At 38.2% G+C, this 144,179-nt stretch overlaps 11 protein-coding genes across 13 annotated transcripts; 6 read left to right on the top strand and 5 right to left on the bottom strand.

The window, feature by feature from the left end:
• Positions 1-2,441: 2,441 nt before the first annotated feature.
• Positions 2,442-7,474, top strand: LOC135461258 (para-nitrobenzyl esterase-like). The gene is made up of 4 exons (XM_064738263.1): positions 2,442-3,311; positions 3,818-4,136; positions 4,922-4,993; positions 6,281-7,474. The coding sequence occupies exons 1-4, from the start codon at positions 2,637-2,639 to the stop codon at positions 6,883-6,885; spliced, it is 1,671 nt and encodes a 556-aa protein (XP_064594333.1). The 5' UTR covers positions 2,442-2,636; the 3' UTR covers positions 6,886-7,474.
• A 5,065-nt stretch (positions 7,475-12,539) lies between these two features.
• On the top strand, positions 12,540-26,185 carry LOC135482356 (8-oxo-dGDP phosphatase NUDT18-like). Its single transcript, XM_064762294.1, has 8 exons — positions 12,540-12,624; positions 19,293-19,436; positions 19,978-20,138; positions 21,401-21,521; positions 22,321-22,426; positions 23,536-23,685; positions 24,123-24,228; positions 25,823-26,185. The coding sequence occupies exons 2-8, from the start codon at positions 19,337-19,339 to the stop codon at positions 26,066-26,068; spliced, it is 990 nt and encodes a 329-aa protein (XP_064618364.1). The 5' UTR covers positions 12,540-12,624; positions 19,293-19,336; the 3' UTR covers positions 26,069-26,185.
• A 6,475-nt stretch (positions 26,186-32,660) lies between these two features.
• LOC135462170 (ciliary microtubule associated protein 1A-like) lies at positions 32,661-34,314 on the bottom strand. Its single transcript, XM_064739551.1, has 3 exons — positions 34,182-34,314; positions 33,676-33,786; positions 32,661-33,139 (listed from the first exon to the last, which is right to left on the bottom strand). Exons 1-3 carry the CDS (start codon positions 34,312-34,314, stop codon positions 32,661-32,663), a joined length of 723 nt encoding a protein of 240 aa, XP_064595621.1.
• Positions 34,315-47,997: 13,683 nt separating this feature from the next.
• On the bottom strand, positions 47,998-66,476 carry LOC135481991 (uncharacterized). 2 transcript variants are annotated; one of them, XM_064761798.1, is made up of 3 exons: positions 66,208-66,476; positions 65,593-65,735; positions 47,998-49,841 (listed from the first exon to the last, which is right to left on the bottom strand). In XM_064761798.1, the coding sequence occupies exon 3, from the start codon at positions 49,811-49,813 to the stop codon at positions 48,521-48,523; it is 1,293 nt and encodes a 430-aa protein (XP_064617868.1). In that variant the 5' UTR covers positions 49,814-49,841; positions 65,593-65,735; positions 66,208-66,476; the 3' UTR covers positions 47,998-48,520. The 2 variants fall into 2 exon arrangements, with proteins under 2 accessions (XP_064617868.1, XP_064617869.1); XM_064761799.1 differs by lacking the exons at positions 65,593-65,735; positions 66,208-66,476 and adding an exon at positions 54,944-55,052.
• Positions 66,477-68,715: 2,239 nt separating this feature from the next.
• Positions 68,716-75,389, bottom strand: LOC135462160 (uncharacterized). Its single transcript, XM_064739540.1, has 5 exons — positions 75,210-75,389; positions 74,508-74,610; positions 73,701-73,953; positions 72,434-72,592; positions 68,716-68,815 (listed from the first exon to the last, which is right to left on the bottom strand). Exons 1-5 carry the CDS (start codon positions 75,318-75,320, stop codon positions 68,716-68,718), a joined length of 726 nt encoding a protein of 241 aa, XP_064595610.1. The 5' UTR covers positions 75,321-75,389.
• A 1,543-nt stretch (positions 75,390-76,932) lies between these two features.
• Positions 76,933-86,520, top strand: LOC135462151 (uncharacterized). The gene is made up of 11 exons (XM_064739529.1): positions 76,933-77,085; positions 77,478-77,628; positions 78,518-78,680; positions 79,084-79,249; positions 80,142-80,290; positions 81,934-82,010; positions 83,266-83,366; positions 83,866-83,982; positions 84,248-84,380; positions 84,849-84,950; positions 86,411-86,520. The coding sequence occupies exons 1-11, from the start codon at positions 77,014-77,016 to the stop codon at positions 86,518-86,520; spliced, it is 1,341 nt and encodes a 446-aa protein (XP_064595599.1). The 5' UTR covers positions 76,933-77,013.
• A 1,091-nt stretch (positions 86,521-87,611) lies between these two features.
• On the top strand, positions 87,612-97,618 carry LOC135468828 (Golgi-associated PDZ and coiled-coil motif-containing protein-like). Its single transcript, XM_064747272.1, has 9 exons — positions 87,612-88,179; positions 89,745-89,909; positions 90,736-90,911; positions 91,597-91,762; positions 92,552-92,647; positions 93,149-93,313; positions 94,165-94,256; positions 94,905-95,075; positions 96,101-97,618. The coding sequence occupies exons 1-9, from the start codon at positions 87,967-87,969 to the stop codon at positions 96,249-96,251; spliced, it is 1,395 nt and encodes a 464-aa protein (XP_064603342.1). The 5' UTR covers positions 87,612-87,966; the 3' UTR covers positions 96,252-97,618.
• Positions 97,619-100,402: 2,784 nt separating this feature from the next.
• Positions 100,403-103,815, top strand: LOC135480408 (translocator protein-like). The gene is made up of 4 exons (XM_064760242.1): positions 100,403-100,431; positions 101,590-101,691; positions 102,436-102,651; positions 103,154-103,815. Exons 2-4 carry the CDS (start codon positions 101,590-101,592, stop codon positions 103,322-103,324), a joined length of 489 nt encoding a protein of 162 aa, XP_064616312.1. The 5' UTR covers positions 100,403-100,431; the 3' UTR covers positions 103,325-103,815.
• Positions 103,816-109,527: 5,712 nt separating this feature from the next.
• On the bottom strand, positions 109,528-113,821 carry LOC135481832 (translocator protein-like). The gene is made up of 4 exons (XM_064761557.1): positions 113,739-113,821; positions 110,981-111,082; positions 110,347-110,559; positions 109,528-109,722 (listed from the first exon to the last, which is right to left on the bottom strand). Exons 2-4 carry the CDS (start codon positions 111,080-111,082, stop codon positions 109,552-109,554), a joined length of 486 nt encoding a protein of 161 aa, XP_064617627.1. The 5' UTR covers positions 113,739-113,821; the 3' UTR covers positions 109,528-109,551.
• A 1,784-nt stretch (positions 113,822-115,605) lies between these two features.
• Positions 115,606-123,827, bottom strand: LOC135462142 (PEST proteolytic signal-containing nuclear protein-like). The gene is made up of 5 exons (XM_064739518.1): positions 123,794-123,827; positions 122,159-122,424; positions 119,180-119,248; positions 118,732-118,784; positions 115,606-118,184 (listed from the first exon to the last, which is right to left on the bottom strand). The coding sequence occupies exons 1-5, from the start codon at positions 123,825-123,827 to the stop codon at positions 118,064-118,066; spliced, it is 543 nt and encodes a 180-aa protein (XP_064595588.1). The 3' UTR covers positions 115,606-118,063.
• A 240-nt stretch (positions 123,828-124,067) lies between these two features.
• On the top strand, positions 124,068-139,884 carry LOC135482020 (uncharacterized). Of its 2 annotated transcripts, none has more exons than XM_064761835.1 (18): positions 124,068-124,198; positions 126,252-126,444; positions 127,024-127,217; positions 128,178-128,317; positions 129,174-129,365; positions 129,685-129,906; positions 130,438-130,553; positions 131,046-131,171; positions 131,766-132,034; positions 132,930-133,152; positions 133,653-134,445; positions 135,812-135,942; positions 136,532-136,710; positions 137,291-137,493; positions 137,831-137,927; positions 138,523-138,678; positions 139,101-139,162; positions 139,754-139,884. In XM_064761835.1, exons 2-18 carry the CDS (start codon positions 126,335-126,337, stop codon positions 139,814-139,816), a joined length of 3,276 nt encoding a protein of 1,091 aa, XP_064617905.1. In that variant the 5' UTR covers positions 124,068-124,198; positions 126,252-126,334; the 3' UTR covers positions 139,817-139,884. The 2 variants fall into 2 exon arrangements, with proteins under 2 accessions (XP_064617905.1, XP_064617904.1); XM_064761834.1 differs by having other exon boundaries at positions 137,288-137,493.
• The last annotated feature ends 4,295 nt before the right edge of the window (positions 139,885-144,179 follow it).

Raw genomic sequence — 144,179 nt, 5'->3', positions numbered from 1 at the left:
TCTGACTTTATATATACTATCTTATACAGTCCTCGTCGTCATATGACTGAAAATCTGTTAAGTCTAAAAATCGTAACACCCCAAGGATACATAAATGTATATAATTTCTTAGTTACTTGGTGGTTTGTGTTGAACGCTGTTTTGGAAATTAATCTGGTGATTTAGTGGCCTTCATGGAAAGTAAATTATTGTTGAGGATTGGCATACGAATATCTGCTTGGACGCCTAAAATGACAAGATAGATGGCAGCACATGCTATATAGGGTCTATACCCTGACGCGGAACAGTGCGTTCCTTCGCTCAGATTCAGAAAGAAATATTCATATACTTGTTACTTGACAGTCGTCTGTGTATACAATGACGGTCAATTTTATAGGTAGAGGAAACCAACAAACACAATCAAGGCGCTTACGATCAATGGGAGCGAGGAAATTTACGAAATCCCCGGTATCTATGTAAGCACGAGACTGAAACCACAAAATGTATAAAAAGGTAAATGAATAAACCACGTAATTAATCGTGTGCTGGCGTCATAAACAAAATCACAGACCAAGAAAGTACATAGACCTTAAAAAAACACGTATATGCACGTATCTTATTTCCGCTATTAAAACGCACTTCGTTCACTATATAACCAGAGAAAGAAATATTACATTAATTTGAACATCGGGAAACATCATTTTAGAGCAAATTAACGGTAATTTATATCGCGTTTTCATAGACTGCCACTTACTTTTGTTCATATGTAGTTCATATTTGCTTATATTCACATAATGAAAACGTTTTAACCTGTTTGATTCATACTGTAACTTATATTTGAATTTTCACCGTTAGTTTGTATTTGTTTTTATTTGTTTCTTTGAAAACGTCTTAATCTGTTTGATTCACATTACCTTCGCCATTTATCTATTTATCCGTTTGTTTGTCTGTCTGTCTGTCTGCCTGTCTGTCCGCCTGTCTATCTCTGTAACTTTATATATACAAAAGGGGATTGTACCGATTTGGATGAAATCATATGCACGGCATGGCCTTGTGCAATGCACCAATTCATTATACATTTTGCTTATTATTCAAAGCCAGCATCAGTTATCTTTCAACAATTTTTCACCAATCTTATGCAGTAAACAAATTGTCTGTTTTCCTTTTGAGCTGCAATATTGCCCAGCAGAGTCCCTCATGCGGTCGAGGGCGGCTTTGCGGTAGTGTAGTGGGGGGGTTTTGTATATTTCGCCGAGGCAACGATTTAAAGAGTCGGAGTGCTCTCCAATTTTATATACCAGCGTGGGGAATAATTATGCATTTATACCGCATTATAAATGCAGTCCCTATAAATTTAATAACGTGTCGTTTAAAAGGAAGCAAAATAGCAATGTAGGACAGATATGTAAAAACATTCTAGAAGATGTTATAGCCCCCACTCTCTTTTGCCTTTAGCCTCTTCAAGCCCTGTTGGAGAAGTACAACTGTACAAGTGTACGGATGATTAAACGATATACGGTATATATAGCCCTTCTCCTACAGAGTCTCTGTAAAGCATGTCGAGATTTAAACGACAGAAGAAATACAACAAGTTTGTCAAGACTGTGTAAATATTCATCTGTGATTAAGAGAGTTTTATATGAGCAGGCAACTCTCTGAAAAACGAGGCAAGGAAGGTCAGTCATAAGACACAGGTTTACAGCACAGGTATCGTGATGTCAGGGAAGCGCACAGGTAAGTTCAAGGTGTGAATTTTCACTCTAAAAGATCTGCCTTAAACGTGATATAGAAGTATTTTCATCCCAAACTAACGTAAACTGGACCAAGCACGAAGTAAGATAAGCGTATTTCGTTAGAGCCACGGCCATGACCCTCATATTATTATATTAAGCGCTCGATGAAAACACAGCGTTTAGCCTGAGAGTATGCCGTTAGCACCTGTAAGCGATGTGAATGACCTACCTGGATTGTGTTGGCAATGTATTTACCAGTGCAAGTATATAATTTGCAAAGTGCTACACATACAATAATAATACGCATTGCCTGCATTGAATACATTTCGCTTCAAAGGATTTCACCATTTCCCACTCTCTTCTAGCTATAATATATTATAACGCGTCAATTTACAGCACATTTCAAACGAACTTAATGACGAAATCAGTGGCGGGAGCACTTTGCTGGCCCTGAACGACGATTCCATGCCTACGTACATGCAGAACATAATCCAGGCTTGCACTTCAGCTGTGCTATATTATACGTGACAAAAAATACTGAAATGACAGATTATCCCTGTGGCCATCCAGGGGTGAGATGGACCTAAATTATATGTTAAGCCTAGTATAAAATATAGAACAAGGTGCATAGATGTAGGTCGCTAGAACACGTGTTGACAGGCTGGTCACAACCTCTCATACCCTGGGAATTACGTGTCCTGCTAGCACATGCGCCCGAAGTCACTATAAATGCGACGCTGTAATAAGATGCTTAATTCATGTAGTAAACAACACCAAGTTACGGAACATGTTTCCTATTTTGGTTTACCCGATCAGTTAAAAAATACTCATTACATTATTGTTACATTATATTGAACAGGAAATCGCAAGGGAGGGCGTTACTCGGGCAAATCTGAGCAGAAGTCGTCAGCGCAGTGGGGCGTGATGTCAGCAGTATTTATGGCGCTGTGTGTACTTTTGGCTGTGTACTTGGGCTTTTATAGCCACAACATACTACAAGTGGTGAGTGGCTTTCTGCTCGAACCGGAGACCTCCGACGATCCGGTCGTGAACACCAAATGCGGCCAAGTTAGAGGAATTAACAACAATGGGATCAGTGTGTTCAAGGGAATCCCCTACGCCCTGCCACCAACGGGCCCGCGACGCTGGCGGCCGCCCGTTCCGCGTTCCCAGGACGCCAACACTTGCTGGGAGGGCGTCTACAACGCCACCGAATTTTCGTCCTACTGCTGGCAACCCAAGCTGGGCAACTTTCACGAATATGCCGGCAGTGAAGATTGTTTGTACGTCAACGTTTGGACGCCAACTTTGGAAAAGACTGCCAACTTACCTGTGATGGTTTGGATCCATGGTGGATTTCTGCTCTTCCTCAGCGGCAGTTGGCCGTGGTACAGTCCCAGCGTCAACCTTACACGAAGCACTAACGTTGTGTACGTCAGCATGAACTACCGCCTTAACGCCATGGGCTTTATGGCTTTGGACATTCTGTCAGCGGAGTCCAGCTCCAGATCCTCCGGCAACTACGGTTTCCGGGACCAGATCCTGGCTCTGGAATGGGTCAGGGACAATATCATACAGTTTGGGGGAGACCCTAAACAGGTATATTTGTTATTGGGTGACTTATATGGGGTTTTGTGCTGGATTAATGATGGTCATATTTGATCTTCCGAGTTTATAAATAGTACATGTAACAAATTTCTAAATGGCAAATGTGATCAATGGTCTCCAACGTTATATAGGTTTTTATTTACCATAGGTTTATTTTATATTATTTTACAAACACAATTATAATTAATTAAAAGGTGAATAGCAACAATAAAAAGGACATTGGAAATTCCAAAATAGATGTAATAAGAACCTGCTTGATCATATAATATGAAAACTCGTGGTTCACTGATTGCTTTACCTTGTTATATGCAATACAAGTAGTGTAACCCCGAAAGACGACACACTCATTTTGACTCAATATTTCGGTATATTATATTGAAATCTGGAGAACTTCCTACTTGGACCTTCCAAAAAGTAGCATTTAATGGTGACTATATACTGATAAAAATAAATTGAACAGTGAACAACACAACTTTGTTTTTCTGTCCTTTTTCCAGGTAACTGTATTTGGCCAAAGCTCCGGAGGAACCAGTATATTTGCTCTCTTGGCCTCCCCAATGGCCAAAGGTCTGTTCCAGAAAGCCTGGCTCCTCAGCGCCTCTCCCATCCTGAACAAAACCCTGAGCGATGCGTCAAGGGACAACCTGGCGTTTCTCCGGAAGACGGGCTGTTCGGACACGGCCTGTCTTAGGGCTATGAGTCCACGAGCGGTGCTGGGAGCAGTGCCCTGGTACGAGTATCCATTCTGGGCCATGGAGGATCAAGGAGACCTTCCGGTGAAGAATGTTTTTGACGGAGCCGTGGCTGTTGTTGATGGTAACTATAATTGTTTGTAGCCTTCAGACTGAAAAAACTAGAATATAAAAGTAATCGGCGGTCTGGTCTTTTCTCTCAGTAGCGCCAATCCAAAAGAGCCCCGGGCTGGAAACAAGTCAGTCTAACCACAAAGAAGGAACCAATCGTATTATACCTATTTTCAATAGCCTTAGTTTCATTTCTTTACAACCTTCTCCGGAAATGACATTGTCTATGACGAAGGGTCATAAGACAGCGCCTTTATTGTACGAGAAAATCAGCTTTAAAAAAATGAATTTTAAAAATCGAAATTTTGTGAATGCATTACTAATTAATACATTAAAATTACTAATACATGCATGTATATCAGTCTGTAGAATTTTCAAGACAATCAATAACGTGCTCCCTTGACGCATTTTATGTATAAAATTTAGCGATATGAAAAGTTCTAGTATAGATAAAGTGATCGTGATGTAAGCCTCCTGAAACAAAGTTGACCATTATTTGCACTATTTTTTTTATTAATTTATTTACATCTTTCATTGATGTTTTACGCTGTACACAAAAATATTCACTTTAACGGCGGGACCAGCATTATGATGGGAGGAAACCGTGAGCTCGGGAGATACCCACAACCATGGTTGCTGACAGGCCTTTAATTCCACGTACGATCACAGACCTGGACTCTCAGAGATCATCTCGGTGAGAGTCTCCTGAATCTTTGTGCTGTGCTAGCGCTCTTATCACCCGGCCACGTGTGTGTCATTAATATCCTGTCGCTTAAAGCTGGTTTCCGTCAATTGCAGGAGTTGTGTTACCAAAAGCTCCTTTCGATGCATGGAAAGCTGGGGAAGGCGTAGATGTTCCAACAATAATAGGTGAGTTCATGGAGTTAGAATAACTATATACCTAGCTGAAAACAGTTCTCCTAGACAGCCGTAACTGTTTGCCCTAGAGGATAAACTTTTATACTTGACTGTCCTTTCTGTGCGATGTCGTTACGTAGCATTTTACTGCTTTGGTGGCGAGCTGATAGGACTTTCCATGCGTCTTTGATGTTACCTCAAGCCCTTTTCAGTTGGTCAAAAAACTTTTAGTATTTCGATACTGTAGAAAGAAACATGATTATAGAAGAATGTAGAGAGTCAGTTTCGTCTGGATATTAACCTCTGTTAACGTCTGAACATGAACCAGTCAATTGCATGACCATGCGCAATTCAATCTCCGCCTGTTTCGGTTTCGGTTTTATAAAGTATAAGTGAGGCGGTTTGTCTGGTCAAACCAGAAAACGAGTTAATAGATAAATCAATTCATAGCGGTTAATAACCGGTGAAGTTGGCTACCCATACTGTGGATATTACGTCTTGGTTATTTTTCAGTCTTCTCTTCTAACTGTTAAAACCACTTTCATTCGGCAAACATACATGTATACATACATTATTTATTCAGAGAATTCTGGTGAGTAACAAGCAGGCTTTAATCCCAAGTCGAGTCATATAAATTATATCATACTTTAAAATTGTCAATCTTTTTGAATTTCCTTGCTTCGAGTCCAACATAATAAAACATGTCTCTATGTATAGTACAACGATACTTTTCATTTTGTAACACCACCAGCGATTTATAATACAGACTCGTCACACTTGATAAATTGAAAATAAGACAAGCTCTATTTCATGAAGCCGCTGTCACACGGTTCGATTTTGTCGTCCGAAACAGTCGAACAGTCAACAGAAAGAAAGGCATGCTCTATATTTTTTTGTAAATCATATATGAAACATTGTTTTTGTTCGACTAGTGGAGTCGATACGACAATCAATGAGTCGATACGACGTACTGTAATTTTAACAGAAAGTCTGTTGTTTGCGTGATGCTAGAATGTACTCTGCTATTGCTAGATGTCATTCTGTTAAATATAACACACATTCGACGTAAAGATTCCTTTACACTGACAGGATATTATGTTGAATATGACACAGCATTATATTATAATAACAGAATACATTCTAGCATCACTTACACAACAGACTTTCTAAAAAAAATTAAAATTAAAAATTAAAAAATTAACATTAATTTTTTGAGTGTATGTGTTCATTTGGAGAATATCGACTTTATTATTAAGAGTTTACGCTTGATAATTGTGTTCCTGTTCCCGTTTTTGCCAGGCACCACAGCGCAGGAGTTGGATTTCTTGCCCACGCCTCCCGATCTCAAATCGTGGACATGGGATGACTACACCAACCACGTCCACAAAAGGCTGGATACCTTCGGCGAGGACGTCTCGACCAGGGCATTAGCCATGTACCCACCGAGTGCCAATTACACGCCCGAGTTCGCCTTTACGTCCCTCGGATCCGATCTCCGAGTTACGTGCCCCAATGACGTCATGACTGCGCGTGCAGCGGAATCGTTCAAGTCCAATGTATGGCGCTACGTCGTTACATCGCAGCCATCAAAGCCAGTGAACGCCATTGGAGTACCCTTTGCATCCAAATACGCCTTTCATATGTGGGATTATATTGCGTTCAGTGGAGTCATTCCTCATTACATCGAAAAGCCTAGCGCATCGGATGAAGCATTTAAACAGACGATAACTCAGGAGATGTTGAATTTCGTCCGCACAGGCTCAGTGAAAACCAGTTCCTGGAAGCCGTACCCTTCTTCAGTTGCCATCTTGAACACCAGCACAGAAGTTAGCACAGGATTCAACTCGGAATTCTGTGATTATTGGTTTAAAAATAATTTTTTCTCTTACGCCTGGATTAACTAATAATATTAGTATATAGATATATATATAGATTATATATATTAACATCTGTTTCCGCATTGCATTGTCAGTGGAAGACCTGGATGACTGTTAATAGCTCAACTGTGGTGGGAACAGCTTTTATTATTATTATAAAGTTATTCAAACCCTAGATGATACACGGAATCTACTACTTCCATAAATGATAAGGTGTGTACTGTCCATTAATTGTGCTTGAAATATAAAAATCTTACGTTGAAAACATTTTGAATACTTGCTTATTTAAGGTACATTGCTGTTTTCCTGCATTTGGAACTCATAGCCTTTCAGGAAGCGGAAGTAAAATTCCAAGTATAATTGCCAACGGCACAAATGAACCAACATTTAAATTGCTAAAGTCGGGATCAACGACACTGATGGGTAACATATCACTTACAGCTTATGTTTCTGACAGCTGTATAGGGAGTGAGTGAGTGAATGGATTAACGTCATACTTAACAATTTTTCGAAGGACGAAGGAGTCTTTAGAGTGCATGTAATGTGCCTCCTTGTTGCAGGGCATATTCCCACTGCTGTTTATCTAGTGCTGTTTCACTGAGACGACTTACCAGAAGGCAAGTAAGTCGCCCAGCTGAACCATTATACTGATACGGGTTAACCAGTCGTTGCACTACCCTCTTAATGTTTAACCCCCAAGCGAGGAAGTTACAACTTCCTCTTTTTAAGGTCTTACGTGTGACCCGACCCAGGATTGACCCCTTGAGCGGACGCTCTACCAGCTGAGCCGTCGGGGCCGGCAACTATTCATGAAAGATGGATCAGCCTTCTGCACCCGTACCACATTTGTCTTTGAATTTCTGTTTATGGTTATATTAATTGATCAACAGAGATTGAAGAAAACAGGCAAAGCCATGCTTTTCAGATGACACAGTTAGGTTCCCTATATGATTTCAAAAAGTACATTATTGGAGCGAGTCCTGACCGAGTGGTTAACAATGGCTAGGACGCAGAAGGTGAAGGTTCAGAAATGGTAACTGACATTTTTGGCGAACCGTCCTCTTTATTCAGGGCTCGTAGGCCTGTCGTAATTATAATAAGCGGTCGACGATTGGTATGTGTTAAGACAGATAGCTGTATAGCCCTTACCGGCATGATTGACTATATACTAAACGGCCTGTATACCGACTACATGTAGCCACACTACAACAACTGAGAGTTATCCAACGGTTTAATTCGTAGAAAGGCTACACATAGTTCTGCTATAAAACAGTAGTTGATCTATCCACTGGCCAATTTTCAGCACAACACCAACGGTTTCTGTTTACACGACCTTTGAAAAAGACGAAAAACACACATCCACGAGCTTTATTTGAAATTTACATTACATCAGGGGCCTCCGTGGCCGAGAGTGCCGGAATGATCCTGGAGCCTCTCATCATCAGTGCAGTAGTGCTGGTTACATGTTTTGTATTAATAGTATCTCATCCTTCAGTGAACTTGTGCTTAAATCAACGCTGAGGTTCAGGCATGGCTTGCTTAATTCACAAAATGTGCTAATTCATGGAATAATGAATACTGATTAATGTGATAAATGGCTAAAACGCTATATCCACATGTTCACGTTTCCTGTGGTATCCTGCTGTATGCTTTTCCACTTTTCTGTCTTCCTTTATCATATTTATAACTATGAACTGAAACAAAGATAATAAAAATATTATTATAGTTATTATTATTATTATTATTATTTTTATTTGGCTTGGGCGTTGCCAAGCGAGTTCTCAGTCTTGAATCTTAATTAAATCTTTTAAGGGCAGTATACTTTTAGATTTGGAAGGAGTTCATTCTTTATAAGTATGATGAATTCTTAAAGGTAAAGACCTCTAAAAGTAGAAGTAGTCATGACTTAATAGACCACTTAAAACTATGCATAAATATACTTTCATTTATTTTTTCACAGTAAATGTTAAGAGAGATAAAGGCGTTCAAACATTTGAATTCTAAAGTGGGCCATACTATGATAGTTTAGAAACTCTGAAGTCACAGGAAGTTTATCCAACTCTTATCCAACGACCCTGAGTGTTGGAATAGCTCTTTTTACCCATGATTAAAAGACTACCAGGATTAAAAGAAATAATGTTCACGAAAATTGATTCCTTCTGGTCAACATCAGGAAAAAAGGCGGTGTGACTTCAGAGTTCCTAGATACCGCCAGTATGGCTCACAAAGCCCACCATAAACTTCAAATATTTGAACGCCTGTCAACACTCTTTTAAAAAATCTAAAAAAATAAATGAAAGTATTTTTACATATTTTTCAATTATCTGTATGATGAACCTTACTTCATATTTTAGCTTTCTTTTACTTTAACACGCTTGCTTCAGTCTGCTTTCGTACACTTCTTCAATCTGTTTCCGTTCATCACCTGCACTAGGTCTGTCGGACGACTCCCTTTATGTACAATCCATGACTTGTAGCAGTGTATAAATATTTCTGAAGCCACAAGGTTTCTGCTGATTAGGGCAAGGATTCTTAGATCAACATATTTAAATTGCTTGTCTGAGCATAGTTTTCTTTTCATGGCCCATTAGGCGAATGCATCCACATATATACACACGTATGTCTATACATTATAATGTTGTATACTCTAGTCTGCGTGTATCAAGCGGCAAAAACCTTTTGTCGCGTACACGTACGTATTTGGTCACAATATGGCCAAAAAAGGTCACTCTTTCAGGCATTTTACTAGGTTAAAATACTGAAAAATAAATAAATAAATCGACCTATGTTCTAGAATAGTGTTTAATGGTTTTTCATCTTACATACACTTCACGTGTTTTCTTTGCAGTAAACTTCGAATTAGACATCTACACACGGTAAAGAACAATATCGTACAAGACAGAAACCATATCGCCTTGGTGACTAGTTATTACATGTATATTGATTGAATGCCAAAATATCACGGCACTGGCTTGCGCTCATAATGTAGTTCTCACACATCTTGACCACATATCTGAGCAAATAATCTACTTTATTTAACTCACCATAATATTATGGTTGTAAATTTAAAAAGTACACAGTTATAAGCATTTAGAAAAACTACATAACTCTGCGCTAGCTGAACAGAGTAAAAACCTTACATGTAAATATATACTAATGGAAAAAAGTAACTGTGCATCACAGAAAATGGGACAAAACAAAAGATGTTTGAAAAGTTATAAACCTAACCGTCAATAAACATTTAGCCAAACATTTTTCATGAAATGTCATGTCACGTATCGCGCGTGGCACGTGCACTTCGTGTATAATGACATAACTCACATTCTGCATGATGTTTGACACATGAAGTTCACACACCTTGAACTTGAAAATTGAAGAACTGTTGATTATTCTTTAGCCTCTAAATGTTGTGGAAAACGCGTTAACTTCAACATAAACTATGCGTACAACATGCCACGGCTTACAGAAAATCAGCGTCTCCGCGCCGTGGGTATGCTGGAGACTGGAATGGCCCAGAATGAAGTTGCCAGACATTTTGGTGTCCATCGAAACACGATATCCTCTCTATGGCGACGTTTTCAACAGAATGGGAACACGAGAGATTTGCCCCGGTCCAGCCGTCCACGTGTGACGTCACGTCAGCAAGACAACCATATTCGGCTGACCCATCTAAGGAATCGATTCCAGAGTTCCAGTTTGACTGCTCGGACCATTCCTGGCTTACGCCCAATCAGTTCCAGGACTGTACGGAACCGCCTGCGGGAGCGCAACATCCGGCCCAGACGTCCTGCCATACGTCCGATTTTGCTCCAACGTCACCGACAGGCACGTCTTGTCTGGTGCAGACAACATCTACGGTACAGGAGACAAGATGGTGTTCTGTTCACTGACGAGTCGAGATTTCATCTGGACAGCTTAGATGGCAGGGCAAGGGTGTACACACGTCCTGGTGAACAGTATGCTGACGCGTGCGTTGTTCAACGTCGAGCGTTTGGTGGCGGCAGCGTTATGGTATGGGAAGGCATCACATCTCATGGGCGGACCCAACTTGTCATTGTGAATGGCAATCTGACAGGCCTGAGTTACAGGGACGAGATCATTCTGCAAGCGTTCATTCAAGGACATGGACGTAACATCACACTTCAGCAAGATAATGCCCGTCCACATGTCGCTCGTGTTATGACGGATTTCTTGAGACAGCACAACATTCCGGTACTCCCTTGGCCAGCAGTTTCTCCTGGCCTGTCCCTTATCGAGCACGCATGGGATGAAATGGAACGGCGATTACGTCAGGGCCCGAATCAGCCATTGACGTTAGCTGATTTCGGACAAATGTTGCTTCAGACATGGAACAACATTCCCCAAGCTTTCTTCACTCGCTTAGTGTCGTCTATGCGTCGTCGTTGTCAAGCCTGCATCAACGCCAGTGGTGGACACACACGATATTGAGTTTGTGAACTGACTTTTGACACCACATCTCTTCGAGGGCGTGTCATGATGCCTAGTGTCAAATCATAAAGATTTCGAGATTATCCTGTCAACAGTTAAACAGTGATTAAACAGAATACCAAATATCATATTCTTATCTTAATTCATTAGAACATGGCATAACTGCAGATGATGCACAGTTACTTTATTCCAGTAATATATTAGTCCATTGAATATCCTGCTAACATCTCATATATGTGGGCAAGATATGGATTGCCAAACTTCCTTTGCTGCATAAATAATGCAATGCTCCCTTTATGACAAGGTCTTAATTCATTATTGACTGAAACCATGAGAGATACTGGCAGAAGGTTATCATATCTTAATTTAATCTACTGAGCCTATAAACATCTTAGTACCAACTTGATTGTGCCACCCTAGGTGGCACTAATTTGGCTTGAGTATCTACGTTACATACAGACATATGTGCTAAATTTCGTCAGTAACTTGCAAAAGGTCGACTGTTTAATCGTATAAGTGAAAAATTCTTGAGTATGGCGTTAAGTAACAATCAAATATATAAACAAAAAAAAGCCAATTAACAAATTTACAACTGTTTCATAAAAATATAACAAGTACAATAAATACAGTTTCCCTTTGCACCATAATAGGAATTCCCTCTTGTGATTTAAGCTCTGCTCCTGTACCCTCGCCTGATTTGCTGAGATAGTAGCCCACCTCCCCACCCCCAAGCCTCATTCCTTTTCCCACCCCTCATGGAGCTTGCTATCCCCCTGAGGAACTAGTCTAGGAGAATACGTGACTTAAAGGTCCATGTATTATTTTTCATTTAAACAAGATACTTTAACTGAAGGTTAGGTTGTCCTCTTTCGTGCCTACTTTTAGTCATAGTTTTGACATTGCTCTTGTCGATGCGCTCTAATTGAGGAGCTTGTGGACATCGCCGTCATTGCAACTATTTTATGACACATTTTTTAAACCATTTTATTTTCTTATTACCATTGTTTATTTTTTTATATATAACTTCTATTTACCAATGATATTTATTTATTAAATAATTTTAAAGCAACGTAAAGAGGTAAACAAAAATAAAAAGTTCTCGTACGTACATGCAGTTATGTACGAGAATACTAGGCTGCACCAAAACAGAAACATAACGAACATTTGTGTGACGCAGGGCTTGAGTGTGTGGGAGTTGTTTTTAGATCAACCCCCATTTGTATGACGTCACCAATCTTTGCGCAGGTGGTTTTGTATTCGAGAAAATGCTTACGACTGTCAAGTGGCAGTGTCAGTAATGATGGCAGGCGCGTAGGGGTAAGTGGTCGCTTCATCAATAAATTAACGACAGAATAATTTAATTGTTAAACTGGTGATTTGTGATCATGCAGTCCTCCCCTGCGTATCTTACCCCGTTCCTGGTATTTGCTCCCGGTTTGCAGTTGTAGTTGTCTTGTAACTTGTTATAGTGGCGCTCCAAAACGAATGTCGACAAGGAAGATAGGGATAGCGTAACTTTTATAAAAGTTGGATCATTCTGGTAGAAGTAGCAATGATGTGTCCTTTTTGTTTAATTCACGACGTGTATCAAAAAAGAAATTAAGATACCGCTACGGTAGGCTGTACTGTAGGCAACGAAGTCCCTCGCTTAAGCTAAAACATCATATGGTGTTACTCTGTGTCTGTGTGAGACCGTGATTACGTTAGCCTCAGGTGGCTACTTCAACTCCTGTCTTTATATTAAGCGGACGAAGTATCGTAGCCACAGGGGGAACCAATGGTAAACCATACACCAAACCAAGCCATCTCCGATAAGTGCTTCCAGCAAGACATCACAAAACAGCATCAATGTTCAGATTGGAAATAACCAGCTTTGTGGAAATTCGATAATTCCTCAGAAATTGCATTTCTGCTCAGATAACTTATCGTCGGAGTGGAAGTGGTTGAGGTCGTGGATGAGCATTAGGGGACATCCCTGTCAGTAATTTGCACCACCTATACGGTGAAAGTTGCTAATAATGTGTGTTAAAATATCTGTTTGCTTTGGCTTAATCCGTGGTATCAATTGCAATGTATCTAGAAGATATTCACTCAGTGATGATAGAACGTCCGCTTCGGGACCGGTAGATCCAGGATCAATCCTTGATCGAGTCACACCTAAGACTTTAAAAGAGGAAGTTGTAACTTCCTCGCTTGGCGTTCAGCATGAAGGGGATAGTGCAACGACTGGTTGACCCGTATCGGTATAATGGCTCGGGCGGGGTGGCTTACTTGCCTTCAGTAAGTCGTCTCAGTGAAGCAGCACTAAATAAAAGAGCGGTGGAAATCCGTCCTGCTACAAGGACGCATGTTACACGTACATGCACCCTAAAGATTCCTTCATCGTCATATGACTGAAAAATTGTTGAGTACGACGTTAAACCCCAAGCACTCACTCACTCACTCACTCACTCAGTGATGAATTCCATATAACAATTCCTGTAAAATAATATAGAAAACTGACTTATTGTGTTTTTATAAGGCTTGAGGATTACCACTCAAATTTACATTTACGTTAACAATCGCAGAATGTAAAATAGTGAATTGTGTTTGAATGTTGATCTCAAGAAGGGTCAAAGGAATTTTACAATATCTTCCTTTATATTGTTCGCTCGGTGCTTATAAAAACACAGTTGATTTCAAACCGGCAGCTAATAATTACCTTGTCTGATCAATGTTCAATTATGATGTATTGTATAACAATATAAATTACGTTATTATGTTAAATTTTCTTATTATGGACATAAAAGAAAATTATTTGTTTTATTGTACTGGTAAGCCTTCTTGAAAACTTACATTTTGCTTTTTCTCCGGTGTACATTGAAAGGTTTTGCAGCAACCTGCAAATGGTCATGGGTTTTCCAAGGGCTCTGCTCGGTTTCCTCCCACCATAATGCTGGCCGTTGTCGTATAAGCGAATTACTCTTGAATACGATGTAAAGCACCACACAAATAAAAAAATAAAATAAACATTTAGCAGTCAGAAGTGATGGGAATATTTTCACTGCTTTATAAATTTGGTAAAACTTTAATAGATGATTATGGTATAGTCTGTATATACATTCATGAAAATGTGTCGGAAAATGTGAATTTGCCATGGGGACAGTGATGATTGGTCTTAAAAGAACTGAACATGACACATTTCACACATGGCACATTTCACGCTTTGTCTTCAGTTCTGTGTACCTTGTATTTTTATAAACTTAACTTTAATACTCTGCAAGCAAGGTGAAATAATCCCTTTAATCCTAAAAAAAAAGAAAAAAAAGAAAGAAGAACAGCCCCCCCACCCCCACCACCACCACCACCACCACCACCACTACCCCTCCTCAAAGAAAGCCCAACTGTATCTAAATCACGAAATATAACTATCAAAAAACAGCTGTCAGCATTTTGGTAGAAGGAAGAAGAGCACAGCCCAGGGGAAACCCACCACCATCTGCAGGTTTGCTGAAAGACCTTTCCCCTTATGATTGGAGAGGAAGCCAGCTTGGGATGGGCTTGAACTCACATATGATGAAAATATAATGTAAATTGTGCATGTTTAAATATAATTCTGGTTGCACAAAATGTGATTATGAGATATATATATGACATGTAGTTATGATCTATGAAGTGACGAACTTGACATTCTGAATTCAAACCTATAAGTGTGCAAAGAAAATCTTATAATAATTTTAATCTATACAAATGTTGTAAAAGTATCTTTAAAAATATTACAAGATAGGTTATGAAAATTAATTAAAATACTTTACAGAATTTTTGTAAAATAAATAAGTACTCCATCTATCCTTTGGATCCTCTTTTTTTTAAACTATTGATAGCAATAATTTAATCTGTAAGTTTAGTTTACATTTACACGTGACATTTAAGATTTATCATACAAAAACACTTTACAATGGGTTGAGTACAGAGTAAACCATGAAATAACATGTTACCACCAGGGGAACAACGATTGTAAATGCCAGAATATCACTACAGTTTAGTGCTGGCAATGTTATATACTGTATAATTACTGTGCAATACATGCAATATTCATGTTTGAGGTGCATGCTTGAAATAGCAATAACAAAGATGTTTTGTTCAAGGTGAATTATCAGTGAATGGTAATGCATATGGATGTCATAAAATATGATAGCTTTCATGCAGTAACGGTGCAATAAAGTATTGGAAAAACATTCATGGTAATATTTTATGTAATTTATAAAAAAAAACTCTGTAAAAAGTAGCTATTATTTCGGAAAATAGATTATGAATATTATTAGCAATAATATAGTATAATATAAAATAGTATAATACAGCAATAGTATAATCTCTAAATTTAGTTGTATTTCAATCCAGCGGGTGTTTTTGATCATGAGAATTTTTTAAAGCCTTGGACAATAGCATGCTGGGCATTTATTTTGAACATACCAGAGTTTTAAAAATTTTGCTTAACCGAAATGGCGAACCTCACACCAGTTATCTCCCCTGCCGAAGCGATCGTAATCGCATTTCACCACAGTCGACTCCGTTCCGGACAGGAATAAAGTACTAAAATCGATGGTTAATAACACAAGTATAGTCAGTTTAGAAAGCTTAGAAACTGGTCTTTCGAAATCGAGCAGTAGTTTTCCCGAAATCGCCCTTTACAGATACCTGGGTACTGCCATTCCGAGTTTTCCTGTATTCTGCTGTAGGCGACCGGCTGTCAAACGTATATGACAGTACAGATAGCATACCCGGTACGTAAGCACAACTTTGAGCTCTCAAAGGCAGTATGGTATAGATCTGTTTTGATACTGTGTGATATTTTATGCAGGTAAGTCTCAGCTTTTGGAGATTGTTCGAAAACTAAAATTGAAGCCTGTACACGAAAAGTTGCGATACACCAGCCTGTGTACCAGTCTCACTTCAGCCCGAGACCTCGGTCTGAGAGAGGCATGTACTACTGATACGCGGGGACAGCTAGCCACCCCGTGATCTACGCCTAACACCATATTAAAAGACATCCTTGGCCGAGATCCTTGGCTAGCCTTAGTTTTAAGACATGTCACTGGCGACTGTCACCGTCAGTGTCACGTCAATGTCGCGTGGGTCATACCAGGGTCATGTATTTGCTGCTGCCCCACTTTGGCGTTGTGCACTCGGAGGGCAACTATGAAACAGGATTGGTTGGGGTGTCATGTCTGGTGTTCTCGACATGATACATTGGCACTTCGGCAGCATCACGATCGATTTGCTTTGCCACAAAAATATTGACATAATCTTTCAGTGTGTATATTCACACACTGAATGACTTCTTTGTTATTTGACTGAAAAATTGTTAAGTATGACATAAAAACCCAATCAAATATACATACATGCTGTCATGTATAGTGTCATAAATTAAAGCATGCAACTTTTTAAAGTCAACTAGGATGAAAAGTTATGTGCAGTAGGTGTGCTGTAGCTGTCCTGGTGATTGGTATGCTGATGGACAGAGAGCTACAGAGTAAACGATAATGAAATTGGAATATGATGCCTGAGGTGTATCTGAGGTACAGCTGAGGTATAACTGAGGTACATGATTATAGGCAAGATGGATGTTCACTGTGTTCACTTTTATTCTGATAGAAAACAAGCTCAAAGCACTTAAATATTGACTATATAAATTACAGATAAATTTAAGTAAGTTTGTAAGTGCATGATCTTTGTTTACAGTATCTGTAAATCTCAGCTGATTAACAACAATTAACAGTGATATACATTTGCATGAGGCTTTCTAGTAGCTTGATCGAACGTTAATGCTACTCCTTTCTATGCCGTTTAGAACTGTTCATGTGCCCAAACATGATGCAAATTCTGTCTCAGGAAGCATCAATCGGTGCATAATTGGGTTGTTTTCCCATGGCCTGGAATATATGTGCACATTGTTCACGGCACCCATCGTCAAAATAGCCAAATATATCCATGCTCTGTGATTGGTCAATATTTGCACACTTAATGGCAGTATAGGGTTAGACAGGCTTATTTAGTAAACTTTTTTTCTTTTGCTCATAAACATTTGTAATTAAAGGTGTTATGTTCCTTACAGCTATGCTGGTGACCGTCAAGGCCCAATTGAATGTCAAATAAGAAAAAAGTATGAAGGTAATGCGCTGAACGAATTTGCCATGATTGGAAGAATTAAGCTTTGGAAACGATCTGTTTACCAACAGATGCTATCATATATAATGACTTATAGCTTTTTTCAACTGCCAAAGTACACAGACAGTGGAAAACTCAACACTTTCAGCCTGCATGTACAATTGTAACAGTATTTACAAAAACAGGCAATAACATGGAGAAAAAGCATGACAAAAATGAGAAATAATCAACTGGGTTTGAATCAATCCCTACCAGATATCATACAATGCGTCTAGTGCTGAAAACCACCACAGCGTCTTGATTGAGTTAGGCCTTGGCGACCACTGGACCTGGTTAAGTATGTACAATTCAGGTTGCTTGACACATGGCGTGCAATCACCCCACTCTAGTGTCCCATCTAGTTTTCCTGGGTTCAGTTCAGTTTTGAGAACAGGCAAGGACAGGGTGCATGTAGGTGACAGGAAATGTTGGGAAACTATATAGATGTGAAATTTTGGTCTAAATGGTAAGAAGGAATAACCAGTGTTCTGTGTAGTTCTCTGTACAAAAGATCCCCTTTCGAAAGGCATGGCATACAGTTTCGTAGTTACTTTTCTGTGCGACATCCAAACGCCACTCTCTTCCGTATGGGCATGAAAACCACTGAAAACCATAATATTTCTTTAATGGTTGAATTTGCGCTAATAAGAGTTACATTTTTTGGGTTATAGCTTAAATCTGTTGGCATGGTGCTGAAAGGGCATGTATCGGGCTACAATTTGGTGCAAGTTTCACATTTCTAGCTACTATAGTTCTCGAGTTAAAGGCCATAGAAATTACATAACTGAATAAAGTTTTTTTTTTTACCATATCTCAAAAAGTTACAAAGATAGACAAAATCTGAAAGCAGATAGGGAGTCAGCGTCGCTAAATACACTAGAATGTATGAAAACATTATAAATATTAGACACTTTTTAGAACATCATAACTTTGATCAATGACTAGCTTCCAAAACTGTCGATGAATGTCCAAGATTTTTTCAAACTTGCTCTAACTGGGATCACTCTACAGGTACATCAAATGTCAAAAGAATCGGTTAGTTGGTTCTTGAGAAGAAAAATTTTAAAGGCTTTGATCAAAATACAAGATGGCTGCCATGTCACGTGACCAAAGTTAACCAAGAACAGCCAAAATTTATTTTGTTCCTAAAATCACCAAATTTCAACAACATCCAATAAAAACATTTCCTTTTACAGTTTTTTATGCTTTCAAAAAGCTTTCAAGAAATGGAAGAAAAATAATAAAAATCCGAACAATTTCAGTAGGTGTCCCAGCACAGATTGCTGGTTCACCTAATTGTACTCACCTTTTTGTCTGACATAAAATGTCTAAATCTGAGCTACAGAGTAAAAGATGATGAAATTGGGTGGGTGAGTTCAAGTGTTTAGACATATGGATCCCTCGCTAAACATTAGAGAAAAGGTAAGAGAGTAAAAGCATCAATTTACTCATAATTCTGTGTACTTTATTCTCCCTCTTTGAATATATGCATACATGGTACAGTATATATACACATATAGCAGTTTCTTTTACTATGGTTGTGTGGGTTGCAGTTTCTTTAATTTGTTAATATCTTGAAAATTAATAAAACTCGTAAAACGGACAGGTTCCATTGAGTAATTGAGACGCTTTGTGGTTGGTGTATATGTTTTATGTATTAAAATGTTGTCTGTCTGTCTCGCTGTGAATCTGTTTGTGTGTACTGGTCAAGCTTTTTGCAATCTGCTTACATTTTGAAAACGAATTTCACAATCTGCTGTCATTAGTTATTTAAGTGGTGCTGTATTATCTAACTATAGGTTTTCTCAGGATCATCTGCTCTGGTGGGGGTTATGCTGTCACCATGGCAACCAGTGTCTGCGATGTTTTATCGGATCTCGAAGAGTTGTTAGAAGGAAGGGCCATAAAGCCTTCTGTGGTGGATGCCGGGTGTGACATAGCAGGTAACAAATCAGTTGTCAAGTGTCGAGAATCTTATCGCATTGCACATTACTTAATATTCATTCCTCATTTATTGTGTATTGCTTCAATAAACACAATCCATAGCTATCATGTAGTAAGCCTTTATACATGTGTTACACAGGAAATAGGTGATATTTTAATTGCTATCAGGAAAGTGTAGTATAATTACTGTAAATACTGTTATATTACATGTATATTTACTGACGTGTTTAATTTGTTCAGCTGGCAATGCGCAAAATTTACAGTTATATCTGTCAGGTATATTAACTCCAAGTTTAAATGTTATTTATAAATTGATTTATTCAAGCTTAAACTTATGTCATGGTACAGTTAGCCTACTCCCAAAATGAACAAAACTAAGCTCTTCTATTTCTGAATTGACATGTACAATGGAGCTACACAGTACAGGTTGATGAATAACATGGTTGGCTATTTTCTTATATTTCTGAAATGACATGTACAATACAAATCCACAGTACAGATTGATGAATTACACTTTTTTTTCCTATTTTTACTTTACAGCAAGCTTCATCCCAAAGACCAAGGAGAATGTATGCTATATTGTTGGAGCAGTCCTTTTTAATGATAAAGGCGATGTTCTGATGATACAAGAGGCCAAATCCTCCTGTCGGGGTCAGTGGTACCTCCCCATGGGAAGACTGGAAAAGGGAGAAAGCCTGCTGGTCAGTTATTGTGATTTTAAAGCTTTTATTTTCGTATTGAACAGTTAAAACTTTAGGTATATTCCAGTCAGTGCCACATATTAATCATCAGCTGGTATTGACTTTACTTATATATTTAATTAACGCTCACAAATTTTGATTGCTCATAAATTTTTCACTTATTCCATGACAGTCAGTTCTATGGGTGGAGGAAAACGGAGTGCAAAAGGGTGAACCATCGCCCTTGGCAAGTTACTAACAAACTTTCCTGCATGTGACATACAGATATGCACACCATACTGGTTACTTATTTATTTGATTGGCGTTTTACGCCGTACTCAAGAATATTTCACTTATATGACAGTGGCTAGCATTATGGTGGGAGGAAACCGAACAGATCCCAGGGAAAACCCACGACCATGGTTGTTGGCAGACCCACCATATTGGTCTTTAGTGAACGATAAACAGCGCGTTGTCTTCAACAAACAAAAGATTGAGCAAGCAGCTACATGAACAACCACATGTTGTCATCGAAGGACCACCATGAACAAAGAAAGTGAAGCAATGTAGAAATTCCTGCTCAAAGACCAGGTTTCAAACCGCAATTTGTTTGTCCTAGCAACAGAGAGGCAAGCACCTTAACCATGCGCTCGCTCAAAGCCTGCTTCTGAGCTTGTATTGACCCAAGATATTGTTATAGTCTGTGTTCTGCCTAGACATCGTCTTTACAGCACATGCACGGCTGTCTATGCTCGCTTTATATCATTGCCACCAGTAGACAAGTTTGAGCCTTGGAGCCAGGGCTTTGTCAGACTTAGCCTCACTACTGATGCCCTTCCCTAGCTGTAACAGTAACTGTAATCAACATTATTCGATAACTTGTGTCACGATGATCAGACAGGAAGTGATATCAGATCAACACAAAATCTCAACATATCTTACTTCAGGTAAAAAGACTGGTACATCTGTATTGGTACAAAATGTGCTAATCTTGGCAGTGATATACAGAGAGCGGCGTATGCACTGTAAGGCGCATGGTGCTTTGAATGCATTCGAACAGATGAGCTTGTACTCGGAATAATTCAATAAATGCTGCAAGGCTTTTATTACATAGATGAGTAAAATAACTTTGACCTCATTTCTGTATTGTTTCTTTAATGTCTTTATGATGATTTCATATATTTGAATTCCATGTAATATTTTTCAATATTTTACATTGGAAATTCAATATCACTATCACTTGCTACTTTGAGTCATTCAAGGATCTGCTTTATTTTCAAAAGGAAGGTGCACAAAGAGAAGTACTGGAAGAAAGTGGCCTTCATTTTGTACCCACTACTCTTCTCTGTGTGGAGGTAGGATGTGGTTCCTGGTACAGATTTATCTACACTGGCAAAGTTACAGGTACAGTGGCTATGTAACAGCTGGATAGTGGCTATGTAACGGCTGGATAGTGGCTATGTAATGGCTGGATATTGGCTGTGTAACGGCTGGATAGTGGCTATGTAACGGGTTGATAGTGGCTGTGTAATGGCTGGATATTGGCTATGTAATGGCTGGATAGTGGCTATGTAACGGGTTGATAGTGGCTATGTAACGGCTGGATAGTGGCTATGTAACGGCTGGATAGTGGCTATATAATGGCTGGATATTGGCTATGTAATGGCTGGATAGTGGCTATGTAATGGCTGGATAGTGGCAATGTAATGGCTGGATAGTGGCTATGTAACGGGTTGATAGTGGCTATATAATGGCTGGATATTGTCTATGTAATGGCTGGATAGTGGCTATGTAATGGCTGGATAGTGGCTATGTAATGGCTGGATAGTGGCTATGTACCGGCTGGATAGTGGCTATGTAATGGATGGATATTGGCTATGTAATGGATGGATAGTGGCTACATTATGGGTAGACAGTGGATACAAAATGGGTGGATGGTGGCAATTACAATGGCTGGATAAAATGGCTGAAGCAAAATATTGGCTAGATAAGAGATGTTGAACATTGTAAAGGTAAATTAAGGCACCATGTAATAAAAGTAGATAGTGGATACAGCTATCTGCGCCAATCCAGTGGCATGTCTACCCCAATCCTTTGCTGAGCCAGGGAATCTTCACATGCTTTTAAGATGTGATTAAAGTTCAGGTAAAGGTTTAGGTTTCAGTGTTCGAATTGTTCCTGCTTTTCTGTGTTGCATATTTAGGAGGCAAGTTAAAAAGTACCTCTGACGGAGATAGTGAATCTTTACAGGCTAAGTGGATGAAGTATGAAGAGGTTGTGGATGCAAGGAAGCGAACCATCACAATCAGGTGAGTGAGTGAGTGAATGGATCATTTATATGGCTTTATCCCACGTCAACCATGTTAAACTCTTGGGCCAAGCGCCCATATGTCTGTGTGACCAACAAAAAATCTGGAGATCCAACAGCACAGAACTTAAGCTTAGTTGCAGGGAGTTAGGCAACGTCTCTCAAAATCATAGATCTGCTTGCTAATTTATCATACAAAATGGCATGCAACATGTGCACCACTTTCATTGAAAGAAAACAACTGGCAGGTTTTGTATCATTTGCCAATATGTTAGAATTTTGGCTTTTTCTTATCTCTTTGTGGGGAACGGTCTGTTGTCTTGTAGTAAAAGGTACCTTCTGTCTTGGCAGGGATTTTGTGGATTCCTCAGGTGGCCTTTTGCGTAGTCCAATATTCATGAAAGACCATTTGCTTTGAACAATATGGTGTGCATATCTGTACCACATCACATGTGGGAAAGTCTGTCATTAACTTGCCAAAGTTCAGTGGTTTACACATGGAACTCTGGTTCCTCCACTCTGACAGTCATTATAAAAGTGTAAAATTTTTAAGTCTCAAAAACAACAAATAAATGTTCATATAGATAGGGTAACAAAATATATGTCTGTGTCACCAAATTTTTAAAAGATATTTTATCAGTTTTAGTATTGTAGTTAGCTCTCCCTGAAATATTCTTGTGGAAGCTTTGTTTTTAGACACATTTTCTTCTATTATGGAATTAACAGGAGGTCATACCAAGTAGAGAAAAACTTTCCAGGCGGCAAAGTTAGCTTCTCACTCAGTGAATCTAAGCTTAAAGACCAAATACTGGTTATCAGGTGTCAGTATACTGTGAGTGGGTGGGGTATCATGGCTGGTGTCCATATACTGTGATTGGTGTCTTCACCATGACACAAGGTTGTATTATAATATGGCTAGATTGAGGCCATGCAGCCTACTACTGCCTGACATCCCCAGGGTATGGCCAAAATAACGTATGTTTGAGAGAGGCTTTAATCATGAAGCAAGCAAACAATCTACAAATCATTTTGTAATGTTCAAATTTATGCAGATAGATAAAGGGCTGGCAGGACTTGGGTTAATAAACCTGTTCACTATACATGTTACAGGGCCGGTGATATTTTTAAGCTGATTAAGTTAGGCCACCGTAGGTACTCACAGTCTGATGTCACAAAGCGAATCCCCAAATGTGTGGGATCCTGCAATCCTCATAAACAGCTGCTCCTGCGACTCATCCTGCTTCAGAATGATACTGAAGGGTAAGGTTTCCTTTTCTTCAGTCCAACCAGAATTAATGATGAGGAAAAAATGAGTCTCATGTATGAAGTAAGGGTCGCCCAAATTTAGTTCAAAGCCAAGGGAAAGTGTTAAAATGTATTTAGTTTCATTACATTCATGTTGAATGTGTGTAATTTAACATTATATTATTAACATATCAACTTTATTCAGCCTTACGTTATGTATGTAAATATATTAGATGTATTTTAAGATTTTCTTGCTTTTGTCTCAGATTATGGAACCCCAAGGTAGGGACTTGAATATGACCATAGAAGTAAGTTTTAATTTATATTGTTACTGGATCTTTAAAAAAAATTATGCCTTGATATCTGTGTCTTTTAGTCATATATTAGTAAGGATATTGAGTTTGGCTGAATTAAGAAGCCTAATTGAAAATGCTTTAAGATTGTGTTTGTAGGAAGAAGAAAGTTCTAGTGAACTCCAAGGAAGGGGATCACTTCCCCCTGGGTGTGATAGGTATACCAGATTTCAGCCTGGATGTTGCACTGTCCAGAATTTTACAAGTAAGTTTTGTATTACTCCAAAAATTGAAATGAAGCAGATCTAGATTTTTGTTTAACGTCTTAATCAGGAATTTTTCACTTTTAACATGAAGGTCAGTTTTATGGATGGGAGAAATTGGAATGCCTGGTATACACCACCTACCTATCTTTGGCAAGTTACTGACAAACCTCAGATGAAAAGATCTGCACACAATACAATTGCAAGACAAGTGCTTTTCAAAAAAACACCAAAGGCCTACTGAACAGCAAGGGCATTGTAAACACAAAAATCCACAATTGCCTGTTTAAGGCTACCGTTGCATCTCATGTGTCTTGGCGACTGAAAGACAAGCATCTTTAGCAGCCTCAGTGGGTGAGGGGGTTAGAGCAAATGAGAGAAGGCAGCCTCGGCACTGGAGATCTCCGGACCTCTAATCAAATACAAGGGAGAAAATTAGTGAAGCTTTAAAGTCATCAATATTAAACCTAACGACTGAGACTAGCTGTATCTACATGCCACATCAAATCAATGACAGAATTGTCCTAAATGCACAATACACTGATAGGATGCTAGATTAAAAGTCCATGTGTAAAAATTATAGCCACTCACCAATGTGGTCTCAATGTGGAAAATTTCATTTTCGCGTGGAACTAATTTTTGCGGATTTCGTGGCCAATAATTTATCGCGAAAAATAATTCCAGCGAAAAAAATATTCAATATTGAATCATATACCTCAGGTAGTAGTAATAATGAAGTGAAATCTTTGCCACGGTGAAGGGAGTTGCGCTAAGAAAATTTTGTAACAGCAGGGAAGGGAGAATATGGTTTAAATATGTACAGACTCTGTTTCTAAGCCTCGGTGGGTATAAAACAAAATGAGAGTTTATTCGTCTTTAGTTTAATCAATCTTCACTATGGCCGTAAAGTGAAAGAAAAAAAGATACCAGCACATGCTGCCTTCCAATGAATGTCGCTCTGATACATACTATCCCATTGGTTGTGTCTCTTCTGTGGTCCAATGAGTGAGCTCTAACAAACTATGAAGTGTGTACAACAATACAATGGTCGTTTGATAGCTGCAGTGTTTGCAGTTTCTGAGCTGCTAGAGAGGACGATTAAGACTGAAAACAATGCAAAACTTACCGTTCTGCTTGATAAACAATGTGTAACTGGCGGTGATAATGGTGAATTCATATGTTTTGCGTTGAACTGCTCAAAAGGTGACAGGTCATTTTGCCAGCTGTTTAAAAGTACTCATCAATGATTCGAAAAGAAGTGACTCCTGTTTGAGTACTGCTCACGGTAGGTGCGAAAGTAATCTTCTTACGTAGTGATAATCCATCCCCCATTCTTTTAATCTCTGATCCAGATCACGAGGACTCTCGACACTGCAGGAATTAAAGGAGGATTAAAGCCACCCATAATGACACCTGGTTGACCTGCTTGAATAATTTCGGCCGTATTATATCTTTGAAAATTTTAAGTTTTGTTTTTCGGTATTCTCTTAAATACGCGAAAATTAATTCCGGCAAACATATTTTTGGAGAAACACCAATCAATAAATAAGCAAACAAATGTCTCCATAACCACTCTATCACTATTTCGTTACACAGGCAGCCTTTGTCAGAATTAAACAGAGGCCCCAGATTTTTGGCGTCTTGGCCGTGGAGTATTCTGGAAAACCACCCCGAAAAAACGACGGAGTCTGCTTTACAATTTTGGCCCAGAGTTCATCACAGGAACTGCAACTGTTAAAAGACACAGGATTTCATTGGCTTACAGTTCCACCTGGAGATACTCTAGACAAACTAAAGTCTCGTTTAGAGAATGTCTTATTTATACCTCTTTTACAGATTTAAATATTTTTTGTGAGGTATTGTGAGAGGGGGAAAAGTGTCGGCGTCAGTGTCCGGTTAAGCTTTTTTTTTAGCTCCTGTGTATTGGGATATCATACATGGATTGAAGGTTAGGCGTTTTTTTTTGTTGTTCCCTAGTCAAAGGTATGGTGTGAAAATGCACATTCTCGGATGGCAGGTAAAGCTTTTTTGTTTTTTTTAGCTGCTGTATTTTTGTCTGTCGGCTTTTTTTTTTGGCCATAGTTTAAGATATGGGGTGTAAATGAACATTCTCAGAGGGCAGGTTAAGCTTTTTCTTTTTATCAGCTCCTGCATAATGGAAATCATATGTGGATCTCCAACATACAGTAATAAAAGGTTATGTTTGTGTTTTTTTTAAAATTACTTTTCCCATGTGTGCATCTATGAAGGGCCTACAGATGGAAGATTGAACTGTTTTATTGGTTTTAGTCTTATAGGCTTGGTGAATGTTTTTTCACTGATAGACTTTCAATTCAAAAAGGGGCCTCCGTGGCTCAGTCGGTTAGCGCGCTAGCGCAGCGTAATGACTCAGGAGCCTCTCACCAATGCGGTCGCTGTGAGTTCAAGTCCAGCTCATGCTGGCTTCCTCTCCGGCCGTAAGTGGGAAGGTCTGCCAGCAACCTGCGGATGGTCGTGGGTTTCCCCCGGGCTGTGCCCGGTTTCCACCCACCATAATGCTGGCCGCCGTAGTATAAGTGAAATATTCTTGAGTACGGCGTAAAACACCAATCAAATCAAAAATCAATTCAAAAATTTACCTGTTATATAAACTTCAATTTGTTTTCTGTAGTAAACATGTTCTCTAGAAAATAAGCCTTCGTGTAGGGCACCAATTTCTTGTATACACGGTCTCTGTGACTTTATTGCTTATGACATTGATGCACTTTGCCAGATTAACGTTTTTTTTTTTTTTTGTAATCAAGAAAAATTTCGTGCAGGGCTACAAGTTTTATGCACATGCCTACCTACTTGTAGGAGAACAAAAACGGTATTGGATTGCTCTGGCAATTTTACCAGATTTGTTACCATTCTCCTATTTTTGGACACACATTTAGATTGGCTTTATTCTGTTCTCCTGTAAACATGGATTTCAACAAGCCTTTCTTGTAGGGCTACAGTTTCTTATGCGGTCAGTTGTCAAGATAAGCTTTTTGTCTCTCCCACTGCTTTACCATATGTGTAGAGTGTAAGAATTTACCTTGGTGAATATCATTTTATCTAACATACAGGGTGTGTGTAGAACGCTTTCCACATCAGTATTAGTACTAGGAGCCTTTGACAATGGCCGACGGATGTGCCTTCCTGTACTGTGACGGAATGTTTAAACCATCCATACAGACAGTGACTGTTGTCGGCTGAGTATTTTGCCCAGTCATCCAGAGAGCTGCAGTGGCCACCTATAGTACACGGATAGCCAATAATGGGAAGCGATTGGTATATCAAAGACCACTCCAGCGAGTTGGTACTCGAACATCCCACCATGAAGTTTTTTTTACTACCACTGCTCAACATTTGCCAAGCCATTCATAGCGTTTGAATTGTTCAAGCATTGCCGCATGCAGTTCACAATTTGCATATCAAAGACCACTGACTCTGTTTTGTGCACTTACTCCCCACACTGACGTCTTCACCACCACAACACTTTACAACTTTTATCTTTATTCTGATTCCATTATCTAGTTAACTGGCGAGCTGGTGGGATTCTCTGAATGCCTTGTTATTTTCGTTTTGACGTTGACTTTTACTGTATAAGGCCTTTATATGTTTTAAAAGTTGTTAAAGGTTATACTCATTAAATTATGGAGAGCGGGTGAGATTTTATTTTTACCATGCAGGTTTTGGTCCTCCTTTATTATGTTTAATACGGTCAGACTGACAATATTTTGCCGGAGTTTGTGATCAGTATTTTCCTTAAGACTGGCATAAGCATTGGTAGAGCTCTTGCTCTCTCCATTTTCTTGAAGCACATGATGGCTTGGGACCACAGGCCCTTGATGTGTGAGGTGATATATCTGCCTATTGCCCTCTGGTTTCCTTTGGGAACTGTCGTAATAGTAGACCCCTTGCTCAGCCTAATGAGACATGGCGGCTTGAAACGACGGGCACTTCACCGGTGACATCACATTGTCTTGGGCCTGCTGCATTGATGTGATGGGCGCAACCTGCGTATTATGGTGACCCCTTTGTGGCTCAGTGTCCTGACATCGCTGAGACTTCAAGTCCAGCTCATGCTGGCTTTCAGCAACCTACAGATGGTCATGAGTTTCCCCAGGTTCTGGCCGGTTACCCTCCTACTATAATGCTGGCCACCGTCGTATTAGTGAAATATCCTCGAGTACGGCATGAAAGATTTAAATAAATAAATAAATAATCCAATCAGTCAAAAGCTCTGTACATACAGGCTTCGTTTTCATCTATATGACACCCTTGGAAAGAATAGTAGGGTTGATTAAATAATTTCGTCTCTACAATATATCGTGTAATAAACGGATAAATGTATGTACATGCAGACGCTGCGCTTAGGTCAAGTGGCGTTTAATGTGGAAACATAGACGCATAAATGTTTTATAACCAGGGTGTAAATGTCGTGAATTGTGATTAAAACGTAATTCATCATTCAGGTATTAATTGCTAATCATTTGAAATTTAAACTGGATGTTAGTATCGCCCCGGACTGTTTTACTAATATATAAGAGATATTTTATCTTTCTTTGACGCATTTAGTGTAGTTCCAATTCCAGGTCTATACGCCTACGGCGATACCGGGTAGGCCAGTATACATGTACTTTTTCTCTTCGCTAAACCTCCTTTCGCATGTCGAAGGGTTTATTCCTCTTATGCCTACGATTTGAAAAATTAGAGTAGAAAAGGCGAAACAGAATGTAGACATAAGTGGAATGGAGGGACAAGGGATTAGGATTAACGCCTCGGGTGGCAAGTCACCTGTGAAATTAGTCAAGCGTGACAAAGCTCAGATATTGATAAAAATTGTGTATTTATTTTTCTCAGACATAGGCATTATAATATAGTCCTAACAGAATTTCCAACAGATCAGACTTTAATATAATTATTTTATCAAAAATCCTGGACACCGAGTCGGCATACTCCATCGGAGCCGTCTTCTTTGCTACTTCATCGCAGAGTTCAAGGTCGTCTCTGGTACGCAATTTTCCAGGCTCTTGGGCATACAAGGATGGCATTGGCGTGATTTCTTCTCTGGCTCGTTTCTTCAAGGCTGCAAGAAACTTTTATACATTTGAATCTGCAGGGTTTGTAATCAATACAGTTCGTGGTACTTCTTGATATGTTATGGCCTTTATCTTCAACAACGGGATTAATATTGTCGATTAGGCAAGGAATGGAGAGATTTTCTACGACAGCCTATACGACAGCTAATAAAAACATTTTTTGGTTCCATAGTCAGAATAAAACCTCTTGTGGGATTATGCTAATTGTACTAAAGAAATTTAGTAGTGAGCAAGAATGATCAAATTTTCTCAAGATTTATCTGGATTAATCAGAACATTGGCAAGCAATAACATGGAGTGAGTACAGTAGCGTGTAGAACAACAACACCGCCACCGAGCATTGTCAATATACGGGGAAGACTTGAGAAGATACCCTTAGGACGTTTATTATACCAACAAGAACTGCTACGATGTGTCACGAATAAAACCGATGTGTAACGTCAATGTCGCAAGAACTGACACCATGTAAGTCTGTGTGGTAGAGAGTATGTCAAGACATCGCTAGGATACTACCACCGCATTACTCATGTCACGTGGCTCCTTATCCACATTTTGTTTTTATTGTGGACACATCGTTCTGGTGTCCGGTGACTCCAGTTGGATTACCCACAACGTGTGAACTGCGAGATTTTGGATGTCCTCGTCGTAAGCAGGTCAGTAAGGCCCAGGGTTATTAAAGTCACTCAGAAAATTTGACTTGCACAGGCATTAAATTCAGTCCGAGACTTAGAGAACCACCACCCGGAAGGACCAAATGAACGCCATATGAAACCCCTGCACAAGAACCTCGTCCTGTTCAGTCTTCTCAACCTCCACCTTTACTTAAGCCCATCACACCCGTTAAGCCTGTAATGTAATCAGTTTTCATTCAAACTAATGCCGATACCGGCTCTCAGACTGAAGACCTATCTTATAATATGGTCACTCGCTTATTTGCGGTTTTTACAGAAATTATCCTTAAGGTTTTTGAAATTTCGGAAAACAGCAGGTTTGATGACGGCTGTGTTTGAAATAGCTCAGAACCCCTTCGGTTCTGAACATGTTAATTTCAAGCGGCCTAGTGCTATATTATCCACTCTGTCCTCAGATGAAGAAAATTCATAGTGAATATTATCTCCCCTCTATCTATATTATTTAATGTATATAGCCCTTCATAATGGTTTCTTATGTCATACAATATAATGTTTAGGGTAAACGGTCTCCTGGCCAGGAGTAAATTTCATTTATCCAATATCTTTACAGCTCCGGATATTGTGTGTCTTCAAGAGACGTATTTAATGAACTATATTCATTTCACTTACCCTGGGTACACGATGTTTAGACAAAACAGAGATGCAATGGAGAAGGGTGGGCTAGAGAAACGGGCTATCATATTCTGAAATAGATCTGCCTCATTTTAGAGTGTCAGGCCGTTAATGTTTCCACCTTGAATGGTAAGTCTATTACTGTGGTAAGCTTATATCATCCTTGTAAGAAGCTAACCCCATAATGATTTTTAATTTGCTTTTATCCTTTTTACAGAAAGTCTTTTATTATTGTGGAGATTTCTGTGCTCATAGTCCTTTGTGGGCGGAGAAAAACAGACACTAACAGAAGAATAGTTTTAGATTTTTATCCAAAAGGAAATGATTTAGTTTTTTTAAATGACGGTTTACAGGAACACGTATAGGCCGTTGTACAGACAATACATCAGCGTCAGACCTTACATTATGTGTATCTGATATTAGCCTTAATTGCAGTTGTCCTGTTGATAGGACCGCTCCATTTGGCAGTGACCATTACCCAATTTATGCTGTGTACAATTTTTCTCCACATGTTTGTAGCCTGGGTCAACCCCCAAGATGGAAAGTCCATTATCTATATCTATACAAGGATCTGTCCAAAGATGAATGTATAAAATCCTTTTCAGGTGATACGTTTAATGAATATTTTGATATATTTAGCAACAATATACTTTCAGCAAACCAGAGAAAGTATAATAAATCGCTTAAATTATCTTACTTTCCAGCTGAACATACTGCCATTAAATGTGCTTTAAATTTTCTTTTAGATTTAAAACTGGCACGAGCTGTTATTTTTTTTACAGCATATGTGATAATATCGTTAAGACAACCAGGTACGTATCTCACGTAAAAGACATTTAAAGATTAAAGGCCCATTTTTTTGTTGAAACTTTATTTGATAAAATATAGATGATGGAATGATACATTCAAAACGAATATCACAGATATTTCGTGTAAAGTGAACACATTCAAATCAGAGTTATTTGTGAACGATATTGTAAAATATATAACTTGTATTAAAGCATTGTAAATGAACGCGACCAATAACAAATTCGGCAATGAATCAGTTTATATACATGTACGTCATTGGCGGAAAAGAATATCAATTTTAAGAATTAAATTCCATTTATAACATGATTATACAAGATGCAATATGCAAAAAGTGATGATCTTTTGAAATAATTATGACAGTATTTGTGAAAGACTAAGCAATTAAGTGACTATAAATATAATCCAGCCTCATGTGTCTTATAGGCATCAACTTGGTGAGAAAAAAAATCGCTGGTAATAACCAACGCATTAAAGCGAAAAGTCCAAGTATATATAAGGCGAGGGTCTCCGTTAATATGTATAACAAGATAAAATGTCCAAACCTGTTCGTCTTAATAATAAAAAGCGAACTAAGCTTAAATAAGTGCAGGTTCAATACAAGACTGAAATGTAACTCAACCCACGTTACAAATTAGTGAAACAAAATTCGGGTCCGTCAGAGCATGACGCCATCCCGCAGATGAACCCCTACATTAATGGTGATAGGCCTACAGTGGTTACTATACCAATGTACACACCTGCAAATTCCTCATTTAATTCCGACATTGGCCCACGCGTCTGAACATTGGCGATGGAATTTGTCATGATGCTAATTTCATGCGCCATTAAAATGCACTTCGGCAAGTTTACCATAAAACACATTATAATTTAAGTATACGTGGTATTGAACGATTCGTTTAATGAGCTGACGCTGAAATATTCATGACATCATTTCAACTTGTTACAGCTCGTGTTTTCTCGAAGCTTTCTGCGTTATCTCGTGTCCAATTAAAACAAGGACAACATCCCGTGATTCAATATCACCGGCTTGCTTATGTTACTCGGCCATTATGAGAGTACGTGTCCATGGATACAATCACGACAATAAAATCGGGTTTGACTCTGATTTGTCCGAATTAATACAGAATACAAATTGCATTGACCAAGCTGCATTGATAATACTCTCCAGAAGAGAGTTATTATTGTTATTTAAGAGTACTGCGTGATTTCAGCCTAATCCTGTACGTCTGTCATTGTAATCATAGGCATAATGAACTCAGAGTGACGTGTACCCATGGTAAACTTGTAGTTGGATCTCTTCTGTTTGTCTGGGTCGTATGCCCCAGGACCCGGGTTATTCATTTTGGACTTGGGCATGTCTGTCCGCGGCTTCAGCGTGAACACCGGCCTCTTGGACTTGGTTACGTTCGCAGAGATAGCCGGATATCCGGCCGGTCCCGGTGTCCGGGCGAAGTCGTAAGACGAGCTGTAGATTTCGTGTCTGCCGGACATGGTCACGGCCATGCCGCCCTTCACGTGGGGCACCTTGTCCCCGAGGGTACAGGGCAGGGAGTAACGGTTAGGGGCGGGGACATTGTCTGCTGAGCGGTAGCGTGTCCTTGTTGACATGGTGAAGGTCGGTGCCCGTCGTTCCATGGGCGGGACAATTCTTTCCGTGTTGTACTGCCCAGGCCCCGGCGTCACAAACATCTCTGTAAAGCAATCAATTATATTATTATTTATCAGTCCAGATGAAAGCAGCATAAGGGTCATATACTTATCTAAGGATTTAAACCACAACACATACCTTTACACGGTGTTCAGTTCTATTATAAAACAGCTTGGATAAAAAAACAGACAAATTCTTATCTAATGGTTTAAATCCCGAAATCAGAATATCGAGAAGAAAGGAGAGAGAAAAAAAAACAGAACCAAGCTTGAACTTGTAACCTTAGTGATGAAAGACTTGTATTTTGCCATAAATATTTATTGCTTAGACTGGCGTATTATAGACTGTATTCAGAAATGTTCTATTTATATAACAACAGACACCGGCTGGAAGAAAACAAGCGAAACTCGCCAGGTACACCTATCAACCACCCTAACTTAAAGCCGCAGACCAAACAACCAGAGCTTGATTGGAACTCGTGAATTCATTAGTCAGGGGCTAGTATTCCTAGACCACCCATACGCGGGTTACCCAGCAATCGACATCAAATGCTGCGTATAAACAGGATTAATGACTTACTTGAGTCCTTATGTCTTCCAGACAATGAGTACAAAGGAGCTTCCGCAGATCCTCGGTTCGTCATTTTACTGTCGAAATTGTACACTGGGCCAGGGCTGTCCGAATACATTTCTGCAAAAAGAACATTACATTAATTAGTTCACTTATCTTCCTGGTCATTTATTTCGTGATGGTGTAGTGCCAATTTGTGACGTCAAAATTGCCTAATTTACATACACCAAACGCAATTTTTCGAATACTCGACGTTGCACTTCCTTATATTTGTCCTCAGCAAAGCACGTGACAAGTGTGAGGTCAGTCACATGAATAGTTTGATGTAGAGTTTCCCTCCTTTATTGTTATAAATGTCTAAAATCACGGTAATCATCTGCTAAATGCCTTTCTATAAAGTTGACAACTTAATTTGCAAGAGGAGTTGCGCTTGTTGACTGTAGGCTCTTTATTTGGCATTATTGAAAGTTTTAAGCTTATATTTCTGCTAGTAAGAACCGTGTAGGCCTACTTACTCCATGTTTTCTGGCCAAATGAGTAAGAAGGTGCGTAGTGTTTGGTACAATCCACATTCTCCCTGCCAACCGTGGACGGCAACTTATAACGTGCTGGTCCAGGACCTGTTACAAAACAAAAAGAAATACACATATGTATTCATTATCGGTATTATTTTGTTTATTTATTTTCTTCTTAAACCCTTGCTCCAGAATATTTTACTTGCATGACAGCGATCAGGTTCATGGATAAACGAAACCGATCTACCATACCACTTGTAGATATCTCAAGTACCCTCTATATGTAAAAGCATAGTGAAGTCAACGGGAATCGGTAATTACCCCTTCCCGCGCAATAACGACAGTGCTCAAAGTCGAATTTACCACTGTTCTTCTATAACAGATATAGACAACGTTACCAGATTTCCCATAAATCTCAGATGACAATTTCTGAGAAAACCTCCACTGAAAAAATTAATCTGTTGATTTAAACAAAAAGCCTGTTGTCTTGCATGGGTGATGCAAGAATGTTATAACGGAATACACTCTAGCATCACTCAGACAACGGACTTTCTGTTAAAATTAACAGATTAATGTTTTTGAGTGCGTAACGTTGACTATATATATTAACAACTGACTGCGTAGATTTCACGCGAATTACATCAGGCCGGAGAGGTTCCCCAAAACCTCATTTATCAGAGGCCGGTGGTTTTCACCGCTTTGCTGGAACCCCAAAATACACAGGTAATCTTTATAGTCATCGAAGTCCACAGCGCGATGTGATAAAACGCTTTTTGAAGACGTGTGAACATGGTTTATGAAACTGCACATACCCTAGTCATTCCACTAATCTAATACGATAGAGCGTCAAACCGCATCGCGTGAATAACACAGTATAAAATAACTCCAGCTTCTCATTACAGACCTATAAATCTACCAATTATGCTGTCATTAAGTTATGAATTGGCAAAGTTAGTCTTTTTTTTTTAAATGATCGTTCAATAAACATGGGTAATGTATAAACAATGTATTTAAACAATGCTCCTGTTGCTATGGATCTCCTGTTTCATTATCTATTCCATTATCCTACGGTACATCTTCATTATTAACCACCATATAATAAAACGCTGGCGTTCCCGTCTTGGGACAAAGTCACTACTATGTACCAGCGATATCATCAAACCAGTTGACCTAGAGCTGCGCATTCACCTTTCAAGGCGTTCAGAGTGAGACAAGATGAGGAAATGCAGACCGGCGTTAATGTTTAATGCCCGTTATCCGGCTGAGCGGAGTATCCGGTTGATTTGATGGAGGAGTTATGGTAGGATATGCGCGTGTCAGCTGACTTGGAAAGGCTTTTTATGTGTTTCCCTCGCAGTAAATACCCTTACAGACTCGATGGCAACACAGTATATATACAACTTATTATGAAACCCAACTTGTTATGAAGGCCACTCTTGGAGAAGGAATCACTGTGCTGATCATGGGAATATTTTAGAACAAAAAATGTAGATGCTAAATTAAAATTTTTTTTATTCGTTTTAACCTGACGATGCATGATAGTCAACATTTCAAACAGCGTATATTTGTGTAATCCTCAATCACAATGTAAGTTGGGTACATAAAACTACCTAGAAATGCGGAGGTTGCACTTAGGAAAGGCTCTGTGGTACTGTATGCACAGATATATGTAGGCTGCGTGATTTAATTCAAGTCTAGAAGGTTTAAATTTTCTGATTAACCTATACATTTAATTTTCCGCTGCTTGCAAGTCTAATGTAAGGTGGCAAGGGTCAAAACTGCAGCAAGAAACACAGATTACACATTAAGCTAAACCGTTTACGGTCGCAGATAAACATGTAGTCTATATGCAAGGCCTCTGCATGATTACTTGATATTCACAGAAAGCCATTAACCCTGTGGGTAATCCTTTAAAATAAAATCGCCTATGTGTCTAAAGAATGCTATGTACTGTCCAACTCAGCAAGTTGCATAAACGCAAATCTTGTGATATTAATTCGCCATGTATACAGTATTATAAGCCAAGGAGCTCGAGACATATAAATTAGCTTGCTTACGGAGTTGAACGTCGCTTTCAGCTTTACTCAAAGTTGTCCTAACCCCTTCGTATCAATACATTGTTATAACTTTAATCGCGCCATAGAAAGTAAAGGCGATTGCAAAAACTAACATTTATAAAAACACAGTAACGATATGTATAAGTAGGCTTTATCAAAGGCTTATTTGTAAAGCCTTGCATTATACACGTATTATTGTAGCTATTCACTCACAACCCCAACCCATGTATCCTTGTGTCGCATTTGTAGCATTCTGGCGAGAACTCCTGTACAGACCATACTGTTAAGCTGACAAATGTCTCGACATACAGCCAACAGAAGAAATAAAATTAGTTTCCATTTAAGAACATGTTGGACACATACATGTTTATAACGTACACGAATACTTTATTTACTGATTATATGGAAGAAATAAGCGGCAGGTATATCGGGTGGGCATAAAAAATGGGCCGTTCTTTGATGCTGCATTGCTCCATTATCCTTTTTTCAAACCTTTTCAAACTTTAGACATTCAAATGCATGATTTTGTTAGCATACCAACCAATTTTCAAGGTCATAGCTTGAGTAGTCTGTATACAGGGTTAAAACATAGGCTGAAAAACGCACGTTCTGGTAACCCACATTGCATAACCTGTCAGGGTCATGAGTAGAGCGTGCACTGCACCTGTGTGACGCGTCAATCAAGTGTCGTTTGGAAAAATTGTCTGGCTCTAGTGTCAGAGAAACCCTTCTGCCAGATAGGCAAAAGTTTTGCTAAATCGATATGGATTTCTCTGCGGCAAACAAGGAATTGATCAAGTTAAACAAGGTAGAACATCATTTTGAAATGTCCGTAACATGCGTTTTTGACTCTATTTTGATTTTGGTACCATGAACAAAAATCGTAAAGATGAAATTGAAATTTGGCCTGTACACTTAGGACATAATGGCTTTTGAGTGTGTAAATTTTAGAAGCTGACGTAAGAGGGTTTCGGAGATATTGAGTGTCAAAGTACGGCCCATTTTTTTATGCCCACCCGATAAGTGAAGAGTTCCGTATTTCTTCAAGCATAATGCTAAAGTTAGTATCGTTATTGAACAGGAAAACAAAATGTGTGCGATCACCTAAGAGCACATACGCCTTTTAATCATGTAATGTATGTAATAACATGTAAGAGTGTGTATAATAGCAATTAATGACTCTAACTTGCTATTATAGTAGGCTTATAGGTGTGATCAATACAGCCATCGATTGAATAGACAAGGTGTTATAACAAAATCATATTTCCAAAGAATAACTATCAAATTACCTCCAAACAGCTGTTATAAACTAGGGCATATTTGAGACGCATTCGTGTCCTGCCGTCGTTCAAATATGTATAGGTGTATAGTGCAGTGGTTTACTGTTACAATTTCAGAACACCATTTCTGTATGCGCATTATAAAGTAATGACGTACTGTGCATCGAACATTTATACGCGTCACTTATATCCCAGGTTCCACCATAATTCCCCATACGCTAGGGGTTCCAACATTAGTCAGATAGTGGAAAAAGTATGGAATTTGTAAATAAAAACACGTGTAAATCAGACATTTACGGTAAATGACCATAAATGTCGCCTCAGGCTATATTTTAAGCCGCAGATAAATGGTAAATAAATTTCTTTTGGCGGTGAAAATTACATTTTGTGAATAGAATAATCTTAATTTCTCTGAAGTTCTGTTTAATGCTGTTATCAAAGAAAAGTAAATAAAAAGTAAGTTTCTCTCATTCAAAGTGTACTCCAGCCCTTCGTTCTATTAGGAGGTATAGGTGAACACAATAACTGTTTATTCCCCACCACCCCTAATATATGTCTTTAAACATACAGAGAGAAACCAACACTCGAAATGGATGAGGCTAATAAAAGACAAACACAATGATTGATTTATTGTTTTGATTGATATTGGCAACTCTTATATTGTAACAAAGATGAATTGTGGACAGAATAACAGAATTATGGTTATACTGATTGGATCATTGATCCATCGATCCATTGCTGGTAACAGCTTACATACCATGCCATCTGTAGGCGTCTATACCGATACCAGAGACTAATCTTTCCCGCCTGGACCAAGGCCGCGTTATCAATTATTGACAATAGCTTGCAAAAGCTTTATTGATTTCAGTTTTATGTTTCATGTTGGTGAATCCGTTGGAATCACGTTACCTCTCGTTCTAAAAGTCTGACAGTAAATCGCTGAACTTTTCCCTATTTGCGCAACGATGAGCACATATTTACAAAATTCACATCTTGCATAATTCATCGATCCATGCTGAATAAGAATTTATGTTTAAACACGATAGCCAACACTTGTGCCCACTGAACATGTTCTTCAACACAGACGCAATTTAAGTGGACAAAATTCCCATTTCGAATCCATCAGATGCTTTTCATTTAAAACGTATTTACACTTACATTCAGCAATAAATCCCCTCTATGCATAATAGCACTATACTAGCATGATTTTTTCCTAGTATAATATTTTAAAAATAACTTACCCCTTAATCTGGCTTCAACCACAACGTCTTGTTTGTTATTTTCCTCTTCCATTTTTTTTTTTTATATGATAACACCTCTTGTATCTAAAGCGACCTGACCGTTTCAACTGAAGTCGACAACTTCTGGTTGTTTTCTGCTTTATCACAAAGAGTCGGGCAAAGCCAGATATTTTTTGTATAACTCTGCGAAGGTAAAAGCTTTTCGCGTCCGCTGCTGGTCCTAATCCGAATGAGGCACAAGGCGAGATTCCGCAGTGTTTATAGGTGGGTCGCGCCGGCTCGTCACTATTAGTAACGGGGGCCACAGAGCTAATTGCACTGGGTGTTTGATACCATGTACGAGAGCCCATTTTACTTCAGTGCTATCAGTGCTGTATACCCGACATGAAAACACGTGCAATATACTCACTCATTTATTTATGTTTTTTCCCAATGCGTGTCACTTGATTTGTTGCACGCGATCTTTGGCGCGCGCTATTTGGCACTCTTGATTATACCCCTATGTATTTTCACCCACTGATTTAATTAAAAAGAAAACTCAGCGATTGAAGATTATCCACTATTGTAGTAAAAGCCTTTGTCTAGAGAAGTGCTATATACTCTTTCAAGTTTCACGTCTGTCACTTATATTACATGCATTGTTGGTTTCATTATAGCTGATATTATAGGCACTGAATATTTCGCGGACATCCAACTTTTGCATAAAGCATGCACCCTCAAAATGTCTGTGATAGTGTACTATGGAACCATTGGTAGTCTTTATTGTGGATGACTTTTAACTGCAAGTGAACTCATAAAGAGTATATTGTCAGTATTCTTTTCATTCAAATAATATAACAGATTATTGCATGCATGGAGAGTAAAACCAGAAGAGCAGCTACGGTGTGATAGTTGGCAAATGGGCACAAGTAAACGGTTAAGCATATGATGATGATGTGTACCAACATGTTATATTATAAGAAAACAAGAGCGTGATAATTAGACAATAATAAGTTTAGCTTCTCAACTAAAGTATCCTTAAGCATTTGGGAATGACGGATTCGGTGTTATTACTACACTGTGAGTGGGGTGTCACCCTTGGTGTCTTTGATATGATTTTTCACTGGGGCAGCGCTATTTAGAACAAAGCACATGAATATATTTAAGAATAGAACAAATAAGGAGGATAAGGTGACTGTGGAATGATATTCCATATGTTTATCATTCAAAATAAATAAGTAAACATTTAAATAAGAAATAAATAAATATATATGCAAGCCAATATACGCCATTTCAGAAACAGACTGGTTTCTTTATAGTAAGCTATGTATATGTATTGGCCGATTGCATGCTTGTGTCAACAATGATGTGTTGATCTAACATGAGCTGCTTAAATTGTTACGTCTGTGCCAAATAGTAGATCAATAATCGATCAGCATTAAGCCGGATTTATAATGATCTTATCCTAAGCAGGGGTCCCAGGGAAAGCGTTCAGGATTTATTCACAAATAAGTACAACATAGACGATTAAGGTACTTTAACAAACCGTTTGCATTAGTTTGTATTGCGAACAAGTTTGTGATCTGTTCACACGGTACGTTACGCTGAATACTTATAGCGGTACCTGTTACAGTATAGCGGACAAGATTACTGTACTACAGTGCATGGTTAAGAGACATTTCCACCTATCGTAGTTGAAGATATATTCTCCTTTCCTTTTATAGCTCTTGCAGAACTAACCAGTAACGTACTTCACTTATTTATTTATTATTTTTCTACATTTTAGTGTGGTATAAACATATTTGTATTGCACATCAAAATGCGTTACATATTATATACTTTATATACATCTTACTTTCATTTATTTGTATATGTATGTATGTGTGCATCTATATATGTATGTATGTGTGTGTGTATGCGTACGAGTGTTCGTGTATACGTGCGTGCGTGTGTGTGTAAGCGTGCGTGCGTGCGTGTACATGCATGCATCTGGAGCTCTCCATAATCAGATATAGGAAACCGCAGGCTCAGATTATTAAGGCACTGGCTGGCTGCGGCCATTGGGCCATTGACCAGTGAGGTCGCGGGCTCGAATCCTATTAGTGTTTCAGCTGTGGCTTTAAATCAGGAGGTTTGTTGTACCTGCATCACCATGATGGGCGGTTGGCTGCGGGCACTCCACATTCCCCCACCTATAAATCTGGCAGCCGTCATGAAAATGAAAAAGTCTGCAGCACGTCGTTTAACACCAATCATGCAATCAGTTAGTTAATCACTCAGTATACTGTGAATAGCTGGGTAGTGCAACACATCGTCGGAGTGGCGCTTCATGTTACACATGCCCAATTAGTGGAATTGGGAACAACATTTGCCTGCTTTCCGAAGAGTTAAGGGGCACTGATTGGATTATTCTGTCTCACAGACACTATTTATTTGATTGTTGTTTTACGCCGTTCACAGACATTATACGCTCGCTTTACATCACTGTCACCACCAGGCAAGCTTGCTTAGTCTCATTACTGGTGTCCACGCGCGGATCTGTTCAATCAACATTTATCAATGTAATTGTTTCAGGTGCATCAATTTAAGTAAAGAGAATGCATATGTATAAAATATTATTGGAACCAGTGGTTGTGAAAGAGTTTTTGTCTCCTGACATCACTTCCTGTCTCAAGACCGTGGCCCCAGTTACATCGGGGTTGTTCAAGATTTCTGTACAAAAAAATATATCATATATAATGGTTAAAATATATCAAAATTATAACCGAGGCCCAGTGTTACTATCCATCCTAAAGAGATTACAAAGGTGACAAAATGCAAAAAGTTGTGGTCATACTCGGTTGATTTTTTGATATGGTGTAGAGAAGAGTGCAAGCTGCATGTCGTGGTATGGCATGGTAAAACACCAAAGTCAGGGGATATATATTTCTTGAGCCAAATGTCCTACATGAACAGTAAGGAAAATCAATGAACCCGCGAAGCGCTACATGCAGGGGAGATAACCACCTTTCAAAATATTCACCTATACTTCATACGAATATACGCTTTACACGTGATCCTCACAGCTATCGTATGAAATACCAATACTGCGGAATCCCATATTACATTGATCAAATCAGTCACTGATGATCATTCAGTGATACCATGCAGTGAGAGGTTCCATCTATTTCACAGCAATTAAAGAGATACCATTCTATACCATGCATCATGGATTTTACGATGGTTCAAACTCATAAACAGTCTTGGACATGGGATTTGGATCTAGAGATATCCCCGTTTTATCTGCCTGTGGGACAGTCAGCGGTCGATGACGCTCATACAGCGGTTGAGTAGTCTAACGTTCGTCGAGGACAACATATATTCTACCAAAAAAGTGTGCATACAGTCGCGCCCTACCCACGGGATAATTGTCATTGTAGGAAATTCTCTAATATATCTCCAAACATAAGATCCCAGAGGAAGAACTGACATTAGAGTTATAGGTACTCTAATAACCTATAGGGTTCCTGGGTGATATAATAAATATTAAACAGTATAATGATCAACAGACTCATAGAAAACAGAGATTAGAAAAATAGATGAACATTTTATTACAATAAAATTAAAAAACAGTAGTTCACGCGAGTGGAATAAACGAATCACGAAAAGTTAAATTATCCTTGAGTGCTTCTATCATCTTCCAGGTACCAGATAGGCAGGGTAGGCTTCTGTAATCTTCCAGTTCCTAATATAGTCAAAAGGAGGCAATGCATAATAAGCTAAATATGGAAACTAATATCACCATAATTGGTGGTATGTTCAATTCAGATTAAATAATATGCATCTCCATATGTAGCTGATTTCCAAGGTCATTAACAGGCCTATGTAGTTATGAGCTTGAGACGTTTACTACTAGAATAGAAACAGAATACATCGAAATTGGTGGAATGTTCAGTCCATGTTACATAAATAACACATCTCTTCAGTATCATCTCGTCCATCATTAATTATCATTAATTGTCGCGATCTCTACGAACACTGGCAGGAATCGAGGAGACACTTTAACAAGTTGTCAACAGCTAAATTCTCTCTCAAACATCAGTCTATGAACAGCTACACTCCTAGGGAATCCCCAAGGAACAGTCCATCAATATCCACCACCGGATTTGGTGGGGGTGACAATAGATTGGGTAAACTCCGACTTCACACTTCACGTATTGTTGAGGTAAACTACTCATAAAGGATCGCAAGATTGGTATGGTGAGTAGTCGTAGTAACTTAGTTAGTAGTTAGTAACTTTCACTCGCACGGACTCGTACTATAAATGTTAAGTTGTTAAGCCAGTGTAATCGCTGTCTAATATGGTAGACCGTGAAACGTACAACGGGGATTCCACCGAATTTGGTGACGTCATAATGACCTACATAACATGAATATTATAATTAGCCATGTGCTTGGTGTATCGATATTTCTATACCAGTAACAAACCATTCACCATAATTCAACTTACAGTGGGATGGCTATCGCCCGCACTCAGCTGTCGGTGTCATCTCTGGTCGGATAACTTGAAGTAAACTGTATTTTTGCTTTCTTTCCGAAAGTGCCGACCTTGAAGTCTCGCGGGCTCTATATTTATACTAAAAGGTCACGAACCATGACCTCGCATTGAACCAATCAAAATCCTTCACACTATGAGGGATTCCGTTGATATGTCAGACCAACAAGTGTAATAATTAGAGTTGGACAGCAGGCAGAAAGCGCTGTCGTTACAATATATGTAGTCACATATGGGAAACTTCCGGTCTGTAACCGGCCAAAAACTTGATGGTTTACGCCAGGCACTTCGAACGATTTCCTCCACCCATAATAGGCCTACTGACAGCCATGATTGCATAAATCGAAAATTTTTGATATGGCTACAAACAACAATCAATTAAATAAACAAGATAGCAGGTCCAAATTCTCGAGCTCCGGTATTTACCGTTAACATTTCACGGTAAGATGCACGTGCTCCAATCTAATTTGAGTTAGTCTCGAAATACGATTTTCGTATTCATACTGACCTCCAAATAACCCAAAAATATAGCAAAGTCGGAAGTGTAATATGCACAAGAGAAATGGCTCTGGTAACAAAAGCGGCATGTCTACCGCACTACAAGGGTATAAAACACTCGAACCATTTAACATGGCAATCTACAGTCAATGTGTCATATAGAATGATTCGAGTACACAAAGCACTTCTCAAGCTTGCACAAATGTCTCTTTTTTTTTCCAGATCAGATTGGACTATAGAGTATACGACAGAAGATCGATGAAGAAACCAAATAGCGTTGAAGATTAAAAATAACGTTAACTGAACTAATTTCCTCTCCGGTATAAGGCTAGACGATGAAGCGGAGATGCTCTTTTCAAATGTCGTGCGGAACTTACTATTCAAAAGTGATTAAGCCATAGCGTTGATATGCTGAGTTCGCCAAGTACGCAATACTTTTCCATCGCCACACAGTTATTATGGGGAAATCAAGTTGACATACAACAATTGTGAGACCAATTCTGAAAGGTTAAAACATGTGATTATTCGAACTACATACGGACTGACATGCAGACGGATGGACGGGCGGACGGCACACGGATGGATAGATAAACACATAGACCAATAGATGGACGGACACGCTGAAACCGGTACACCACGCTATACTATGCGTAACAGGTCAGTTATTTAAGGACCAAGTCTTTGGGAATACCTCACTGACAGTTGTCAGTAGTCCATCATCGTTATCAGAATCATCCTCCGTGACCTAACGTCTGGCCTAAAAGCTAAAATAAATTAAAGTACAAATCTGTGTAATAAATCTTATTGTTTGTAGGTTATTTGGATAACGTTGCTGTATTAATTGACAACGGGATACAGAAAATCCGTAATTTTCCAAATTATTTCCTGCCTGAAGAAAGTAAAATTGCCTCAATTACATTTCGTGACGTTGTCATGGTTGTGTTGCCCGTCATGTTGACTTGAGCCTCATATCCCTCGCACGTGGCAAACCTACAAGGGATTCCCTGAGTGCTCTCCCAAGCACTTCGAATTTTTGAATTCTTCACCACTCTCCGGAGAACATCTGAGCCAATGAAACAGCGGCAAGTTGAGCAACGGCGGTAGTCAGTACTGGACCCTGTGTTTTTAGATCAGGGGAGGTAATCGGGGTCCAGACAGTGGACCAAAATAGTCGCTGAATTCTGCATCATTACTGCGTGTTAATTCGGAATGAGGTCTCGATTACCACTTATATGATTCTTTTTATCTTGATGATATACAGTCTTTCTTAGCCGGCAAATTTTTGGCGTATAAAAGTATACTTGGTGTGAAAAATAATCGAAATTGTCTAAAGTTTGGGCAGGTATGAGTTCTATTGACGAGAGGGTGCATGGTGTCAGATAGTGACGCAGTTCAATTGAATTAAACGTTGAGGTCTGTTTTCAGTCATTTCTGGTATGTACCTGTCTTTCGACTAGGCAGGTAAATGTCAGAAATTGTTGAAAATAGATCTCAGCGTTTAATTTAATTGAACCAGTAGTGACGAGGATGGACACGGTAGGCTTCAATACTTATTGGCCATGAAATGTTTGAGACTGAGTTACAGCCCTCAAAGTTAACGGCCATTTGGAAAGTCGCTTTTGGTGCCAATAGAATGGCCTCCCTTTGACCATGATATATAGATTTAAGCCCATTTTCCGTTTTGAAAAATCAGACCACCATGCAGGCCTACGCCACTGTCTGTTCTCGAGGGAGTCTTGGCTCAGCGCATTTCAGTGACGAGCAAGAATGACCAGGATTTCTCAATATTATCTCGATTTATCAGCGTGATGACATTGTACTAGCCAGAACTGATACGATGTCCCGGCCACGCTGTGTTACAAATCAAACCGATGCTTCACTACTGGTCAAGATGCCAGAAGACTTGACACGATGTAAGCTGCCATGTGCTAACGATACCGTCACGATATTGCCACTGTACCACTATGAGGTCACCCGTGTCACGTGAATTCTGTCAGCTGTAATGACCGTTCTTGGCTATTTTCATTTCCAACATATCAAGACGTCAAAACTTGAGGGTACTGCTATTACGACGCCGACCACTCTTACAAGCTGCTAGTACGGCAACCCCCACTATCAACTCGACTCCTACTACATCAGTAAAGTTCTTAAAGGCCTTCGCCGGATAGGGTCGGGTCATATCAAAGACTTGAAAACTAGTCCTTGTTGCTGCCTGGCTTGTCGCTCACCACTGACGAGTTAAAGCAAGGAAACTGGACTGGTCGGCCCGGTGTCAGTGTAATGTGACTGGGTGGGGTGTCATATCTGGTGTCTTAAGCATATACATTAAAATAGGATAGCCTTCAAACTGTTTATACTTAAATCCCAGCCCAAAAAAGTTTCACCGGTAATCGCACTGGTGCCTTTATGTGCGTATTGTATTTCACTTTGTATCACATCGCATCAGCAACTTCTTGGTGTAATTTTCGTACAAAGTGGCACATTCTTCCTGATATCGTCACATTTCGTACTGGTAGCTCAGTTCCAGCATATCGCACTTCGTACCATATCGCAGTAAAGTCTCTCTCATACTTTGTCGTGTCTTCGGGTGTTTGGGTAAGTCGGCAACTCGGAACTGAACATCACCATTCCAGAACTTTTGTATACCTTGTAAACAAAAAGGTAGGACTTGTAAATTTCGATGGACTGTTTTTTTAACATATTTTAACCCCAAACGATGTCGATGGATGCCTAGGCAGTTTAATCAGGGCGGATTTATTCAGATGCATTTAAGTGGTATACTGGCGCCTATACCGAGTTTCTCGGTGAAGAGGCCTGGTCCCTTTGCATTGTTTTAATGTTATTGCGTGTTAAATGTGATGACAGCACAGCATTTTGAGTAATTCTGAACCGCTGACGTCTAATAAATTGTAACTAACATCACTGATTTTTTTTTAACCTAATTCTGCTTAAGCCATGCCATGTATGGTGCTAGGGGGTGTCTAGTCGTGTATTTTTTTTTTAATTATTTAAACACTTACATGGTGAGATAGAATAAAACTCTTACTGGGGTAAATTGACATGAGACTGTACTTCATTTACCAATTATCACACTTTCGTCACTGCTCTCGTTTTACTCTCCATGCCGTAATTTTTTTTTTATTACATTGTATTCCTGCGTAAACCAAGATTCTGGTGAACTAAGCATCCCATTCTAGACCAGCGACGTTAGTAGTTAGCGTTCTAGTGCAGTACAATGAATGGTCCATGAGCACCTCACCAATGCGGTCCCTGCGAGTACAGGAAAAGCTCATGCTGGCCTCGTCTCTGGTCGTATGTGGGAGGGTCTTCCAGCAGCGTCCGGATGATCGCGGGTTTCCTCCGGGCTCTGCACGGTTTCCTCCTATCATAATGACGGCCGCCGTCGTATAAGTGAAATATTCTTGAATACTTCGTAAACAATAAATCTAGACCGGTGAAGTCTAATAGATAACAATTAACATCATGACATTTTTTTTACCTAAGTCGTCTTTAGCCATGATGCTAGTGCTGTACTACCATGCTGTACTTCACCGGTTTTCATGACCATTTACCAATTATCGCGCTGTTGTCACCGGTACGGTTCAGTATAATGTGACTGGGTGAGGTGTCATGTCTGGTGTTTTCGACATAATACTTCAGTGGCGGCAGCACTTTGGCGCCATGGACTCGCCCTGCCACAAGAAGATACAGTATATATACACACACCTAATGATTCCTCTCATCATATGACTGAAAAATTGTTAAGTGCGACGTTAACCACCAAGCATTCATTCATTCATTGGTCTGGTTTTGGTCTCTATCCTGTATCCTGTCTTTACTTATTACATTGTGCCGTATATTGTTTTAGCCGCTTACATGGATATACTACAATAAAACTATCCTTATATAAGACACAAACACATACAAACTCGACAGCCAAATTCAAACATCCAAAGAGAGGTGGAGCCAGTTATAAAGCTGCTTTCAAACATTTTGTCAGAAATATTTTGCCGTTAGCGTTATTTCACACAATTGATCACATGACTTCTTTTCTGCTGACAAGTAGACCAGGTTACTTATGAAGGGTGGAACTACGTTCGTGTCAATAAACAAAGGATAATAATATTACTTTTCAAGCTGTATAACCTTGTTAATAGTTTTTTGAGAATGTAAACGGCCTGTGGAAACAATATACAGGCACAATAATTAATGATAATAAAATGACAAAAGTTGTCATAATAATACTTGACAGATTTTTATTTGACTTTTATTGGTTTTCTCGTAACATGAGTATTGAATGTATAGGCTATTATGTTCGTCTTACATCATGAATAAGTTTCTTAGCTAAATGAATAATAAATTAACAAATAGGTATAAAATGACACGAAAGAAAACGACCATAAAAAAGTTTCCTGCGCGTATAAAGCATATAAAACTGACACAATAATAACACTGTCATATCGTTAAGGCCCCAGTTAGTGGATATATCCGTTCATGTTAACACATGTTTATTTCAATACTCGTTTGGCGGTTTCATTTTCTTACAATATCTTCGGTGAGCAAGTATGCACACTCAAGCGCGGCATCCAACTCAGAAGTGGCACGAGTTTAGGCTGTACATTCACCGGAGGTTACATGCGACCCCATGCACGCATGATCCGAACATCATCCCCAGCACAGAGTAACAATTATTCAGTATCTTCTGGAAAACGTTTATTTTACACTTCTCTTTGACCTTAAATTCTCGGCGTCAACATTTTGACACCCAGCTAAGAAGTTCCAATGATTTGTTGTTGTTGTTTAAGTCATCGGTATCAGCGTTGTCGATGTCACTAAGGCGGTCCACAAACTTTTTCGGGGAAGGGATTTTGTACTTACAGATTGGGCAGTCAGATTTAGAGTTTAGACCCTTGGAAGGGTCCACATTCGTGGGATAGCAGCTGAGTCGGTGGCTAAAACTGAAACAACGGCTGCTTTCGTCACTTTCGTCTTGAGGAATGCTGCCATTTTGGAATAAATCCGGCAGCTTGTAAGACGCTTCTGGGAACGGTAGCAAGTCTTTCTGTTCGGAAATGAGCGTGGTTACGTCATTCAGGAGATCAATTTGCTCTGTTAGAAGGCCCTTATCATTTCCGCTGACAATGATGTCACGACTGATATTTGGAAACACAGATCTTTGCGAGTCGCTTATCTGTTTTTTAACAGATCCTTTTGGCGCTTTGGATTTTTTAGACTTACTTTTTCGATGTCCACTTTTTGAAGTTGATTTAGAATATGTTGTAGAGGTCCTTTTGTAATCACAACTTTTTCTCTCTTCTTCATCTTCCACACAACAAGGTCTGACGTCATAGAAGTCTGCGTAGTCTTGACTCCTTGTGTTTTCGGAGTTATCGTTCGTCGTGGACCATGGCAGTTCTTGAGAAGATTGTTCTCTATCGGTTGTTTCCGTCAATTGCGGAAGGTAAAAGTGCAGCTGAACGTTGGTCCTACTGGTAGAAAAATGTCTAACTGGCAAGATCGGAGTCAAAATAATAGAACCGGGTGAACTTATGTCAGATGAATAGTCGTTCAATTCAAGCATTGTTCCCCCGTTTGAGCATGGAGGAGAAACACAGCCCTGCTCATCACCAGGCGAGCTAGAACAATCTCCAAAATATTCTACGCTCAAATCCGCATCGTCCTCTCCACTCGCATTATTTCCAGACGTTACTACCTTTTTTATCGTCTGTCTGTCCACTAGGACTTGAAGTTTTTCACTAACTTCGGCCAAAAGCTTAAATGTTGGCGAATTCCCCCGTCGGTGGTAACCGTGTTTGGATGGCCGGAGTATCTTGGGTTTATCCTTCTGCACAGAGGGAGTAAATCGTTCTGTCCTCTTGGAATGTAACACGCCGTCCAAAATAGGAGGTAAAAACGAGGAGCTGTTAAAACGTTGGGAAACTTGACCACGGTCGTTCCCACAATCTCTGAAGGTGTGAGAACTGTAACAGTTTGTAGTCGTGGCGTAGCTTTGGTTGTAATAGGAGGGATTCTGCACCTCCATTGCTGACTGGCAGTCTCGATCCCCAGATCTGGAAAATAAAAAATTGTTTTCGAATTTATTTATTTATTTATTTGCTTGGTGTTTTACGCCGTACTCAAGAATATTCCACTTATACCACGGCGGCCAGCATTATGGGAGAGGAAACCGGGCACAGCCCGGGGGAAACCCACGGCCATCCGCAGGTCGCTGGCAGACCTTCTCACTTACGACCGGAGAGGAAGCCAGCAAGAGCTGGGCTTGAACTTACAGCGACCGCATTGGTGAGAAGCTCCTGGGTCATTACGCTGCGCTAGCGCGCTAACCAACTGAGCCATGGAGGACCCGTATTCGAATTAGTTCGATGATAGTATCGATGGGTTTAACTAAGACTAAAAAAAGCCAAAAAAACATGGCCATTCCTTTCACGGTGTGGTGATCGATCACCATACTCTTGTGAGAGAAAAAAATGTGATACAAAAATTATGGGAAAGGGGATTCGAACACACGACCGGTTGAGATGCTTTATCAGATGTAACGGTCAAGGTTTCGGGGTATTATAGTGCTCTTGTAGACGAATTTGATGTGATATCGAAAAGATCTACAACCTGACTGAGAAAATAGCCAAAATAAATAAATAAATAATAAACAGTGTTAGCGGAATGGAACGATTAGCTAAGTCTAGTCACCTAACACTAACACTAACATTTGCTATTTCGTCAAAATGTTTCTGTCTTCTGATGAATAACTGGTTGCGGACGTGCTGTTTATATGCTTGTCTTTCAGCCCATCTGCCATATAGGCCTAAGCATTGTGCTCGCCCTATGGGTAAAAGTTTGTGCGTCATAGATAGGGAAGTTCGTCATTTACTTGTCAAAGGCCTGGCCCCGGGGATCATGAAGCGACCTAAGATGTAAGTCAACATTTTAGATCATATTAAAATTGTTATTTCTGATGTAACAAGGTCAAAATATTGCTTGACAACATAAATTCTAGGTCAGTTATTCCACACAAATATCAGCAAAAATAACGCTCCTAACGTTAAGAGGGCTTCGTGCAAGTCGACACAGAACATACACAGAATATAGCATTCAAGATCAATGGTTTGACACTCTTTGTATACACTTACATCTTCGTAAACCACATGAACGTGCCACGATCGAACAGATGTATCAGACTTTAATCGTATTCAGAAGCCTCTCACCAATGCGGTCGCTGTGAGTTCAAGTCCAGCTCATGCTGGCTTCCTCTCCGCCCGTAAATGGGAAGGTCTGCCAGCAACCTGCGGTTTCCCTCGGGCTCTGTACGGTTTCCTCCCATTATAATGCTGGCCGTTGTCGTATAAGTGAAATATTCGTAAGTAAGGCGTAAAACACCAATCAAATAAATCAATAAATTCATCAATCGTATCCTCCGTTCAGCGGAATAAAAGGTACTATCTAAGGTCCTATACGCAGCATCAGTTGCGGATGATTAGCAAGTGTCTGACGTCGTGTCTGACGCTGTCTGCTCAAATCGTTGGGGCTTGTTAGCGAAAATCGATCAATAATGATCTCCTAGAACCATTTTCAACCGATATCGCATGTATGTCATTGGTTGACGCATTGAATAACGTAATAGGCTTCGTGGACCTCCCCAAAACATAAAAAGCTCTCACCAATATCTATTTTCAGGTGACATTTTGAACCTCACATATGAAAAGCTTCCCCTTGCATCTATAGGAGAATTGACATTTTCACCTGTTCAAATTGATTTCCTTGCCATACCAGATATGTTTGTATTACTCGCAAATTATTTTTAGCATAGCGATGTACAACCGATTGTTTATATAGAGTCTCTCAGTCTGAACAGGAGATGTTTCGGTATGAGTATGTACTGCATGTGGGCTAAGTGTCGTAGCTATAGTTCACTTATAACTTGAAATAACATGAAACATGAAAATATTATAATTTCGTCGTTCAACGCTATGCCACAATAACATATCTTATACATTAAGATCTTTCGTGTTATTTCATTGAAATAATGCTGAATTGACGGAAACAAAATACATGTACCGGTACTTCTGTCCTACGTATTTTTCCCCCCAAAAGCTAAGTTATCCCTGCAATGCTATTTAAATCAGTCCTTCAGAGCTATTTAGATCAGTCCTTCAGCGCTGGTTAAATCCGTCCTTTTGAGATAGTTAACTCAGCTAGGTAAATCAGTCCTTCAGCGCTGGTTAAATCCGTCCTTTAGAGATAGCTAACTCAGCTAGGTAAATCACTCCTTCAGCGCTGTTTAAATCCGTCCTTTAGAGATCGTTAACTCAGCTAGGTAAATCAGTTCTTCTACGCTAATTAGACCAGTTTTTCAGAGCCAGCTAATTCAGTTCTCCAGAGCTAGTTTAATCAGTCCTTCAGAGCTAGTTTAATCAGTTCTCCAGAACTAGTTTAATCAGTTTTCCAGAGCTAGATTAATCAGTTCTCCAGAGCTAGTTTAATCAGTTTTCCAGAGCTAGATTAATCAGTTCTCCAGAGCTAGTTTAATCAGTCCTTCGGAGTAAGTTAGCTCAATCAAACTATTGCTTGCTCCTCTATCCCAATACTAACAAGGATTCCTATGATCCGGACTCCAATGACGATAATTCTGACTCAAGTGAACATTTACCAACATTTATCAACATCTACCAACATCTACCAACATTTACCAACATTTATCAACATCTACCAACATTTACTAACATCTACCAACATTTACCAACATCTACCAACATTTACTAACATCTACCAACATCTACCAACATTTACTAACATCTACCAACATTTACCAACATTTACGAAACCATTGGATTTAACAATAAGGTTTTATCAGCTAAACAGATGAATATTTACAGCCATACCTATTTGAGAATTTTTACGAATCTGACTTGGACTGTCATTATTTTGAAAGACAGCAGAGAGGAAGGTGTGAGAGTGGCATGAGACCACTATAGGCTAAAGACATCCACATTTCAACTGTTGTAGAATACATATTTTCTAACAGTAGACTTCCTTATGCAATGTAACCCAAAATATTATTTGTTTATTTTAGATTTTTTTATTTATTTATTTATTTTTGGTACATTACGTATGGATGAGACATTTGTGAATCATGGTTACAACTAACACTTGTACGTATTTTCTCGACGACATCATGCAGACAAAACGGTGTAACTTAGTCAGCTGATAAGGGTTATTGTTTGTACAAACATCCTATAATCAATGTAGACATATCCTGAGCATTTTTATATCAATGACAAGACCTTGTGACAAAAGACAGATAACACAATCTTTATGTTGAATTAACGGAATATGTGTGTTACATGTAACAAAACAATCTGCTGCAATAACACTGCAGATAGAATAATACATTCTAGCATCACTCAGACAACAGATTTTCTGTTAAAATTAACACCGATTAATTTTTGAGTATGTCATCTACTGCATTATGCTGGCTTGTACACATGACAGTTGTTTTACGTGGCCAGCTGTTCAGGACAGCTACAGCTAGTCCTGCTTACATATTCGTGTTTTTGTTATTGTTGTTTTGTTTTGTTTTTGTCACGTGTTGGCAAGCGTCATGAGGCGACGGTTCACCACACACAGGGTACATCTGCACTCATAAGCACAGCCTCCCGTCATTCATTTCTGGAAGATTCTGTTTCTCAACTGTATATCGCGAACACTCTTACATCGTTATACTCAACTGAGGTAGAGCAGTATGACATCTTACGTAATAATACAAACTTAAGTATGCCAGAAAATACTAGTAGTACTGAGCTGATTAGTTGCCAGGAGACAAATTAAAAGTAAAATATATAAGCGCCTTTAATGCACAATCGAATATGTCAGAACACGGCATTCAACTTACTAAAGTTTCAGTTTCGTATTCTATATAATATACAATTAAGTATGTCAGAATATGGAATTTTGAATCCAATGATTAAGTGATGAGTGGCCAAATTGGAGGTAAAACATCCACTGAGATTCTCTACAATATATTAGAACTGAGAATTAACCGGTTTCACTCTACCCTTAAGGGTCCAGGTATAAGTAATATTTTATCTTTACAGTTTGTATATTTATTTATTTATTTATTTGATCGCTGTTTTACGCCGTACTCAAGAATATTTCACTTATACGACGGTGGCCAGCATTATGGGAGGAAACCGGGCAGAGCCCGGGTGAAACCCACGACCATCCACAGGCTGCGACAGACCTTCCGACTTACGACCGGAGAAGAACCCAGCATGAGCTGGACTTGAACTCACAGCGACCGCACTGGTGAGAGGCTTCTGGGCCATTACGCTGTGTTAGCGCGCTAACCAACTGAGCCACGGAGGCCCTATATAGTTTGTATACAGCATGTACACAACCTGTGTGCTTTCATCAAGTAGCGAATGGCAAGCTTACCCAAGTGAAACATTATAATACATGTTATTTTAAGTAGCTGGTCACTGATTATCACTTTTACCTCAGGAAGCCTTATGCTTACAATTATTCCTAATAACACTTGAAGCGAAGCCTGGGGGATACGCCTGCATGTCGAGATACTTATTCACTTTCATTTCTGATAGTATATGTGCACAGGTCGTTAAAGCTCGGAGCGCCATATATACACTAAACAACTTTCCTTGACGTTCGGTCTAAAACAGTTGAGCCAAAGGAAATTCGTATACAATACATAGAGGCTACAGTGCATTATGATGTTACGCTATGATGATTGGAGGATACATGGGTATAGAATACAGTCACACATCACATTCTAATCTTAAACTAATTAAAGATTATCGAATGCACGTGCATCGCAATCTAGTATACAATGAACATATTTCATTATATACCGAAGGTCGCAATGCACAAGCTTCACAATGCGTATACTATTGTAGGCCTACCAACACAATTTACATTCTTACTGAGTATTTGGAAATGGAGCTGGTATGAAGACGACGATGCTCAATTATATCCATATATATAGATATATATATACCACACCACGTCTCAAATGGTACCAAATTCTAATTAACCCAAACTTACAGTTAAAACAGTAAATCAAACTTAGTCATTCCCTCGATCAATGACAGATACCAGTTATTTATTATGAAAACTGACTTTTTAAAATTTCAATTAGGCCTACCTGGATTTGACGTACGTCCTTGATAAGTTAAAAACTAGCTTGTTTTCGCAGCTTTAAGCTGTGTTGTCATGTATAGAAGAGCCTATTGCAGTGAAGGCAGTATTCCAGGTGACTGGCCACACGACTCTGATCACAGTCTACGCTGGCGTGAAGGTTTATATATACCGCATGACGTACATACCGTACTACCATGTCAACGACATCTGGACAGGGTGGAGGTGTTCGGGTTATTGGGGTGGGGTGGTGGGGGGGGGATTGGAAGCTGGGTGGGGTGGCGGTCATGGACAAGGGTCGAGATCTGTGTACAAGCATGTGTCCCCGTTAAACCGAGTGGGTATGGTTATGTAAGCAATGTCATGATCGACAGCGCTCAATCAATGACACCAGACACGCATTATTTAATCGAAAAGCCCTGTTCATTTTTGGCCATTGGAAGGAAGATCGCTGCTTCCGAGCGAAGCCATGCGTTATGCATACAACAGAACGGCTTTCAGAAACAAATAGCCGTATTTGCTAATGTCGTTAGGCTCATGTCTGCATGTGCAGGCCTAACATTCGTACGAACACCTGCCGATATTGTTTTAGTCTACACCAGAGTTATATACACATACATTTCATACCATGCACCAAAAAATCGATGTTGCTCTGCTGGTTGAAATTCCCAGATGTCAACCTATCACCTTTGGTCACGCTGCCCAGCTGCCTCTATGTAGAAGGGATAACGGTACATTATCTAAGCTCCTGACGCCTCGGCGATACCTTATCTACCCATGGTTCTCATGCTCTCAAAAATTGACACCATTTTGCACTGTTTCGTGCATATATGTACCTGTGACTTTCGTGTTCACGGTCTCATCCAGGTTTTTATTTCCACACATGCAGTGGAATGCTTTAAACTGGGCTTATGAAAATGGAATTTTTTTGGAAATTTACCCACTAAATGTATTTGAATCCCATTAACCGAAAAATTATACCATTATTAACCATTTTTTCATTTATTTTGACACATAAAAATTATGATACCGCTTGTAGTGTTTTACATGGGTAGGCCTACTATAGATGTACTGAGATCACTGTTTACACTGTTTATCAACCGCCTGCTTATTTTTGCACAACTATGCATTGCTTTTCGTATAATACTCAAACTCACTCCGCGTTGTAGTTATTAAAGCCAAAAAGGAAAATGGGTGAGCGAGTTTGTTTCTGCTTTATATAGTCTGACATTAAGTATTATGACAAAGCCACTTGACCTGAAAGAGGGTGTTAACCCATCATGCCTGTGGAAACTAGAGTAAAGTAAATGTATATACTTCCAGCTTAGAAATTTACAACAACAATATCTCTACAAGAAAAGAAAAAATAGGAACCATAGTCTAAAATAGGAAAAAATGTAATCCATTTGTTTTCAACAAAAAAAAAATCACCCTGCCAAGCTGCATGCACAAATGGTGCAACGACATCTAGTATACATCGATTCCAAATTGACGGTAGTGCAAGGATGGGTGACTGGTTGGATGGTGCACCCCACGGTGATGTAAATTATGTCTTTAATCTTCAGTGTCATGTATAGCATTACACAATGTTACCATTTCCCGTCGATATAAGATCCATTGTAGGCTTCATTCGGCCACGGACAAATTAACTCCTACGAGCAGACGGGATCGAGATCGTAAACAATGCAACAGTCGGCATGCAAATGATTTATTACCGATGTACTAATTATTTTGTGGTAAAGTATAGACCCACATCCACGTATCAGGTTACTGGGGCAGCACACTCAGATGCACCCACACCCTTTTCACTCTCACCCTAACCCAGAGACACTGCGTAAGAAACGTTCGGTTTTACAGCTCAGATCTATGGTTAAAGCACTGGTCTGTTGTTCGAATCTAGCTCTCGCTGTTTTGACTAAGTCATAGACTTTGTCAGTTACTATATAGCAAAGGACTGTCGTTTCCACCGGACACTATTTTTTTTTTTTGCATTGACTGATTGATTGATTTAATTGGGTTTATACGCCATACTCAAGAATATGTTTCGCTTATACTATGACCGGCCAGCACTATAGTCGGAGGAAACCGGACAGGGCCGAGATGAAAATCGTGACTATTCGGAAATTGCTGGTGGGCTTTCCCACCTACTAACGGAGAGGAATGTGAATTCAAAGACAAAATACTGGTGTCGAACTGCCCTGAAAGGTAAGGCTTTCAGATCTGAGACATTAAGCACATTCAGGCAAAGAAGAAAGTGCTAATCACTAAGCACACATTTCTGCGGCTAATTAGCAGTATTCTACGCACATCTGCACATCTGAGACACGAAGATATATTGTGTTGTCACGTTAAATAGTGTAGACAGAGGACTTTCCATTAGCGAAGCTTTATCGGTCAGATCAGGGCTTCGCTGACATGAAATTGATACAGACGAAGAGGGAACTCGTCCAATAAATAAGTTACCTGAAATCAACTCACATGATAATATTTCATGTGTCACCTTACTCAAACCAACTAGAAAATTCCATATCTGAACTCAATATTTTAATTCGACATGCACGTTCATATCAAGTTACTCTGATGTCACTCAATTTCTCCTTTCAGCTCGTTTAACATAGTTACTCCTCGTTCCACGTAAGCTTGTCAAAATTATTTCAAGTAGTCGTTTTCAATAGTTTTGATTTAATTATCAACTCCAGGCCTATATAACCTCCATTTCAACACAAATAAATGCAAATGATGTATGCGAACGGTTACAACAATCTCAAGTGAGAATTATTTCAAGTAGTCGTTTTCAATAGTTTTGATTTAATTATCAACTCCAGGCCTATATAACCTCCATTTCAACACAAATAAATGCAATGATGTATGCGAACGGTTACGACAATCTCAAGTGAGAATTATTTCAAGTAGTCGTTTTCAATAGTTTTGATTTAATTATCAACTCCAGGCCTATATAACCTCCATTTCAACACAAATAAATGCAAATGATGTATGCAAACGGTTACGACAATCTCAAGTGAGAATTATTTCAAGTAGTCGTTTTCAATAGTTTTGATTTAATTATCAACTCCAGGCCTATATAACCTCCATTTCAACACAAATAAATGCAAATGATGTATGCAAACGGTTACGACAATCTCAAGTGAGAATTATTTCAAGTAGTCGTTTTCAATAGTTTTGATTTAATTATCAACTCCAGGCCTATATAACCTCCATTTCAACACAAATAAATGCAAATGATGTATGCAAACGGTTACGACAATCTCGCTTTTAAACAGGAAACGGGAGCCACTTATCAGCAGGTGCTGGTTTCTTATATAAAAAGAACATGCCACAATTTTGTCCAAGCTTTGCCCTAGTTTTGCGGCCTGTTAAGATAAACTTCGAAGACCTTTATATTGGAATGACGTATATTTCGAATACCTCGGCGTGTTATCACTGGATAATGTGTTCCATATACGTATATTCTGCTGGAAATATTCCACACTGGTCACTGGTGTTGTGACACGAAATGTGGAAAAATTGTACATATATTTCTGGTTCAGTTTCCGAGAGTTCATCACTAACTGGGTCAGTGAAACATACATAGAAACTGTATAACCTCCCGTACGCGAATCCAGATACTACTGGCGCGAGGTATATTGCCTCACGAAATGCGCTTGGTTCCTTTCCTGATCTCAAAATATTCGGTGCATTAATCACACAGTATTTAAATAAATTAACGCCTTGTCATTTTTGTAAATACAGGTATTCCAGCAAACTTAAATTAATATGCAATCTCAAGTTATATCAGCATTTTCAAACAACATGAATCATCAAGCGCACTGAAAACTTCGAAAAACGTTTTTGATTTCCTTGAAATATGAACTAAAATCTCCTATGTCGAAATTGATGTTCCCACGAAAGGGGATTAGACGTCAGCACCTATACTATGATCTGAATATCATTTTTGCCTGTTTTTCCCCAACAAAATGTTGGCCTGAGCATAGAAACCTTGATAAAGTAAAACGGTGTTAAAACGCAATCTGTGAGCGGGGAAGAATCCAGTCAAGCGAATGAGTCAGTGTGAAGATTTGAACCGCGAATTTGGCGGCACGATAGCAAGATTTAAACTAATCTACGGATGTCGTAGTATGCTCAACATCAGTCATCAGAAAGAGACTTATTTCCTTACACCCCCTGCTTATCCAACATAATTATGACCACAATTGATGTTTGCTTATTTTTGTATACGGCTATAATTAAAGACTGATACCGAAAAAAACACACAAAAAAACACAAGCATACATCTGTACATTTTATCTATTAGACGTGCAAGTTCAGGAAAGCATGATGGCCGTTACACAAGGATTTGTGCTGACAAGTTCTCTTTACTTTAAAGTTCGGATTCCATCCTAAAATGGTCCATACTGACGCAAGTAAAATTAACTTATTTCTTCGATAGCATAGCAGGTAGTTCAGCAAACTGAATTAGAAACATCTTCAAATGACCAGCAAAGCAAATACCTAGTTTCGACACAATATACGTTGGAATCACGTTGACAAGAAATGCCTGTAGACAGGAGGACAGACGGCAAGACAGGAGGACAGACGAACAGACAGACGGATGGCCGGGCGGAAAGAAAGACTTATCGTTATATCCTCCTGTATGTCCTCCTGTATCCTCCTAAAAGTGGCAAAGAAGACTTGTAATAAAAACCAGTGAAGAATTTACCACGAGCTGTCAACCATAGGGGATAACCGTATATGAGCTCTGATTCAAACGCGCTCAGCTTTTTCAGAAGAAGATTCCATGAATTTCGTCCAATATGGGACCAGCTTAGACACTCAAGGTAACGTGTACTGAAAACTTTTATGTAGTAGCTCTAATAGTAGCAACTACTATTTGTGGCGGTTTTGACATACATACATGTACATGTACCGTTTTTTTTTTTTAAATTTTTTTATTTGCTGTTGGCTTCCTCTCCGGTCGTGAGTTAAAGTCCATCTCGTGCTAGCTTCATCTTCGGTCGTACGTGGGATGGCCTGTCAGCAACCTGCGGATGGTCGTAGGTTTCCCAAGGGTTCTGTCCGATTTCCTCCCACCACTATGCTGACCGCGATATTATTCAATACGGCGTAAAACTTCAAAGAAATAAATTAATTTTACCTGCGTCAGTCTGGGCCTATATCTCTTACCTTATCAACTCTCTTTCCTTAGTTATGAGCAGTTCAACGCTTTGCCTATCGACACGTAATCCGTTGAATTTAGACAGATGAATAATAACCACTTCGAGAAAACTTAACTCTGACGGCTATAAAAGATTTCTGGAAGTAAATGTGCTGAATTAGGCCTATATACATATGCGATATATTCTGGCTTAAACTGGACTTAACCCCTTCTGAGGGCAAGCCTTATAAGTGTTTTACTTGTAATCGAGACCAGATTAGCACCGCATGATCGGAGGTGTAAAGCCCCTTGAAGAGAGTAAGCCAACGCCGCATGTTATGTCCACATGGGTGATGAGATTAATTTATGGGACACAAAGCAAAAGTCAGCTTGATACATGACCTAACCAACAGGCAAACAATCAGTATTACAAGCCGAGAGCAAAGTGGACTTCAAACATGCAAATGTTTTAAACTAAGTATACATACTGGTATTAAAAACTGCCCCACTAAACTGGCAATCACAACACCGTTAAGAACAAACCTGTATGTTATTTGGGGGTGATTAGCGTGATTAGCGTTTCACCGCCGCGCAATGACACTGGAGCCACTCACCAATGTTTGAGGTCGCTGTGAGTTCAAGTCCAGCTCATGCTGGCGTCCTCTCCGGTCGCACGTGAGAAGGTCTCCAGCAACCTGCGGGTGATCATGAGTTTTCCTAGGGCACTGAACGGTTTTATCACACCATAAAGTCTTACAGCTTTATCAGACAAAAATGTAGTCTTATAGAAGTTTATAAAAGGATACAGAACCGTCTGTATGAGATTGTGAAGTCAAGGATGTGCCTGTACTAAGCTGAATTTTTGGTAATTCAGCGAGACCAAGGATCAGTGGTTTTAACCCATGAAATCCTATATCAATTACCAGCCAATCAGCGTTGATCTGTGTTCCTTTAAACCGAGCGTCCTAATCCGGCATATATCCGGCATCAAAGCCTTGGCACTTCTCAACAATCTGGTTTTATTCATGTTCGAAAGTAAAGGAATATTTTTGTGCACTGAAAGATTGATTTTAATTACACCTAAAAAAAGGTCACTGTCACCTTAATTTGGAGGTAAAATGGCAAAACCGGTTTCCTTGATGTGCTCGGGTTCAAAAGTTCCATGTTATAGTAACAGGTAAACTACTTAGAAGGCAAGTACTTGGCAGACAGGAACACCGTAATAAAAAGAGCCCAAAATGTTGTTTTCACGGTAAGGCTGTCTGGATTGAAGTGTATTTAATCTTAGACATCCTTTAACATTTCCAGAATTAATAGCTTACACATTGAAAGACAAGGCACACCCCCCGTCACCTTATACATGAACTGAGCATGCATGTCTGTCGAAACCTGTTCGTCCGTAGTTCTCAAGCGACTCCATGCCATTATTAATAATTTTTTTTTTAATTTTAATTATCCTAAGCCGTTGGATGCACGCATCATTTAACTATAGCAATGTCTAATTAATATATCTGTAAATCACACAATTAATGAGTATCTTGTTCTGCACGGTCTACTCGCTCCTCAATAAGAAAGTATCATTAAAACTCACTGCTCTTTGCTGATGCATATTATGTTCGACAAATTGCAGAACATTTTTTTTATCTCCTGATTTTGCATTTTAGTTTTATCTCCTGATGTCCTAAACAAGAAGTGGGACGAGTGCGAAGATAACGGCGTGTAATTAAATCTTCGTAAAACAGGCAGCAAACATATAATTAAACTGAACTGATTTTCCTGTCCATCATCAAGTTTCTTTTGCGTCTAGACATCGTTGTCAAAGATGTATACTCACTGACATCGATATATTCTCCAGGGTACCCGATCACGTGTTAGATAACGCGAATTTACAGAGTTCATGACGCAGATTCATTTTTTCACATAACGAAATATCACTAAACAGATTTGCTTAAATGAGAGTGAGGCATAAGTTATGTTAGCGTACTGACCCGAAGCGGTGCAGTTCAGTGCACATATACTTTTAAATATGTTCAGTGCAAACGGTCAACAGGGTAGAAGTACACTGAATTCTTAGTGAATTGTATAACAGTTTTCCTAACTTTTCTCGTAAATAATCTTTTTTTTTTCAAATACAGAAAGGTCAAAGGTCAGAAAGACGACAACGGACAATTACGACAATTGACAAATATTCAAGAATGATGTCGAAAAGATGTACAGAAACGATGTTTATTGAGTGATAATATCTTTCTTTTTCATGGAAACTTAATCCAAAACCATGATAACACGTGACCTCAGTGCCCATGAGACGTCTTACTGGAAAGTGACGTCTCACTGGAAAGTGACGTCTTACTGGGAAGTGACGTCTTACTGGGAAGTTAATAATCATAATCATGCATTCTTTTGCACTTAATGCAAAACTCACTTAACGAGGCACCACGCTTCACGACGCGGTCGTGGAAGGCCCACATTTTCACGATGCGGCGGTGGAAGATACACATGTTCACGACACAGCCACATGGAGAGTCCACATTTCACGACCTGGCCAGGACACGGGGCAAACCGCGTACAAGTCACTAACGAATATTCCCACGTGTGATATACAGATTTGCCCATCATGTCGGTGAAATACAAGTGGTGTTCAGCGAATGTTAGATAACGCCAATGACCAGACGACCGTCGTGGATTGCTTATTGTCAGAAATGCTTCACACACAGTGAGTGGGGGGACAAAATTCCCTGTCCCATGTCGGGTTCGAACTCAAACCTCGTGTGTCATAGGGATTGAAAGGCTAGAGTCTTCAACCACTAGACGCAGCCATGGAGGGCTTACGTTATTACAGAACGCTGCCATGGAAGGCCCATGTACATTACAGCCACCGGCCAGCTCAGCTTCAACGTTATAAAACAAGGCAAGTAGGCCTGCATTTTAAACGACACGGCAAGTGAGGGTTCACAATGCACAATGCCGCGTACAGCGAGAGCCCACATTACACGACGCGATCACGAAGGGATCGAAATACCCGAGGCAGCCATGGAAAAACCACACGGAATCTACTGCACCATACACAGACATCAGCGTCGCAAAACAACTTTCGATTCAATCACCGCTTAGTTCACTGGTCCGCGGTAGAGGCCGGTTCTAAATACATATTCCATCAATGATTTATTGGAATTATTTTATTCCTGGGTGTTGAATCTTGAACATCGTTCTAGACTGAAATCCCACAATTAGCATTTAACATTTATCCATCTGTCATCTTAAATCGTGACCTGATTTTTGCGCGCCAGGTTCAACGCTCTGGATAAAATCTCGGTCACAAACCTGTCGTTCCTGGGTAAACATGTGCAATATAGGTGAAGCATGGATTTGACTTAATTCAATTCGACCTTTGTGTCAAATTGTGTTTTCCTTCAGAAAAATTCTTAAATAATGGACTGAATGAAACAACTTAACGGATGTCAAGTGAGTGCGATTTTTTTTTTTTAAACCTGAGCAAGACTTGACTGAGAGACATGAGATGCTAATTGGAAAAGCCGAAGACAAAAATAATCACGTTGTGTTGTTTACTGTTTACTTGTGAAAATGTCACCAACTCATCGATGTAAACATTAAGAATGTATCGTAACAAAACTGATCACCGTGACATTGTATTTTTTATACAGACCCTTGAAGCATTTCCACTGTAATCAGTTTTTCTCTATGTAGGCCTACACTTTCAATATATATTGAGTCTATAAGTAACATTGACATCCGAATGCGGTTGGTATGTTGTTGTATAACCTATGGCCGTTTTGCATGCACATGCATGACGTCTTTCGTAATACTGTAGTGTACATTAAAAGGTCAATACTGACAAACAATGTCCACGTTCTTCATTATCTAATAACCCCTGGAAATACCGGAATACTTGCCGAGTAGCTAGAGGCAAGAAGTCCACAAACAGTCTACTAATTGAAATGTACACGAATATATAACTACAAGTGACCGCCACAGATAACCAAACAAACCCTAAAATACCACATTCCGTATAATTTTTCTAAAGATCATATTTTATAATTTGGATGGCAGAAGCAATAAAACCCAAGCCACACACTGTAGATGGTTAGAATAATGGTGATATGTATACAAAATGGTCCATGCGATATACACAGAGATTAAGAACAGATTCTGCTGTATAATCAGATTATGTATAAACAATAGATATGTTACACGAGATGCGGGTTTAAACGGTACGGTGCGGTAGTGTGGCCGTTTGCGCAACACTGTTTAAACGGGAGACAAAAATTACACCTGCTGCTGCCTCGCTTGGCGCTCAGCACTGAGAGGTTAGAGCAAGGAAACATAACTGGTTGGTCCGGTGTCAATATAATGTGACAGGGCGGGTGTCATCTCTGGTGTCTTCGGCATGATACTTCAGTGGCGGCAGCACTTTGGCGGCATGGATTCGCCCTGCCACTAGAGGACATAATATATGTACATGCACATAATGAGTCATCGTCGTCATATGACTGAAAAATTGTTAAGTACGGCGTTAAACACCAAGTATACATACATACATACACCACTGCTTAATATTCTTTTCATTGGTAGTAAATGTGTCTCCGGAGAAGTTGTAACACAACCTGCACGCCAGTGTGTTCGATATAGCTATTCAATACACAGCCCAACATGCAAAGTGAGCGGATATAAGTTTATTGCATGTAAGCTCACCATTGAACAACTCGGAAAAGTCACCTGCGTCAATACAGTTCAGCACAGATTTGAATAAACATATACGCCATAAATTTGCATATTTCAATTCCTTATTCGAAATAATGACAATTTAAACGTAGTACATGTATACTTACTTCTGGAAAGGCCTACTTGTATAAACAGTCTGTGTGTACAATTTAAAATCCACAGTCACTAATTGCTCATACAGATATGCACATTTTTGTTTCCCTCTGAAGTCATGCAGAAAGGAGCTGCACACAATTGTGTCAATTTGTCTATACATCTATAATATCGGTACAAAATAATATAAGCTATGCAGACAGTTTGTGTACCCGTTTTACATATACCCATTATGTATGTATGTATGTATGCTTAGGCTTTAACGTCGCACTTGCCAATTTTTCTGTTATACGACCAAGAAGAGCCACAAGGTGTGTGTCCCTACATTGTGTCTCATATAGCCATTATAAAAAGTACAAAACTATTTCGTATAACATGACAGATGTACAGCGAATTCCTACCTTCCCTACCTGCATATACACTGCCCTATATACTAACATGTCATATTCTACTGACAACCGTAATATTTATTGTAAAATTAATGGCATAAGTGACAAACCTGTTCAAGACAAATAAATAAAAAATACGATCATGCCTCTGATATTAAAAACAATAAAAACCGTCTTAAAATTCGTCTATAAAATGAAACATGAGATTCGTAATGCTATATAGGTGACCTACTAAATGCAGATTATCTTTATCTCTGTATGAAATTAATTTTTTCCACCTACCCGAAATTTTCTTATGGCTGAAATCGCAGATCCGGTTTCGGTCTGATGTGGCTGTGGCGATGGCAGTGATGTGAATGACAGCTGAGTTTCGTGTATGCAGATTACAGTTAGAGCCACCTGGGTGACGTCACCGCGCAGGCCATCTGTGCATGGAAGAGACAAGAAATGGATCTCCTCACAGAAAATGACAACTGACTCAGTGGGGTGAAACATTTAACCGAACTCTACACTGTGACCAATTTACATGCACAAGAGTTCGTTGCGACATACATATGTAGTTCTAAAGTAGGAACCTCCAAATCCTTTCTCAGATCGGATTTCGAGCGAATTCCGCCGCATGCAGGCTTAAGCAGGCAATCTAATCAGAAAGTTAACCACCCATTTCAATACATATTTTGTACACCTACGCCAGTCACGACTGCAGGCTTTTCTTGGGCACAGTCTGTCGTTTACAGTTTAGCTTACCACTGGTCTATGTATTCCGTTAAACACAAATACAGTACAAGCCATGTCAGAGCATAATAAGGTGGTTATATTGTTGAGAGCGTATTTAATCGCATTTACGCTGAGCTTACTACTTTAAATCTGCACGATGTAATACAAAATACGACTTACTGGAATGGGGCATATATACGTCATAGAAAATCCTTTTCCAAAGTCAGTTATTTCTTCTGAAGTAATTACTGTACAAACGTAGGAAATTTGCCATGCACTTTTGGAGGTTGACTTCCTTAAGGCTGAATCCAGCAAAGTCCAGTTTTTATCGCCGTGTAAGATTAAGATATAGAGATCAGTCAGGTTAGTAGCTCCTCACTGACCCATCTCTCCACTAGGTGCACTCAAGCTTAAACAGCTCAAGCACGTTTTCCAAACAGTGCATGTGTCTTAATAGATGTTTACTGAGGGTGGTTGACATCACATGGGAGCTTACGCATGCATTAGCCGGCGAGTAATACTAGTACATAGCCAAGCTGTGCACTTTGTGAGCGTCTCGCCGATCACATAACACCGAAGTCGGGAATGCACGCTTTTCTTCTCCCATTTCGTTTTGTTGACAGAAAAACTAGAGCGCCACGCGACACAGAATCTAAATTCAGACACAGTTCGGATATTTAAGGAAACCAGGCCTGCGGGTAAATACACAGTTGGGCTTCAGGGTTCGCCGTTTGGCTATTAATAGCTCTTGGCATCCCTTCGCCACATTTTTCTTGTCTTTAATTTTCAGTGTAAGTAATGGAAAAAGGCGCCATTGTCAAATGACGTTGTTGGTTGACATTGGCGGTGTTTTGTAACATAAAAAACATAGGTGGATCTGTGTATATCACGCTGAGCGCCACGTGAAAAGATAAGTGATCAGCCTATAGCCTATAAGAGAGAGAGAGAGAGAGAACCTTCCGAGGACACGATATTTAAGCTGACAACCAAATTATGTCATTTCCTTTGAATTCAACCATGTATTGGTTAGATCCATTTCTGACTGATCTAATTTGTAATAGTTATCGATTTATTTTATATATGGATTTATTTAATCATTCTTTAAACCCACGACGTTCTGGTGGGTGTCTGTATACTTGGCAAACTGTTGCACCTGAATCCGCCACGGCACCGTGGCAGCAGGGTTAGAGCCGAATTTGAACTCGGAACCTCATAGGTCTAGGACTAACCATCCCAGGTGTAGATTTCTACATCACACGGCCATCGACGACCTCTACTTGTGGCGTGGAATGGAATGATGTACATAGAAGATTAGGCCCAAAATTAGGAGACATGCAGTGGCCGAATTCGATCTCGCTACCGAAGTGGAAGACACGATGTAGCGGCTTCCCTTATTTGCTCATTAATGAAAGATAGTGATACAAAATATTTTTTTGTTTGTCGATAACTTATTCGTCTAAAAAGCGTAAAAAGAGTAATAAGTATGCCTACGGATGGTAGGAACGGGGTGCGGAGGTGACAAACTGGTTTTCTAAGTTCCATGTTAACAACATTTGACAATTCGTAGCTTAATAATTACCCATACCAGAGTGTCGCGAAACGTTGATTTCGTTTAGAAAATCAGCATTTCAAATTTTGATTTCCGTTCCAGGAACTAATCTGATTAGGTTCTTTAGTACTGCGGGTTGTCAGTTCGGACCATACTCCCTACAGCGCACAATCCGCTCTATATTTTCGCTTTACTTCACTTTCACCACTAGCAAATTTTGTTCAGAAATCTTGAACAGCGCCGAGGTCACTGGGGTCACAGTGATAAGGCAGGAAGTGATCTCAGAAAATACAAAACTCAGTCTCAACCTTAGTTTTTAAAAATTCTTCATACACATGCATTGTTTTTATTTTTATTTAAAGTGTGTTCACAACATGATTCTGACGATTCTGAATGCTGATAAAGAGTTTCACGCGAGGACACCATATGCTGAGGCTAAGCCTAAACAAGCCTACATGCGTTGCACAGGCTCCAAATGTCATGTCTGCCTAGTGGTGGCAGGGATGTAAAGCGAGCATATAAAGAGCGGCACATAAGCTGTAAGGAGTATGGGTGCAGAGTATATTGTTAACGTGAAGTTAAGTAACCAAAGCAACATTCTCCTGCTAAGACTAGACATAACAGGCTTTCACCAGTCGTATAAACGAGGGGATCTCATTGTCATGTGAACACCGAGAGCTGTGACGTGGGTTAGTCGTGAAGTTTGCTGAACTAGGAGAGTACATAATATCAGAATACATAAATAGGATATTAATATAGCAATAATGCTCATGTTTAACAGGCAGTTTTAATACTTGTCCACTATAGCTGACCATACATGTATTGTTCTTATCCATGGCGTCAGGCGCAAATTCATTATATGTACATTTAATCTCACGAATGTTTCAAAGGGGAGCGGGTCATGAAACGTGATTGAGAACAGCGTCCTGAGTATTGCGTCCTCAGTCATTTAACCTTTCTTTTCCCCCCGATCCAGCTGATATAATTTTCGCGACATGACACCATTTTTCCTCTCGCCAGGTCAAGGAAAAACAAGCAATTTATATCGTCTTCAAGTAATTGAAACCTACCCTAAAGGATTTTTTTTTTTTTTTTTTTTTGCACATGACATGGTCTTTTCATTCACATGTGTACTGTTCTCAGGAACACTGGAGATGATCAGGTGGTTTAAAAACATCTCCCTCAAGTTTCCCTTCCTGGTAATATGAAAACGCATTTTCATCTCCGTTCACGAACAAACTGAAAAGAAAAAGTAAAGCAGGTTCATTTGTCGGTTTCACCTGATGACAGAGCTGACATTTCCATTTGTTCTTTGCATATGTTCATTTTTTAGCACATATATGACTATAAATGAATAGAACGGATGCTGTGGTAATATAATGTACTGACAATATTGGCTGACAACAATATTTGTTTGGTTTTATTTGTTTTGCCGATTTTCTAAAACATAGTGTTGCTTAAGAAACAAAAACAGAACATTGATTCAGGAGCCTTTCACCAATGTGTATCGCTGTGGTTCAAGTGCAGCTCATGTTGGCTTCTTCTCCCATCGTATGTGGGAAGGTGTGCAGCAACCTACCGATGACAGTGGGTTTCCCCCAGGGCTGTGCCCGGTTTCCTTCTGCCATAATGCTGACCGCCGTCGTGTAAGTGTAATATTCTTCAGCACGGCGTTATACTCAAATATACAATCAAATAAATAAATCAATCAAAACTAAACGACCTGTAATGTAATTGTACATTTATGACCATGCGCCTTCTCCCCCGTCATGTCTTCATTTCCCATGTCGTTTTTGCAGCTCTGCATTCTGTTCTATACTGATACGGCACAAACCTTCAGCAGTGATCGTGGTAAACCAACATATCTCTCATGTATGTTTTAAAGTAATCAGAAAAGCAATCAGCCATTTCACTCTCAATATACACCTGATTAGTTTTGGGATTCACCAAACCACCTGTACCAAAAATGCTTACTAGACAGATAGTATTGACATCAAGAGAAAATGTGTCTGAAGAAATATTTTTGCCGAGATTTATATTATATAAAAAACAGTCCCCACCTCCTTGATCTGTCCCCAGTCAAAAACATGCAAGCAACATAGGAAACCTTCTTTTAGAATATTACTTTTTAGATTGCATATTTTTCTTTTTACTACAAATGTATTAATTTTTTCTTAGAAGAGGAAAAAAATAGAAAGCGATGAAAAGTTCTGCGCATTACGTCGTGTGGAAGACATATATGAGTGACAAATATAGAAATGCGCATGCCGCACGGCTTAGTGAACATCTCTAAAGCACGATATATCACATATCTGGTCCACACGACTGCATCTTACAGGCCAGGGGCCTGTCTGGATGCAATCGTATAACGCGATAGCTTTGTAAGACGATCTACACGTGCCCGTTCTACAAAGCTGTCACAATGCTGCGTCAAGCGCGTTTACCATGGACGTATCTCTTCTCTGTATGTTGTCATGTAAGTTACGCCATGCGCATTTTGCGACTGCTTCGTGGAACATTCCCCTGAACAGGACCGCATAATCCAGGTCTCGTGTGCACGACATCCTGATGCTATCGAGAGCACGACATAATACACAAGTCTTGTGGACACGACATCCTGAGGCTCTCGCGAGCACGACATAATACACAGGTCTCGTATGCACGACATCCTGATACTATCGAGAGCACGACAACAATCCAAGGCTCGTGTGCACGACATCCTGATGCTCTAGAGAGCACAACCTAACAATGGTCTCGAGTCCGCGCTTGAGATTACATCTCTGCTAAGGGCGTCATATTTTTTACAACAGTGACGTCGAGAAGACTACTTTCGCCTAATGTAAACAACTGCACGCGATGGCGAACGTACGGAACTGTTGAGCAGTGCGCTGTTTACGGGCGTCCGTGGGTATTATTATCATCTCCGTCCGTGCTCAAGGTGAACCATGGGCAATTTAAATATATTTACAAAATTACCACTTGGTTCTTCATAATAGAATTCACAGGGGATACAACAATAGTTATCGTGAGTTCTTCACTGTGTTCTCGGCGCTGGATGACCCAAGGCATAAGCTGATATACTTTATATCGGCAAGGCTTTTACCATACCCAGTCGATTAGACTGCAGTGACATCTCTTTTCTCACATGCAATCCGAAGAGCGAGGACCTGCTTTGCCTTTAACTCTACAGAAACGCCACTGCTTGCTGTAGCACACGCGACAACTTCTGCGAACGCTTTTTTCATGTCGTCTTTCGTGGGCGTCGCCATGTTGAGTAATTTAATATTCATATCTTAATACGTGAATAAATAGTTCATTTTTATTTTGGATATTTTTGATTAATTCAGATGCAGGTGGTTGCTTTATATTATACGATTGGTACAGATTTAGACTCAAGGAATCTGAAAATACTTATTAAATATCTGATATTCCTCAATTAACAATCATCCTCATATTTGGGGGGGGGGGGGGAATCACTGCGCTTATGGCGCCCAACTACACACGAGCCATGTCTAGGTACCGTAGGATCACGCAGAAAGGCGCGTGATCTCGAATGGACATAAAGATCTAGTACGTAGGACTTCGTGATGCTCTTGAGTGCATGACATTGTAAACAACTCGTAAATAGGACACCCTGAGGATCTCAAGTGTTCGACATTATAAAAATCTCGGAGATAGGACATCCTAAGAATTTTGAGCGCACGACATTATAAAGATCACGCACGTCCTGTTAAATGTGTGTCACGAATCATCGCTTGAAAGGCATGTAGAATTGCTGTCATTGGAAGTGGCAAGTTCGACACCTTCTTCCGACTGCGAAACAACAGATTTATTACATGTATGTTGTGTTTCCACGGACATGCGACTGCGTTTACGATAGCTTAACTCATCCGTTACAAGTGCTTAACTCAACTCGTTCCACGCAGCCTGAGAGTTTATACGAGTATAATGTTACTTCCCTTACATTCCACCCCAGCAATACATCCTCGTCCGCTGCCTGCGTTGAAACTGGGACATTCTCTGATTTACTTTGTGTGAAAGTGTGTGTTAAACTATCGCGTGGAAACATTTCCCATTCTGGGAGGGATAATACCTGATCAGCAATCTCAAACGAAACCGAACGTTCGTGAAAACAGCGTTTATAACGTGTAGGTTAACCAATCATCAGGAATCTGTTGAAACAGTTCACATTATGGTGATGACCTATATCGTGAAACACAATCGCATATGTCCAGCATTAAGCCATAGCTCGAAGCACTAGTTAAAATACCGGTACCTCGAGGCGAGATTAGATTAAAGGTCATGGAAATTGCAGTTATATAATGACTACAGACTAGATATTCACTTAGGCATAGTGAGAAATGGACACCCTGAAGACAACATCTTCGTCTTCTTAATTATACAGCAAGCCCACCCAATTTGCCTCTGAGTGGCGTCTTACTAAGGCTGTCAGTTTTTGCATAAACTAGCTACAAATTCGGCCTGTTCTGCGTGGGAGAAGGCACATGTGATATTTCACAAAATGATCAGTTCACAGAATGTGTGCCAACTACAACTGCGGGGCTAAAAGATTCAGGTTTTAATAGCAACGTCTTTACGGGACACCTTGAGAGGCACGAAAGACCATCGTGCTAGGACAAGGCGAAAGCCCACGTAACATGAAGGCCTTGAACTGACAGTGACGTTGGGAAGGCGTAATTTATCCATACGTTGTCGCAGTAAATGGGCGTGGATATAAACTTACTTACAGGCCCTATCATAGTAATATATGGAAAGGCCCTTCTTTTTATATGCAGTACACATGTAACAGTGTATTTGACTGGGCCTGTTGGATTAATACGAGAGTCTGTGGCTTACCTAACAGGGATTCCAGTCTGGTTGTTGAACAAGTAATCGATGTCATACAAGAAATACGAAGCCCTCCAGTGATCCACTGTTGTGCCGTTCCTCATTTCTACTCCAACAAAGTACAGATTCGATAACAACGGAGCCTCTGGGAAAATATCAGTAAGGTTCCTGGAAGAAAACGCTTGTTGGCAGTATATATGGTGGAACTAAAAACATAACCATTACGAGACAAGTTCCATGATAGTATTGTCATCCATGTAATAAGACTCATTTTACCTTTTTGCAGTTTTATTCAGTTTTTCTTTGCTATAACGTTCTGTAGATTATTGAAAGAAACACACACACAAAATAGTATAAGAGAACAGGCGTGAACTCAGGCCTAAACGGTCTCAGTCATTTTTTCCTGATGTGCTTTCGTAAATCTATAAAGGAAGTCTCATGAGGCCATACATGGGATGCGCCATGTTATGCAACCGGAAACACGGTGTCGTTTTACTCGTACCCAACGCAAAGATGGTTGTGAGGCGCAAGCGTAAACACACGTGTCCTCGGTTTATAGAAATAACGGTGATTTAGCTTACTTTGAACTGCGATATCTCGCTTGTGCAACATATATACATCCCAAAAAGAAAAAGTTTCGCTTTATATATATATATATATATATATATATATATATATATATGTATGTATGTATCAATAAAATATCTCACAGAAAGGTCAAAAAGCGATATATATATATATATATATATATATATATATATATATATATATATATATATATATATATATATATATATATATATGGTATAGTGGTGTCTTCTCCTTTAATGCCTTATGTACGATTTCATTTGATATTGTGGTTTTATTTTTTACATATTTTTTACATAGTTTACGATCGCTTATGAAAAAGTTTATGAGCAAAGTCTTCTTATAGAGTCTTTACAGAAAATACTTTCTTACAAAAACATTACTTTTCTTTTACAAAGTAAATATTTTTTTTCAACACTGAAGATTATTTTGGTATGTAAAATACAATTTTCTATGCATAGGAAACGGCCTTTTCTGCTTAAAGACCCTTTTCTGCTTACAGGATTTCTCGGAAAATTCATAACTAACTTTGCTGCGAGTTCAGGTGAATGTATACTTAGAAAAGAGAGAAAAAATTCAAATATAATTACATGAAACTGATAAGTCACCAGAATTAACGGAGAGGTTAATGGGTTCTTGATAGCGATTGTTTTAAAATTTTTACCTTGCGACAATGAACCAAACTTACTGTTTTGTACAGTCTATCCCAGGCGGGTTAGGTGAAGGGAAAATGTCGTACTGGACACCGAGATCATATCGGAAGATGAAAATATAAAGAGGAGCTCCGTGAAGATGACATGCGTAGTCTGACCAACTATCCATCGTCTGCCAGCCACTGCTGATGTCATTTGCGAAGACATGTTGCAAGGGGCTGTCGCTTGATCTTCGCTTTCTTTTTGATGCAGAAATCAGGGTTTCTAATCTGTTAACTTTTTCGCGTCCTGAGAAATGAAACGCATAAATTCTGATGGTGTCATGCCAGAATTCATGCTCAGATGATTTCCTGTCTCATGTCTCATTGCAAAACCTTACTCGTTCAGGTCAAGTTGATAGTACATAATTAAAGAAACCATAAAAGAGATTTTTGGCAAAAAATAGATCACAACGGATAAAATCAAGTTTTCTTCTGACACTGACTGGCTTACCTTATAAATTGATAATATAGTTGCGACCCGCTTTATGATTGTTTACTTACTATATTCGTAAGTGTAGATGCTTGAGAATGGGCCTTAAATCGGTTGGGTCTTTATCATCGTAATGATTTTCATGAGAACTAGTCACAGACTGTTTAATTTCACTTCACTCTCGCGGCTAAAACGAGTCCTGCAAGAGTCGATGGTTCACTTTAGGTGTGACTCCGGATTTCAACCGTGTGACAATCGATCACAATCGACCAAAATCGCGGCGAACCGCAAAAGTCATACACATGTAGCTTGTGGTAGTTCTCGTGTGACAGGACATGTCATATCGCAGAGTTACATGAATCAAACCTGACCTTCTGGAATTCCATAGCTGTCCAATCGTACTCTCTTGTTTACGCCATCCACGTACCAGCCAGCTCTGATTGGCTCTTCATTCGAAAACATTTCTACGCATGTCTACAAGAAAGGATTTAGTGGCATTCAAAGCCATCAAACGTCTCAAATGAACCACGAAAAAAAATTCGTATAAACATCAAACCTCAGCTTTTGACAAAGTTGCATTATGTTTCACATATATTGATAAGAGTAAGTGTTGAAAATGTCTTTGACGTCTATGTTTTCTTTACTTTTACCTCTTACTCATGTTATTTTGTACTGAAAATGTTCAGTCATTATTTGACTTCTGTGTTTTTCGAACTTCAATCATTTATTGTTGGTAAATATATATTTTATTGCTTTATCATTTACATATACTGCTTATTAACGGTAAAAATATATTTTATTGCTCTTTCATTTACATATACTGCATATTAATGATACAAAAACATTAATGCCTATTTAAAGATAAGTATATATAACCATCGATTTGCTATTTTTATTTATATGCCTTGTAACAACCAGAATTATTGGGCAACAATCTGTCTGTTATTGTTTGTTAACAGATGGCGAATTGTTGCCTATTTAGAAACACAAGGCCGCTACAGATGTTTTTACCTGTACAGGTCGACACATATGAATGTTTATGTATTCATGTTTTACACCTTCCTCTGGCTTACCTTGTACGAGCTTGGCCACGTGGGCGTAGGCGAGGTGTTGACATTTCCTGTGTATAGGACGTAAACAAGCAGGCCTACAAATGCAAAGTGGATTGTATAATACGTCACCATATTCACACATGTACCTTCAACGCACACCTATGTACACCTTATACCTTTTACCCTGTTTTAATAAGGCCGTTAGAGCTTGAGTAGGCCTTTACTAACTAGCTTCTTAACCCTGGCTCTACATCTTGCACCTGCATGTAAATTATCACGTGGTGAGGACACAAATGACCTACATACGCTGTTTTCTTGATACAATTAAACAGGCACGTTTACATGAATTAAGATGTGCATGTAAAAAATTAAATCTGAGCGTTTTATTAGTAAATTATTAATGTTAATATTAACAACATAACTACACATCGATGTGCAGGGCTGTTTGTATATTGGTGTGTAATTTGAAAACATATATGACGGTTGATGGTAGCACATGCTGCGCATTTGACATATAAATAGAAACATGAACAAAATAAATATAGTAAATCTGTTAATATGCTAATCGATATACCTAGTGGTACCTAAATGTTAGTATTTCCCAACCATTAAGTTGACTCATTACGGATTTTATGGTCTTTATGTTTAAGCGAGTCGCCTATATTCAGCTGTCTGTAAACTCAGTCATATCCGCTGCAAAAATTGCTTTTGACACATAAGAACACAAGCTCTTCACATCGATATGTTCATATGCTTGCAAAGAAAAAGAAGTTAGAACACTTTTTCTAATTCATAATGTTAAACTGTTTCGACGGCAAGTATGTTTTCAGGGAAAGTGACAGCTCTTTCCAAAGATTATATCGACCCTGTTTCTCACACTGCCATATTTGAAATTATTTACAGGTTTTGGTATAATATAAGCTTAATAGATGAATTATGTCTTATATCTTGTAGCATATAGTCTAACGACCAAATGATTTTAAAGTTGCATGTCAGAAAATTTTGTAATAGAAAACAATGTAGTCGATATAGTCGAGATATGATCAGTAATGAAAGCTGTGTTAATGGATGCAGTTCGTCCTAACCACATGTTGGTGTACCTACTGTAAAACAAATTACTCTCGCATTTCCAGCATGCCATTTGTCTCCGAATAATTATGACGTCACCCGAGGCAATTAGTTCTTGGTGTCGAAACAAAGGTCATTGGGTTTAACATTATTAACTAGAAAAGCGTTCTAACTTTATTTTCTTTGCAAGAATAAGAACCTCCAACTTAGGGATGTGTAGAGCTTGTGAGATTTTGGTAGCGAGTATGACTGATTTTACAGACAGCTGAATATAGGTGACTCGCAGAAAAAAACAGATTTATAGGTATTTTTATTTGAAAAAAGCTACTTATGCAATGCGGCACTGGGAATCTCCACGAAAGATAGAGTCAATATACATGCATGAAAAGCAACCTGTTGAACAATTCCAGTCCGCCAAACATAGGATTAACTAGTTACCAGTCACACTGGAGTTTTGGTAGCAGAAAATAGGTCACGATTTGTGGTCGGCATATATAGTGATTGATGATGGCTTTCTGTTTGTTTTTTGATTGTTGGTGATATAAATGATACCCGTGGCATAATTATTTAGATCAGGGGAGGCAACTCCATAAGAGTTTGAATGTTCGCTGTGCATAACTCCCCTTGATTCAACGCCGCCAGGTGGAGTCAGTTTCACTTGCATGTTTCGATGAGCTTTTCCAAACATATAACATTTCGTACCGTCGATCTAAATCTCATAAATCCGTCAATTTCTGTTAAGATTGGCACGATTTAGATGAAAATGGGGAGTGGAGACTCAAAGCAGGACAAGGGAAGTAGCGAAAATGATTCATCTACCAATTTAAAAGTATGCTGTCTCTTCAAAAGAGTTTCAAGTTTTTCCCAAATCATACATCATTAAAAGGAGTCCCCACTTAAAAATTAGCTCCGCGTATCACTACACCTTAAAGTATTGAAGTATGTGTAGCTACTTAAAAATAAATGTCAGTTTGCCGTAATTATTTTTTACATCAACAGCGAATTGTCCGTTTTTCAGTACCATATAAGGCCCACGCCGATGTGCACACTGAAACTTTTCAAAACTAAACTTGATAAAAAAATACCGATATGTTAAAACATTAATTGATTGTTCTTTGTGTTGCTCTGTATGACTTGAATTAACAATGAAGTTTTGTGTCTTTATCTGGGCTTAACGCGATAACCAAATACTGCACTACTTGATCATGTGAACCGTTGCAGAAAGAATTCGTTCTCGTGGACGCCATCATCAACTGCCTGTCACAGCAACCATTGAAAGGAGCTATAGACGAAGACGAGAATGTCATAGAAGAGCTTGTAACTACATTGCGAAAGATGAAAGTTAAAGCTTCCAGGGATATTTTTTTAAAGCGTGAGTCCACTTGGAAATAGATATTTAAGTAAAACTGTCCTATAAGACAGGAATAATTACAAATCATAGCGTTTACCGGTACCATAGCAGTACTGGCATTGTAAGTTTTTCGTAATTCATAATTTATATTTATCTCTTATTTATTTATTTATTTATTTGATTGGTGTTTTTCGCCGTACTCAAGAATATTTCACTTATACGACGGCGGCCAGCATTATGATGTTAGGAAACCGGGCACAGCCCGGGGGAAACCCACGACCATCCGCAGGTTGCTGGCAGACCTTCCCACTTACGGTCGGAGAGGAAGCCAGCATGAGCTGGACTTGAACTCACAGCGACCGCATTGGTGAGAGGCTTCTAGGTCATTACTCTGCGCTAGCGCGTTAACCGACTGAGCCACGGAGGCCCCTATTTATGTCTATACTAATATTCATTTTATTGAATATGATTACCCTCTATTCTCAGAAAGATGGTATGATATATACAGTCATAAGGAGGAAATGTATAGTAGTAAAAGTAAAGGCTCTAGCCAGAAGAGTTACAATGTATTTTATATATATATATATTTTTTCTTTTACCTTTAAAACGTCCTCTAACAAATTATGTCTTCATTTCTTGTCCTATTAAAGTCAACATTTTATCCATCGAAGGTCTTTGACATATTTGAAAGGCAATAATTCTTCTTTTTGTTCGCTAAGAGCACTATTTTGTTGGCTTTAATTGTCTGCAGCTAGGAGTGTTCACCTACACAACGACAGTAGTATAGAGTTTCCCTCACACTTTATTTTCTAATAATGACTAATAAGATTTGTCACACAAATACACCGAACACCTGTTTCCAAGGACAAAAGCTGTTACAATTCGCTTGAAGTAACTTGATGTTTTTCAGGTTCGGATGGCCTTGGTATTTACATCATCAAAAAAGGTCTCGTTGAAGTGGTGTCAGAACATGACGAGGTCACCATAGCAACCTTATCCCAGGGTCAGTTCTTCGGAGAAGTGTCCGCTTTGTATAATGTACCGTGCACAGCAAGTGTACGGGCCCTAACTGAGTAAGTGTCTGGTGTGAGTCACTGATTGTCTCTGTAATCTATCCATATGTACTTACATACATATGTAAGAACACTTTTATTTTTACATACCGGCACACTATTCAAACACAAAGTATCGGATATTCTCTATGAATGTGTCACGGTTATGAATATTCAACATCTTGGATTCAGAACAACCTGCGATCAATAACACTGAGATGTATGAAGATGGAAAACACAAGTTTCAGCGTTGATTTAAACGGTTAAATTTAATCATTGTGAGAAGAGAGCATGGGATTCTTTTGCTAGAGTTTGCTAGGTGTTGCTATGCGCCTGAAACAACAGTAAAGAGCCCACTTTGTCAAGCTGATATACTAACATGCTCCTCTAGCCCATGATATAACATGCTTTTGGTTGTCTTCAGCTGTGAGTTGATTTTGCTGAAGAAGGAAGTCATCCGGAAGTACACGCAGGGTTATGTCAGTATGGAACTGTTAGACTGGTTTGTTCGGCAGAAATATCTTCCGACGTCATCTGACGTGGACAGACCCAAGATGTTACGCCGTCTCTGCTTGAAAACCATGAGAAGTGTAAGGAATGTTCAGTGTCTAACTACAAAGGAAGGAAAGTAAATATGCAAGTTAGCCAATGATGATGTGACAGACTGGCATAGCACTAGTATGGTTAAAAGTAGGTTAAATAAGAAAATTGTTTGTTCCCCTTATCTTGGTCGCAGATTACTCTGTTTTGTCACATAGATTTATAAGCAGTTGAAGGTGCTGACTTTCTGCGCGATAAAGGTTGATGTTTGCTAACGCAAGTGATAGTCTGATTTCTAAGAGTACAGTATAATAGTTTTAATAAAGTATTTATTTCCTAAGTATCTTCCTGGTAAAACATTATTTTATTTTAGTTTTAATAAAGTATTTTTTTCCTAAACGTCTTCCGGGTAAAGCAAAATTTTATTTTAGTTTTAGGAAGTATCTATTTCCTAAACGTCTTCCTGGTAAAGCAAAATTTCATTTTACAATGATCATTTTTTTTACATGTAAAGCTCAGTGTTCAAAATTTCCTTTTATGTCTACATTATTAGAGACCTATAGTTAGAAGTTACAAGTTGAGCTTGTAGTTTCTACATGCAGCTAGGATCTCTATTGTGTTTCGCTTACTTATTCTTTGGGGGGCGGGGTGTTATGGGGGGGGGGGGGGGCTTTCACACGTTATAGGGCACACAAGGTGCGGTTTCAATCCTGCTCTTGGACAAGGAGTTTGTTGATTCTAGCATTCTCTTCGTTCATTGAAGCTTAAATTGGATACAGTTTACATTCCTTTGTTTTAGCTCTCTTTTTTCATAAATCTTGACCGCCATGGTATAAATGAAGACACAATGACGTTAAACAACAAGTAAATAAATAATTACTCCTTCATTCTTTTTATATTTTTATTTTATATGTATTATTTTCTTTCTTTGTACTTAAATAGGTATCTGTATTCGAAGGCTGGAGCGATATTGCTCTGAAGACGCTAATACTGACGATGGAGAAGGATCTGGTGGTGCTGTACCCGCAGAAATCCACTATAATGGATCAGGGAGACCCTCCCGTACTGCTATACATCGTCCTCAGGGGAAGGTGAGCAGATAGAGGCTGATGCTGTTAAAAAAGCTCAAGAAAATCACCTGATCGTCGTTATTAGCATTGTGATGAACCAACAATGTTATTGTTATTGGGGATTTACACTTTGTGGGTGACTGAAGCACGAATTCTAGTAATGAAAACTGGCCACTCCGGGTAACCTTAGAGTTCGGCACCAAAACATACTCGCCAAGAACACACGTCAACAACAATCATATACAGCATTCGGCCAACGGGGCTGCCTAAAAAAATAAGAGGTAGCGGGCACTATACCCCAGCACCAGCCAAAAATAATACTTTACCTAAAAACACTTTATAAATGACATCCGCTAATCTGTGAGTGATTTTATCATCTTAATGGTAGCTACACAGGCTTGTGTGTTAATATTTAATTAAACGCGTGTTTTGAAAAGGTATGTACCTCTCCGGCCGTTCGTGGGAAGGTCTGTCAGCAATCTGCGGATGGTCGTGGGTTTCCCCCGGGCTCTATCCGGTTTCCTCCCAACATAATGCTTGCCGCCGTCGTATAAGTGAAATATTCTTGAGAACGGCGTAAAACACCAATCAAATAAATAAATAAATAAAAAAGGTATGAAAAAATACATCAGCGAAAGAAAACTGTTTCTAAATTTTGTACACGTGCACACTACATTCGCTGATAACTTAACAATAAGGCTTATCCTTAACGTGATCGAATGTTGCATGTTGTTCGAATTGTATGAAGGTGTTAAGATATTCAAGATGACAGCATTTGAATAGGGGGTTTAGTTTTTCATGAAAACCTTGTAATATGCAAGATAAAGTTTGTTTTCAGCATCCATGGATCCGTGTCTGCTGTTAACTTGAAGGGGCTGAATGGGACATCTTTGGCAAAAAATCCATCAGCACAAATTCAAACAAATGAATAGCCCAAATAATTACCTTTTACAAAATATCAGTCTCGCGTGGGGGTGCGTTACCGTTAAATTTCCTAAAAATCATAAAGTGGGTCGAATTATAACTTTTTCAAACTTTAGAATCATTTTAGCAAAAAATTTAGTACAGGTTTACGAGTCTGATATCTATTGAAAGGGAGTAATTTGAGCTATAAGTCTAGCTAAATGCACAAAAATTGATTTTATTTGCCAATATGGATATTTTGCGCAAAAACCGTCCGCACAGCCTATTTAAATGGAGTTGTCCGTAAATAAGAAACGTGTGTCATACAAATCGTCATCGCAAACAAACAGCAGTGAAAAATATATGTACGTGACGTCACCATATACCTATGTCCTATATACTAAATGGGTTAAGCAGATGAATTCTTTCGTGTGTTGACAGTCGATAACATCAGAATAAAAAATAAAAAAGGAAGAAATAATTATGCTTCCCAAGCTCTTGATTGACACTTCAGATTGGTGCATTTAGTCATCTTGTCTGACAAGTATACTTAAAGCAATTAAGAAGCTTTTAAGACACACTTACTGTATGCTAAAGGAGAGATTAATGAGACAAAGAACCCTTTGATAACAGTATAACTGTTTAAGAATGTAGACCTTCACTATGATGTGTAAATGAAGCATGCCATCGTATCCTATGTCTTCGTGTTATGATAAGGTAGCTGTTATTTGATGTTGACTGGTGAAATTCCACGATTACAGGGTACGAGTCAAACGAGATGACGTGATCCTTGTCGAGTTCAATACAGATTACGAACCTGTAGCCTTCAATGAAAAAGGTTTGTATTTGGGTTTTACGTGGCGTACATGCATATATACATGTACATGTATATGAATTGCAAATAGCTTATTTTAATAAATTAGCTACTTTATATGCATTTGAGTATTGAAACAAAAAAAAACAAGTAAATTTTTGCACGAAAATAATTTAAGTACAGCTTATAAATATTCCTTTTACTTCTCAATCTCTTCATATGGGACTAAGGAGTATTACCATGGCCATGTCGGTTTGTCTGTCTGTCGGTCTGTCTGTCTGCATCTTTATCAGTGCCATATATCTGCCAAATTCAAAGGAAATTCATGAACTCTTTGGAGAGATGATCATTGTGACTTTGACCCTTTCAGGTCTATCCTTGTACTAATGTGCATATCAGTCAGCTTAACTGGCTTAACTATCGACAATTTTTGTCACCACTTTATCTCTAAACCTAGTAAAAGGAAATGTATGGAGTTGAGCACAGATGAGCATTGCTACTCTGATTTGGCTTTTGAACTTTTCAAATCTATACCTACGGTATTTTTGCATATTAATCAGCTAAACTTGTGAAGTTGTTATAATTACCACATTTCTGGACCTTTGTAAAGAATAGTCATAACGTTTTGCTCATATTTGGTCATCTAAAGCTGCATGAAATATCTAGGGCTGAGGATCGAGTGTTGCTGTTCTATAAGTACGAAAATAAGTGGTGTGTGCAAATTTTGGTGTGTGCGATTTTTAAAAGTTGAAACTGTGATATTATTGTGGAATTAGTGTGGATTATCACAATTGAAGAAATACAAACTTGAGGATCCGTTTTGACATTTTTGAAGGGAAATGGAATCGACATTAGTTAGCTGCAATATATAGATTTTCATAGATTAAATCAAAATGAGGTATACAACTTAATGGCGACTCAGGGGTTTACACCCGGTTAATTAACACTGAGTACTGCAACGTTAGAAGTTGTCCTACAATCCTCATTGACAAGGCAAGCATTGGCGTTAGAGGCTGCACAGCTTAGGCCTAAATTATTGAATTACTCCCCCTCAGTTGTGGCGCGCGCAAAACTTGCGACCTTGAATAGCAAATCTTTCACTCTCAGCCAATCAGTGACATTTCCGCTTGACCTTTTCCCTTAGCCATCAGTCACCTTTCAGGTTGCTCTTCTCCTTACCATGTTCTGGATGCCAACAGATTTTCATCACTGTAGTATACTAATTCAGTGAAAATGTCACGTGTTACAAATTCATCAAAAACAAGTGCGTCTGTTGAAGGTTTACGTCTTGGACATAAAAGCTGCTACAGACTTCAAGCCATAACGTGCTGTGAAGTGATTCCTATCCGACTCAGACATATCGCAGAGACAATGGACATGGTAATTATATATGCCAACAGTGCTTTCAGTACGGTATATTGCACAACAGTGAGAACGCAATGCTATAAGAATTCATTATTCAAACAAGTACAGTTCTCTGTTGGCCTATATTATATAGAAGGAAAAATTTTCTCAGCTTTGGCAAGCCACCATTCTTTTCTTTGAAGGGTTTGTTGGGAGAGATATTCCTAATTTATTGACTGAAAAAGAAAAAGTGCTAATTTTTTAATTTTCTAATACTGACGAGTAAAAGAAACACGTGTTAAATTTAATTAGTTAGGTATCACGTTTAAGTGATTTACGCATAAAATTATCAGATTAATTATAATTAGCAAAATAAAAAAAGGCTGGTGTATTGAGGGGAACTTTACCATGCCATTCATCACGAAGAGATGACCGAATTTAACGTGTATTAATTCCCAAACACTTTCTTTTAAAATGCCCACATGGAAAATATACCAACAAATCATTTTTACTATCTCTATCGAACAATATACAGGAGCGCCGACAGAGGGCATTGGAACCCTGGCAAAACCGACAAAAGATGTGGGAACGACGTGCAGATTTTCTTCAAAGCGACTTGTACAGGCTGCTACCTGCAGAATTTCAGCTGGAGGTAGTATCCATATTTCTTTCCGAAATTAACCTTACTGTTCCTTTTACGTGATATTCTGGAGGTCATTGAGCCAGAGGCGGTTTTGCCAGGACGATGAACAGCTCACAGATACTGTTAAATTCCAATGGCTATGTATAATTATAATGACAAGAACGATGGCTAGAAAACTGGCTAACTACTTAACATTGCGGAGGATCAGATATGGAGATATAATGGTAGCTTGAGAAATAAATGACTCAAAAACTATAATGAATTTTACTTGCAGGTTTTGGCCAAAGTACTAAAGAGGACTGAAGTGTTCGGTGGTTGTTCCTTGGCAGTGTTGTATGATTTGGTCCTGGTGTCTAACGTGAACAAATATGAACGACGCGCTCGAGTCGACTTCAATCAGGTTTCAGGTCAGTATATATTCAGGCTTAATTAACCGACAATTTATATCGCAAAACCAAGTAGATAAGGTTATCTCTTTAGAAAGAGACATTCGTATATATCACTCATCACTCCTGAAATGGAGAAACCATGTCAGTAAGCTCATCTATAACTATGAAGGAAGGAATCTCTTCTTTTGATTATCGACAACTTGTAGACTGGCATCTTACACGACTTGAAAACTGATTTCCCTCATCCACCTGGAACATTCCTAAAATTCGATTAAACGATACTAATATAAAGTTGTAATTCTTTATACCATTACATGATCAGCAAAACATTTCTTATGCTCTTTCTCGAAAGTTTATTACCGTGCGTATACATAGCCAACATTATATCTAAAATTAAGAATGGCGCTTTTATAATTTATTTCTGCAAAATCTGTTTTATTAACACGAAAAGTACCGGTAGTATCTCATTTTGATCTTGTTTTTCAGATTCCCCTGTCATAGTGATGGTGCTTGACGGACGTGTTAAGATAAAGCCAGAGAGTGGCAAGTCCTACACCCTTAGGTCGTCCACAGAAGGACAAGCAATTTGTAATTATAATTATACATATGAGTATATTTGCCAACTCTGGGGTCCAGCACAAAATGAACAACAAAATAAATTTTGATAAATTATGATTCTCCAGGATTTATTAGAGACGCTGTGTTTGAAAGAGTTGAATTGCTAACGTTTTTTGCAACGTGCTGTTCAATCATGTACGCCTAATCATATATTCAGAAGAGTTGACAAATTTAACGCAAACTTTGATCTATGTCATAACTCTGATCAAAATTAATGCTAACCATGCAGGGAATCCATATGTAACATTTCACTAAAATTGGTCCAGCGGTTTTGCGAGACAATGTAATAACTATACAGTACGTTCAACCAAAGGAACATGACTGAGTGAAATACTGTCGGAAAACGTGTGTGCCGTTGTTACCTCCCCTGTTTCAAGAACACGTGAGACATGATAATCGAACTGGCAGGGATGTAAATAAGTTCACCAGACTTCATAAATATGGAAGCCACTTGCGGCCACTTGCGTTTTCTTACTTTCGACTTTATAGATAAAATGTCGAAATGCGAAAAGACAAAAGGGCGAAGCACGAAAACACGAAACAGCAAAGGTCGAGAACCCGAAATTCGGAAGTTTAGCGATATATATATATATATATATATATATATATATATATATATGGAACACCTCAAATATCAAGTTGTCCTACCTTATTTCTAATTACATGCATTTGTCTAATTCGAGTTAAGATAGGGCCCCGAAACGCATATGCCTCCTAAAGGCTGATACGGCTTGTATATAGTTTACAAATAGTGCATGCTGTGAGATGGGATGTCAGGAATTGTCATCTTTGAAGAATTATTGATGAAATTTCTCATGTGTAATGTACATTTATTTATTTATTTGATTAGTGTTTAACGCCATACTCAAGAATATTTCACTTATACGACGGCGGCCAGCATTATGGTGTGAAGGAACCGGTCAGAGCCCGTGGAACCCAAGATCATCAGCAGGTTTACTGCAGACCTTTCCATGCACGGCGGGAGAAGAAGCCAGCATGACCCCGCATGGAACTCACAACGACTGCATTGGTGGGAGGCTCCTGGTTCATTGCGCCGTGCTGGCATGCTAACCACCTCGGCTACGGAGGCTTCTCAAGTGATGTACAGATATATGATGGAAGACAAGAGACTGTGCGAACCGCCACACGAGCGTCGTAGACAGCTTATTGTCATCATGGCCTCATGAACAGTGAAAACATGGGAATCTACAAATTTCCAGTCCAGTTCTGAACAGGTTTGAACCCACACCTTGTGAGCCCTAGCGATTGAAAGGTGAGCGGCATAATCACTTGGCCTCGACACGCCCCTTCCGCCATCGTACTGGTGGTCAGTTCTTGAGTATGTCTTAAGCCGCGTTAGAAAAGAGTCCAATAAATAAATACAAGCCTTATAATGTTGTAAATTGAATTTGTTTTGTTCTGTTTTTCAGTGGATCCATTGGACTGGGATGAAAGCTATACGGTCACCATGGTAACAAAATGTGTACTTTTGGAGATACCACGTAACAAGGCCATGGAGATAACGTGTAGGGAAGATTAGAGGAAATGGAGGTCACGTAATGGCCATACTTTATAATTCAGATAGCGGTAAATCTCATCGGAACAATATATAGATACCATTTCTTACTCCAGATATTACCAAACTCAAGAGAATTGTGTGGTCTTATATTTGTCGACCATATTTCATGCAGTTTGATTTAAACCTGTTTTTAGTGCATGATTTTCTGCCATGAATTTGTGCTTTCAGTAAGTTGTTATCAATGACATATCGAGTTTGTATAATAAATGTATATGTGTCACATAGTACACTCATACAGGCCTATAAAGTTACAGAGTTCAAATACGAATTATTACAATTGTTACAAGTGTTTAGTGAAATTTGAAGATAAAGAAACAATAGAAAAGATGAAATTCCATATGTGGCCAACTGCAATCTATCTTCCAAGCACTGATATCATCCATGGTGTGTCGTACGTGTATATATATATATTCTCGGATACTTGTGACGTTGTTGCTGTCATTAGCACATTCAAAGTACAGCGAATTTTACACAGTCTGTCGCCTGAATATTTTAATCGTCTGTGGAAGATCGCTATTTCGGATTGTAATCAGAACAGAGCCGGATTCCATGCAAGTCATCCTGAAGAAATGTACAACTTGTGATAGCCAGTTTGCCAAAAATCACCGCAACATGCGGCATAAAAAACCCAAACTATACAAAAGTACAGCTGCATATTCAAAGCATTGTTCCAAACACCTCTCACACGAAATATCGTGTCTTGTAGCGGTGACAATACTCTCTCTGTGATTCAGTGTAAAAGAACAGTCCGACATATAGGTTACGATTCAAATGTTGTGTTTTCGACAGAAGAAATAAAATGAAATGAAAAATTTCTTCATAGCAGTACTACGCAAGGTGTGCAAGATTTATAATGCTGGACTGACGGCCTATGTGTGAATAACAATGCGGGTTAATGTATTTAAAAGCTTAATACAGTGCGTTGGGAGGTATGCAACAACCTGCGGATGGTCGTGGGTTTCCCTCGTGCTCTGTCATGTTTCCTCCCGTCATAATGCTGGTCGACGTCGTATATGTGAAGTATTTTTGAGTACGGTGTAGAGTACCAATGAAGTAAACAAGACCCTACACAATGATACAACTCAGAACAGGCACGTGTACTTTGCTGATCTGTGGAATGTGTGCATACTGCACGTTTCATGGCCTGCACTAAACTTGTTTATGGTTTTTGCTTTTGTTTATTGTTTTTCCTTAAGCGGTGATTTTACCAAATGTCATATAAAATCCTCGCGCATGAAGTGTGGATATCGTATAGATCTGCGGATAATAATTAAGCAAAGGGCTATATGACAATGTTTAACAGCAAAGGGAAGTGGCCGCGTGAAGTCAGCCAGAATTATCTCCCGTGGATACGAAACCATCGAATAACTTTGAAATGATGACTCTGTGTCAATCTCATCAACGAAAATGGCTGCTACGTTGTCATTTCGGTGGCTGGAAATTCTTGAAAAAGAATTTGACAAGGCCTTTGTAGACCTCGATTTGCTGCTTGGAGAAATAGACCCGGACCAATGTGAACTAACCTTTGAAGGCAGACAGAAAATGACCGCACTGAGTGCGGCGTTTGCTCAACTGTGTCACAAGTCCCAGACGGTGTTCCAGTCGAATGCCAAACTTGAGGTAATGTGCAACAACAACACGTAGCTGTCAATCAGTTACATTTCTTATTTTGTAAACGGAAGAAGCGAATGCGTGTGCGACACCTCAGTAACGGCCAGACTAGGGTAATATTTACGTGTTGATTTGCATTCTGAGGTCATTTTTCCCCCTCACTGAATTGTAAGTACATTTAGCCTCTACACAGCTGGCTAAAAGACAGCAGACTTAATTTTGGATTTCAGTTTCATTCCTAAGTAAATATTTTACTGATTGATAGTTTCTTACCTTGTGACTACCCGATTTGTTGGTAAGCTATTGCTTATAATAGGATTAATGCACAACCCTAAATATACCCCACTGAACTCTTTACTGCTGATCATCTGAAGTAAAATTTCCCAAGGGCTCTACTCGGTTTTCTCCCACCATAATGCTCGCCGCCGTCATATAAGTGAAATATTCTTGAGCACAGCGTAAAACACCGATCCAATAAATAAATTAGAAGGAAAGTAATATACTGGCTTTCAAGGAGAACTTTCATCTGTGTGAGCCGAATAAAATGGCTGTTATCCAACATGCTTCCTTAATATAGCAGTAGTAATTTACATGGTCCAGATAGAGATTAGGTTACAAGAAATTTGAATGAATTAATGAATATGGCTTAATGTCATTTCGCGGAATATAAGTTCATGGCGAAGTTAATGGAATAGTATACCAGTTCAAAGCCAGTGTGTGTATGAGAGGGCTATGAATCCAGTGCGTTTGCACCCGAAAAATGAGCATACTACATGGGAAGGTCTGCCTGCAAACTGCGGATGGTTGTGGGTTTACCCTGGGCCCTGTCTGCTTTCCTCCCACCATAATGCTGGCTGCCCTCATATAAATAAATAAATAAATAAATTTATCCTTTGATACTTTTTGTAGTGACAGACAATTATAGTTTGTGTTTTCTTGGATCACTGAAAGCATTTATGTATATGTGCACCAGTGCCAACCTGCAGAACAAGCATTAATTTGGGACCAACTTAAGCCATATTTCAATACGACAAATATGAGAATGAGCACTAGATTTGTTGAGAACAGATATAGAGTCTTTTTTTTTTTAGTAAAAGAAACACCAGTGGCAAGGATATTCTTAGAAATCTGAAATTTTTTACTGAAATCCAGGAAAACTGATTCTCTTACGTTTACACCAATGTTACACCAATTATTTTGTTTTGCTACTGTGCATTCTGCAGTGGGAAATGAAACCACTATCTGAAAGTTTTCTTTAACATGGGTGGCTGATACTTTAGTCTGGCTTACGTCTGATGTGCTGTTTCGTGGTACACCCATTTGTGACATTCACAATCCATGGTGGATTTTGTCTGATCCATTATTGGTGTTGTTTGTTTCTGATATAATGTCCCTGGGTTCAGTCCATCCTGGTTGTGTTTGTCCAGATTCTTGTCTGGTATATGTAACAGCTTGTCAGTGTGCTTTAGAAAACATGTGCAAATATAATAGACATTTTAGATCACATGTTCAAGTCAGTGAAGCAGAATAGATGAAGTGTTATTTAATCCATATTTCCTGGTATTGTCTTACAGGCCCAACTTGTGGATTTGAGATCAGATTTAGTTGAAGTTCGAGCTGCAAAGACTGTGGTGGAGAAAGAGCTACATAATGTCCTTCTGCAACTTCATGCTTCACAGTTACAGCTGCACCAATCAAAAGGTGTGGATGTTGACTCAGACGCCATCAAGAGGAAGCTGGTAGGATAACTGTTGATGCTGTTGTAATATTGTGTTTCACATAAGAAATTCCAGACCTGTAGTGATATTTGGTCGTGGCTTGTCTATCTCTTTACCCAGACACCCATTTGTTTGTGTTACCATCTATTCACCCCTTTTCAGCGCTTAGTCTCCCATCCTCTTGTGCTGTTGCAAATACTTCACAGTAGATCTAATCCATTATATTACATAGACACTCATGCACAACCACACCTTTTTGTTTGCATCCATTGTCTCGAACAGAAATGTGTTCTTATGCTGTAAGAAAGCAGTTGTTGATTAACCTGATCATGAAGATTACGTTCCCAAGTACTACATGTGTAGAAATATGTGAAAGATTCTTTTTGGCAAGTTTTCTTTGTTTCTTGTACAAGAAAATAAACTCATTCTCATGATATTTTTAGAAAATCCATCAGCATGGTACATAATGTTTTGTCAAACTAAATTTTCACAAACATTTTCTAGTACTTTTGTGACAATGTATTGAAAGAAAGCAAATTCTTTTATATATTTATACTATGTCATACAACCCCAGTCTTGGCCTATCATGGCCAGGACGTTCTTTGGTTGAAAATTTCCAAATGTACGATTTGCATGTATTTTGTTGATTTGTTTTCTTTTGGCTATAGTCAGCCTTAATTCTTTTCATTGATCTTCGAACCTTTTAATTATTGTTTTAATTCTGGTACTTTCAGCACAATTTCTAAATTATTTATCCTCAACCTAAACATTTTTTATGGATATGTGCAGGTAATAGTGTGTGAAAGTGTAATAATTACATGTAGGACATTAAATTTTGTTACAAAAGGAAGATGAAATGGACAGTAGGAAAGCTGACATGATGAGTATGGCAAGACTTGACGCTGAAATGAAAGAACTGCGAAAAGAAAACCATGAACTGCGTCAGTACATCCTGGCTCTTCAGGGAGAAGTATATGGTGCAAGGCTAGCTGCTAAATACTTAGACAAAGAACTTGCCGGCAGGTATGTTGTGCCAGCAGCCAACAGAACATTTGTTTGACATTCTTTCATGTTTGTGTCAAACTTATACACTACAGAATATATTTTGTTGCTTGTAGGTTATGTAGCCTAATATACAATTGCTGCAGCTCTATTTCTATCACTGAGTGCATGTTATATGACAAGATTTTGAAGAATATTCTAAACCTTCCACATGTGTGCTACAGTATTTGCAAATGAATTTTATACTGGAGTTATTAAGACCACGCAAGTGAAAATTTTTATTTTATGGGCAGACATTGCAGGAAGCATCTGTCAGAGGAGGGTATGAAAATAAAAACAATTAGTGGGAAATGTGAATTTTCTGAGTAATTATTCGTGTTAAAAACCTATTTGCATGATTGAAATGCCTTGTAAAGCAGGAAGATCATGAAACAAGACAATAAGATTGGGCTAAATAAAAACATGGGTTGTTAATTTTATTTTTATTTAATTTTTCAATGTCGACTCGCCCATAGAACAAAAAATGTAATTGGTGTTGCCTATTGAAAGGGCTTGACTACTGATGACAAATTTAGTTTTACTTTCGGTTTTATTTGCAATAAGTACATGTAATTTGTGGCATTAATGCATTTCTTACATACATGTACATTTACTGTTACATTTACTTTCACATGTTCTCCATATTTTGCTGTCTGCCTTTCCCCAGAATACAGCAGATTCAACTCCTGGGGCGTGATATGAAGGGGGCTGAGCATGACAAACTATGGAACCAGTTAGAGGCAGAAATCCACCTGCACAGACATAAGACTGTGATTAGGGCCTGTCGGGGACGGACCAGTCGAAAGAAGAGGCTTCCTATTCCACCAGGACATGTAAGGGCATTTTCACCGCGGTATTTAGGAGAATCTGGATCTCTGTTGATTTGTTATGTTATTACTTAGTTTTAGCTCATCGGCCAGCAGTGTTTTACATGTCAATATTTATAATCAGTCATCAAGAATTATGAAATTAGTTGTATTCCAAATAATGAGAAATTTATGTTTATGGAGCTTACTTTATCTTACTTTAGTCCATAGTCATGATAGTACACAAAAAGCACAAAGTCTGTGATTATGAATATGCTTATGTCATTTTGAATGGACTCTTATTATCGCCTTTTGTGCATACCCAATAGGCAATTTTTCAAATACTTAAAGGACGCCATTTCGTTGGTCCCTCAGCCTGCAAGTGTAAAGTCGATCGGATGAATTGTTTTTGAGAAAATCGAAGGATAGACGTGCCTTCAGTGTAGTTAAATACAGTGGACAACCGATGTAACTCTCAAATCACATTAGAAACCTGGGATAATACATATATATTGTTAGTGAACAGCGACTTTTGTAAATGTGACACGTGAAGACCTGTTTGTCTAAAAACAGATCCTAAGCATTGTTTTGTGCCTGTGCACAATAACAAAATTTGCCTACAATTCGGTATTTTTGTTTTTATGGTTTTCACAGTATGTGGTAGGTTCCATATTATTTTACAGAAATTAAGGATCTCATATGAAAACAAACAATAAATAAATAAATAAAATACATGTTCTGCTGTATTGTGTTCACCTATCACAGGTGTATTATTTTTTAATGTGTAATCATGTAATAATGTGACTTTCTTCCCAGGATTTCAATTCCCTTAAGAAGAGACATGGGTTGGGTGATGTGCGGAGAATCAAATTGTACAAAGGGCCAGAAGAAGGGTTAGGCTTATCCATAACCGTGAGTACAGCTTTATATGTATCGTTCTACGGGAAACAAATGTCCCTGTGACTTTCACAAATCTCAGATTTTGAGCATTGTTAGTGTACTGCAAAGAATGGTGGATATCTTTATAACTTATGATATGTGTATAGAATTTGACAATTGCAATTGTTGTTCCTGGACTGAGTTGAAAAAATTGTTTCTGGCTTGGCTCATCACGGAATTGTTGTTCCTGGACTGAGTTAAACAAATTGTTTCTGGCTTGGCTCATCACGGGAATTGTTGTTCCCGGGATGAGTTAAACAAATTGTTTCTGGCTTGGCTCATCACGGGAATTGTTGTTCCCGGACTGAGTTGAACAAATTGTTTCTGGCTTGGCTCATCACGGGAATTGTTGTTCCCGGACTGAGTTGAACAAATTGTTTCTGGCTTGGCTCATCACGGGAATGTATTGTAAAACACTCTTTATATAATATTCATATGTATTGGTGGTATAAAATATTTTTTTTGCTTTGTCAGGGCGGTAAGGAGCATGGGGTACCAATCTTAATATCAGAAATCCACGAGGGTCAACCAGCCCAGAGATGTGACGGACTGTTTATAGGGGATGCTATTTTATCTGTGAATGGAATTGACCTGAGAAATGCCAAACATGCGGAAGGTGTGCAGATACTATCTCAACAGGTGTGTAAAATATAAGACATTTTAAAAAAAATTATTCAAGTGTATTTATGAAGTTTTGCATATTAATGTGAATAGTATGAGAGAGGTTTTTATCTCCTGCTGAAGATAGAACCCCTTGGCGTTAAAAATTATGTATGATACTGTAATTCTTCAACTTTTTCGCATGTTTGCAAGGTGTTTATTGGCATACAATCTGAAGATGTTACTCCATGTAGACTGATAAAGTGGTAAGTTTTGTGAAACCCTCAAATTGGTCAATCCCTGCAATGTAAGTTTGTCTCCAAAATCATGTTAAAAATGTTCATAAATTGCACTGAAAGTTGCTCTTTCATATGCGAAAAGGCTGAGGAATTAGGGTATATCCCTTTGTATGGTGCCTTGAAAATTACATGCCATTAAATACACACGTTTCAAGGTAATAATTATTCTTTATTATTGTCTTGATTGTGTCAGTGTCTTTGGCATGCAGCTTAGTGTATTTCGACAGCAGGCCTTGCTAACTCAGATGTTAAAGTAATGCCTGCCTGCAAGTGTCAGGCCCTTGCCCATTGAGGTCGTGAGTTCAAATCCAGCTCTTGCTGCTTCTCCTGTGGTATTGGAGACAGGAGGGTTGTCAGCTACCAAGGGAAGGTCATTGGTTTACTCCAAGCAATTTGATTTCCTTGAGGACAGCATTAAAAACCAGTGAAATAAATAAATAGATCTACTAGCAGTTTGTTATCCCGTATGCTCTTGTCCAGTTTCTGTAACAGTACAATGGGCATGGGCTGGATCATAGATTAAGGCTGTCACAAGTCATGTGGCTTGCTTATGTTAATGTGTAAATTATGCCTGTTGTTTTTGTTGGACAGCAAGGGGATATAGAGATGGAGGTGGTGTTTGTGGCTCCAGATGAGGACAGTGATGATGAAAACCATGAATATGAAGATGAAAATGGATTTAGGTAATTGTAGTAGGTTTTTATTGGCCTCTTGATGTATTTTTGTAGGGGTCAGTGTCTGTCAGCCTGCCTGTGCAGCCATATTGTCTGTGTTTTTGTCTGTTTTCTTGTTAACACTCCTACTCCTGAACTGTTTACACAAACTTCACCAAACTTCCACCACGCGTACAACTTTCGTCACAAGGAACCCAGGTAAGGTGCTTATATGTAAATATTTGTATATTGTATGCTACAAGAAGCCTAAACGTCTTTAAGAAATCTGCCTGAAAATATCTGCATGTGCATGTATTTATTTTCTACCGTGAGTTTGTTACATCTTGTTTTATGAGTACTGACAAGGTCTGCCCCGTGTGATTTTTCTTCTTGTATTAATAAGCCAGCCCTAAATGGGTGTCGGACCTATGCCCCTAATAAGTGGTTATCAATTATAAAAACCAAGAAAGGTCAACAATCCGAATATACCCTAAATGACCATAAATTTCATCCATGACTAACTTGTCCATTTTTTCTGATTCTGAGGAGTTGGTCTTGTTTCAGCACTTAAAGTAATATTTTGTGACATTTATATGCCTCTAAAAATACTCTATTGTGGACGAAATTTGAGATCATTTAGGGTAGTCCTACTTTGTATATGTCTGGTGTTGGTTGTAGGTATAGGATATATGACGATGAGGTTATCAGTGATGGCAGTGAGGGTAGCAGACGAGAGTTTCCTGTGGAGCCTCAGTCAAATGGGGCAGAGGCCTCTCCTGTAGCCAACGGTCTCTCGGCATCCACAGCTTCCAAGGTTACCTCCCCTGCAGAGATCCGCCCCGTGGACGGGTGAGTCAGTTAGCTGTTTGATACTACTTGTACATGTAAGTCATATGTGTGAGTTCCCTCTTGTGCTGTTTTTTTTTTCATCTGTGAGTCTCAAAAGGGAGCTATTGGACTGCAAAGTTTTTAACTGTTTTGTTTTGTAGTTTTAGAAGAGAACTCTTCCTGAGTAAAGCATAAAACACCAGGCAAAGAAACAAATAAAAGTTAAAACAAGAATCATGTAATTGATGTATAGTGGTTTTGGTAATTCCAGCAACAGTGAATCAAAAATAGAAAATTACAAATCTAAAAATGTATTGGTTGCTGATGAATCCAAATTAGAAAATTTCTGGTAATCAAGCGAGATCAGTGGTGGAATTGATTCAGTTATTTAGTGAACTGAACATGCGGATCGCTTTGGGTTTCCTTCCGCCGTACTGCTGGCTGCCATCGTAAAAGTGAAATATTCTTGAGTAGGGCCTAAAACACAGATCATACAAAGGAATAAATAAACCCAGCTGCTGTGGATTTTGTATCCAGCTTTGAGAGGGACAGACAGGAACTTATAACAGTGTAGTGTGGTTGTGTGACATAAATGATTTATTCATTTATTTATTTATTTGATGGGTGTTTTACACCGTACTCAAGATATTTCACCTATACGACGGCGGCCAGCATTATGGTGGGTGGAAACCAGGCAGAGCCTGGGGGAAACCCACGACCATCCACAGGTTGCTGACAGACCTTCCCACGTACGACCGGAGAGAGGGAGCCAGCATAAGCTGGATTTGAACTCACAGCAGACATAAATGAGTGAGTGTTTAACGTCGTACTTAACAATCATATGCCGATGAAGGAGGCCAAGCGAGGAAGTTACTTCCTCTTTTAGGTCTTAGGTGTGACCTGACCCAGAATTGACCCTGGATCTACCACCTCCCGAAGCGGATGCTCTACCAGCTGTGCTATTGGGGCCAGTGTCAAAAATCAATAGTGTTTCATGTTGTCTTTCTGAAGTACATGCTCTTGATGTGTTCCTTTCTGGTTTTCAGCTCCAGTGAAGGAGCCGTCAGTCCCACCACTCAACAACCTCCACCAGCTGTAAATGGTGGGTCTCCAACTACTGTTACCGTGGAGACAAACACCCCACAGCAAGCACAACAACAGACGGCCACAAATACAGCCGTGCTTACTGGCGAATAAAGTCTACAGCTCTGTCTCTCTAACTCCTTCATTCCAGGTTCTCAAAAGGAGGACTATTTGTTTTGACTGGTGAAAAATAGATAATTATTTCAAGTACACTCATAGTCTTGTAATATGGCCTGTAATTTTGTTGTTTTGGACTAAACAACTTCATAAAGTAGTATTGACTTGTACATGTTCATTGCACTAGAACATTTCTAAAATATGAATTTAATTCTTATTTATTGCCTGTCCACAATCTCAGTCACATTGAAACAGAGAATTATGCCTTGCCAAATTGCCATGACAACATAGACCTTCGCTTCGAATTGGTCCAGTAGATAACTGTAGGCTTGACCTATGACCTTTTGCTGAACCAGCACTGTGATGTATACATGTATTTATAAGGTGCATATTGTACATGGAATTGTAAACCTTCTCTGACAGGTTTTACCGGCAGACCGACAAAAAATCCAAAAATGGAAGAAAAGTAAAGGTGAAAATTCACCCATTTATTTCGTCCAGTCTTGATATTTTTATGATTTTCCTGTTTTTGTCAAAGCTTTCTGTTGATGTAAATATGCCCTCAACAAGAAATAATACCGGCAATGTTCACATTTCCAGTAAAGTGTATATGATTTATAGCTTTTATTTTCAGATATTTGTACCCTTCTCCTACACTGGAGAAGATATTTTGCCCACAAAAGTGCATTTTTAGAGGACAATAAATGTCACAAAATATTACTTCTGGTGCTGAAACTTACAAATTTTCCAGTAGAATATCCTCCCAAGTTCCGAGCAAACCTCAAAACACCTTTCTTAAAAAATAGAACGCACAGAATCAGGAAAAATAGGCAAGTTAGTCATGGACGAAATTTATGGTCATTTAGGGTAGTCAGCCTATAAAACAACAACTTAAATTAGCGTGGCCTGAAGCCAGTGTACACTTTTTTTACATTTGTAACTACCATTATATGGTAAATTACAAAACTATGGCTCCAGTTTACCAGACTCTCTCTTAGCATTTTAGTGGTTGTATTTGGCTGCCTGCATTTCCAACTCTTCACTTGTGTAGTCAGCACCATCTTGGCATGTGTCCATCTTGTCAGCACTATTATGACACTTCCATTCCAAGACATTCGAGTCAAGTGCCATATAAAATGTAACATTATTGGATACAAAATACTTGTGTCATTCATTAAGTTTTCACTTCAAATTCTGACTTTTTACATGTCTTGCTAAGAGGTGTGCATTGTATCACAAATGATTATCATGCTTTGAACCGTCAGCATTTCTAATTTCCTGTGGGCTCTTTGCATCATTTGAATTCAAATACCATGAATTTTTTTAATCATGGCGTACATCGAGAATTATATTATTAATTTTTTTTTTTTATTTGTACACCTTTTACATCTTTCATACTGTGATATTAATGTCTGGTCGACCACTATAATTCTAGTGGAAATTTAGGGGCTTAATAATGGTACTACTTATCATGTCAGTCTAAATATGAAATAAAACAGATGCAAAGAAAACAGGCACACTATCAAAATAAAATATACAAACTGGTATGATTTGTATTTGTCTCTACATATAAGTTGTGAAAAATGTTTTGTGATTAAATTCAAAATTCAAAGCCAAACAATTGATTTAATCAGAGTTTTTAGATTCAAAATGATCCCTAAATGAAAGCAGGAACTGTATCCAACTTTGGAGAAATATCTTCTTCTCTGATCAGTAACAGTTTTGTTTAACAGAAACTCAGAAACATATATGGTAAAGATATGTTAATGATGAGAATACAGAGGATTTTGTAACAAATTTCATATACTACATTACTTTCAATGTTGTACAGTTTGAATGGCCCAGACACTAGAGGCATTCACTAGTGAACATCAGAATGTGATCTCTGTAAAAGACTCTTGTCAATATGTATATACGTATACTTATATTTATCTTCTAATTACATACTACATATAGCTTTATGTAATGGGAATGTGGCTAAAGGGTGCATATAGTTGTATATAAATATATAACTGAGATCCCTAGTATATCTACATTGCCTGTTCGTGTGTTGAAATGCACATGTAGTGTGTAAATAGGCTTTGACCTCTCTCCAAGGACCTTTCATCGAGCAAGAGAATCAAGGCTTAAAGTCAGATCTTTACTTTGCATAGCTTTGTTCTTCGGAATGATGTATAAATTGTATAATTGTAACACATGCTTCAAAGATTTTCGAGAAAAGCTGCGGTGTTACCTTAATTCAGGCCCTTACAGTTGACAGGGGACCCACTTTCACAAACCTTCATGAATCAGTTTTATTGAACACCTAAAATCATGTTACCCTGTGGAATTATGACGCAGACATCACATATGAAAACTGCTATGGGAAATATGAATTATGAATTTGAAGTTTAGTAAAAGTGACACACAAAGCGAAATATTTTTATGGGTAGTGAAAATTCAATAAGATACACCTGTAAACGAGTAGATTTTTTCCTAATTTCCCAAAGCAGCCCCAAATTTTATAACTAAATTCAGTAGGTTTTACACCTACAGTGCTTTTTTTTTTTCTTTTCTACTATTATCACTGGAAAAAGGCATCTCTTGATGAGGATGAGAGAAAATTCACTGTAAGTCAGAAAAGGTGCAATTACTCTTCTCTTTATTGCCACATAAATAAATTGATACATGTAGATTTCTGTATAAAGAACACTAGTAGTTAATATATACCACACAGTTATTGAAATCATTAGTATAGTATGTTCAACTTACACATTTATATACATGCAATGTACATGTTATTGGCTGCTGAAAGTGGCCACTGGTCTACTTCATAATAGTGTAATCAGATATTTCTCTTGAAAATGTTTGTGTTTGATTATGTACATAAATCGTACGAATGTTTATAAGTATGTCATGGTTCCAAATCTTGTTAATGGATAAAGAAACAACATCAGTATTTCACATTTGTAAATATATGTTATATGGAACAAATGAAAACAAAGATGTTTACATCTTGCCATTGGTTATTGAAAGTATCCCGCATGATTGTGTACCGGTATTCATATTTGTGAAGTGTAACAGGGTGCCCTCTGTGTTGATGTTTTCTCGGTCGATTTACAAACCCGTATAATCTGTTCGAGTGAACAATCAATGTTGTTTATATACTGGTGTGTGTGGAAATTGTTTTAAATTGATGAAAAGTGTTGGGGAATAAATGATATAGACTGTAACTTGATGTTACAATACTGTGGTAATGTTAGTGCTTTTTGCCAGCAGATGATTATAATGTAACATCTGTAACATACATGATACAAAATGTAACAAGATAGTACAGTGTTAATATCATTAGTGTTTTGAGGAGAACATGATGTTACCATTAATGTTTTCGAGAGAACATGTTGCCATTAATGTTTTGGGGAGAACATGTTACTATTAATGTTTAGGGGAGCACATGTTACCATTAATGTTTTGGGGAGAACATGATGTTAAATCATTACCACCTGTATGGTAATGCATGTTTATTTAACCCTGCTATCTGTATACCCAGCTATTTCTTTACGCTCAAGGCTATGCCATATAGATCGTTCTTTAAACTTAGTGTTTCATTGTTTATATAATGGGGATATTATAATTTCATGTGTTGAGATACGATAGTTGCAGATATTTTATTATATACTGTTTTGTGGGAACTTCACTTCATGAATAAAGTGTTGGTGACAAAGTCAATTCAGAAGTGTGTCTTCACTCATCAGTTTAGGAATTTAGTGAACATTTGCCTTGCTAGCAGTACAGAAAAAAGTCCAGTCAGAAGTGTGTGTTTGATAATAAGCGTGAAAATGTCTTTCAGGGCTTGTGTGGAAAGTTCTTTCATTTGCATGCCTTTGCCTTTTATTTTGAACACATAAAAATATCCCCTTGGCTAATTTGTATATTTAACTTTTAAAAAATTTAAAATTTATTTGTAATTTACAATACAATACAAATCAAGGTTGATGCTGTAGCAGTTGAGTGAACAGTTGAAATGGTAGAAGCCGATGTGAAACTCTACAGGAAAAAAACAAAGAACAAAAAAAAAACGCCGCATATTATAGAATAGATGACATGGCCCCTAAGTATTATCTCGCTGCCATGTATCATGTGACCATGCAATGTCAGGTTGCCCTCATTCTTGCCCGATCCACAGGCAACAGTGAAGGTAAGTGCTCTATAAGTGTAAAACTGCCACACAGTCGGCATGTAGTTGTGATGTACCTTATAATGTGCTGCTTTTGTGAACATTCATAATTTATCTGAACTTCGCAAACTATGGAAAGTTGACAGTAGGGAATGATTTAGCAGTACAAAAAGTTGAGGCGGGCGACATCACTGTTAATAAATTCTGCACGTTGTAGGCCCGTAGATCAAACTGTTACATGCAACACTACAAACTGTTGAACTAATTTTACACCAGGCATGACCAAGGACAGTTTCTTTGATAAGACATGTCAAAAAGGCCGAAAACTGTGAGATATATAAGGTGTTCACAGTAGGTCCTACATGTATATGGCTTTGACGTAGATTTTTTTACTGATGCATAAGACTCTGTTTAATTCCTAATATGCTAATGAAGGTAACGCTAGATGACTTCGTTCGCGTTTATATATGTATGTATTTGGATTGGCGCTAGTATATCCAAATATGAAAAATATGTTTTGGTATTTCTTTATGCAAGTATTGCATGAGTCTTACATTGGTAGGTATTTTTGAGCAAGGAATAAAACACTAATCAAATAATATATAAATGAAGTGTATAAGTAGGTATACACGTCATAGCAGGAAAAATTATCAGTAGTTATTGGTTTTATGAAACTTTAAATCACGGGTTTAAAGTAAAATAAGTTCCGGTATGGTACTATGATGGAGAGAATGTCGGCTTGTAATGTCAGTATTAGATCTAGGGTCTGACAAAATACCTGGAAAGGATCAATGTATAAACTCCAATGAATAGGTGTGTCAGAATTTCAAATACATGCATATTCAAAAGGTCATAAAAAGTGAAGATGATCTCCCTTCTTATTTAACATTCTGACAATATATGCTAATAGGTAAGTAGTGTACATATATAAAACTATTTCATCCCATCATCTGCAAAGAGTTATGGAGGGAGCAGGGTGCAGGGAGGGTGGGGATGAGGACCTCGCTTGGCACTGGTGGAAGGAACTCACTGGTTTTTACTCATTTTAGAGAGGCCTGTTCGAATCTGGAATTCATGTGAATTTTTTACACTTCATTCTCGGTTAACCTGACATTAATTATAGCAGAACTTGTGGGACAAATCTTCATTTTTATTATGTATTTTTTGTGCTGTTTCTAGATGTCAGATTTTGTGAAGCCAGCCATAGCTGTTCTTGTGCCCACGGTCGGTGGATTCATCTCTGGGTCCATCACCAGGTCAAACATTGAAAACTGGTATGAGGTAAGTTACCAAAATGTGTGTAAACATCTGTGTCAAAGTACAAAAAAAAATGTTATCTAAGTTTTCAATTCAGTTTTAATATGCCAAAGAACTTAATGTTTAATTCAGTGTGGGTAAGAAATCAGGTTTAGTTACAGCACATTTCTAAGGATGGCGTGCTTCAGTGAGTTTCTTGGATCTGATTTCAAAAGGCAAATAATAGTAATAAAACATTACTTTTGGTGCTGAAACTTGCATTTTTTTCTCAAGGATATCATCCTACTACCTAGACCAAGATCAGAACATATTTCTATAATCCCCAGAATCAGGAAAAAGGAGTAACTTCGTCATAAACAAATTTTTAGGTCAAGTGCAGTAAGTAAGCTTTATCCAGAACTCAGTGATGCATGCAAAAATGCACTCTCTAATATAAAAGATGTGCTGGAGGTCAAGGTCATGGACTTGTATACATATGAAAATAATAATGCATTGTATATATGTATGTATGGACAGTATGATTATGTTTATATGTCCCATTCCCTTGCTGATGAATAACATGTGCATGTATATACTGCATGAACCACACACCTGCTAGAGTTTAGACTGCTTAATTCATTTTCCTGTGTCAGTCAGACTTACTAATTGCATTGTTTTTGAAAACAACAGTTTGTGTGATTGATTAATGATTAGTGTGCTTTGGGATTTCATCATTATGCCTCTCTTGTGGAATTTAGCTGAAATATGTCTACATATCACATATTTCAGCATCTAAAGCGTCCCTCATGGCGCCCCCCAAACTGGCTTTTTCCTGTTGCGTGGACAGGACTGTATGCCTCCATGGGCTACGCCTCTTACCTGGTCTGGAGAGATGGAGGGGGCTTTGATGGGGAGGCCAGGCTGCCCCTGGCTCTGTATGGAGGACAGCTTGCACTCAACTGGGCATGGACACCCATCTTTTTTGGAGCCCACAAACTTGGATTGGTAAGCGTGGACAGAATTCTGAACTGAATATAATATTTACTGCTTTCCTGTGACTTGATCATGTGGTTGGACTTGACTTCTACATGATGGTTTGTATGTCTGTCATTGTGTGTGTTTTTTGGTTAAATTTTTTTTACATCCTGTCTTTTTTTTTTGACATCCTGTCTTTCTTTTTGACATCCTGTAAAGGGCATCATATTTATTAGCATGGCTCATTCACGTAAAGAGAGACCTGACGGCAAGACACAGAATAATACAGGATGTCGCAGCTTTTGCAAAGTTGCTATTATTTTTATTAAAAATCAAGTAAATCCAAATGATATTAACGCTTTAAACATAGTTGACACTGTCCAGTTTGGTGTATCAGTTTATTTAATTCACGGCTTAAGGGTGGCAGCACATGTAAATGTCTATCCTCAATGCATCAGAGATGGTCAACCGAAATTTGTGTTCATTGATGAAAAATAGTAATTTCTATTAATTAAAACTGTCTTTATTTCAGGCCACGCTGGAGATTGGAACCCTGTGGGGAGCAATAGTTGCCACGATGGTTACCTTCCATCCAGTGAACAGAACAGCCACCTATTTACTGGCACCTTATTTAGCCTGGGTGACATACGCCACTGCTCTAACCTTCCGTGTGTGGCAGGATAACAAAGACCGTACAGATTAACCTCCCTTTACTGTTAGGGGACCATTTTAAAGAAATGTCTAGTCATTTCCTTTTTCGTACAAAACATCTCTAGCTGTGTGTATAAAACACCTTGATTTTTAAACCTTTTGATCTCCAGATCTGAGGCCTCAGAATATTGTCTTTTTTTTAAATGTCTTTTTGGACATACCTGTGGGGTAGGAACTGGCACAAAAGTAGAAAATTTGTTCTAGCATTTTCTGCATGTTATAAATATAGTTTAAACACCACCACCTCACACTACATATTGATGCCTGTCTGGTAAATTTTATCAGGTGAAGTTTTTTTTCATTTGTTTTACAGTTACATATTTGCATGTAAATGATACTGTTTGATTTAAATCATTCAAACCATGGTGTATCTTATTCAGACCACAGATGTTCACTATATTAAAAGTAGCAGTGCATGGAAGAATCAAAATTCACCATTACATTGCTTGCTTACTAGGCGTGTAATTGCCCTTCCATTATTTGTCCGATTGATTTCCCATTGAGGTAGGATAGAAATTCGTACACATTCTGATTTTGATTGATTGGTTTTAGATTCCATTGCAATAATGTGTAAGTTTGAGTCATCTGAGGAAATTTTGCATATCTTATCCATAGTTCGGAGCAAGAACTTGTTAATTCCACGATTTCCATCATTTTATTAATGAGAGAGAGAGAAAACAATTTTTGATAAAGCCTAATTCCTGATCTTTTTTGAATGATAATAGGTTAATTTTGCCTTCAGTGTGGTAATTAGATTACAGGGGCAGTGCCAAATATGGACGCAGTCTCCTATTCAAAACGATGTCTATATAGAATTATGCTTGAACAGTATTCATTAATGATTACCAAGTAAAATTGCAAAAAGGTTAAATATTTAAGGTATGTATAAGGTACAGTAGATACCTTTTGTGAATAAAATACTATAATGTAACCCAGAAAAAAACGTGTATCATAGGGAACAAGAAGTACATGTGCACTGATGTTAACTGCTGTGCTGTAAATTGTTTCAAACCATCTCAGGTATCTACACATTTACATTGGTTATATTGTTGTTACACATGTATTATAATGTGTATGTGTACAAGTCATTAAAATTGGTCATGCCAAATATTTCTGTATTACCCATCTGCCATCAAGTCAATCTAACAACTAGCAGGAGTACAGTAAATTAGCTACAGATGGAGTTGTCAGTGGTCAGCAATCTGACATACAGTCGTGTCTTGGTGGTGGTCAGTAAAAACACTAGTCGAACCATGAGCTAGCACAAATAAAGTTAACTGCTAAGCATTGTCCATTAAACCCATGTGTATTCTGTTCTATTTTTTGTTACATTTTTTAATTTGTGTGTTAGTGAGTTTACATTTCACACATCTTTCTGAACCATACAAGGATTAATAATGGTGTAAATGGTCAGCTTGGAACTAGATTTGTTTGTGACCAAATTTTAATGGATAGGATTTTATCACCAGGTGTTTCAAAAACCATATTCATACCATCGAATGTGCTCTGTTTGTGCGACATGAATTAGATGTATCAGTGATGATGCCAGTACATGACAGTGTAGTATGAATATCAAGGATATGGCTGTGTAAATAGTATCTTCATTTCACTGCCATTCTTACTTAGGATACTCCGTATTAGGCTAGTAGTTTTCTTATTTTTTAGAAAAATAAAGCGTAGTGCTAACTTTAATAGGTTCTCTGTGTCTTTTTGTGTCTTGTAGCAGGAGTAGTCAGAGTTGTCAATGTGTGTTGTGATCGATCTGTTAAAGATTTCCTGTTAGAAAATTCTGCTGGATTCCGTTAGGTGATTTTAGAAAATTCTGCTGGATTCCGTTAGGTGATTTATAGTGGTTTTGTTGTACGAAGTTACCTTAAGATAATCTGTGGTCTGCTGATTGGCAGATTAGTGTAGCACAAGGACTCGGGGGCCTTCCTGCAATGGAATCGCTGTGAGTTTTAATACTGGCCTTTTCTCCAATAATGCATGGAAAAGTCTCCCAGCCACCTGGCCGAGAGTATCCTTCGGACCCTGCCCATTTCTTCCAACTATAATGCTGGTCAGTCGTATAAGTCAAATATTCTTGAATACGACATAAAATGCAAGTCAAATAATTAAATATTAAGATAATCAATGTTCTTAGCACAATCTTAACATAAGGTTAATGTATTTACATGAAATCCTCAGGATTTCATGTATCAAGTGGCGGTGATTTTTATAGGTGATAGAAATAGGTGTTTCTGGAATAAACCACTAATGTTGAGCAAGAAACTGACAAACTTTTCCACATGCCCCATCTATTTTATTGGTAGAAGGCAAGTGGTCTCCAGCTAACTTCACATAATATTGCACAACAGAGCACAGTTGATAGCATTTCACATAGTTCTGCTTCATGGAAGCATCATGCCAAGGACACCATACCCTATTCACATTATACGGACACTGACCTGATCACATACATTGAGTGAGCAAAGCAAACAGACCACCACTGCCACATTCAGTACTGCCAAGGTATACAAGTCATTGCGACTATCAGGCACTTGACCAGAAAACTCACTTGCTCAAATCCAACCCTGAGAGATGTGCCAGGTAACCAGAGAATGGCTTTGGGCATTCTAAATTCCTTCCGCCATAATCTTCACCTGCCCATCATGTAAGTGAACAAACCCTAATTTGCTATTTTTACAGAATCCTCAATCTAGAACTCAGGCCTCGTGTTAAGAGAATGGCACGTGTTAAAAAACAGGTTGTCAAAAGTTAGGCCAACCAGGCAATGTAAGGAGCTGCTTAGTTTTAGCTGTAAACATTCTTGAGTATACCGAAAATAATCTTCAGGGTTATGTACACTCAACCAAAAGCAAACACACAAAGATATGGTCAGTTAGAGGTCAATACACTAACAGCTATCAGTGATCCACCTAGCCGTAAAGTAGTGTTCCTAGCAGGCTGAGTAGATGCACAACACTGATAAAATGATAAGGGATTTAACAGGTATACCAGTACAACCAAGGGAGACCGAGCTTAAACTTAACCCTGGTCATTCGGCAAGGTTGTCTATGACTTCGACTGGGAGAGGTTTCCCAAGCTTGTTCAATTAAAACAAGAAGGCGAATTTATTTACTGTAAAGTGCTTAAAATTTCATCTTTCTACATAGCTGTTTTGATTCAATCAGTGATGACTTTGATCAGCACATCCATTGCTAAGCCTTCCTCTTAGAAATAAAGGTAATGTTATATTTGGTCAAATGCAGTTATTCCAATGAACACAACGCCAATTTTGTCCTGCCCATATCATGCCCAAATGTAAGTGAAACTTCTCACATCTGCCTTTCAACCCCCTATAACCTCATTTTGAATGTGGTTATCTATCACTGTAGATACTAGAAGCTAGCCAAACTCAACATCTCTGCATTTTATTTCATTTTACTCAGTTTGCTTAATTTTGAGAATTCTGCTGATTTAGGAAAGATGTCTTGACATTTGCTTAGAAGGTAGGCTGATATCCTGCATGAAAAATGTAACCTTCATTTTCCGAAGCAAAAGTAACATTTTATAACCTTTAAATGTCTCTAAAAATGGACTATTGTGCCATTTTACATCTGCACGAAGGCTGTCAGTTTTATAGGTGGAGGGAAGTCTCTATCAACTAATATCCTGACCACTATCTTTGAAGTGAAATAATCTTTGATATATGGTGCAAAAGACTGCTTCAGTCCAGATATTCACCAAAGACACATACCAGCACCTACATGTATATTTAAATGGAAACTGTTCATAACTGAACTCCATTTGACCAATCACTGATCTGCTGGCAGAGACTTCAGAGGTCATTCTTCCTTGCCAGGTACGTGACATACCTCTTGATGGAAAACCATAGTCTAGCTTGATTACTGCTTTTAATGCTTTTCCAAGGGTTTATATGTATGGATTTATTTTTTTGTTTGATGCCATACACAAAAATTACCCTGAATGCTGCAGTGTAATCTTGAAATGCACTGTTCAACGTGCAGGATTGACTCGTAAGCAAACTGACCCATGAGTCATGTCAAAGGGCTCACAAACAATGCAGGGTAGTCTTGAAATACACTGTTCAACGTGCAGGATTGACTCGTGAGCAAACTGACCCACGAGTCATATCAAAGGGCTCACAAATGCTACAGGGTAATCTTGAAATGCACTGTTCAACGTGCAGGATTGACTCGTAAGCAAACTGACCCATGAGTCATGTCAAAGGGCTCACAAACAATGCGGGGTAATCTTGAAATGCACTGTTCAACGTGCAGGATTGACTTGTGAGCAAACTGACCCATGAGTCATGTCAAAGGGCTCACAAATGCTGCAGGGTAATCTTGAAATGCACTGTTCAACGTGCAGGATTGACTTGTGAGCAAACTGACCCATGAGTCATATCAAAGGGCTCACAAACAATGCAGGGTAATCTTGAAATGCACTGTTCAACGTGCAGGATTGACTCGTAAGCAAACTGACCCACGAGTCATGTCAAAGGGCTCACAAATGCTGCAGGGTAATCTTGAAATGCACTGTTCAACGTGCAGGATTGACTCGTGAGCAAACTGACCCACGAGTCATGTCAAAGGGCTCACATATGCTGCAGGGTAATCTTGAAATGCACTGTTCAACGTGCAGGATTGACTCGTGAGCAAACTGACCCATGAGTCATGTCTTGGGTTTGAACCGGCATCTCATGGAGTACAAGTTGCTCCATGATCATCATTAACATTTTAGCTATCTCTCTTGGTCTGACTGTCAGCCTTTCATGTTACTGAACTCAAGACAAGCACACACACATGACCATTATACCAGTTTTACTGGCAATTTCATTTTTTTGTATAAAAAAACACGGCAAAAAGGTTAGCAGCGAGGAATTCACTTCTGTGTTATATTTACATTGATAAAGCATTCCTGGAGCACATAAATATACCAGGTAAACAAAATAGTGGTGAAAAGGTAACTATAAATATCTAGGTTACAAACTACACAGCAGACAGAAACAATGCCATCAAAATATTACTTATGTGATGAAATCTACGCATACCATTAAACATCAATGTGGTGTTTACACTTACAACAGGAGGTATTCATGTCATATCATCACTCTAGCCTAGTGTCAGAAACCGGCAAATAACCACTACAAGAGGAGTACAAAATGGGCACGAGGTAAAAATCGAGGAGTATTTTGTTTTTTTGTTTTGTTTTACAGTTGGAATAAACATATATACATTTTGTACAGATAATAATATATACGTCTAAGATGAAAAACAATACTGGTTGCCCTTTAACTATGCCGAAGAATATTCCCTAAAAAATTTGGGAATAAATTTTAGACTACCGCTTGTATCATTCCATTTAAGCAGAGGATACATGCTTCTCAAAATAAACGCACTAAACGCACTCCTAAACAGGAGGATGGCAAAACCAAGCAGGCAAATCTAAATTCATTAACACCAGGTTAAACTACTGTCACCCTTCAACCTTTCCAATGAAACAGATACAGAATCTCTTCTACTTTTATCTCTTCTAGATTTGCACTTGACCACAATAGTAGGCTGTCCTGCTTTGTTGATTTCTTAAGGCTGTTTCATTAAAAAGTAGGTTTAGGGGAAAGAAGGCACCTGTGAAACACTCCCCATCTGGTGATAAAATCATTTAAGCTTAGTAGAGATGTTGGCCATCTCCTCGTGGTTATTTAACCAAGCTTTGCAGATCTATTAAAACTGTTTTCAAAAAAAGACATTTGGTCACAGCCTTTGCTGGAAGCAGTTAAAATACTGCAATGAAACATTCTTTAATAAAGGGTTTTCGAAATAGGATTAAAACGTTTGGAAATTTTTTTTTTCGAACAATTTTTTACATAGCTGTTTTGATTCAATCAGTGATGACTTTGATCAACACATCCATTGCTAAGCCTTCCTCTTAGAAATAATGGTAATGTTATATTGGGTCAATTCCAATTATTCCAATGAACACAATGCCAATTTTGCCCTTCCCATATCATGCCCAAATGTAAGTGAAACTTCTCACATCTGCCTTTCAACCCCCTATGACCTCATTTTAAATGTGGTTATCTATCACTGTAGATACTAGAAGCTAGCCAAACTCAACATCTCTACAGCTTATTTCATTAACTGCTCTGTACACAACAAAAGTTGAACAATTTTGACTTGTTCATTTGACTCTACATAAGACAATCCTCATGAACTAATCTGTTCTGTCTTTGTTTCTTTTCCAAATGCTGTAGGTCAAAGCTGATGCGAATGACACCCAGCCTAGGTAAGGAAGCAGTAGAAGAGATGCTGTTTTGTTGATTGGATAAAATGTGTACATCGTAGCAACAATGGCACCCCACAATACTCCGATTTCAATTGTAGCCTGAAACATAAAAACAAGCCATATTTGTAAAAATACAAGATATGTGTGTGTGAGTGTGTATGTATGTATAATTAAAACTCAAATGGTAAATAAAATAAAAACTTTTTGACATTCTTGGCAATAAGACAAATTCACATATATTGTATATGTATAGATGTCATTTACAAAGTGGATTAAGTAACAGTATTATATTCAGAAAGTGTAATCCCGATAACGATAATACTATATTGTATATGTAATATTGAAGTTGTCTTCCATTTCAGCTTTAAGTCAAGAGGTGTATTATGTACACAGCACGGGGTGTTATATTACTCCAGGCACTCCTGTTCCTCCCACCAATAAACCTGACTGTCATTCAAGTGAAAAACTCTGGAGTGTATTGTTAAAGATAAAACACAAAAATAAATAAATTTATTCAAATAAATAAATATTAATATCATCCTTGTTTGACATTTTTCACATTAAAATATATTATATTTTCTTCAGATAAAATCTTATAAATATATTAATATTAGTACAATCTCTGTTTGAAAATTTTAACATCAAATATTTTCACAAAGATAGATATCTTATCAATCAATATCTGTAATTTTCTAAAATATTCAAAAAGAGGGATGTCTTTACCAGTCCAAGCTTGTGTGCCCCAAAGAAAATGGGTGTCCAGGCCCAGTTGAGAGCAAGCTGTCCAGCAAACAGGGACAATGGGAGTTTAGCTTCATCACAATCAGCTGCATCCCTCCAGACCAGATATGAGGCATACCCCATAGAGGAGTATAGATATGTCCAGACTGGTCCAAATATGTAGTTTGGGGGGCGCCAGGATGGTCGGTTCAAATGCTGAAAATAAGCAATACCAGTAAAAGCACAAGAATCTGAAACCTTTTCAACCTTTCCCTAAATGAAAGGACTTATGGGGCATTGGCCTCAATTTTTTTGAACTTTTCTCACATTAAATGACAATCTCCTCAAAGCCAATTTTGTTACCACAAACATGACAATCAACAATGGGAACATATGTTCATCATTTCTAGAACCAGGTGGTATTGTTCAATCACTAGAGACTTACGTCAAGAGACACATGCATTCACAATCTGACCACCTGTTTAATGAAATCCTTTGAGAAAAACAAAACAAATTTGTTGAACTGTTTTAAACCCTTTAGACATGCAACTGAAAACCATGTTATACAAGTGTAATCGAGAAGACCTGACAAAGGCATAGGTGTATGTAAATATATTTCAGACTAATTTATACATACCTCATACCAAGTTGGTATGTTTTGTCGAGTGAGGAAAGATCCAGCAATTCCTCCAAGATTGGGAATAATTACTGCAACAGCCGGTTTGAGGAAATCACTCATCTGTGAACAAGATAGTGTAAACTATAATTCTTCAACCTTTTTGCATGTGTATACTTTCTGTGAAGCCCTGACACAGTCCGACACAACCAATGTAGTTTTTTTTCCCAAAATCAAATTATAAAGGTACATAATTCACTCTGAAACTTGTTCTTTCATATATGAAATGGTTGAGAAATTACAGTATATGAATCAGTGAAGGATTTCTTCACATATTTTCGGTCTTTCTTTGGCTCGGATCAGTTCAGTTTAGTCCAGCATTATTAGGAAACACAGATGACATACAAGATACAGTGCTGTTGTCCTTTTCATTTCAGTTTGAATACAGAGCCAATAAAAAGCTTGAAACTGTCGGCTCAACGAAGTCTAGTAGATCTACATGACTCAGTCTGCTGTCTTAATATTGTGACATTCATCATAACACCATGGAGCTGGAATAGAATCTATTTTACCGTCATGGTAAGGCGATGACTACTGCATGTGGTAATGGACTAGGTGCTACGATAAATGTCAGCATTTAAACATAGTACACTGAGTTCATCTTACTGTAAATATCCAACCTTTCCAACCACTTCAGTCCTTTTTTCAGTGACATTTATGCATACAACTATTACAAAAATAACAACATAAAGCTTCACACAACAGTGCAGATTATTTCTCTACATCCAATAGTTCTCTCAGGATGTTTCAAAATACTGGCCACTGAGGAGGTTGCGAAGGTGTAAGAATTAGGGTAGATGGACAAGATGCCGCCATGAGAAGCTGTCGCAATATCATTGCCTTTCAGAGGTGTTAGTTTGCGAAAGCCCCGAAATGCCCATCCTGAATCCTGAAATGCCCATTCGGATTCCCCTAGGGGTATCTTTAGTAAAATAGTTGCAGAGTGAGGTAACTCTCATCGTGCAACACTGCTGCAAGAGTTATGCAGACAAACAGTCCAAAATGTGTTAGATTGACGTCAAAGACCTTTTACCACAGTTCACAAGCCCATTAAATCTTTCCTAACATAAATTAATGTTAATGGTGTGGTCTCGGTAATTAACTGGCCTGTTATAAGACTCGCCATACCAAAAGGGTCTATGGCAATCATGTCTGTTCATGAAAAATAATCACATTTTTTGAGCCTATACCATAGCAGTTAGCGGGTTATTGAGATGCCTCCCGCAGCATAGTGCTGGAAAATGTCCTTTTTTGTCAATTTGTGTTATTGCCAAGGACTATTTTTGGTTAGGCCAACCTAAGAACAGGTTATTTAATTTGTAGGAACAACAGCAGACTGTCGACATAGATTTATAAAAGGAAAGATGTGCGTTTGAACAGCGGGAAATTTTCCTTACTGTCAATCTGACACATCTGGGGCTTTTTTTCTCCTTATTTAACATTCTGACATTTACCTTGTCTACCGACCGAATGAATGTCAGAAAAATAAAATATGGAAGCAGTACATTTAACATTATTGAATTAATGTTTTCACAATTATTGCAAAGGAAACATTACAATTAAAGCAACACGCCATAGGATAACGAGTAGTACTTTGCAATTTTACACGTAAGGGAACTATATTAGTAAACAGAGTTTCTAATTAGCCAAGCCGCTGTGTAAGTAACAATCAGTTCCAAGCTGTATCCACGTCTACGCTTAACCAATCAATGGGCAAATTTCCATAGCCTTGAACCGTCAAATTTGATGTGGTGCAAAATGAGCGCAGTTTCATAAAACTTGTAAAAAGATGTTTGACCAGGCATTTAGCTCCTGGTCGTCCTGTCACACTTACTGTAAAGAGTGGTGCGAGAAAGGTTATCTTCAGTTCAGAATGGAAAAGAGTAAAACCCGGAATACAGTATGAGAGGGATAATAAATTGTCACTCTTTGTAACTTTTTCCTTGTTTTTCTTCTTTTTTTTTTTTTAGACAGTTTACGGTAAAGTAGATGAACATCCAGCTAGTTTTTAGGGGGTTACCTAAATTTTCATCTGATCAGTATAACACAGGTTAGGAAAAGCCAATTCTATTTGACATCAACAGTCTATAATGCTGTGCATACTGCTGTCATCATTTTGTGGATGAACAACTAAAAATTATGATTTAATATACAAGTATATGTCATTGCAATTATAATTCAGACAATATGGGGATCGAATTATCTGCGCACTGGACGACATTGCTTGAGTGACGTTAGGTTAATTTGCTTTGTTTTATTAGTCCGAGCTTGCGCTGACATTAAGTTTGGCCATAGTTTGTTCGGCGAACCAGCGTGGGTCTGGGGCCATCCATGGCCGAACAAAATTTTGCCAAACCTAAGAGTAATCAGGTTTAGGTCAGAGTAATCTCGGACTGCTTTATCAGAAGTCCATTTATATCTGCTCACATAGTGGTCTTAATCTGGGAATAGTTGGTGGCCGCTATATATTTGTGACTTATATAACGGTGGTCGGCATCATGGGTGGAGGAAATTAATAAACTGCCAATCTGTTACAGCCAGTACAAGAAAACGCCGGTTCATAAGCTGGGACAGCTTGACAGTTGTTGTTGTTCTGACCTAGTTAAGTTTACATAACTTCGTAACTGGCAGAACCATTCGACCTGCATTCTTGACAAGATTAGTTTGAACACTCTGTCAGCACCTCGAGAACAACAGCCTGCTTAATCTGACAACAAACCTTGTCCGAAGTGACGACGGGTTGATAACACAGTTCACAAACTCTCGATAGACCACCACCTGCAGCAAAAACTGTCAGGAGAAGACAACTCTGATTTACCTGCTAATGTTGACAATAAGCAGTTGTAGAACACAAGTGCGCATCTTCACTCGCTTCAACGCTATCCAATCGCATGTCTAGCTATAAAGACTGTATTAAGGTTTGCATTCAAACTTATCTTTGCTGAATTTAAAGATCATTTTTTGTACCATGGGGAGAAAATTAATGAATTTCACCTAAAGTTTAGCATTCTTCAAGCGGCACATTTTCCATCATTCTCATTGATTCACTCACTTTACAGTGCCACGTCAGTTTTTCCATGAAAGTGTAGGCCTATAAAGTCACAAAAGTCTATAGTTTGATTCATTTTAAGTTCTGACATCAAAAGTGTCATTTCAGGGCCTTTATGTTTTTCTGAAAGGTTATTTTTCGGGTGAAATATAATACTTCAAGGTCTTACCCATGTTAATTTGTTTGATCATTTGCTTATGCATTGTCACTCAATTTTATGGGTACATGTGACTTTAGACAGGATATTTGGGGAAGACAAAATGGGTCTTCAACAAACGTTAGACAGCACAAATAGCTAGACGAGCCAAGGCAGGGTTTGAACCATGTTTCATAGTGACTGAAAGTCAAGCACCTTAACCAATCAGCCACAGCCCACTCTGTTTTAAATCAGAAATCTTATTCCCTGTTGTTGTTTTATATTTCTTTTGCGGAATGACAGTTTAGGCCTTAATGTAGGCAATATCCCTTAGCCATCATACTTATATAGAGCTGCCTCAGTGTGTACCATTATGCCAGAATCATGTGATGTCTCCAGACGTGACACCTCACAGTCACACTATTATTACACTTTACTGACATCTGTAAACTACCAGCGAAAGCTAGATTGTCATATCTTTAAAGTCTTTGACCTGCCCTAGATCTAAATACTCCCCACCTTTGCTAACACTATTTTAGAGCTATACAGTCTTCAATTTACTTTTCTTGGGGGTAGTGCCAGAGTTCTGCGGCCTCAAGCCTCAGGTATGTTTCTTGCGTCTCCTGTGAATATACAGACCTGCACAAATATGTTCGCTACAATTTCAGCAGCCTCACCTTTACTCCCTAACAGTCTGCAGGTCTCAAAGTTCATCACCCCAAATGAAAATGAAACCGACCTGTAATTGCGACAGTGTTCCTTATGTAAACAATGACCAGTGATGTTCGCACTTTTATACAAAGCACTTGGCTCCATTTAAAATTGAACTGAATTACTCAATTTTGACCACTCAGTTGGACCCTTTTGGGTGGAGGTGGGGTGGGTTAGTTCTCATCTCCGTTGGTGATATATTGCAGCAGTTGTAGGCTTCAAAATGAACTACTTTAAGGCGACTTCCGTAAGCTTACCCCAGCCATCATCACGGATAGGTTTTGTTTTAATGTGGGGTGATGATCTTCGAGATCAGCAGGATCAAATAAAGGTGACATCGGCGAAATTGTAGCAGGCAAATTGGTCCAGATCGCAGGAGAAACAAGATAAGTGTATGACGTGCAAGGCAGCAGAATTCTGGCACTACTGTTGCCAAGGATCTCGGCCGTTATCTATTTGTGGTGTTAGGCGAAAGATTACAGGGTGGCCAGCAGTCCCTGCATATCAGTATGTATAAGCCACCCTTAGATCGAGGTCTCAGGTCAGGGCTACTGTACTTCAAGAAAATTGAATCGAACGTTGTATAACTCTACCACAGTGTTAGCAAAGGTAGAGGTACGTAGATCTAGACCTGCCCAAAAGTTAGGTCAGGATAGAGCATGTGCTTCCCTCAAAGTGAATACTGCCTGAGAGGTTACATTTAATCTTTATTTCTTTCTTTAAATACATATATGTGTAGAAAACAAACACAAACAACATTTCCCAGTAACACAACTCTTTTAACTTTAACATGTAACTAGCGTATTTCCCCAACATTATCAGTGTTAGTATAACCTGGGCAGCCCTACCCAGCCTACCCAGCACCAGGCAGCCCAATGATAGAGATTACTAGGTACAATGATTGGAATTTTCCAAATCCCAAACTAATGTGAAACATAGGGAAGAATGTTCATATGATGCTGTAAAGTACTACTTTATGAACAAAGATGATCACAAACAAATGAAAAATAACCATACAGTACAGGGCTAAATAACTTCTGTTCCTAATTACCACGTGGCAAAATATTCTTACCAGCGAAATAAGTTACAGTTTGCTCAAATGCCTCTCTTTCAGCATGAATAAATATCAAACATGCATTTGTTAGTGTGTATGAATAAAAACAATTCTTAAATTAATCAAGAGCATTACTAGTATGAAAGGACACTTGCATTTAACACTATGGTATGAAAAATCTAGAAACAGTTTTACATGACAGATGGCGATTTAATATTATCCTTCGGAGATTAAACCACCTTTGGGCGCACCACTGTGATGAAAGGGGGAGGGAATAGTGAGGTACACAATAGTACCAGCTAGATAAGCTGTTTTTACAGCATGGTTTGCTCTGACACATTTTGTATAACAGCATCAGTGAACAAAATCTAAGATTCCCATTCCATTAAAGATTGTGAAATGAATTAAAAACACAAAAAGTAAACCGTTAAAACACATATTTCCCCTGAAAATTAATATATAGCAATTTGTAAGCAATGAAACATCGCTATTACCATTTTCACTGCCAAAATGCCATGCATTTTCTTATTATTTCAATCACTATTTTTGGATAGAATAGACTGTAAATTACCAACAGTTGCACAATTAACCAACAGTAAGCTACATAAGGAAAATCTACTACTAAACAGTTACTTTGCAGTAAACTGGAACATCATATTGCATTAGATGTGAAATTATGATTTCATGTAATGGCTTAGGGTAGGGCTGAACAATGACCAGCAAACCTTTTAAATAAGTGCCACAGTGGATCAACCAAGGTTTTGCCTGGTATTTCCGCTGCACGGACTATATTAATGTGATGTATTGACTTGTATGTGACCGGAGTTAAACAGTATGTTAGTTGCAATGATAGAATGAGTGTGTATACTACGGTGTGTATACTACATGTATACTGTGTACTGTTAAACACCACAATGTAACTGCAAGAGTTTGTGTTAAAAATGGTATAGATATATGTTGACATTGCTCATCCATTTTAACCTTGGGCTTTTTCAAAAGCTCTGTTTCACTTTACACATTTCTCATGTTTCAATTTTTTTCACATTTAGACAAACATTGATTATTTGCTTGAGGATGTACATCATTTTACATATTATTTATCTTGCTAAAACATGGGTATCTTTTCTGAACATAGGATCTGAAATGCTTGGTTGACAAAACTATCTGTTTTTTCCATGCTTCCTTTTCTATCTGTGAAATTTATTTGGTAGGTTATTTGCTATTTACTGAAAAGAGCCATATTTCATACTATTGCTATTCTGATGATATTATATGGAGTACTATTTTGTTGGTATAAAAGATATAGAACATAACAGATAGAAATCAGCAAGTTTGTCACTGTACAAACAGAAATTTGATATCATTTACACCTGTCTAGATGCAGTTAGTGGTATGGGTTGATTTCATACATAATATTGTGGGAAGTTTTTCTGAAAATTAAAACAGGTTAACAAATAGAGAATTTTATCATCTACACTTTAACACTTTAATTGCAGAGATCCAGTGTCAAATATCAGAGTTAAATTTCTTAAAAAAGAAATATATTACTTTACATGGTAAAACAACCTCTTAGACTAACAGCTGATACACATACTCAGGTTAATTAAGCTTATTCAGTCAGATCAATATAGACTAAGACATTCTGTTTCATTCCCACCTCACACTGGAAAGTTGTATAGACGAGTCTAGGTTTTGGTATTGCATTCAGTGTAGCACATCAAAATCATGGTGGCACTCTCCCTTGCTTATACAACTAACAAGAGGGAAATGTTTGATAAATTCTGTCTTATGCCAGTCAGGGCCTTTTCTGGGTGGCAACAAGTTTAATTTCACCGTGTTTTGTGCTTTAAGTCATTTGGGTAAACACAGTAAGGAAAGTCAGTGGTTGAGCAGACTCTGTATGTAACAGGCATAAAACATTGCTGTTGTTGGCAGAGTTTTTTTCTGTGTACCTTAACGTGACTTGCATCATAAACTGGAATAAGACAGACACAAAGGCCACATGAACCACAGTTCCTTCCATCATTCAACTTCAAGGGTGTTCCACATGTCCAATACCGTACACAAAAATTGTGAATGGCTAAAACATTCTCCTCAGTCTTTCTCTGTCTCATCCATTTGTTGCTTAATTTCTCTTTCGAGGACTTTCTGCCTATCGCAGAATCCTAGACGACTTTTTCCAAAGGAGTTTGGTCCAGCAGCTGTTGGGGTATTTCTGAAAAGAAAGCAAGGGAAAGAAATTTTCTGATGATTACCTGCGTGAAATGGCAGGCTTCCCTAATTTCAGGAAGGTGTCTCAATGCCATAGAAAGTCTTTCAAATTTTTTTCTTACACGTCCCAACTTGTTACTATCATGAAATCAGAGTTCAGGGCTATCTGTAATATTTCAGCCATATGGGGCAGGAATATATTTAAACACTGAAATAGTCAATGGTTTTTCGATGTGATGAGAACATCCAAATATCAAACAAAAATAGACAGACATTATTAAAACCAGCTAAAATAAGGCAAACATGAGTTAAAATTTGAAAACCAAATTGATACCTTTAAAATTTATAATCTAGGATGAACAAATGAAAATGAAAACTATATGTAAACAATGTGACTGCCCAATAAGTGCCTTTTTTTTTGACCGAGAAAAAAAAAGTTGAAATAAACCTTAATTCCCAAGCAAACAAACAAACTTGGTGAGTCAGAGTGCTGTGTACAGCATGTGTGCCTCTACAAGCAGTATTCAAAGCACATTACTTCCTACATGTACCTGCCAATGTTTTTCATTCTCATTTTAGCCTCAGGTGGCATTTCTTCTTCACTCTGCAACACAATGCACAGTTGTAAACATTTCAGTAACAGCTCCCACTATACAAACCAAAAATAAAAGTTCACAGTTTTTTCTGTGGCATTATTTATTTATTTTATTTTTCCATTTTACCTATTGAAATTTTCTGTATTTACCACAAACAGTTCGAATTATTGCCTTTCAGGAATTATCAGACTTGTACATGTACTATTATAGTGTTACAATAATCCTAAAGTTTAGAAAACTTATTATGCTAACGGCTTTCTAAGTTTAAGGAACTTTATTGCCAGCTTTCACTTTCACAAATACCAAGCCACTAGGAATTGTGACTTCAATGATAAGTCAATTAACAATTTGCATCACTTTGTGGAAGCACCTATATCAAAAGCAACCAAACATGTTTACTTACATCATCTTCGTCGTTGAATACACTTGCTACTTTGGCAGTTTTCTTGAGGTTCACAGCTGTGTCTTTATTCTAAATAAAAGAAAATACAACAGTTCCATAAAATATTATGTCTGTATTTAATTGATTGGTCTTATTTTACTGATTTATATATGAACTTGGTCTTGTTAACCTGATGAGACACACACATCAGTATTATACACACAGTAAGAATTATCCATGCCTATTTATCTGAATTGACATCCTGATACACAAAATCAAATCTACACTTCACTTTGAAGTTGGAACTCCTTTGTTATCAAAGTTAAAAACACAGTCCTGCTGTGTCATGTGAATGGTGAAAATGTTAAGCAACCTTTGTTGACATTAATTCACTGATCAACTGTCTCACCCTTTTCCAGATGCACAAATCACACCTCATTCCTTTAGGAACTTCTCAAGTTCACAAATATTCAGATTCTCAATCTTCTCTATCCTTCCTCCAGTCTAAATTACATTTCATGACACATTTTTCAGACACCCATGTTACAGTGACTTTGATCAACAATAGTTGCCTAACATTTTTGACCGGTCACATGATATAGTTGGACATTTTCTACCTTCAACAACAAAAGAGTTCCAAGTTGAAATCCCTCTATAAAGTTAGGAGATACACACTGTTCCGTTGCCGATTTCCCGTGGAAACTTTTTGCCTCCATCTATCAGCCTTACCAATTAATTTCTCTACATGGATGAATTGTGCCGTTAAAACTTACTTTATGACACCGGGTTCATAAGAAACTCTGGCAAAATGACCACTTGTTCTGAAATCAAAGCTGATTTACAACTCGTGGCATAAAACTACTGTAATCTTATCCGCTTTCTCATCAGTCTGGTTATGTGATTGGTTCAATGATTAAATAATGTTTAAATTGGCTGCAGGATTTTTCATGTCATCGGTGAGGAAGGTGAGTTAAAAACGATCCAAGATTCAACTGATGACCAGCATCAAAATGAGATGAGCGGCTGAGCTTCTGTGGTGGCAAAGAAAGTAGAAGTTTAAATCTGCTGTGGTGCTTTAACAGATCTTCACATATAACAATTAAATATTTGACAGGGCTAAAATAGCACCAAAACAAATACATGTAAATCATACAAACACTCTTTCATTTAAATTATTTTGGAGCATACAGGTGTACTATATTGTATTAATTGTATTAATTATTTCGGCATGTTAATCAGGTACCAGTACCCACTACCCATAGTGCTTTCATTTTTCCAGATACTGATGTTATATGACATCACAGGAACTTTATGAAAAATCTGAATTATAGTTGCTACTTTAACTAATTTGAATGTTGGAAGAATTCATTAGAGAGAAAATGATATACAAGCACTTATCATATCACATTCAAAACCCTATATTCATGAATCAAATACAATAAGAAATCAACTGTAAAACAGCTTTCATAATGTTGACACGACATGAACACATCCAAAATAAACTAGATGAGTCACCTGTAAGTGTAACATTTCACCTGCCAATCCAAGGGTGAAAGAAAACCCTTTCAATCATGTTCTAGACTTGGCAACAGGCCAAAGATCTCGCATGGAATTTTATTGTAATTGACAAGCCATGTTGTTCAAAAGACCAGATCAGCATAATCAATTTGATACTGTTCACAAAGGAGAATTAATGCCAACAGCATTACACCTATTCCAATATAAAGAGAGCTACTATAAATTACACTTCACACATCTGGGAAGAGGTCAAATACTTGAGAACCACTTAACCTATTAAATATGCACTGGCCCATGAAAAATAGGCGTACCTAATGTAAATGACCTAAAATTTTGGCCCAACAATACATTTTTGAAATAATGGCAAATTAAGGTATAAAATACCACTTTTTGCATTGAAACTACAATTTGTCCAGTGGTTTGTCACCCTACCTTCCAAACTAACTTGAAACACCTTTCTAAGATCAATAAAACTCTCAAAATCAGCCAATATAAGCAACTTAAGTCACTGACAAACTTTTAGGTGAAATACAGTTTACTGTGTGAATCCACAGTGCAGTAATGCAAGTGTGAAACTTTGCTGGTTGCTTGATTTCTTTTAAATAGTAAAACCACAAGTTGGAACAGTGTCTGGACATAAATATAGTCCTATACATCACAAAACGGGATTGATTTACTAAAGCTGTGAAAATAAAGACTGAACAAAGTATCAATAGGATATCTCATACTGAGCCCAACAGTGGAGAGTCTAGATTCTGAAATTAAAGGGATACAGAATCGATTCTAACTGGCTGGTGTGAGACATAGGCAAGTCCAGGCTATGCCTAGCCTAAGCGGAATTTTAGGTATGGCATATTTATTCAAGGACGACCAAGGCTGCAGGAAACCTTATTTCCATGGCCAGTCAATCAGCAACGATTCCGTAATGCTTTATTAAGTCCAGGCTATGCCTAGCCTAAGCAGAATTTTAGGTATGGCATATTTATTCAAGGACGACCAAGGCTGCAGGAAACCTTATTTCCACGGCCAGTCAATCAGCAACCATTCCGTATTGCTTTATTAAGCTATACATGTAAGATTCCTTTAAGAGCAGCATATTATGTACATGTAGACATTACCTGAGAAAGGTAAGTGTATTAATCAATCAGTTTATTAATTTTAAATATTTTGTTTTTTTTTTGTTTTTTTTTTGTTTTTTTCCCAACTTGGGAGTCAACAGACCTTTATCAGATGTCTGGGAATTGAATGAAAAAATCTATGATCCATTCGCAATTTTTTGAAACTTCATGTTTCATAGGAACCAAACCAGACATTTATAAGCTTTGCCACCTAAATTTCCTTTATTTGAAGTCATGTTTGAATTATCATCACTGGATATGAGAAGTGTCTTCCAAAAAATCAAATGGCCAAAAATTTGTTAAAAGTCTAGCAAGTATTTCTGTTAAAAAAAAAACATTTGACTTTGATGGACAAACAACTCACTGGTTTTGATGACATGGATAACTTGACTGGGTTGACAGGAGCTTTGGTTACAGAGTTTTGGCCAGTAGTTGGAGGCTTGCCAGGGTTCCCCAGTGATATGGAAATCTTCTTTGCTGAGGGCCCTCCCGGACTGGAATTCATGGATAGGGAAAATTTTTTCTTTTCCACTGGTTCACTGTTGACCAACCCGCCATCTGATTTGCGTTTCTCCCCTGTGTGAGTTCTTTCCCTCGTTCCATGTTGATTTCCCACAGCACCATCAGCTCCTGATCAATTTGAAAGACTGGCAAATTTGAAACGTTTGTAGACTTTGCTACTCACCAATCATCAGAAAAGGCAACTGTGAAAGGCAGAGAAAAGTAGAAGAAAAACAGGAAACAGTCGAAGTTTACCTTTTTGTATTTCAATGGATAATACTGTTTTGAATTAAAATTAATTCATTAATAAATCATACAGATAAAAAGGCTAACATACACTGAATAGTCATGGAGCAGAGAGAATATTCATCTTCACCTTCACATACAAGTTTATGCGACAGAGTTATGAAATAATAATAATGTTTATATTCAATTGACTGATGTTTGATTCTATACTCAAGAATATGCCAGTTAAAAGGGAAATCATCGGCTACACTACACTAAATACCTAAAAATGTTCTTGACTTAAATGCGGTCGCTGTGAGTTCAAGTCCAGCTCATGCTGGATTCCTCTCCGGCCGTATGTGGGAAGGTCTGCCACCAACCTGCAGATGGTCATGGGTTTCACCCGGGCTATGCCCCGTTTCCTCCCACCATAATGCTGGCCGCCGTTGTATAAGTGAAATATTCTTGAGTACGGCATATAACACCAATCAAATAAATAAATATATAAACCTGCAGTTCAAACCAGGGATCTCACTGGTCAAAGGCTAATGGATTACCAGAAGAAGATATTAATGTGCTTGTATGCACATATTTGCATGTTTATACTTCGGAATACAGAAAAGAGACATGAAAATTGGCGGTCTTGAAAAATTCTGAATTATACTGTATACCAAAATTCATTTGACTGGTTTCTTTTTGGGTGCAAACTAGTCTTAAATAAGTCATACTTGTATGATAGCATGCACCTAGCTGTTATATGATAAAGAATTTGACGTGAATGGTTCAGTTTCACTAGCTTTACAGGATTAGAAATGACCTGGGTATGAGATGACGTTGGAATGAATAGGTACACAGTGGTTTGAGAATTAAATTGCCTTAGTTAAACTTTGAAACAAGTAACGCTTATAAATGTATACATATGCAGATATATCTCATCAGCGACGCATCGACTGCATTACTGGTGTCAATCAGGCAAAAAATATACCATTCACTAAATGACACGCGTTCACACACACATACAAGATAGCTTTTTAGAAGAAAACGTCGGAAAACTTGCTTTCTCATAAACCCACGATATTTGGACTTCCGATAGCCCTTTTGAACAGGAGAAAACAACGTGCAGAACACTTGGTGTTAGCTGAATGCCAAACTTTAGAGCATTATACATAGATATTTCCAGCGAATGGGGGCACAGTTATTAGATTGATACCGTGCTTCAAGCTGAAAAATGTCGTAAACGCTAAAAAAATGGTTGAAATCTGTGGAACTTTACCAGTTTCAACAACAACGATTGGTTTCGCCGCCATGATCTATTGATTATGGAGCTGTTTGTTAGTTTATTTTACTTTGCAGCTCATGTTCAAAGCTAGTATGCTAGCAATTTAAATATTTAAACACCACATCCCAACTTATTTGTTTAGTGAAACAGTCACAGTGACTTTTAGCACTGATGTCTTTTTTAACACAAAAATTATCCAAAAATGTGTTGGTAAGTTACAAATTAATGACAGCTCCCTCACTGTGATCGCGCGTGGGTTATAGTTGGTGACATGATGTGACATGTGCTGTGTTTACATCCATCTGGGAATTGTTTATGATTGACATGTTGACATTACTGAAAGCAAACGCGTGAACATGCAGAGGTGGTGATAATTTGTTACCACTTACGCCCATTCAGGTAAAAAGAGAAATTAAATTTATACGATGACATGTCACACACTTCAATGGTTGCCTGTGGAGCTGTGAGAAGTGAAGGTGTTTGACTATATAGTGATCAAATCTGTATTGAGAAGGTACACTGTCTGGACTTAAACCAAATAGGCAACTCCTCATATAGCCTTGTAGAGCTGTAGTGTACTGTATATCCTACGGTAGAATGTGTGGAACATAGTCTCTGAATCTGGAGAACAGGCCTAAGTTTATGAATTCATGTTTAAAGTAACTGCATGTTTAACAGTGTTTATTGCCCAAAGTTACACATAAAGTTCAACAAATAAAACAACGTGACGATATGCGAATGCAGAGGGAGATTTGGTATATCATATCTATCTTTGCAAGGTGTGGTCACCATAATATTCTTGCTGGTAAGTATATAGTTTAATATTTATTTATTTATTTGATTTATAATTTAGGACCTTCTGAGATGAGCAGTTGACATAACAGACAGGCTATAAATACCAATCATTTCATTAACTCACATGAGACAAGGCAATAGTTATATGCAATTTATAAAAAATAATTCTTGGATAAAGATGTATGTCTCTGAATTTAAACTTCTAAAACTTTTGGGTTTCCTGAGGTCAGATGTATCTATAATTCAACAACGTTAAGTGTAATAACTCCATGTTTTATATTGACTGACAAGGTAAATGTTAGAATGTTAAATAAGGAGAGAGATCATTTAGCTCACTGAATCAGTATATCTGCAAATTTGTTTCTTGACCAGTATATCTTGCTTTATACTTTCAACATAGCACATCAAAGGGTCAAAATAATCCTTGTCGGTAAGTGAATATACTTAACATATAAACAATATATAAAACAATGAGTGATTTAGGTTGACCTAATTCACTCACTATCAATATCTAAAAATGCACATCATAAGCACAAAAAGGCCTGAAAATGTTATTTGTGATACCAGTATTTAAGTTTTTCTGATAAGATTAGTCCAACTTCACCAAATATTGTCCCTTTTTAGTTGGACAAATAATTCAATATCAGGCAATATGTGTTTCCCGGAAAATGACTTTTTACAATAGGACAGGACTTAATTAGTATATAATGTTGTTTTGTATATGATCTCTGTGTGTGTGTGTGTGAGCGGGGGTGGGGGTGGGGGTGGGGGTGGGGGGAAGGGGGTCATTTCATGATTTGTTTGTTGTGCTGAATAAAATAGGGAGAAAGGTGGGGTAATTAAAAATCTGCACATTTTCTGACAAATGTCACATAGTATGCATACACTTAACTGTGCGTGATTGTCGTTGAGGAGCTGTCAGTGAAAACTAGCCGTTGTCCTCATACGACGGCAGCCAGCATTATGGTGGGAGGAAACCAGGTCTGAAGGAAATCCATGACCATCCGCAGGTTGCTGGAAGACCTTCCTACTTACAGCTCTAGCAACATATAGGGTTTGCTTGTTATACCACTCTATAGCTTAACTTAGTCTGAAGACTCTTAAGCATGTATTTGTGCTCTTTGTGTGAACACCATAAATGTTTTACTGGCAAGCATTGAATTGCAGTACTCTTGTGCGCTTGTATTGTGCATATCAGAGCAGTCATATCAACAGGTCAAAGAAACCAAGCAGAGGTCAGAATTAATTGTGGTCTGACTTATTTCATTCAGTATCACCGACAAATCTACTTAAGTAAGCCGTCAGTAAAAATATGTTCACTAAAGGCTACCTGACCAAGAAACGTTTTACTGGGCCTTTGATGGAATGGTTTTTTTTCTTCTCTCTCTCTCTCTCTCCATGTTAATTTCTTTAGTATACCAATATTTTTTTTCATCAGCTAGAATGATAATAATAATAAAAAAATCTTAACCAACTGAAACTATTACTTTCTGACAGAGTGAGGTTACCGCCAACAAAGATTTTTTTAAAGTTGGCCTAAACCACAGCCAAAACATCATGTTTACCCCATTTGACCTAAAAGAGAATAACTTATGTGTAAAATTATGTGTAATATTTATACCAACCTAAATCATATTTGTGTTTTGCTTTGTTTCAGAGACCTATTTCCTCTTCCAGGATGGCCAGCATAAGATGATTTTACTGTGTTTATGAGTGCATGTGTCAGATGAGCAGAGCATCATGTTTACAAAACACTGGGTGCCCGCCCACTCACAACAGTTACTTATCGCAGGGGACAGGAAGGACATATTCGGGACATCCACCTCTAAGCTGAGATACGAAGGCTTTGGGTGAGAACCAGTGGTTTGAATTTGCCTTAATGTAGCTCTAATCCTACAATGAGATTAAATTAAAATTAGATAAATAGTTCTGTGAAATGTCATTTCAAAAATAATCTATCATTTTACAAAACATTTGCATAAAAATTAGACATTTATTTGTTTATTTCTTAACTGGAACTTTTCTTACTGAAATCAGTGATCTCTCTGGCTGTAAGTGGGAAGGTCTGCCAGCAGCCTGCGAATGGTTGTGGGTTTCCCCCGTGCTCTGCCCGGTTTCCTCGCACCATAATTCTGGCCGTCATTGTATAAGTGAAATATTTTTGAGTACAGCGCAAAACACCAATCACCAATCAAATAAATAAATCAAATAAATCAGTGATCATAAGTCTCACATTAGTCGCCGCCTTGTAAAAATTCATGAGACACAATGGCATCACCATGGTTTTTAATCAAATAAATAAATAAAATCAAATAACTTCAAAATACATCTTGAATTTAGCAAACAAGTCAGGATAGTATCCAAGACAAGTTCTACATCTATGTGTCACTTGGTAGTTGCTTCAATGTCACTTTCGCGTTTTGTTTCAGGGATGATCCAGACAGGCTGAACACTAATGACATATTGAGCAAACTGAGTCAGTGTCAGGACAGGAGTTATCTCCCCTTAGTCCACACTGGCTGTGAGTGTTATAAAGTGGCTGTTGGAGACAATGGAAAGAAAGAAACCCTCAGTGACATTTTGAAAGAAGATTCGGAAAGTTCTTCATCATCAGAGGAAGAAGGTGAGGAGTATGTCAGAAACTGATCAATTGATTAGTTATTGGAAACACACTTTAAAGAAACCAGTACTTCCACTGATCAGTTTTATACAAGTAGTGTTAGACTGAAAATTGATACGTTCATTGTGACTCAATATTTCGACATTGATTATAACATTGCTATTGGGTGAAAGTATATCATCATCATCAGGTGGCATTGTAAACGCTGAAGTCCTCAGTTTACACTGAAACTGTTTAACACTACTGGTGTAGCAAATATTACATAGAGCTGTATTCTATACCTTTGACATCATATTTATATTTTTATATATTTAAAAGGCTGACAGAGTGGTGGTTAAGCCAGTTTAGACATCACTGATTATGTTGAAATTGGCTATTTCAGAACAAAACTCTCATGGTCACAATCTTGTTATTTAACATTTTTCAAATAATACATGAAGAGTTCAGACGCAAAAACAGATAAACTCATTTCAGTTTTTCATTTTGCATCAAATTAAGTTTAGTATTTTTCTGCTGTTTTGGGATTGTAGAAATTATGAAGGTAGGTGTAAAAAATGTAATTATCACAAAGTTAGCAGATAGAAAAAGTTCCATGAATGCAATTTTTTTCAAATATTGGCATGAATGGTGTTTATCTGCTTTTGTGCCTAAACTCTTCACATGTAAATATCTTCTTCATCAGGAGCCAAAAACTATGCGATCTGAAATTTATTATTCATTGGCTGTGGAACAGACATTTTTTCTTCTGGAGTTGCCTAGCACATAGTGGATTTGTAAATAAAATATAAAATTTAGGTGCGTCAGTTTGCTACACACATAAAGCTTATGGCCATCATATCAGTGAGAAATCCTTGTGGTTCTCATTAAATATTAGTAGATCAATCAGTCAGGTTGAACAGGTGATGAAGAAGTGAAGACTGCGTATGAAATGTCACACTGATATAGAATGGATCTTGTTTTCAGATCTTTCCTTTGAATATATGATAGAAAAACTTGATTTTCAAAGAAGAAAAGCGGACGTGACAGTTCAGCAGAAAACACTGATTACCCTGATAAGAAGTTACAAGAGCCAAGAGACATTAACCCCAGAATCTGTTCACAAGGTATTAGTCTATATGACCAGAGTAACAACTACTAATCACAGAATTCACCAGTCTTTGTAGAGTGTGATTCTTATTACACATGGTGTGAGCGAGTGGTCAAGATGCTCGTCTTTCAACCACAAGAACACACCTCAGATTTCCTCACTCTCCATGTTTGTGGGACCTTGGTGACAATAAGGTGTAAATGACACCCGTGCACTGCGGTCCACCAAAAATCACTTGTCTTCCACCAGTACAGTGTGCATGTCTGTTTATTACATGTGGAAAAGTTTCTCACTAACTTTACCAAGGCCAGTAGATTAGGCCAGGGACTTAGGTTAAAATTGACCGCCACGGTATGATTGAGAAATTATTGAGTTGGGTGTTAGGTGTTAAATTATCAAATCAATTAAATCAAAAAAAAAAATTCTGTATTTATGCACAAATGTGTGAATCGCTTTTTTGTCTGTTTAATTTCTGTAAAGAGCATACAATGAAATACAGTTTAGACAGTAATTTGGTAATTTCTGTAAAAATCTTCTACAGATTAACCTTGAAAATTCCTGCTCAGAGAGAAATTGCTTGGAGGTGTTAGCCTGCCTGTGTGTATTGTCCTGTTACATTGACAAAAGATTGCTGAGTTCACATGAGCAAACAAAGGAGATTGGTTTTATGCTTAATCTGACACATTGAATCTCAGTGTGAAATGGAAAGGAAGGTGTATGTAGGGTCTGTCTGATTGTGGTTTGAGTTTAACCTTCTAGTTTCTAACATATCTTGTGTTGTTAATTTTATCTTGAATGATTCCACATTTAGAAGACTTTTTTTTCAGTTTCTGTATTTGTGTTGAAGTACTGTACATGTTTTCTACTTTCAGTTGATTGCTTACCTTCACACAGAAAACATTGTCATGAGAGAAGCTGGCTTGATTCTCCTACAACAGTGTTGTAACCATGGTAACAATGTCCAGCTGCTCATAGAGTTAGGTGTACTGAATGACCTTACCTTGATCATTACATCACGAGATTGTAAACCTGTACACGCCATTGCTCTGGATGCTATCAGAAAAGTAAGTTGATTGAAAAGGAGATTTCATAATGTGCCAGTGTTATGATTTTGCATTGTGCCTTGTACATTTAGTCTCTACTTGTGCCTATATGGGAATGGAAAGTATTTTTGTTTTTTTTTTAGATTTTTTTATAGTTAAGATATGCTAATCATGTCCAAAAATAATGAAGATATTAGTAAGCAAAATTGCCAGTTCAGGAAACAAAAGTCACTTAATCTGTATTCTTAAAAAAATTTCTTTTACCTGTCAGTTGGATTTTCTTGTTCTTTCAGAAGTCACTTTGCATAGTGCATATTTGTTTGATTTTCTGTACTGCTAGATAATTGAACACGCATCTCTAAAAGAAATATGGTGGGAGCCAATCCAAACTCTTCTCCCAAAGCTGCTGACAAAACTGACCAATGAGAAGCGAGTTGATGTAAAAGTGGCAGTGCTAAAGATACTTAAGATCTTGTCAAATGTGGAAGAAGGGGCATCATGGGTAACTGGCCAAGGAATGCCTGTATTAGCTTCAATGAAGGATAAAAATACAGATATCAAGGTAATATCATATGTAATTTAATACTCAATATCTGGGTTTTTAAGGGTTTAGTTTGAAAGACCTCTACACTGTTTATGGGCCTTGGTGACAATCATTGGTCCACAATGCTCTGGTGGACATTTCTGTAGTCATTGACAGTGGTCTTCTGCCAATATGATGTTCATATCATCTGAATGCCACACAGAGAAAGATTGTCAGTAACTTGCCAAAGGTTGGTGGTTTACCCCAAGCACTCAGGTTCCCTGCACCCCGAAAACTGACCATCATCAGGTTAGTGAAAAATTCTTTGAATAGGGTGGCATTAAATACCAATGAATAAATAAACAAAGAAATAAATGAAAAGCCTTTACATTCTGAGTTGATTTAATTTTAATTATTTGGTATATTTAAAGGCATGTATTATTTTCTCATTTGGAGATGCTATTTGCATATTTTCTCTCTGAATTCTGAATTTAAAATTACGTTATCCGCAGTAGCCTACATGAGTAAATCTACATGAAGCAATTTATCTAAAATCTAATGTAATTTTAGGAGTGCTTTGCAGAAATACTGACTGGGTTGGTATGTCATGGCAACCCAGCTACAGTTGGTAACCTTGATAATAAAGGCGTCTATGTTGGGCTAGACTTGCTGCAAGCTGGACCTTGGTAAGCCAATCGTTTTCCACTGTGGGAATGTCCTTACCCTCTAAGTCTCATTTAAAAATGGCCTGACCAAAGGCAAGTTGAAAACTTATTTAACCTTGAGGATTTCTGCTGTTTTATAGTCACCCAGCTTTTTAAAAATTAAATATTTTATAGTAGTTTGATAAAATAAAAGTGCAAGAAATGACAAGAATAAAGAATTATGAAAAGATGTATATCTTAAATCTCATTTAAATATCTGAAAGACTGATAAGTATGGAAACTTGGATACATTTTTCATACAGTTTATACATTCTTTATTATTTACAGGTGAATTTTGTACATACCAGTCAAAAACAAATTCTTGCAGATTTTGATATCCTGAGTTGATATTCATGTGTTTTCATACTTAATATACATTACTTCACCTATTATGTCATGGAATGAATTATACACGAGGAAAATCTGTGAAGACTTGACACTGTTTCTGTAACGATCAATGATTTCCTGTTACAGCGGTCCACAGGTACGCTCTCTAAAGCTGATTTGTAATCTGATTAACACCTCAGCAGGATTAACAGACGTGGTGAACGCTAATGTGGTACCCTATGTGCTGTCTGCCCTGAGGGACAGCAGGTGCAGGTATGTGCGGCAAAGCACTTTCTTAAAATCTAGCGTACTTGTTTGGCCTAAAATTTCATCCATGACTGGTAAAGTTGCTTGTTTTGCCAAATACTGGGAGTTCTGTTGATCTTACAAACTTAAGGTGTTTTGAGATTTGTTTGCAATGTAGGCTATATACCTCTGGGAAAATGGTTCAACACCAAAGGTAATATCTGATGATGTTTATTTCCTTCTAATATATACATCCTTGTACAGATTTTAGAGAAATCCAGTATTTGTTTTAAGAAATGTTACCTGGAATAGTTTTATTGGTTAAGGGAATCAAGTGATCTGAGTGTTTTCACATTTACCAGATATGGTTGACTTCATAATACAACAAAAACTACAAGTACATTCAATTTTTAAAATGGTTTCCAAGGGTTCCTTTCTTTCTGTGGCTACTTCACAGTTCATGAAAAGATGTTTTAATACTTCATGTTCAAACTTTCTGGCACTTGTCAGTGGTATAAAATTGTATTAATGTACATGCGTGTGTATGTACCTTTGCTTGCAAGGCTTGTATTAAATGTAATTTAACTTTATTAAATAAATTAACTATATCTAATACTTTAGGAAAGTGAAAGCTACTGCAGCTGGTGTTTTGGGCTCTATCCTATCAACCAGAAAACCAGGCCAGGTCAAGGACATTCTCAAACAAGCGTGGGAATTCTTTGAAATTTTAAGCAAAGATCCAAACAGGGAAGAACATGCTGGGATAGTCCACCATGTTGGGGACCAGCAGATAGTTTACCCTTTGAAACTAAAATCTGAGCCACAGGTGAAATTGGATGTGGGTCTTGAAAAACTTGTGAAAGTCACAGTGGACTTATTGTGTCAAGAAGGTAAGAAATTTGTGTAATTTGCATTCTTCTATCATGAAAGGGGGCAAGACGTGGTTATGCTGTTGTGCACCTGCCTACAAGGTTTACTCTCGCATCCACAGCAGTGAAAATATCTAAATAACACGCTTGTAAATACTGAATCATGCTTCATGATCCAGAACCACTGTCTGTCAACATCCACAATATACATATGCTGAGCAGGTTGTTCTGTTGTTCTAACATACTCTGATTTTGAGGTATTATCAGGCATAGTTTTCACAATTTTGGCCAAATGTGTTGTTAACTTATACCCTATACCTTTCCATGACGTCTTTCACCTTGATATCTGCTGGCCAATCCCACAGGCAAGTAATACTGCTGCCTTACTGGAATGCTATGCCCAAAGCCAAACCCTAATTCTTCTAATTATTGGGACAGGTATTAGTAGTGCTGAAACCAGAGTATTGCATTATATTTCTTTCCCAGCTTTTTGGAAAAGTGAAAATATGGATATGTTGTTCATTAGATGGAGTAACCATCTGAGAAAAAAGAAACTAAATATTCCTCTTGCATTTACATTTGTACTGGCTAAAATGAGCAGACCATGTGTCCCAAAAATTAGAAGAAATAGGGGAATTGTCTCCTTGTTCTAACTTGTTTCCTCCATGATATTGCTGAAATATTGCTAATGTTTATCATTAAGAAAAAATCTTTCATTAAGTCAGTGGAATGCCATGGCAAAAACACCAGCCCTGGTATCCCAAGTAGCAGTATTACCAATACTGGGCCATCCACTATTTTGACTCTGCCTTTATGTAGAGTCATAAAGTTTAAGAAATTTCAAGATTTTATGTGTTTAACAGGTTTTAAGCCTGGTATATATATATGTATTTAAGTTACATTGTTGTGTTTATAGGTTGCATAGAGAAAGGTCCATTAGGCCAGCACCTCAGTGTTCACCTTTCTCCAGGTGTAGACAAGGGCCTCACAAAGCTGTCTGCCCTTAGAAACGCTGTTAACGTCTTGCAGGTGGTATGCTGCCTCCCCTGGACTAAGCCATACATTTCTAGCGGGTCTCAATACCCTGGTTCAGATGTGGCAGCTGATACTTCATCTTTGGCTGATAGTGAGTCCAGACGGTAAGTAATGGCCAGCTCATGATTTGTTAGGATTTTTACTTTCTTCTCGCTTCATGTGTATTTAGAACAATAGAACTGCATTTATAGTGATTTTAAAGCAAACTCAAATTCCAAGGAACAATTGAACACTTGATTAGTTGGTAAGTAAAATGTTATTCTTTAATTACTACATGTATACGTGTGCTAATTTGGTACAGTATTATAAATCTTCTGTAGGTATAAGACATAGGACATATAACACATAACAGGGACCTAACCTGACTGACAATGGTTATTTCTCAAATTGGTAGATTTATTATGTAAAAGAGTGTAGAAAGTTGAAACATGGTATGCGATGAAGCAGTGATGTGCAGAGGGCAAAGAACAAAGGTTAAGAATTAAAATATTATGTGTTCTCTAAAAGAGACAAGGCACGTTCATTTTGTATACTAGTACTCAAACAAACTAAAATTCCATTGTTTCTGATTATACATTATTTCCTGGTCTGTTTCTATTATCAGGCTGATGCTGTCTCGTGTTAATCCCCAGCAGACTCAGCTGGTGTGGGATGTGTGCGGGACTAGTCTGGTGGATTTCCTCAGGATTTACACTCGAAGATTTAAAACGCGAATGGAGAAATATTTACAGAAAGCAAAGTCATTTGTAATGGCAGTCCCGAAGATTATGTTGCAAAAGAGGACAGCATCGGCATCATCAATTAAAGCCATGTTTGAGGAAAATGAACAGCTCTTCATAATGTCTTTGATGGAACTTATGTTGACGTTTGCTTATTGCTCCTGTGAAAGTTTCGAGAATCTTGGCGATAAGAAGTACCAGACATACATATCACAAAGTTCTGTTCAGAGTGAAGTGGAAAGTGTTAAAAACCCAACAAGGCCCCAAAGTGCAAAACCAACACCCTTGATGAAGAAATCCCATCAGTCAAAACGTAATCGACCAACAAGTGCACGTGTTACATATGGCTGTGGTTCAAACCAGCCAATTGTCATCCCTGTTGCCGGAGAAGAGGATATGGCTGACCAATCAGCAGGTGTGTCATGTACTGAAAAAGCAAGGTCAAATTCGCCCAGAGGGAAGAATTCAAAATGGAGGTCATCAACTGTGGTAGAACAAAGTGCAAACACTCTACATTCAAGGATTGGTAACAACTGTAATATTCTTGACAAACATCACATTGACCTTATGAAAAAAGTAAATGATTCACAGAGACGGTTAATGAGGAGGTGTTTGTTTGAAGCAGGAGTCTTTGAAGCAGTATCACCATTAATTCTCTGCTCTGATGTAAATTATAAGGTGAGTGTATTGGCTAAAATGTAAAAAGTGTTTCATGTATTCACTTTTTATGTTTATTTACATGTATATTGTAGATACAATTCTGTTTGTTCGACAAGCTGTTTTAATAACAATTTGATTAGCTTTGTACATCAAATACCATCTTCTCTCAACAGCTGTAATCCTGTGCTTCCATAGACATGCAATTTCGTTTGTGTTTGCTTGTTCGTTGGTTCTGAAAATGGGAATAATGGAAATACACTGAAGGGTTTCCATAGACTTTGTGCGATTGTTTAAGAATGCATCAGAAAAGGGTTTATTGATCAGAAAAGGGGAGCATTATCAGGGTAGTAGAATTGTTTAGGTACATCTAGCTGTCAACACACTGGCTGTAGAAACACCATAATGAACCCATCAAACAGTGGGCATGGACTACCAAAAACTTATTTGCATATCTCTATTATTAGCATTAAAGGAGTTATGTCCCCTGATGCATCTGAATTATTCCCAATGTTTTCTGGGTTTTTTTTATTAACTGTGTTGTTTTTACTGCTTTGTTTTACATGCTACAAATACACTGTATCTATGCCAGGACAGATTGACAGAATTATTTCACCCACATGGTCACCCACCCTTGACTTATTCATAAAAATGTTGCTCTCTAGATAAATTAATGATAGTCCTGGTTTTCTTTCTAGCCATGTGACCCTGCATTGTTTACTACTGGCATTAGCCTTACTGTTAATGACATTATCTCATGTAGTTTGAATGTTTGAATGATAGGTCTCTATTTGGGTTGAATAAACAACTGTCCAATGTTACTGGTGGTCGCAGTCATATGATACATGCACACTTCCTTCTGTCTATCAAATTTTTCACTATCTGTTGTAATACTCCCCATTGTATGGAGTATATTTTTGATTTTTGATAACCATTTGACTAATCATTTGACTAAAGATTGTCATTGTAAGTCTATGCAGTACATGCATTGCCAGCCAGTTCGCTGTTAGGATAAGCCTCCACATGGCATTGTTGTTATTTACCAGTCATGTATGGTCACATGATAGGGATAGCTGCAAAAAAGGATTTGTGATACCCCTGCAGAGAGAGAGATAGGGTGCGACTGTCTTGGACGTTGTAATTCTGGTTTATTGTGTTTGGAAAAGAAACAACACAAGTGTGTTTGAACTTGATGGTGTCTATGAGTTTAGTGAAGTGAGTGCTGCCCAATGAAATCCACTCGCAGTGACAGAAAGCGTCGCCTGACGCGAACTGGATGTAACACTGTTGGTAAATGTTACTTTTTCTTTATGTTCGTATGTCAGAATAGGGTTACTTTTATGTGATAACAATTCTGGTGGATAATTTTCCAAAGTATCTGTTGTAGGTGCTGTGTATTCAGATCCTTCGCTGTTTAATCCAACCTTTGGGGGAGAAGGTTGTTAGCATCTCCCCAGGGGACTTTGAGAAGCCAAAGCATTCAGACCGTCATAGCCCACCCTCGTGCTTGAAACAGCGGTTAGTTTTTTGGTCATAATAATGGATGGTTATTTACAGTAATTAGTATTCTTCAGTGATATCTGATGTCTGAAATACATTAAAATAGTAATAATAACACAGAATGCTCATTGACAACAGATACAACAGACACTTCAAATAGATTGTATATGGGAAAGTCTGCCAGCAACCTGCAGATGGTCATGAGTTTTCCGAAAAGCTCTACCTTGTGTCCTCCCACCATAATGTAGGCCACCGTTGTATAAATAAATGTATTTTGGAGTGTGGTGTAAAATTAGAAAGTAAAATACTTCAGATTGAAGACACAGGAGAGAGCAATGAACTTCTGGTTAAACATGCTTGTCTTTTGATATGAAACACTTGGTTGAGATTCAAGCCTGACCTTGAACACTAGGTAGAGGTTCAATGTCTGTTTGTCTCGGGAACTCTGGTTTTCCTTCACACACAAAAAAACTGACTGCCGTCACCAAATTGAAAAATTCTAAAGTATAGCATTTAACAAGAATTAAATAAATAAATAGATAAATGAATAAATCAAAATCAAAACAAATAATAAATGTTACCTGATTTTGAGCGTATTTATTTTCAGACCTCAGTCAGCCTGTCCAGGTGTGGACCGAGAGAAACGACTGAGAACAGCTATGCAGAGTATGTCCCCATCAGTTGCTACAGTAATTGCCAAGGCTTTAGATGCAGATGGTCATAATATGCCCTTACAGTTAGTGGCCAGGCATAACACACCTGTCAGGGTCAACAACCCAAGTACTAGTGAGTACAGCAAACAGACTTTGCTAAATTTGTGGGTGCATTAATAGTGATTACCCTGCATTTGTGCCGTATTTTTTTTTTTTTTGTAGGAAAAAGATGTACTTATAAAGTATTACAGATTTGATTATATCATCATACATCAGATAGTGGTAAGTTTAGAGGCATGTTTTATATGCATTATGTAAACCTCAAGGCACTCTGAGAGGGCAAATCTATAACTACTAATTAAGGAACAATACTTCGCATATATGTAATCATTTTGCATCATGCATTGGTGAAGAATTTAAATTCTGACATCTAGATCACATATTGGACATACTGAAACATATTGGATTGGTGCTTCTACCAGGGCCAAGCTGTAGAGAAAGTACCTGCCTTTTTTTCCCCACAAATTAGCTGACAGACAGACAGACAGACAGACAAATAAATGCTGGTAAATCATCTCTTACAAAGATACATTGCTATATGTGTGTACCAAAAGCATTATCAGAGCAATATAAGTGTGCATATATTCAGTGTTTTTATTTTTGTTACCATTATATACGTGCAAATTATTTTTGTTTTTGTTTTTTTTCAGTAGATTTACCAGCGCAAGGGGACCCAACCCAAACTGAAATATGTAACAAACCCAAAGTTGATGTGACTCGGCCAATAGCTCACCAGTGTCGCCTTTGTCTGCTGGACAGTGTAGGAAGTGATCTCCTCACAGGGCTTTTCAGTCAATCCAGAGCTGTAAAAAGACACACACTGCTCCTGCTAGAAGATCTTGTTCATCATGGAGATGTGAGTGCTTTTTAGAAATCAGAGTTATTGTGAAGTCCAACTCAGCATCTGCAAGTTTGTCAAAGAGGTTAGATGTTCAATCACTGCTAGTTTTCCTTCTCTGAAAGTCATAGGACTGATCATGTGCCAGAGAAGGTCAGATGGTTTCCTCTAAACTCTAACCTGTTTATTCCAACCTTATACCTGAACAGCATTGTATTAACCAAACTATAATTGAGCATATTTAAAACATCAGCCTAATAAACTCATTTTCAAAAATTAATATGGTTTTGAAAAAGGAACTGTGTATTTTTGTCTTAACAGTTAATTCTATGATCTGTTGTGATTATTTGTCCAGGTGTCACTTCATATGACACTCTCAGAACGAGGCTGTATCCCTAAACTAGTGGACTTTCTTCGTGTCAATGAAGATGATGATCTCATGGAAATAACAGGTGTGATTACTCAACAGCTTTTAGGCAAAAGTAGTGTGGAGTTTCATAAAAATCCTTGCATATGTTAGTGGGAGACAATAGTTTAAAAGAATTGACATAAGTGCACCAAGTGATGAACTGTGGCCGTGCACATTTTGATCTGTTTCAACCCTTCTTCCGAAATAACTATGGTTCTATTTTTTGTTCTCTTCTCTGTTAAGCTCTAAATAAAGTCATGCTTAAGATTTTAATATTTGTTTGTACATTGCACTCAGTATAATAGGATAGACCAAGTACATGTACATGTGGGCCTGTCATTCAGTGAGGCGGCACCATAAATATGTGGGCATTAGGACCAGCCTGCTAGACGACCCAAACAATGTTGAAAAAAGATGTTAAATTCTCAAACAGATAAATCAGCAAATGCCAGTATGCATGCATCTGATGTAATCTATCTCAAGCAAACAAACCATACTCGCTACTCTACAGAAACATGATCAAATCCACATATTTTTAGTACATCTTACACAAAGTTCTCTGAATATGCCTTTGTTGAATGTTTAAATGTGTATAAACCAACATGATGTTGTATTCTAGCCCTTCTCTACTGTTTCAGCGTTAATCGTAACACGGATGCTTGTAGCCAGTGATGTGAGGCTGAGGAAGGTGTTTGATGTACATGGAGGCTCTAACTTGCTGATGGCTATGGCTCGCTACACCAAAGGTCTGCTAAGAGAAGAGGTAGCTCTTACCCTCAAGACTGTTAACAAAGGTAAGATGTTTGGCTTTTTAGCTAGCTTAAAGGAAGTAAGGTGATGTGAGACTGTCAGAGGTAAGGTTTCTGGCTGTTAGCTTTCCTACGCAATAAGGTGAGGTATTAAAGGTTTGTAGCCTTTATCTGGCCTGTATTCAGTAAGGTGAGGTATTGTCAGAGTGGAGAAAGTCATATCTAATTGGAGAATGAAATCTGTATATGAAATGCTATTTTATCATTATCAATTTCTTTACACCATTGAATTTATTTTCATGACAAATATGAGTTATCAAGCAACATGAGTAGAAAGCAAATGTCTAAAAAAAATAAACAAAGAAACAAACAACAGTCTGTCAGAGGGTACACCTTGAAAACCGGAGGTAAGAATCCTATTTTTTTTTTGGTTTGGCATCATTTAATTATTTCCCTTGATATTCCAGCTGCCAACAGAGGGCGCCCCCAGTCAGCACCACCTGGATCTCCGGTTGACATCTGGGAACAGGTATTTTTTGTTTTCTATTTTCATGCACAAAGATTTCTTTTTTACACAGCACTGACATTTATACAAAAAAAAAACCCTGAAAATTAAGAGTGTGATGATATGTATGTAGATTTTAAAAAGTCAGATCACTGTTGGCTCATTCATCTAAAATGTTAAATGTGCAATGACCCATGACCAACAAAAAATATAAATCTGCCTTGTTTGGGTGCAGCTTTAGGCCAGGAGGTTTGTCTCTCCAGCCCCATGATTTTCTCCACAAGTAAATGCCATTTTACAAGAGCAGGGTTCTGGCTTAAACCTTAAACACCAGAGTAATAAATAAATATATAAAGAGAAAAAAAAAGCGCATAACTTAAAAAAAAAAAAAGGGAGCTTGCTAACAATCTTGCCATGTGTTGAATAAAGTGAAAATTGGTGGAGTTAGCTGATGTGTATTTTAATAGTGTGCCCATTCCTTTATGTTTATGTGACCATTGCATAAATATTCACACGATGTTTTTCTGCGTTGACCCTGTTGGCTGTGTATGCAGATTGTAGGAGCTGTCAACTAACTGTGCTGTCTGATTTTGGTAACATTCTTTGTTGTTGTAGATAAACAAAAGATGGAAGCAGGAAGACAAAGTATCTGAAATTTTACAGCAGTGGAACAAGTAGATGTAATTTTGTGTTATTAAAGGTACATGAAGTCTGTCATTGACAACTGCTAGACCATGTTGACTTACATTACGGTGACATTGCTGTAACTGAATTTATTCATGTATAAATACACTGGTGGGCTGCTTTCACCAAAAATTTAAATATGGGAGTTTGAGTTCTTTTATTGATGAAGGTAGAAACAGTCCAATTGTATCATGTGACCGTTAAAAAATGTTAGGTAACTATTTTTGATCCATTTGGTCTGTCCCCCACAAGGTTCTTTTGAAACAGGGATTATCGTTGACGTCACCACTGCAAGCTACTTAATTTGCAGACTGACCGCTGGGGCCTTACGAAAACTGTATTTTTACCCCCAAACATGAAAGGTGAAAAATTTGATTGCACTGTCATATGTTATTAAACATCATAATATGCACATTAAGAATCAAAACCAACTCATTTCATGTATCCTTAAAGAATGATTGACATTCATATGTATACTGTAACGACAGGGCTTTCTGTTGTTACTTCTGGCTGCTCTCCAACTCTAAGTATTAAAGTTGTTGGTCTGACATATCAACCGAGTTCTAGTTCGATTTATATTTAGGTTATTGTTGTACTTGGAAAACTTGATGTTTGCTTGGAAAACACATAGCAACATTTATAGCATTGCGACTGGTGTGTATACTATCTGCTTGTGTTCGAGTAACAAACATTTCAAACCGATTTTAACTCGACAGGAAATACCTAGCTGTAGGCTTTATTCTGTCTGGTTTCCTTCTTTTCCCCACGTGTAGAACAAGGACTGAAATGTTGACTGCCATCTTGTCTTGACCCTGCTCACATGCAGCGGAAGTGTTGCCATAAGGAATGACGCAATGCAGGAATCCCTCATAGTGCGAAGGATTTTGATGAGTTCAATGCGAGGTCATGGCCCCTGACCTTACCTTTTAGTATAAATATGGAGCCTGAGAAGCTTCAAAGTCATGCATTACATCTAGATTTATTATTTCAATAAATGAACGTGACTTTACTTCTGGGTGTATGGCGCAACATTTTTTGGGGGGTCTGGGGCATATGCATCCCCCTCAGCAGATGTCACCTTCCTCCTAAAGAATAAACAAAATTTATAAAATATTCCTACAGAATACTAGTAAACAGACTAATTCCTGAGAAAGTGAGAGCAATGAATGCTAGACTCAGTTACTTGTATATCAGGAATGCTTCTAAGCTTTCATTCAGACAAGGACAGTACTTGTGGCATGAAAAGCAATTTCAGTATTTAAACTGCTGAATAATACTACGTTTGTCTTCACAATGGTGAGACTATATGGCTAATTTGCACAGAAAAACAAACAACAAATTATTATTTTAATATTCATGTAGGCCTACCACTTGAATGAATTCAAAGTTTGTATTCACTCCAATAAAAATAAACTGGTAACACAATTCAGTTGATTGCTTTTAAATTTTAAGAATTTTATTCACTTAGTACTAAGCAACTGTTTTCTTGCTTCCGTGACAATGTTTAATTCTTAATTTCGGAATTTCAAATTGATCATCATTTAAATAAAGCTTTAAAATAACTGAATTATTATTTATTCAATCCAATGTTGACTGCCGTCTTGTCTTGACCTTCCTCACGTGTGGCGGAAATTTTGCCATAAGGAATGGCGCAATGCAGGAACCCTCCCAATCGAACACGCTCAGAGTGAAGGATTTTGATTAGTTCAATGCGAGGTCATGGCCCTTGACCATTTAGTATAACTACGGAGCCCGCGAAGCTTCAAAGTCGGCAATTTCGGGAAAAATATCAAAAACAGTTTACTTCAGGCTATCCGACCTTAGATGGCACAGCGACAGCTTAGTGCGGGTGATGGCCACCCCACTGCAAGTTGAATTACAGTGCACGGTTTGTTACTAGTATAGAAATATCGATACATCAAGCACATGGCTAATTATAATATTCATGTTAAGTAGATCATTACGACGTCACCAAATTCGGTGGAATCCCAGTTGTGCATTTTACTGTCTACCATATAGACAGCGATTACACTGGATTAATAACTTAACATTTATACTACGAGTACCATGCGAGTGAAAGTTATTAACCGACTACTCACCATACCAACCTTGAGATCCTTTATGAGTAGTTTACCTCAAACAATACGTGAAGTGTGAAGTCGGAGTTTACCCAATCTATTGTTACCCCCACCAAATCCGGTGGTGGATGTTGATGGACTGTTCCTTGGGGATTCCCTAGGAGTGTAGCTGTTCATAGACTGACGTTTGAGAGAGAATTTAGCTGTTGACAACTTGTTAAAGCGTCACCTCGATTCCCGCCAGTGTTCCTAGAGATCACGACAATTGAGGACGAGATGATACTGAAGAGATGTGTTATTTATGTAACATGGACTAAACATTCCACCAATTTTGATGTATTCTGTTTTCTATTCTAGTAGTAAACGTCTCAAGCTCATAACTACATAGGCCTGTTTATGACCTTGGAAATCAGCTACATATGGAGATGCATATTATTTAATCTGAATTGAACATACCACCTATTATGGTGATATTAGTTTCCATATTTAGCTTATTATGCATTGCCTCCTTTTGACTATATTAAGAACTGGAAGATTACAGAAGCTTACCTTTCCTATCTGGTGCCTGAAAGATGATAGAAACACTCAAGGATAATTTAACTTTTCGTGATTCGTTTATTCCACTCGTGTGAACTGCTGCTTGTTAATTTCATTGTAATAAAATGTTCATCTATAACTGTATTCCTAATCTCTGTTTTCTATGAGTCTGTTGTTTCTTTAGATCATTATACTGTTTAATATTTATTATATCATCCAGGAACCCTGTAGGTTATTAGCGTACCTTAAACTCTAATGTCAGTTCTTCCTCTGGGATCTTATGTTTGGAGATTTATTAAAGAGTGAGTGAGTGAGTGCTTGGGGTTTAACGTCGTACTCAACAATTTTTCAGTCATATGACGACGAAGGAATCATTAGGGTACATGTACGTGTAATGTGCCTCCTTGTTGCAGGACGGATTTCCACCGCTCTTTTATTTAGTGCTGCTTCACTGAGACGACTTACCGAAGGCAAGTAAGCAGCCTCGCCCGAGCCATTATACTGATACGGGTCAACCAGTCGTTGCACTATCCCCTTCATGCTGAACGCCAAGCGAGGAAGTTACAACTTCCTCTTTTAAAGTCTTAGGTGTGACTAGATCAAGGTCCCGAAGCGAACGCTCTACCAACTGTGCTATCCGGGCCGGTAATTTATTAAAGAATTTCCTACAATAACAATTATGCCGCGGGTTGGGCGTGACAATACATGTACTTGTACATATATTTTGTGTTACTACAGTAAGGAAGGAAAGCGTTTAGGGCTTATAGATTCTGCAGTAGACCCTTATGTTTTAGTTATTTTGTTATTTTAAATCCTGTATGTGAAAATGCCAAATTTGCTATTTTCAATACACCGTGTATGGAATTTTCAGTATAGAGTTATCTGAGATGAATATGAATATACTATGATGTAATATTGCTGTTTCAGACTAAACAAAGCTATAATGAGATTGTGTATTGAATAGGTATCATTGTATATAGTTACTAGGTTTGACCTTTTGGTACATATTTGTTGTATCCTGCCTTATTTGTTTACATGCAGGTTACCAACAATTGTGCCATAATTAACACCTAATTTATGTTGAAACTGCTTTAGTGGCCTAATGGTCAGGGGATTTATCTCAAAGCCTGGAGACCCAGGTTCATACCCCTCTGGGGCTATGCCAAAGACTTTAAAAATGGCACTTTTTGCTGCCTCGCTTGGTGGGGTTCTCAGCACTGAAAGACTAGAGGACAGGACTTAAGTTGGCCTGGTGTCAGTATAATGTGGCAGGGTACTTTGGTGGCATGAACTTGCCCTGCCACAAGAAGACACAATACAGGTACACATACCTGAGGACTCATTGTCGTCATACCACAGAAAAATTGTCAAGGGGGTGTATGAGCAAGTTTGAATGAATGATTGAATACTTGGGGTTGAACGCTGTACTTAACAATTTTTCAGTCATGTGATGAAGCAAAATTGAATATGTGTACATGTACATATAAGTTTGTGTACCAGTGCTAGGAATATGTGTACATGTAAGTTTGTGTACCAGTGCTAGGAATATGTGTAGGCCCTACATGATACAGGCTTCTGAGTGCATCTGTATCTAGGGTTACATTTATATATATCTACTTCTTAGTATACTCCAGATGATGAATGTAAATTAATATCTTTAAAACACTGCATAAATTTATGTTTAAAAGGCCACAGAATCAGTTCTGCTTGGTTGGTTTGAGAGATAGGCAAACTGAGGCTAT

The sequence above is a fragment of the Liolophura sinensis genome, chromosome 1 (genome assembly GCF_032854445.1).
Source record: "Liolophura sinensis isolate JHLJ2023 chromosome 1, CUHK_Ljap_v2, whole genome shotgun sequence".
NCBI lineage: Eukaryota > Metazoa > Mollusca > Polyplacophora > Chitonida > Chitonidae > Liolophura > Liolophura sinensis.
Note: the sequence above shows the minus strand (reverse complement) of the source record. Positions and strands in the feature narration are given on the sequence as shown.

What these genes read in the sequence shown, in the direction of transcription:
- LOC135461258 (XM_064738263.1), top strand. Translation starts at nt 2,637, where the DNA reads ATGTCAGCAGTATTTATGGCGCTGTGTGTACTTTTGGCTGTGTACTTG. An exon ending in TTGGGGGAGACCCTAAACAG is followed by an intron (nt 3,312 to 3,817) that starts GTATATTTGTTA and finishes TCCTTTTTCCAG; the next exon opens with GTAACTGTATTTGGCCAAAG. An exon ending in AGCCGTGGCTGTTGTTGATG is followed by an intron (nt 4,137 to 4,921) that starts GTAACTATAATT and finishes CGTCAATTGCAG; the next exon opens with GAGTTGTGTTACCAAAAGCT.
- LOC135482356 (XM_064762294.1), top strand. Translation starts at nt 19,337, where the DNA reads ATGGCAACCAGTGTCTGCGATGTTTTATCGGATCTCGAAGAGTTGTTA. An exon ending in CTACACTGGCAAAGTTACAG is followed by an intron (nt 21,522 to 22,320) that starts GTACAGTGGCTA and finishes TTGCATATTTAG; the next exon opens with GAGGCAAGTTAAAAAGTACC. An exon ending in AAGCGAACCATCACAATCAG is followed by an intron (nt 22,427 to 23,535) that starts GTGAGTGAGTGA and finishes TACATGTTACAG; the next exon opens with GGCCGGTGATATTTTTAAGC.
- LOC135462170 (XM_064739551.1), bottom strand. Translation starts at nt 34,314, where the DNA reads ATGTGTATTTCTTTTTGTTTTGTAACAGGTCCTGGACCAGCACGTTAT. An exon ending in ATTTGGCCAGAAAACATGGA is followed by an intron (nt 33,787 to 34,181) that starts GTAAGTAGGCCT and finishes TTCTTTTTGCAG; the next exon opens with AAATGTATTCGGACAGCCCT. An exon ending in TGGAAGACATAAGGACTCAA is followed by an intron (nt 33,140 to 33,675) that starts GTAAGTCATTAA and finishes ATTGCTTTACAG; the next exon opens with AGATGTTTGTGACGCCGGGG.
- LOC135481991 (XM_064761798.1), bottom strand. Translation starts at nt 49,813, where the DNA reads ATGGAGGTGCAGAATCCCTCCTATTACAACCAAAGCTACGCCACGACT.
- LOC135462160 (XM_064739540.1), bottom strand. Translation starts at nt 75,320, where the DNA reads ATGGTGACGTATTATACAATCCACTTTGCATTTGTAGGCCTGCTTGTT. An exon ending in CGTGGCCAAGCTCGTACAAG is followed by an intron (nt 74,611 to 75,209) that starts GTAAGCCAGAGG and finishes CCTTTCTTGTAG; the next exon opens with ACATGCGTAGAAATGTTTTC. An exon ending in CAGCTATGGAATTCCAGAAG is followed by an intron (nt 73,954 to 74,507) that starts GTCAGGTTTGAT and finishes TTCATTTCTCAG; the next exon opens with GACGCGAAAAAGTTAACAGA.
- LOC135462151 (XM_064739529.1), top strand. Translation starts at nt 77,014, where the DNA reads ATGAAAATGGGGAGTGGAGACTCAAAGCAGGACAAGGGAAGTAGCGAA. An exon ending in TCGCAGAGACAATGGACATG is followed by an intron (nt 83,367 to 83,865) that starts GTAATTATATAT and finishes AACAATATACAG; the next exon opens with GAGCGCCGACAGAGGGCATT. An exon ending in CACAGAAGGACAAGCAATTT is followed by an intron (nt 84,951 to 86,410) that starts GTAATTATAATT and finishes TCTGTTTTTCAG; the next exon opens with TGGATCCATTGGACTGGGAT.
- LOC135468828 (XM_064747272.1), top strand. Translation starts at nt 87,967, where the DNA reads ATGGCTGCTACGTTGTCATTTCGGTGGCTGGAAATTCTTGAAAAAGAA. An exon ending in ACGCCATCAAGAGGAAGCTG is followed by an intron (nt 89,910 to 90,735) that starts GTAGGATAACTG and finishes TTGTTACAAAAG; the next exon opens with GAAGATGAAATGGACAGTAG. An exon ending in TGCAGATACTATCTCAACAG is followed by an intron (nt 93,314 to 94,164) that starts GTGTGTAAAATA and finishes TTTGTTGGACAG; the next exon opens with CAAGGGGATATAGAGATGGA.
- LOC135480408 (XM_064760242.1), top strand. Translation starts at nt 101,590, where the DNA reads ATGTCAGATTTTGTGAAGCCAGCCATAGCTGTTCTTGTGCCCACGGTC. An exon ending in ACATTGAAAACTGGTATGAG is followed by an intron (nt 101,692 to 102,435) that starts GTAAGTTACCAA and finishes CACATATTTCAG; the next exon opens with CATCTAAAGCGTCCCTCATG. An exon ending in GAGCCCACAAACTTGGATTG is followed by an intron (nt 102,652 to 103,153) that starts GTAAGCGTGGAC and finishes TCTTTATTTCAG; the next exon opens with GCCACGCTGGAGATTGGAAC.
- LOC135481832 (XM_064761557.1), bottom strand. Translation starts at nt 111,082, where the DNA reads ATGAGTGATTTCCTCAAACCGGCTGTTGCAGTAATTATTCCCAATCTT. An exon ending in ACATACCAACTTGGTATGAG is followed by an intron (nt 110,560 to 110,980) that starts GTATGTATAAAT and finishes GCTTATTTTCAG; the next exon opens with CATTTGAACCGACCATCCTG. An exon ending in GGGCACACAAGCTTGGACTG is followed by an intron (nt 109,723 to 110,346) that starts GTAAAGACATCC and finishes TTTATGTTTCAG; the next exon opens with GCTACAATTGAAATCGGAGT.
- LOC135462142 (XM_064739518.1), bottom strand. Translation starts at nt 123,827, where the DNA reads ATGGCGGCGAAACCAATCGTTGTTGTTGAAACTG. An exon ending in TATCCATGTCATCAAAACCA is followed by an intron (nt 119,249 to 122,158) that starts GTGAGTTGTTTG and finishes TCTTTTATTTAG; the next exon opens with AATAAAGACACAGCTGTGAA. An exon ending in AGAATGAAAAACATTGGCAG is followed by an intron (nt 118,185 to 118,731) that starts GTACATGTAGGA and finishes CTTTCTTTTCAG; the next exon opens with AAATACCCCAACAGCTGCTG.
- LOC135482020 (XM_064761834.1), top strand. Translation starts at nt 126,335, where the DNA reads ATGTTTACAAAACACTGGGTGCCCGCCCACTCACAACAGTTACTTATC. An exon ending in CCCTCGTGCTTGAAACAGCG is followed by an intron (nt 135,943 to 136,531) that starts GTTAGTTTTTTG and finishes ATTTATTTTCAG; the next exon opens with ACCTCAGTCAGCCTGTCCAG. An exon ending in TGATCTCATGGAAATAACAG is followed by an intron (nt 137,928 to 138,522) that starts GTGTGATTACTC and finishes CTACTGTTTCAG; the next exon opens with CGTTAATCGTAACACGGATG.